At 37.7% G+C, this 144179-nt stretch overlaps 1 protein-coding gene across 3 annotated transcripts; it reads left to right on the forward strand.

Moving 5' to 3' along the window:
* The first annotated feature begins 7107 nt into the window (after positions 1–7107).
* Positions 7108–98156, forward strand: MME (membrane metalloendopeptidase). Of its 3 annotated transcripts, none has more exons than XM_019731986.2 (23): positions 7108–7287; positions 11739–11908; positions 12632–12667; positions 41306–41467; positions 42428–42508; positions 42592–42687; positions 42824–42942; positions 44610–44675; positions 55281–55415; positions 57391–57492; positions 59321–59457; positions 59567–59660; positions 60811–60939; positions 61706–61804; positions 64347–64427; positions 65767–65870; positions 79700–79758; positions 85247–85366; positions 86799–86932; positions 87062–87127; positions 90486–90581; positions 90920–90996; positions 96526–96888. In XM_019731986.2, the coding sequence occupies exons 2-23, from the start codon at positions 11749–11751 to the stop codon at positions 96623–96625; spliced, it is 2253 nt and encodes a 750-aa protein (XP_019587545.2). In that variant the 5' UTR covers positions 7108–7287; positions 11739–11748; the 3' UTR covers positions 96626–96888. The 3 variants fall into 3 exon arrangements, with proteins under 3 accessions (XP_019587545.2, XP_019587546.2, XP_019587544.2); XM_019731987.2 differs by lacking the exon at positions 7108–7287 and adding an exon at positions 7408–7545; XM_019731985.2 differs by lacking the exon at positions 7108–7287 and adding an exon at positions 7670–8014 and having other exon boundaries at positions 96526–98156.
* Positions 98157–144179: the final 46023 nt, after the last annotated feature.

Consider the following 144179-nt stretch of genomic DNA (forward strand, 5'->3'; position numbering starts at 1 on the left):
GTCAAATCTGCATGTATCAAGTTTTCTTTTATGCATAAATCTCCTTTTTCTATCCTTACTATATTCCATTGATCTATTTTCTTTGAATCACTAAAATACTGTGTTAGTAAATTACCATGAAAATTATAAGTCTTGTTATCTAGTAGGTTAAATCCCTTCTACCATGTTCTTTTTCAGGGTTAATCTATCTATATTTTTCCCTCTGCTCTTCCGTAAGCATTTTATAATCAGCTTATCATATTTCTAAAAAAAAAAAATCTGTTGGGCATTTGATTGAAATGTAATTTAATATAAAGTTGGTGCAAAAGTAATTGCGTTTTAAATGGTTAAAAATAATTGCAAAAACCGCATCACTTTTCACCAACCTAATATGTAGCCTAAGGTACCTGATTTGTCCTTCAAGTTACCTAGTCTTCTCCAGTATCTTTCAGTGAAGATTTATAACTTACACATCTCTTACTGATGATCACTGTATTTTCAAACAAGTGACTGTTTTGCCATTATTTGCTTAGTTCTTCCCTTCTTTTTTCTTTTCTCTTCCCTCTTTCCTTTTCTTCCTCTCTTTCCTTCCTCTCCTTTCTCTCTTTTCTAACTGCATAGTCTAGGCTATCTAAATATAACACTTACGTTGAATCAAATTTGTGTTCCTAGCTTTTTGAGCCATTTTTATACATTGCCTACATTCAGTTTGCTAGTATTTTGTTTCAGTGTTTTTTGCTTCAAAACTTACGAGTTTGATCTTAATTTTCCCTTCAAATACACTTCTGTTACTAGTGTCAAGTTTATATTAATCTCATAAAATGAATTAGGAAATATTCCTCCTTATTCTATTCTTTAGGAAATTTCGTGTAATAATAGAATTGCCCATTCCTTTGAGTTAAGGTAGAATTTACCTAAAAAAATATTTAGGCGTGTATTTATTTTCTCCCTTTATGGGAAGATTCATAATTGTTAAACTTATTTAATGATTATAGGATTATTTAGGCTCTCTATTTCTTCTTGAATCGGTGTGTGTGATTTTTATTTTCCTAAAAATCTGTCCATTTCATCTCATTTTAAAAAAATATATTGGATCTAGTAGCCCATAACACTCTCATTATCTTTTAATTTCTGTTTTATCTGTAGTTTCTTCTTTTGTTCATGCCTCATAATGTTTGATTTCAACCTCCTACCTATCGATCTTAAATAGTCTTGCCAATTTTATTTGTCTTTTCAAAGATCCAACTTCGGATTTGTTGATCTTCCCTATTATGTATTTTTTATAAAGTGATTATTTTAAGGAAAGTTATTCCTTTCCTTTTACTTTCTTAGGATTTATTCTGTTTTTCTTTTTCTAACTTTTTAAGTTAAATGTCCACCTCATTAAATTTCAGCTTTTTTTCTTCTAAAGTAAGAACATTAAGACTATAACTTGCCATCTAGATACTTAAGTTGATATTGATATGCAATATTTCATTGTTATTCAGTCATAAGTTTTTAACTTTCATTATGATTTCATCTTTGATTCACATCTTATTTGTTAAAAAACAAAATTCAATGGAGTAAATTTTAAAGATCTTATCATCTGAGGTTTTGCTTTCTGTGGTTTCAGTTACCTGCAATCAACTATGGTCTAAAAATACTAAATAGAAAATTCCAGAAATAAACAATTCATAAATTTTAAATTTAAATCATCTTGCTGAACTGATTACTCTCCTTTCTGGTAAAATTTAAAATCTATTTTATCTGACTACAATATTGCTACATCAGCTCTCTTTTGGTTAACATTTGTCTGATATATCTTTTTGCATCATTTTGCTTTTAACTCTTTTAAGTCTTATGTTTTAGGTATGTCTCTCAAACAGAAGATAGCTGGGTTTTATTTATTGTATTACAAATTTTTGTCTTCTAATTGGAGAATTAGGTCCAATTATATTTATTGTGAGTAATATATTTCTACCATCTTATTCTGTACTCTCTGTTTGTCTTTTTCTAATATTTAATTTTTTCTCTTGTCTTCCTTTAGATTGCCTTTTATTTAATTCTAGTTGTTTTCTCTCTGCAACATTTGACCTTATGCATTCCATTTCTTCTTCTTCTTTTGTTTTTTAGTAATTACACTAGTACTTATACATCTCTTACTGATGATCACTGTATTTTCAAACAAGTGAAGTTTTGCCATTGTTTGCTTAGTTCTTCCCTTCTTTTTCCTTTTCTCTTCCCTCTTTCCTTTTCTTCCTCTCTTTCCTCCCTCCCCTCTCTCTATATATTTCTTTCTTTCTTTCTTTTCTAACTGCATAGTCTAGGCTCTCTAAATACAATACTTATGTTGAATCAAACTTGTATATATAAAGTCTAAAATTAATATCATTATCCTCCTTTTCAATGTTAGGGATAAAGAAACTTTTCTCTACCTTTCTACCTTCTTCCAACTGGTCTAATAATCATATCAACATGAGACAGATTAATAAGAGAAAAACAACCAAATTTAATGACATACATACATACAGGAACCCCACATACATGACAGAGTCAGAAACCCCGTCTACATGGGAGGTTCAGAGACAGGAAGGGAAAATTATATATTATTTGTTAAATGTCATAGGGCTGAGAGAAAAAGAAAGAGGCTGACAACTCCAGCACTACATCAAAAATGTATTGAGGGGGGAATACATATGAAGTATATCACTGAGATGCAGGTACTAAAGCATTATATAGAACAGGGCAGAACAAATATGGGTACTGGAGCGTGACTTGTCTCAGATAAGGGAAAATGCTTACCTTGGGCAGGGCAACTGCCTGTTCCAGGAGTCAGCATGCCATGGGACATAGAGGAGAGGTCAGTCAAACAGTCTCAAAGAGGATTTACGGGAAACAATCTCTGTCTAGCCTCTATCTAGCTCAAAGGTCTGCCAGTGGTCACGTCATAGAACGGTCTCTCCTCCACAGGTATATATGACATTCTGAACTAAGGATGCAGCAAGTCACCTTGGGACTACAGAGGGGGAGGAAGTTTATTGGCAGGATAGGAGGAGCAGATATTCAGTAATTAGATGTTTGCCCTCCCTTATATAAAGGTCATAAAAAGTTATCTCTGGTAGTAACTCTTCTTATGGGCAAGGCCCCAAATTTAAATTATCTAAGAAAGAGGTAAAAATTTTCCATGACCCTGCAGGGTCTCAATTGCCTTCACCTCAAAATAACACCAAAGTGGCACATCTTGGGGAAGCCTGTTTTGAACCCCTTCACAAATAACAGAAGTAAGCACTTTAGAGTGTTTTAACTTTAATTCATACTATCTTGAATTACATACCACGATTGTCCAATATTTTTTATCCCCATACATTGTTTTAGTCAATGGTTGCTTAGATTTACCTATGTTGTTATTGTATTGTTTGCTTATCATTCCTTCTTTCATAGTAGATCTTCTATCTAGTTTCATTTTGTTTCATAAATTCATTCTCAAGAATTTCCTTTAGTGAAAGTTAAGTGGTAATAATTCTCTAAGTTTTTGGCATAATCTAGCTGAGACCACTTTATTATAAATTTTTGCCTTGGAAGTTTTCAGGCCACAACAATTAGAATAACTTTTACATCCTGGAAGAAATCATCTAAAGCCTGGCTTGACCATGAATTTTCACCAGAAGCTTTTTGTTGTAAATGTACCGGTCTGAGTCAAGGCATAGGAAAGCAAATGTCTTTATGTTTGTGGGCCGGCGGTATGAGGGAGTAGGAATGGGGTTTGAGTTTTGTTCTTTCTTTTTCCTAGTTCACCTTTTCACTGCACTTTTTTTTTTTCAGTGGATCAGTTTTATGTAGGAATCTCTTATCTGACTTTTCATCTTGTTCTGTGCTAGGCTCTGTATGAAGCCCCTGGCGTTTACAAATCCTGTGAAAATTGAAGTTCTAGGTCTCCTAGGTTTGGTGAGACCTCCTGAGATAGGCAGATGCCCAAGGGCGGTGCCATCTTTAGCACTCACATACCTTTCTGGATTTCTGGCTCCCCATGTTTAGGGATTCTGAGGTTTTCTTTTACATTCTGGCTGGCTCAGTGGTGCATTTAAAGAACCTTTTAAAAATACTTTATCAAGCATTTGTAAATGTTGCATACAAAGGCAGCTTTTAAGAATCTACCCTGCATCTTGCCAGAACCAGTGCATTCCACTCTTAATAACTCATACGGGACAGCCATGAGGACTATTTTCTCCTCCATCCCCATAACTCAAAAAAACTGCACAACCTTAGACAATATCTGTAAACACCAGTTTTCTGAGTTTCCTTGCTGAGGGCTCTTTATTTGATTCCTTAAAAAAATAAATAAATAAAAAAGTCTTCTTAAGCTTGCAAAACTTTCTTCTGGAAAGAGATTTAGCGTTCTTGATTAAAAATTCTTAAATATCTGTAAACTTTAATGAGATTAAGACCAGCTGAAAGTCAGAGTCTAAAAACAACTTTATGCATTTTCTTTTGCTATATATTCTATATCCATTTTTCCCCCTGTGAAATATCCCTTCCAAGAGTGAATCTTTGAATTGACTTACTACTGGTTTCTTCTCTTGCAACAAGATAAAACTGTAAACCAAAATTAATTTTGGAATGTAATAGGAATAAAAGCATTTATTTGAGCAAAAAGAGCTGCAGCCTGGAAGACACAGATTCAGGTAGTAACCTAAATTGTGCTCCGCCGCCGAGAGAAAAGAGAGGTTCTTTATAATTTTCCTGCCTACAGTTCCCTTTTTAGTCTATTTTATGTAAATGAGTTTTGCAAATTATACACTTCTGGTAGGTCTAAATCGTGCAATTCTAATTGGTCTGTACTGATGCAAATAAGGATATAATTTGTGTAGTTCTGATTGGACAGAGCTAGTCTCAGTCCATTGGTCAAAAGAGGAAACCAGGGCTTCCCTGCAGTGGTTGACTTAGACTGCATAAACAAGCATGGTAAAGTGTTGGAAAACCAAGAGTTCAATCTGAGGCTCTTCCTGGTGTAAAGAGAAATGAGGGAGCCCCTGTCAGCAAATGGCCACTAGACTTTTATTATTCATAAAATTTGGGCTCTTTGTTGACCATGGGGAGTCCATCTCAGCAGATAAATTCCTTCTCAGGGTTCACATCAAATTAGTTTTTCTTCTCTGGGGTTCACAGTACCCATAACTGAATAGTCTGATAAGTTTTCATTAACAAATCTTTAATATAAAAATATTTAAGTCAATTTTTGAACTTTCAGCTCTAAGTCTAGAGGCACTGTAAACAAATCAAACCAACTTATTTTCCACTGATGTTCATGAACTGCGTAGATATATTATTACCTTTCAAAGGAACTTTTCCTGTTTAAAATTTTTCTGCATATTAGAAAACAAAACCTTGTTTGAAAAGTTCAAATTGAAATGTTAAGACCAAGCATATGAGTTTATTGCATTTCCTGATCATATGCAAATTTGGGGATTATTCTGGCCTTGGCATTCCCCCACCACCAACATTCATTGTTATGTTAATCAGAGGAAATGTATTAAATTTTTAATGCATCTGGCTCCTTATGAAGAAACTGAGGACTGGCTACATTAAAAAAAAGGGGAAAAAAAGAAAAAAGAAAGAAAGAAAAGACGTTTCTAATTCATTATAATTCATTGCTGATTATGTAAGGTTGAAATAACATTTTGGTAATTCAGCTGAAGGGTAATAAAAATGAAGCATTGAAGTATTAGAAGATCTAGCTTTCTCACTGAAAGAAAGTATTTTAGTAAATCACTGTTCTATGCTTCAATCCTTTCTGTAAAAATGAGGGTAACAATAACTCAGCATTTGAGTCCAAATGAACTGGGTTCAAATTCTAGGTGAGGCATTTCCCAGTGGTTTTAACTTAGCCAAGCTCCTTATGTTCATTTGTGGGGTAATTACACTCATATTATTGGTTGCTGTGAAGATTAAGTGGCATCTGCAACACACACCACGAAATAGTAAAGCATAGAACTATGGAGAGAGTGCTTTTGAAGTCCATTTATTGGATTTCTTTATATTAATCTAATGATTGTTTTAACTTCTTTTAATGTCTCTCCATTGCATTCCATTAACTATTTCATTAGCAAGAACCACTTTTTCTCCTTGCTTTCAGCTTTCTCTACTATAAAAAGGATGTAAAACTTATGAGTGCAAAGGGTCTCTTCTCTCAAGCAGTGAGTCGTTTTGATGTTGAAAGCAGATAATTGCAAGTTCAAGAAAACCCACAGGTATTTCAGTACGTTGGCAATTATATGTGATTCAAAGAAGGAAAAGGATCAATGATAAAGCTACTTATATACTTGGCACTAAATATTGAAGCTAAAGATTAGAGAAGCAAAAAAAAAAAAAAAAAAAATCAGGGGAGGTTCCGTTCTTCTGAGCCCCTTGACACTCATACTTGTTTAAGGCAGCTTTTATGAAGGAATAGCTCTTGTGCAAAAAGTTTGTGTGTGTTTTTACCCCCCTTGAAAAGGAATCACAGATATTACATGAAAATAATGTGCTGCTTGGCTGCATTAAAATAACGAGGGTCCAGACACACTTCAGCTTCTTTTTCTCTGACTCTCTCACTCCCCATCCCAAAGCCCTCAGGTACACTCATTACAAGATTCCCTAGAGTCAGGAGGTGGGAGTAGTGAGTTGCAGTACAGAATGTAGCTCTTGACGTACTGGTCTGACCAACAAAAAGAAAGGAAGGGAAGAAAGAAGAGAGGGAAAGCAAAGAGGGAGAGGGGGGAAGAAAAGAAGGACAGAAGGAAAGGGGGGGGGCAAAGAAAAGAAAGGAAAAAAAGGAGGGAGGGAGAGAAAAAATTAAAAAATGAGAAAGGAAGGTTGTTTGGATGAAGAGAGGAAAAGGAGCAAGAAAGAGAACGAAAGAAGAATGTGAGAAAAAGAAAGAAGGTCCAACAGGGAAAGAAATAGAACCTTTACCAGCACTACAGAATCTCCTAGAGACAATGTATTGTATTCTTGAAAAACCCCGAAGCTAAGCAATTCCAAGAATGTTTGGCAAAACCCTTTTGGGAAGGGTGAGGTGGGGTACGGGGGGAGGGTATGTTTCTCACACACATACACACCCGGCCCCCATACAAGATGTGACAAGATCAGGGAGACCTAGCGGAAACCTTCAGGTCACCCAGAGAACTGCTCCTCTCGCTGGTCCTGCGGCGGCGAGGCGGGTGGGGGGTGGGGGGGGGGTGAGAGCAACGAGACGCGCGGGGCGCGGAGATGAGCAAGTGGCGAAGCTTGACCGAGTGCAGGCGAGAGCAGCCGCCCAACTCCAGGCGCGGGATCTGCTGAGAGGCCACGGTGAGTCGCTCCGGGTGCGGGTCCGAGGGATGCCCGGGGTCCCCGTCGCCTCCGGGCCCGGGCCGAGGCGGGCCCGTAACCTTTCCGGAATCTGGCCTCGGCTCAGCGCTGCTACCCGCAGCCTGGAGCCGGCGCCGCTCGGGGCGCGCCTGGGCGGACACACGGACCGACCCGCGCTCGGCGGGGCTCTTGGCCCCGCGCGCTCATTGGTGGGGATGTGTCTGCTCAGCAGCCTCCAACTTCTCCCGAATCCCACTGGTGAGTCCCAAGAGAGCGAACTGGCACCTGGGAGCTGGGGGAGAAGGGTCTGAAGGGCGCGAGAGCCGGGGGGAGTTGGGTGTGTGTGTGTAGGGGGGTGGGGGTGGGACCGGAGCCGGAGGGCAGAGCCGCTGGGGGGAGCGTTTGCCCTGGAGGCGCGCCAAGCAGGGTCAGCGGATCAGGTCCGCTGCGATCCGAGCGCCCGGGACCCCGCGGCCGTGGGCGAGGGAGGCGTGCCTGGAGACAGAGCCGTAACTGGGACCTGAGTGGGGGAAAGGGGCCAAGAGGGTGACCTGGAGGAGGGCTCTGAAGTGCGGTCAGGTCGACTCTTCAGGTTCATTTCCATAGCTCTTGCCTGGGTTATGTTTGGTTGCCGAGATCAGCGCTACCGAATTGCAGAGGGGCTGATTTGGAGGCTGGAAATTTGCCATTCCGTTGAACAGACACTGATTTTTTTTTTTTAAGCAAGGTTTGTTTTCATTTTGATTTCTGTCGGATTTTCTCCTCATTTGTAACTCACTTTTCTATTTTTACTTTTCCTAACCTGAAGATCTTTTCATTATCCCACCTCTTCATCTTGCTTAGAATTTTAGTTTCCTGTTACATAATTTATGCGGTTAGCGTACTTAAATCACACAAGGGTTGGTTGGCAGGAGTAGGGGGGGGAGTGCTTTTGTAGATAAAGTTTCCTTACTCGGTCTCAATCTATTTGTAGTATGTGAAAGTAAGCGTAATTGCAACCTTACGTTCTTTAGCCACTTGGTAAAGTCAAAGTCTGTGCTTCCCCCATATATGATGCAAATGTTAAGTTTATTAAACTGAAAAGTAGTACCTGGCTTACAGTCTCAGTATTTGGGAACTCCTCATCGGAAAAATCGGCCATGAAAGCGTGTAGCTTCTTCACTCTGTTGCATTATTGCTGGCTTCCATCACTTTTAAAACAATTGTCCAATAGTTTCTCAGATTCAATGCTGTGACTTTCATTGTTGCACAGCTATACTGCATGTGGGAGTAATGTGATTGGGACTTTGTATCCAGAACTCCATATTCCGGGCCGAGAAAACACCTACAAATTAATGTCCAGGGGAAAACAATGAGATGATTTCTCTTGAATACCTGCCTCCTTACTTACTTGGTTTAAATATGAAACCTGTTTCTCCTGCTTTCTGTGCCTCAGTTTCCATAATACAAACTATAATTGCATGGCATACCTTCAGGCACTTGCCGAAATGTTAAGGTGGTAATGTGTTGTGAAGATGAAAATTGCTTAGGTTTATAGACTTCCCTTTAACAAACCAGTTATTCTCTAAGTTCCTTGATTTGACTATATGATAAAGTGATGTGTATACTCAACTGGTATAAGCACTGTTGCTTTGTACTGCTTGGAAATTCAGCTTCTACGTAAGCAAAATAGTCATGTTTCCTTTCAGTGTTGTCAAGCTGAAGTTTGCAGGGTTCTTTTTTGGGTTAGATCTCCTAGTTCTCTATTTTCTCCTTCTTGGAAGTGTCTACTTTTTGGTTTAAGCTTTCTAACGTATCTCCAATTAAGCTGAAATATATTGAAAATGTAGGTATGTTTTGGCATATCCTGTTTATTATGGGACTACAAATATCTGTCTATGTCTATCTGTCTATCTATCTATCTTTTTTTGTGTGTAATTGCTCTCATTTCCAGCGCCTCTCTCAAATGGGGTTGGGTGTGGTTGAGTTGCACATTCAAGTATCTGAGGGGTTGATGATATGTTTCATCCTGAGGTTCAAGATTCTGACCTCTATTTTCTTAAAAGAAAATACTAGATCCACTGGAATTAACTGGAAATGAATAACAAAGTTAATTTGGGAGATTCAGTTTGCGTCATTTCTGCTTTTACTCAGTGATGTTGAAAAGAGTTGCTGCTTAGGAGCAAATGACTTAGAAAATTTGCAGAGGGTTTAGGAGAAGGGCCCATGGAGAGTTTGCAGGCGATTCAAAGATGATATTCTTTTGACGTAGGTAAAAGGACTAAAGAGCTTCAGTTACTGCCTTCATTTCCCTGTAACAATTTCCGCAGCCTTAGGTGCAGAACCATTAATAGCCCAGATGTTTTCCTGCAGAAGCCTGATGGTGCTAAAGAGCACCTTTAATTTAACCCCGTGGCTGCCCTGGTTCCTGGCCCTCAGTTTTCCTGGAGAAACTGAATGTTGTTTCTAAGAAAGAACTAAAAGGAGAAGTGGGTCAGATTTATACCAGGACCACTTTAGATTGTCTTCTGAAATATTATTAGAGTAGGGGGATAAATACTCAAGAAAGGGAAATATTTGTGCAAATGTGATTAACATTTAGATGTTCTTTAGGTCAGTCTTGACTTCTTCTGCGGGAACTAGAAAAATTACTCTTTTTATTGTTTGTCTCTCTGTATGGTGTCCAAGTGTTAACTTTGTTCCCATCTTTTCTTTACCCAACCACCACCCCTATTAAAACTACAAGAACTACAATCAATGCAATTCCATATCATAACCCCAGGGGCTGTGAGACTAAGCCAACATGAGATACATAACCATTAAGGAAAACATTTTAACATTCAGGTACATTGCATTCCACATTTATTGAGCAGACACAGTTTTCATGGTCTAATAAAATATTTTTGTTTGATAGTCTGTCCTTGGTTATAGCCTCATGTAATCAAGAGGACAGCATGCTTAAGACTTTGTATCCAGAACTTTAAAGCCCAGCTGTGGTTCACTTATTAATAACTCACTGGGGAGATTAAATTCTTAGTTGTCTGCTGGATCTCCCATGCCACACTTCACATGTAGATCCTGTTTCTACTTCATCCTTTGCCTCAGTTTCCACAAAACACACCCTCTGGGAATTGTGTATATTCATCAGAGATTTTCAACTGTAAGAGCATTTCTGAGCAGTCATTTCACCTAGTAACTAAATTATACGCCTAATTTGGAACTAAATTATATATTTAATTTGTATCAAGCTGTAAAAAGATAATCTGTTAGTTTACAATGTTCTTTACAGTCCTGCAGAAAAATTGCAGTTGTCTGGGCTTAGGTGGATGGCCCATAGAGAATCAACAGGCCTCTAAAAGAAACATAATTAAATCTGATATTTAGGCTTATAGCCCCTAAATTTTTCCCTAAACTTATGCAGTGTGATCTAAAGTGGCTCTTATTATATGATGATACAATTGTATTTCAAACAGTGACCAAATGTATTCTTCAGAAAGAACATTTACTAGTTGTGTAGTCTTGGGCAAGTTACCTGACTTTTCTGTGCCCCAGTTTCCTAAGACATGGAATTGGAATGTTAATATCCACCTTACAAAGATTAAATGAATTAGTACATGTAAAACACAAAGAACTATGATTGACACATGGGAAGTACTCAATAAATGTCAGCTATTATTAGTAGAAGTATTAATAGTAATTTAAATACAAGTTAAATATCTTAACCATCATTACCCTGACCTACAAGGTAGAATTTTTTTAAATTACATATTTTTTAACTTATTCAGTTGTGAAAAGAGACTATGGTTAATATTGTTCATCCCTGGAGGTAAACTGCTGACATTTGGTACAGTGAGTGACCTTTTTCAGAATGTTGTCTAAACAGTTAATAGATACCCATTTCGGCACTAGTCATAATTTTGAACTGTAAAATCAAAAGTTGTTTTTAAGACTAAACTATCACAAGTGTCATTTTTTGTTTTTATCTGTATTCCTATTTCACATTATTGCTTAGTCAAAGCCTCAAAGAGTGAGTCATTGATTTCCAAGCTTCTAAAGGAAGCTATTGGAAAATGATATAAAATTCACCTTTGACATTGTCCAAAGTTCAGAACAGTGAGTTTAAAACTTTCCTTAATGATAGTACACTAATTACTTGCTTACAAACTGCTGAAGGAATCCTACGTGAGTATTTAACTGAGTCTCCTTGTCTAATTTTGCTTGGATCTTCTGTCATATATCAAAACAAAAACAAAAGGTTGTGACGGGGACCTGTCAGATTCATCTGGCTCTATATTCTTCACTATCAGAATCAAGATTTTGACTTTCAACAAAAAACTTTTATTATTTAAAACAAATTAACCTTTTACTTTTATTCAGCCACATTAAGTATTTGGAAAATTGTATATGTATTTCCTCTTCTCTTTATTAATTTGTTATTAGTGTTTTTTTTTAAAAATTGTAATTTTTTGCAGATTTTAGGTGATGGGCAGATCAGAAAGTCAGATGGATATAACTGATATGAACACTCCAAAGCCAAAGAAGAAACCGCGATGGACCCCGCTGGAGATCAGTCTCTCTGTCCTCGTTCTTCTCCTCACCATCATCGCTGTCACGATGATAGCACTCTATGCAACCTATGACGGTGAGTTCCCCCGACACCAGTGCACACGGAAATACACAGGAGAGTGAAATCTTCATCTTACGCTTTTCCCGTCTACCAAACAAATGTGTTAAGGAGAAAGACAATGAAAGACAGAGCTACAAAGATTCATTTATAAAATGTGACATCAGTATGTCAAAACAATTAACTTGGACTAAAGTACAATGTCTTTTATGTTTGAGCTAACTTATTGATTGCCAAGTATATTTAGTGCACTTATGCTTACTTTATGGGAATTATAATGTACAATTTATTTGATTAAAGTATACACAATTTTATAACCAACTTCAATTAGTTAACTTTTATTGTGTCATTGAAATTCTAAAGCTTCGTAGGAATTTAAGCAGTCTGATTTGAGTCTTAGAAGTTTTTCACAATGAGGATTAGAAAAGATTGGTTCCTTAATGGCAAAAAACATGGTTACCAGACTAAAACAATAGAATAATTTAAAAGACCTGTGGCTGAGTGGGTAGAGAATGTAATAAATACATTTTTCTTCATAATAAAAATTTTAAACTTAGGATTTGCCTGTTTTATTTCTCTATGTTTTTTGTCTAACTACTGACAATGGTATATAATATTCAGGTTTAGTTTTTGCTTCAAGGAATTGATTATTTAATTGGCAGTTTTTAGAAGAATAAAAGATAGGGAGAAATTAGAAAACTTGTATTGCAAATATTTATGCATATACTCTTCTTTTTGTAGATGGTATTTGCAAGTCATCAGACTGCATAAAATCAGGTAAGAAGAGGACTTTTAAATAGTTTTATAATTAATGTATAACATTTAAAAATCGAATGCTAATAGATATATCTCCAAGTTTGCTTTCTTGATGCTTTTATTCATTATAGATCACTTATTTATAGTGAAGGAAAATAAAAATGTATTTAAAAACTTGTTAATTAACTAGTCTAAAAAGGAATTCACTGTATTCAGCCCTGGAGTTTATGGTAGGGTGACAGAGAACTCTATCGCTAGCTCTATGGAGTTGGAAAAAGAAAATCAGCTTGTATGAAATAGTGAGCATTATCATTCAGTATGAAATTTCCCCATGCAAATCAGTAGAGGGATGAAAGGGGAGTAACAGTTAGTCATTTAAGCTACATAGAGAAATTGAGATTTGGGAGGCCTTGTAGTAGGGCTAGGATTTGGAAGTGGAGGTAAAGAAGAGGGAATTCCAAACAAGGAAAAAGAACAACAGGAATAAATCATATCATGGAGATACAGTGAAAATGTAAAATTGATAGAGAGGGGCACATTACTGAGAGCTTTGAAAACCTATGTTTAGCCTTGATGTTGTAATAACAGAGAAATGGTTATTTTCCTGACGAGATCACTCAACAAGGCAAGAGTTGAAAGATGATTCTAGGAATGCTAGGCTGGGGAGATCGAATGAGAGGTAATAAGCCAGGAAGAGTAGGCAGGTCGGGACTGCCTACCTAATGCAGGTGTGAGCTGAGGAGGTCAGCCTCTGGCGGGATGAGAGAGCTATGGGACAACATGAAGGCAGAATTGGATGGCTCAATAGAACTGACTTGCTAAATGAAGGGTGTGGATAATTTGAAAATCACGACTACTTTTAAAACCTAAGGGATTCAGGAGAATGGTGGCAGTGCACGCAGAAATAGAGAAGGCAGGAGGTAAGTTTATTTTAGGGAAGGATTTGGTTAATATGGATTTGGACATGTTGAGTCTAAGCTAGAGTAACATCCAAGTGGGGACAGACAGCAGGAAGGTAGAGATGGGGTGTTGGAGAATCTCTTATGTGGTAGATTTAGCATCTGTCAGCTCAGAGGTGACAGCTGAAGACTTGGGAGAATTTAAGTTCCCAAAAGGAGAAAAAAAGAGCTGAACTGAAGAGGACATCAAAAATTAGAGTAGAAGACAAAGAAAAGTCAGAGAAGGGAACAGAGAAGTGTATGGAGCTACAGAGGTCACATCCATTAGTGTGTGGTGAGAAAAAAAAAGAAGAGCATTTTGAGAAGAAGAAAGGTGTAGCTGGACACAGCACCCTGGATGTGAATGCAATATTAATGCCCTTTGACAAGAGATTCTAAACTTCTTTCCTTCCAAGAAATAACATGCTCCAAGTGATGTTTAACCATTTTCTGTTGGATATTTTAAATTGCGTTTGTGTTATTCAGACCTTTGTAAAATAACGATGATAAAACATCTTGGGATTTTAGGTTATAGTCTGATATCCCAAATATGTTGCCCTTTCCTTTTCTATATTGCGTAATGATGATGATTTTTCCCCCTCGATCTCAAGTACACTAGCCATACTCCTGAGACCTGATGTAGGTAGATTGGGATATCAGCAACATAATAACAGGCACTTTCCCATCTTTGGGCTTTCCCAGAAAGTTTCTCTGTTACCCAGGGAAATGGTTGTAGAGGTACCTTGGCTGGGAGACGTCCATGGTCCCTATACCAGAGTTTTACGTGCCCAAATTGGCAGTTGCCATTTGCTCTATCCCCAAATCCTCTCCCTCCTTTCTCTCTACCAGCTGCCATACTATATGCTTATACCTAGCCTGTTTTGAGACTTCCAGTTGTATAATGAGCTCTATGTCCAAGTTTCTCAGTTCTTAATACACTTGACATGTTTAAGTCTCTAAATCTATATGTTCTCTTTCACACAGTTTCTTCTCCCTCTTACTCTTTTTTTCTCTTTTTGTTTTCTTGCATTTTGTTTTTGAAGAAATGAGATCCTCTGACTAGGTAGGTAGGCCTGACAATCTGAGCAGATTCCTCTAGTGGCACCCACCCCAACGAGCAATGTGATATTTGGAATCTGGAATCTTAGATGTGACTTAATGTTTGGAAGTATGGCTTTGGTTTTTTTTATACCGTTTAGCAAGTCTCAGCTCATTAAAGTGTATTTAACCTGTATCCATTAATTGTAGCTTAGAAATCATACCAAATGTAAAACACCTCCCTGAACTGTATCTTGGCAGATAAATGTATACAACAGAAATAGCCTCAGTGGTAAACAAGGTTGCTGAATAGCTTTGTGTTTTTCTTCATTCTGCTGTATTGGTTCACAATCTGTTAGAATACTTTCTACTCATAGATCTTATTCTTCCTGGGTGGAAAAATGAAATTGAAACTCTCCCTTATGGATGCCATCTTCACACCCATAGTTCTCTGCTGGTTAGGGAGATCTTTTCTGCCACAGAAAATACAACTATTGCTTTTGGAAATTACTGCAAATTAAGAAAACTCTAGGGGAAATCTTAGACAGAAAAATGCAGTAAAGAAAGGGGGACAGTGGGAAGAGTGGAGTGGATGGAAAGGAAAAGGAAGGTGGAAAAAAAGATGTTGAAAAACATATAAAGTCTCCTACTAGCAATTCTGAAGCTTACTTTAAAAGAATGGGAGAATTCAAACCTGAGCGCAGAAGTTCTTGAGGATTGGAAAATTAATTATTGAAACCCAAGGTCCTTACTTTACGTGGAAGTTGGTTCTAACTTAATTCTTTCTAACGGGGGAAGGCAATATCACAATAAGTTCATGTAAGTCTTTTATCCTGAAAAGTCAAGGAATAGAAATCAGGCCATACCAAGGCCAAAATAAAATATTGCCGAAGCCTATGGGTCACCTTCTGTTAAGCACTTAAATCTGAACATCTATGAACTTAAATACTCATAATATGCATAAAATGATGTTTATAATAGACACTTTAACTTCTCTGTATATGACATACAGCAATAGGAAAAACTACACCAGACCTAAAATAAAACACTACTTAACAAATAACAAGTTAAGGCAGTGTTCAAAACCCTGCTACTAAAGTATAAATAATATTATCCATCTCTTATTTACTAAGATTGTCAAAACCATGGAGTTGTAGAGCTTGTATGTGATTTCTCAAACTTCTCTATGTAAATCTAAATCCTGGAACTAGCTTCTATTGCAATGTAACCTTACTAACTCAGAATATTTCAAGGAATTTTACATGTTTTCAATCAGGGGTTCTCAGCTTCATCACTGTTGACATTTTGGGCTGGATAATTCTTTATCAGAGGCAGGCAACTGTCCTGTGCATTATAGGATGTTTAGCAGTGTCACTGGCTACTACCCACTATATTCCTAGTAGCAACCCACCTCCCAGCTGTGACATCTAAAAATGTCTCCAGATATTGTCAAATGTCCCCTGGGGCAGCATAATCACTTCAGGTCAGGTACCACTGGCTTAAATGATCTCAAGAGATCATCTACTGTTTTTCCCCATGTAGTGACCAGAATAATGCCTCCCCAGAGGTGTCCATGTCCTATCCCAGGGGATCCAGTGAATGTGTTACCTTATGTGACCAAAGGCACTTTGCAGATGTGATTACATTAAGGATCTTCACGTGGGGAGATTATCCTGAATTATTTGGGTGGCATTACATGGTCACATATATATTATAAGGGGAAGGGAATATGAGGGTCAGAATCACCGAAAGAGATGTGGAAACAGAAGCAAAGGAAGCAAAGGTTGCAGTGATGTGGCCACAGCCAAGGAATGTGTAGAGCCCCTGGAAGCTAGAGAGGGAAAGGTATGGTTCTCCCCTAGAGTATCCAGAATAAACACAGCCCTGTTGACCCTTTTTAGACTTCTGACCCCCAGAATTATAAGGTAATAAATCTGTGTGGGTTTAAGCCACTAAGTTTATGATTATTTGTTATAGTGGCAATAGAGAACTAATAATACACCTCCCATAGTTCCTTTATTTTAAGACTATCTTTGAAGAGTTAAACACACAGACACACACACACACACACACACACACACACACACACACACAGTGTTTCCTGCCAAACTGCTTTTTATTACTAATTGAGTTGTGTAATTTACAGGTATAGGGAAGGAATGTTAAATGGATTAAAAGGGGGGTATAATAACAGAATGGTGGATGCTAATAATAGAATAGAATAAAATAAAAACAGAAGATAGTGAAATTGAATAAATATAGCAAACACTTTTTTGACTGTTTCTGAGTCTGGCACTGTTTGAAGCAGTTATCATGTATTAACATATTTGATCCTAATAATGACTCTGTGAGGTAGGGACCATTATACTTTCTTTGTACAGATGAAAAAACTTGGGTTAGGATTCCAGCACAGGAGGCAGCCTGGCTCCAGAGCCGGTATTCAGCACCACTTCATGTCTCAAAGGAGCTGAGAGTTTGTCTAACTTTTAATACCCTACGCCTGTACAAACAGTATAAGAGCAGATTGCTTCCCCTCCTGATAGAATTTGGAGCTAAAAGATATAAGATGACTCTCCAAGAGTTGAAATATTTTTTTATTAGTTTCAGGTGTACAGAACAACATAGTGATCAGATGTTTACATAATTCACAAAGTGATAACGCCAACAAATCTATTGCCCACTCGACACTGTACATAGTTATTAGAACGTTATTGACTATATTCCCCATGCTGCATCACACATCCCCATGACTATTTTTTAAATTATAGTTGACATTCAATATTAATTTATGTTAGTTTCATGTGTACAGTGTAGTGGCTAGACGTTTATATAATTTATGACGTGATCCCCCACTAAGTCTACTACCCATCTGACACTATACACAGTTTTTACAGTACATACTACTGATTGTATTCTTCATACTGTACTTTACATCCCAGTGACACCCAGTAACTAGCACTTTTTGCTTCTTAATCCCTTCACCTTTCTCACCCAGCCCCCCAGCCCCTCCCATCTAGTAACCATCAGCATCTAGTAACCATCAGTTTGTTCTCTGTGTCTATGGGACTGTTTCTGTTTTGTTTGTTCTTTTATTTTTTTCTTTGGATTCCACATATAAGTGAATTCATATAGTATTTGTCTTTCTAAGGCTGACTTATTTCACTTAGCATAACATTCCCTAGGTCCACCCATGTTGTTGTAAATGGTAAGATTTCATTTTTTTTTATATATATATATATATATACCACAATTTCTTTATCCAATCGTTTGTTGATGGGAATTCTTGTTGTTTCCATATGTTAACTATTGTAAATAGTGTGGCAGTGAATATAAGGGTGCATGTATCTTTTCAAATTAGTGTTTTGGATTTCTTTGGATAAATACCCAGGAGTGGAATTGCTGGGTCATAAGGTAGCTCTATTTTTAATTTTTTGAGGAATCTCCATGCTGTTTTCCATAGCGGCTGCACCAGTTTGCGATGCCACTAACAGTGCACAGTGTTCCTTTTTTCTACATCCTCACCAACACTTGTTGTTTATTGATTTATTGATGATAGCCATTCTGACAGGTGTGAAGTGGTATCTCATTGTGGATTTTATTTGCACTTTTTGATGTTTAGTGATATTGAGCATCTTTTAATATGTCTATTGGCCACCTGTATGTACTCTTTGGAGAAATGTCTGTTCAGGTCCTCTGCCCATTTCTTGATTGGATTTTTTTTTTTTTTTTGGTGTTAAGCTACATAACTTTTATGGGGGCCTTTTATGATTCCATATATATATTTTAGGATTATTTGTTCTAGTTTTGTGAAAAATGCGATTGGTGTTTTTCTATTGATTGTTTTGGGTAGTAAGGACATTATAATGCTATAAATTCTTCCTATCCATGAGCATGATATATACTTCCATTTATTTGTATCTTTAATTTTTCTCATGAATGTCTTATAAATTTCTGAGCATAGATCCTTTACTTCCTTGGTTAAATTTAATCCTTCGTTTTGTTTTTTTTTTTTAATGCAGTTGTAAATGGGATTGTTTTCTTAATTTGTCTCTCTGATAGTTCGTTATGGAGTATAAAAATGTAACCAGTTTCTGACTGTTCATTTTGTGTCCTGCTCCTTTTCATTTATTAGAACTCTAATAATTTTTGGATGAAATCTTTGGGGTTCTCTGTATATAGTATGTTTCTTGCACCTCTCTAGTAATCGTCCCTCCTCTGGGGCCCAGGGTGAGTGCCTGTGAGTGAGTGACTCTATGTGTAGGCCCTTTATGAGGACGTCTGGGTTACCAGCTGCCCTGTCTCACTGGGACAGACGAAGGGAATCCCCACTGATTTTCACTGCCAGATGTTATGGGGCCTCCTCTTCCCCTCACAGGACTCCTAGGCTGGGGAGCCTGGTGTGGGGCTGAGGCCCCTCTCTCTTCGGGGTGGGGGGGCCTCCGCTGCCGAGATGTCCCTCCCAGTGAGCAACCACTACCTGTGGGTTTGGTGTCAGACTGTTTCATGTCTCCACCCCTCCTACCCGTCCGGATGTGGCCTCTTCTTTATTTCCTTAGTTGTAGGGGTTTATGTTCAGCTAATCTTCAGATGATTCTCAAGGTTGATTGTTCTATAATTTGGTTGTAATTTTATTTCATCCTGGGAGGCAGTAGGCATAGCATTTACCTATCCTGCCATCCTGGACCTTCCAAGAGTTGAAATATTTTAAGCCAGACTGAGAAAGAGGAGAATACATATTGGTTAGACCCAGAAACCAGTTACTTCACTGAAAGCAGTGAGCAGCTTCATCGGTCATTTTGGTACATCAAATGCAACATGGAACTGAGGGGTTTAAAAAGCCAATATTAGCAGTTTAGTCCTATACTCTCCAGGGGATAGAGAAGCCAAGGTACAGGAGTAATACAGTTCACAAGAGAGAACCAGATCACATGTAGTGTTGTGCACGTTGTACACTGCACAATGGGGACAGCCCTGAGAGACAAGCTCATGTAGCATCAAGGCCTGGATTAAACATCTCAGAACTATCCATTTCCTTTAATTCTGTACTAATCAGGCAAACTTTTGATGAATAGTTAATTATTAATACAAGGAAAGGAGGCATTCTCTTCATCTGAAAGAAATGTATGTTCAGCATGATGAATATATTTACATTTTTATTTATCACCTTTGTGTGGCTTGAGCTATGACCCTTGAATTAATTGAAAGTTCCAAATATCTGGTTATTTCTACAAGGACTAGATCCTGGCAATGCCCCAGGTGAAGTATCTTGGCACTCATTGGTCTTTTCTTGAGCAACAGTGAACCTCTGTCTCCCTGTGCGCCATGGTCTCTCATTTCTTACCTATAAACACCACAGAAGCCTCCATGAAGAAAAATGGCACAACTGGAAAAGTACAGGAAGTACTGCAGACTGACTCTTGAGGGCTGCCAGCTGAGTTACAAACTTTCAGAGTAGGAGATGAGGTTATTTTATTACGTAATTAAGTTTGAAAAAAACCATCCTTCAGGCAATAAAAATGCAGCAGGTATCTCAGTGGGAAGACTGCTGAAGCACACCTTTGTTAATTTAAATGTGGCAATTTGCTTCAGGCAACTTCCCTGACACCATTCTTCTGACAACTGTATATCAATATTTGCTTTAAAAATTCTCCAGTGAAAATTAGCATCTGTCAATCAAATTATTTCCAAGAAAGGGAGTCTATTATATGATAAATACACACATACATAACATACTTTTCTTACCTGCTGGGTAGTTTTTAAGCAGTAGTACACCATCGTGTGTTTTTTAATGCATGGTATGCATAAGGTATGGAAAACATAGATAAGTTGAATTAAGCGGTTAAAGGGAAAGCAAATTAGTAATGCATTGTAAACTTATTAGAAATCCAAAGGTTTGTTTTACAGCTGCAATAATTATCTATATGTAAAGGGGAGTAGATGTAAACTGGAATTTAGGCTGGGATGAGGACCCCATCTTTACTTTTAACATTTTAGAGTGTGAGATATGGGAAATCTCCTCTGTAATTGAAGGGTCTTGCCCTGTCATGCTTATCACCAAATCTAAGCTACTTTCCAATAAGCCTTTGACATAATGTGAAGCTCAAGTTGATAAAAATGTATAGACTATTTAAGGAAAATTTAAAAAAACAGAATTAAAAAGATCATAAGTTGCATAGCCTTTGAATGGAAAAATTTCCTTCTCTGAGACTATTCAGAAAAGGAGATATGGGGTGCCTGGGGGAAGGGCTAGTTTTGATCCTATTTCTGACTGAAAACTTGAATAAATTCTCTCTGTTCAAAACCCCCTAACCCTATACCCACTAGGAGGGCTATCATAAAAAAGACAGACAATCTCAAGTGTTAGAGACTGGAACCATCATACATTGCTGGTGGAATGTAAAATATTTTAATACATCCCAGCTCAAAATGTAGAAAACCATTTTGGAAAACAGTGTGAACATTTTTATGCGAATTAAACATATGCTTTCCATACAACCCAGTACTTCCACTCCCAGGTATTTACTTAAGAGAAATGAAAACACATGTTGTCACAAGGACTTTTATGTTATTGTTCATTATTGCATTATTTTTTTTTTCATTATTGCATTATTAATAGTAGCCAAAACATGTCACAACTCTGATGTTTATCAACAGTAACTAAACAAAATGTAGTATGGCTGTAAACAAAAATACTACACAACAATAAAAAAAGGAGCAGAATATGACACGTGCAATAATATGGATGAAACTCAAAAACATGCTAAGTGAAATAATGCAGACGCAAAAAACTCCATGCTATATAATTCTATTTATATAAAATTTCCAGAAAAGGCAAAATTGTAGAGGCAGAAAGCAGAATAGCTGTTGCTTAGGGCTGGGAATGGAGAAGGGATTGCTGCAAATGGGTACAAGGGAATTTTCTGGGTTGATGAAAACATTCTAACACTGGGTATTGGTGATGGTTGCACAACTGTATAGATTTATTAAAAATCACTGGGTTAATTTATGGTATTCAAATTATAGCTCCATATGATGGTTAGGAAACCAAACCAAACCACTCTCATCCCTGTTATTCCATCTCTAATGTCCACTTATCAGTAATTATCTTGTAATTTGATCTCATGCTTGCTATTAAATGTTGAGTCCATTCACTCCCATTTTCACAATTCAAAATATGTGCAGTTTTCAGTGCCTACCAAATCTTTGCTAAATAATTCAAGCCTCTCACTTTGAGTGAAAACCTATTATTTGATTATATTAGGGCTCTACTGATGAAAAATCTACGGAAAATAGTAAATCAACTAGGAAGTTAAAAGCGTTTCAGCATTGGACATTGGAAGCATTATTTGCATGCCCTGGGGTTTCACTTTCAGAAGAAGACAGAGATGTATGTGGGATAGCAGGACGAAGAGGACCTGCCATCTCTGAGTCAAAGTCAGAATTCAGGATCTACCAGAGAATAGTTACCAGGGATAATTCTGCTTCTGGACAAATGTGTTGTATTTTCATGCAGATTCTGTGAAATGTTTCCATTTTTACCTTGACTGCTAGTAAGTTGAAACTCAAATTTGTTTTGAACCTGTATCTTTTGGACCTCTTTGTATACATTTGATTCACTAGCATTATTCCTGTTCATTTTTTTTTCTTTCTCATTGAATGTATATGAGTTAATGTATGTATTCCTGTAAGGCCACTTTGAATTCTTTTACCAGCAATGTAAGTTAATAATTGGATGACTAGCCTATAGATAAATTCCACCAATAATATATGTGCAAGAGAAAGGCTATTAAATAGTAAACTTTATTTCAAATACATGCACGTGTTATGAATAATTAAGGTACAATCTTTTGAGAGATTACTGCTTTTTTTTGCTTTTTTTTTTCTACTAAGCCTACTTAGCATGGGAGCACGAAGATGTCAGTTTTGGCCACATTCTGTGTTGGTAGTATGCGATCTTAATTAAGTCCGTTTAGCGTTCTGCATTTCATTTTCCTTATCTACGGAATTGGAATTAAAAATGTCTCACTTTATAGAGGAACATTAAAGACTAATGATAGCCCATTTCGTGTTACACATCCTTCAGGGAGATGTGCCATAGGTATAATGCACAGATGTCTTCCATTTAATGTGTTCTTCTGTGAACGTTGCCAATGCCCCATTTAAAGCTATTTATTGAGAATCAAAAAGCAGTCAGTATATTTTTGAGGAGGAAGTTATGGCCAACAAAGAGAGAGGGGGAGAGAAGAAGAGAGAGAGTAGTACATTTTAGATATTCTCAGGTAAAAACGTGTCATTCCTTAGTAACATTTTCCTTGACTACTGCACTCTATCTTAGCATGGGGGGGTGACCGTTTTGCCTGTGAGTCTGTTCAAATGAGCACATTCAGAAATGGGCACTTCGGATCCATGTTTCCTATAGAGCAAAACCTACCAACAGGCACCCCTGGATTTGAACTTGTGGCTAGTCTGCGCTTGTCCTTGCAGTCTCCCACCATTAACCCTTTCCTCATGACTGACTAGCCCCTAAGAGTAAATAAGCCAGAGGCCTGGAGCAAGAGGAGAATGACTAGATCCTTACTATTCAGAGTGTGGTCTATGGACCAGCAGCCTCGGTATCAGCTTCAGCTAGGAACTTGCAAAAATGCAAATTCTCAGGCTCCACCTGAGACGTATTGAACCTACACCTGCATTTTTAGTAAAGTCACCCAGAGAATGGTGTGCACAATAAAGTTCGAGAAGTTGCTGAAGAATAGTGATTCTCAACTATGGCTGCTGATCAGGTTAACGTGGGAAGCTTTTAAAATATGCCCACGCCAGATCTTCTCTCCTCCCTGACACACCAAGTTCCTATTCCTTCAGGGGACTGGTTTCTGTTAGGTGTTAGGAGGAAAAGCAATTTCGGTAAATAAGCGGACATTAAGGTATATAGGAATTCCCTGGACATTTGCATTTTTAAAAGAAGGTATATGTCAACTAACATTGTTTCAAGAGATACAGACTATGCTCCTCACTGAAAACTAAGGCCGAGTGGGTGAGACACTGGGCCTGTTTAACTGCTAGTAATGGAGAAGCTGAACCTGAAATGTCTTCCTGAATGTTCCCAGTATAATGCGGGCATGAATGCTTTCATGGAGACTTCAGAACAATGTCTTTCCTCATCCATTTATTAATTAACTCATTTGGTTTTTTCCAAAAACATTCATTGAGCACCTTCTAAATACTGAGTACTTTTTGAGACACTGGGAATATGAACTAAGATACCCCTGCCCTCAGGAAAGTGATAGTCTGGTAAGCATAACAAACCAAAAAACAAAATTACCATATGGTTTCGATAGTGCTATGGTAGCAGTAAGCAGCCTGTGCTACAGGCATGCTGAGAAAAGAGCACCTAAACCACCTCAGTCATGGCAGTGGGCAGCTCAAGTAATTGTATAACTGGGCCAGAAAAGCCTTCTCTAGAGGACATGTCACTCCACTAAATTTGGAAAGATAATCCGAGATTGCCAGACCAATGGAGCAGAGGGCCGCATGTGCACAGGCTGGATGCAAGATGCAAGTGAGGGCTTGGTGAGTTCAGGACTTCAAGCGGTTCATGGTGGCTGGAGTGTAATGCGGGATGCATCAGGCTCGCAAGACATGAGGCCGGAAAAGTAAACAGGGACTAGGTCATATGCTTTGTGGGTTGCAATTCCTCCTAGAGTTTATAGAAAATGGATATATTACAGGGAGCGTCTGAAGGTTGTTAAGCAGAGGTGTAGCATTTTCAAGTTCTCCTGTCATCTAGCTCAGGCTTGGTGAAGTGAAGGCAAAGATTTACGCATAAAAAGGAACAATATTTCCATGTCCTAGGAGTGAGGGAGAGCTTGGCAAGATTGAAGAACTGAGAGAATAGCTATAGGGCTAACTCACAAAGGGTATTTATGAGGTTGTGAGAGTGGGGGTGAGATAAGCAAGAGTTGGATCTTATAGTCCATGTTAAAGTGTTTGGACCTTCTACTCATAGCAATGAGAAGTTATAGGAGGCAAGGTATTAAGTGAGGCATGAGTTGATCAGAATTGTTGAGAAAGATCACTAAAGAATGGCTGCAGGCAGGACATTAGGCTACTGCCCACATCTGGATGAGAGCTAATGGGTGCTTCGATTTGAATGGTAACAGAGTAGAGAGAATGGATGGGTTTGAGAAATATTTAAGAGGTAGAATTCATAAGATGATAGTGTTTGTGTAAATACGGCAGGTAGTGCAAAAGAAGTGAATTAAAGTATAACTCAAATTTCTGGCTTGGGAAACTGGAGATAAAGTGTGCTACTCACTGAGCCAGGGAACACAGAGCAAGAGCTGGTTTGGTAATGGGCTGGGGCCAATGCAGTGATAGATTCCCTGGGAGACAGTGTAGATCTGAGATACTGCTGAGCTCCATCTGTCAAAGTCCAGTGAAGTCAGGTGGGAAATAAGGATTTAGGCATCACCAGCATATGGGTGATGGGGTTGAGATTTCCCAGGAAAGAAATGGAGATTTTCAAAGGGGACTGAGGAGGAGTCAGGAAAGTAGAAGGAAAATCAGTAAAGTGCATCTGAGAGGTTGAGTAAGATAAGAAATGAAAGAAGAGAGGAAAAGTTTGAAGATTCAGGTGGAAGATGGAAAAATGGGTGGCTCTTGCTCTTGGGATGTAGGAGAGCATATACCCAGAGAAAAGATGGCAGGACTGCTCTTAGACGGAGGAGGGCATCCTCTTCCTCTGTTACCAGGGGGAAGAGACAGTGATGGTTTGGATGCAAATACTGCGTTTGAAGGTTAGGAAGAAGAGGAAGCCATGTGGTTCATCATCCAGTCACTTCTGTTTTCTGTGTGAAGTCTGAGGCAAAACCTGCCCCTGGGAGTGAGCTGGCAGAGAAAGGAAGAAGAGTATTGAAAGCTGAAAAGGGGCAGTGTGAGGAGGAGTGGAAACGAAGGCTCACCGGGGCCATGTAGAAGGGCTGTGCACAGAATTGATGACCCTGTTGATGTTGAAGGCTATACGTTGAAATGGCATTAAGCCAGGCCGGTAAGGGACTTTCCCAGCATCATGATTAATATCTTCAACAGATATTTATTGAGCACTGTTCTAGGTCCTTCTGATGCAGAAATGAACAACACGTGGAGCTTACAATCAACAATGAGACAATCATCAATCAATCAATATATAAATATCTTAGTCTAAAGTTGGAAGGGAAAAGGAAGGCAGCTGGATAGAGTCGGGGTAGGTTCATTTGCAGGGGGCAAAAGAATGAAATACTTAGGTGAGATGGTGATTTAAACGATGGCACCACAGGATGTAGCACAGGAGGTAAAAGAAAGGCAAAGAAAAAGTAGAGTGAACATAGGGTGAGTGTTCTCAGTAAAGTTGAAGAGGAGGCATAGAGGGACTAAAGAAATTAAAAAAAAAAAAAAAAGAAAGAAAGAAAAAACCTCTAAAGATTGGAAGGTCAGAGCACAGGTTACTCAAGTCAAAGAGTGCAGAAGTTGAACTGTTCTGGGTGATAATATCAGGAATTACCATGAAAATTCATGTTACAATGTGGAGTAGAGGCAAAGGTCATGAGAGTCTAGAAGCTTAAGAAATTCGTAAACTAGAGAGTAGCAGAGGATTTTTTGTCCACACGGTCCCTGATGTTAGCTGGGAAGATGGTAGAACTTTCACAGAAGGGAAGACTGTGAGCGAGGTGTCAGTCTTTAATAAAGAGAAATGAATGTCAAAGAAGTTAGGAGATGACAGAGATAAAATAGTTGAATCTGGGGTGGTCAACTGGCAGATAGTGGAGAGTAATGATTTGGATGCTGCAGAGAGTGATAATAAAAGGCCCACGTTGCCTTTCAGTGTTGCGAAGTGTTAGAGGGAAAAAGAGCTTCAGGGAAAGGTAGTTTAGGTTAAATCAGAGAGCTGGAGGGAGCATTCTGTGAGTAGGCTTAGGGCTTAATAAAGTCATGTCTTCTTGCCCCAGAGAATTCCAGAAATGCTCTTCTAATCCTGTTTTCTCTCACAATTTAAGCAACTAATCCCTTTTCTTTCCTTCTCTAAAGAGATAAGTTTGCAGGGTATACCCTTCTGAATGGAGGTAAATGTTTGCTACAAAAGTAAGATTCTAGAATCATAGGATGTGCAAACCAATCTAGAAATTAGTTCAGACAGGTTAGGGTTTTTGGCTCTTGTGTTGTCATACGTAATTATATCACCCAAGTGGGTAAAAGAAACCAGCAAGAGGAGATGTTGGCTTCATAAGTTATAAAAACAAAAAACAAAACGAAAACACTATGCTGAACACCTGAAACTAGTATAATATATTGAATGTCAGCTGTAACTGAAAAAAAAAACTTTTTTGTGTGTGTTTTTTGTTTTTAAAAAGAGGAGATGTAGGAGTGCCACCTGTCTGGCATATTGTTGTTTAACTCCATTTGCTAGAATTAGAATTATTAATGAATTCATTTTTATTTATCTTTTCACTAGCCTAGATAAAAACTCGAAGTGAATCAATGGGTTCATATCTCAAGATCTTCCTTCAAAATTAAAAAAAAAAAAAAAAAAAGAATTGTCACATTTCAGATATCAAAATGTCGTTTTAATAAACTCTTCAATCCAGAGTAGTACCTTAATTGTGAAGCAAATGAATAAAGGGTTTGTTCACAAACAGACTAGATGACTGGAAAGTCAAATTGAAGTCAGTTAGGAACAACCACTAGCCAGGAGAGGATCTATTTCTCTGTGCTTGATGCTTAAGGCAAAAGCAAGCAAGCCAACTATGAAATGGTAGAGATGGCCCAGGCCATATCTTTTATGTAGTTTCTTTGTTAATCGAGACTTTCCTGAACTTAAATTCTTTTTTAAAGAATTCCTAAATCATTAAAGACTTGTGCTTTAACATGTGCTTGAGGATATTTCCAAAAAAGAAAGCTTTTGTTAAATCCATTGGCTTAATTTTCTAGTATAATTGAAATCTGGATGCTTCTGATACCTCTGCAGGCTGAAACCAAAATGAATTTGTTGTCCCCAAACATGTGTATATAGCAATTAATGACTTCACTAACTTAGAAACCAAGAAGCAAAATAATAATTTATTTTTTTCAGAGAAATAATTTAATTATATTTGAGTGAATCAAATAAAGGACACAATATACAAAAGGTCATTAACTGAACCAAAAATTTCTCGAAGCACTGTATATGATATTCTGTAGCAAGGATATGACAATATATTGAAAAGAAATGGCTCAAGTGATACCCCAAAAGTCCCCTTAAACTCACATCTATGCAAATATGAATCTTTTAAAAGAGAATATAAGATAGTAGCAATAGATGCTATGAAACTTCTCATGATATATTTCAACTGTGGTAATAAAAGTAAAACAAACAAAATACATGTGAAGATTTGAATAGTTAACAAACTGGGTTAGTTCCATGCAGGGCGTGTGGCAGGATCGGGCGTATGGCAGGCCCAGGCACTCACTAAGGCTAAGGTCAGTGTCTCTGGCTCCATACCCAGTCAATTTCACACCTGGTGAACTGCCTCTGACCCTTGCTCTGGTAAGTGGGTTCCTACCTTGACCCTTGGGATCTCACTTCTGGTTCAGTTCTGGAAACGGAGCTTCTGCATTTCTTCCATCTTCTGGGACTGAAATGCAACTTAGCTCTTAACCTCAACACCTTTTGCCAGACCCTGAAGAATGTTCTGGGATCACCACATACTGTCTACTGTTTATAGCTCCTTCATCACAGCTGCCTGCTGGTTTCATCCTGTGTAGCTTCTTTCCATTGCTGTTAGCTGGGAGCTTCCTGTTTCTGATCCCTTGTAGTCTAAAATAAGATTCAGTCTCATTAGACTGGCACAGACTACTTCTACCTGAGCCCAGTTTATGTAAAAGACAAGCATTTTATATGGAAGAAAAATGTTTCTTCATTTGCGGAGGAAGGGACGGCTCATTAATTTTGTTTGCCAACACACAAAGACAAGGATCCTGCTTTTCCCTCAACCACCAGCCACTACACCTATTAATGTGAAAAACTTAGGAGGGAGGAATCAGTTATCTTGTTTTATTTAATACAAGAAAATCTAATTATGTGTGAACGTTCAAAATTTTTCATATATTGCCTATCTGACTTTAAATGAACAATAAAGTCATTTTTAATTCAAGTGTAGCAACAGAAAAAGAAACCAGTATCAAAATATTAAAAAATTCTGATATAGGACTTGTGTGATTTTTAAAGCTTTTAAATAACACATGGTGATAAGTTACTTTAAGAAGACTTAATTAACTGAGAATGAAGGAATCTTTTGGAAAGTCATTATAGACCCATCATTGTGCAAGGTGTTGGAATTAGAATCCTTGCTTTGGGTGGAGGGTTACAATTACCGTTGTTTTTATATTCTGTGGGTTACCTGGAAATATACTTTGAGCTATTTCTCAGAAATTGCACGTCTCATACTGATACCTCATTGCATTGTTGATGGTCTAAGACGCCATCTCTCACCCACCCATGTGGTCATACAAATGATGCCATGATGTATGAACCTTACAGAGGAGGTCAGAGGCAGCTTAACAAGTGCAATCCGCAAGAATTCTGTCTGGATTTGTGGAGGGAACTAGTCCAAGCTAGGGCTCATGAAAGCCTAAGTTGACTTGACAAATCATGTATTAAAGAGATGGTTTAGAACTTTGTGACCAGCCATAAAGATAGATTGAAAATAAAATGACAGCTGTTCCCAGGAGATGGCCATGATGAGAATTTCTAGGGCAAGACTGGCTGTTTCCTTCACTCTCAGCAAACGTAAGTTGTCTTCCCTGTGATCAGATCCCTCTACTTCACTGGACAAGGTGACAAAGGCCAAGCCCCTGCTTGTTAGTTGCCACACGTCTGCTTCCACCAATCAGACAGTCAGGGCTTCTCCTGAGGTGCTGAAGCCTTGAGAATGTAGCTCTTCATCTTTTATTCATCCCACATCCTTCCTTCAGAGGATGGCTTACCTCTCCCCACTCAGAGAGAGCCACTCTTCTCTCCAGTCCTCTTTCGGTTGCCTCTTTTGTCAAGGCCATGACCCACCTTCTCTGCTTGGAATACAGCTCACTACCTGACTCATATATTTGTTGGATGGATGGATGGATGGATGGATGGATGGATGGATGGATGGATGGATGAAATGCTCTCTGTCTCCTCCATTTTTGCCTAACTCCTTCTGCACTCCCAGCACACCCTATCCACTGCACACAGAACTTACATCTCACTTGTAGTCAGTTGTCCAATGTCTAGTTTTGCCCACTATCATGTGTTGACTATTTGTATCTTATTCATCATTGTTTCCAGCAATTAGCAAGGTGCATGGCACAGAGTAGATTGTCAATAAATATTGATTGAATAAATGAATATTTTACTCATTTTTTAAATATTTATTCTCAGGTTCCTTATTTTGAGGTCCCAAAACCATTGTTATCAAAGCAAAGTGATTCGTCAGGGCACCTGGTAAACACAGACAACAGTAAAGAAGTGTTTTCGGTCTGGCTTTCTCCCACTTATACAGTCAGATTTTTTCCGTTCAGTATTTCTCTGTCAAGTCTCCTCAGTTTAGCCCTTTTCTGTCTGATCCTTGCTGCCTTTGCTGGCAGTAAAGTCCATTATTCTCTTCTCAGGTGTTGAATTTACCTTGCAAATTCTATCCTCTTAAGCTAGAACTAGGTCAGCAAGGAAACAGTTTCTATATGTATTTCTTTTTCCCACTATTTTCCTGTTTCAGGGATTATTTTCAACTAATTTCCTACCCAGGTAAGTATTTCCAGCTCTCTGGGACTAAAATCTCCATTAGTCTGGCCTTTCTTTTCCGTCTCCCATTCTCTTGCAGCTTCTCCATTCTCAGTAACTCATTTCTGCACTCTCTTAATGATGCCCCAGTGCTCGCCTTCTCTTGGACGCCACTATTTAGCGAGGGTTGCTTTTCAACCATGGTCCTCTAAGGCTCCTCCATCTCTGGTTGCTTCCTTCGTAGCACGCTCACTCACATCCCAGTCAGCTCACCTGTACAAGCATAAGCTCATTTGCAGAAGCCCACTACAAGTGACTCTTTACCCGTAGTTTACATATAAAATAGGAACTTTACTTGTCATCTGAACACTGGGAAAGTTTGAGAGTTGAAAATGAGAACTGAGTATAACAACTCTTCAGATATAAATACAGTTACATTGTAGGAGTTCAGGTACGTTATGAAAGAAACAGCCTATTTCAGAGGAAAACCTGTAGGCTCTGTGAGGGCAGGGGTTATGTCTGTTTTTTCACCATGATATATCCAATTCTACATAGTGTCAGACATAGAGTAGTACTCAAAAATATTTGTGGAAATGAAATGGAAAGTTTCAGTCTTTTCATGCTCCACAAAGAGAAAATCTTTTTGGAGGAGGCAAATGATTTAACACAATCCTCTCGGACTTCTATCATAGAAAGGAGCTGTTTGTTCATTAAAAAATCTAAACATGTGGCGCCAACACTACCTTGTGTCAACTAAATGCTTAGTTTATTAATCTGTACGAAATTTAATAGCGCTCACTAAAAAGAGACTTTTTACAGTTTTGACTTCCTTTTAGGAAGCATTCTAAAATCACCGTTGACCCAGCTTATCCTTCTGCTGTGACCTTTTTGCACCAATCCCTAACCATAATGAATGCAAAGGCAGAGGTTTTGAGTTACTCTCAGTAATTACATATTATGGAAGCCAGTCTGATTATGCTCGTTCAGCAACATGTTCCAAGAAAACAAAATATTTAAGTGGGAAAAACATGGATATGTAATCTCATTGTTTCCCTTTCAGAGACATCCGCCAGTGTCCAGGGACCTTGGCATCTACCTGAGAGAGTTACCAATGGAACAGTGTAGCCTTTTCATAACCTTCTATATATTCCCTTTAAAAAAGAACATGATTATTCATTAGCATTGTAATCAACACAAAGCCCTGATAACTAATTTTAAGTGATATATTATATTTAAATTGCAATGTAACCTCTAATAGCTTCTTGCTAGCAAAGAATCTTTTAGGATTCAAAATGCAAATTGGACCTGAAAAAGAAAAATTATTTTTAGACTTACGGCACTTCAACCTAACTGTAACACGGTTTCAGGGTTTTCATTTATTAGCACAATATGTTTTTGGTTATGAGAATTGGAGGAATTCCCTACTGGAAAATTATTGACTGTCCTCTCTTGGCTATGAGCCATTCATTTAAATAGGATATGAGATAAGACTGAAGAATTTCACTAATTTGGGGAGAGCCAACTAAGGATTATTATTGTGGGTCCATTAGACTTGGGATTTCTGTGATTATCTCAGCAATTTCTAAAATCCAGGGCCAAGTGAAGTGAAAAAAATTCATGTAGCTATACTCATGTTATGGAGCAATTAAAATTTTAATTGAGCATCAAAAAAGAAATCCAAAAAACAAAACAAAACAGTGGTTGCTATATAATTTAATTTGGATTATCTCCCTCTTATTGGTGTTATTTAGAGTTAGGCAGAATGATATTGTGGGGGAAAAAAGAAGAAATCAGCTTAAAATTAGACCTGAGCACAATCTATACTCATATTGGTGACCCTGAGCATGTAACAACTCTGTACCTAGATTTCCTGAAAATAGGGGTAATATGTCCTACTTTATAGAGTAATTATAAGGAAGAAAAATAATTAAAACCAGCATCATAGTTAAGAGCTCAGACTCTGGCCACCAGGTTGGCTGTTTGAACTCAAACCTCAGCTTTGCTACTTAACCATGTGACTGTAGGTGCAAATTTCTACATCTCTAAAATGGGTACAAAAATATAGTTACCATATAGAGTTAAATGTTAAAGAGTTTAGAAAAGTGCCTCTCGTGAGTGACACATGTCAAACATTGACTTCATTATTGTTATGATTACATAAGTACCTTTGGCTGAACCCCAATGAAAAATCGTCTAGTTAACATTCTGTATGTAAATCTGATAGAGAGTTCATCTCTAAATATGATAGTGAATGGATTCTAAGTTAACTATTTATAGGCTTGTGCCTGTGCATGCATGCGTGTGTGCTTGCATGTGTGTGCGTGCCTATGCATTTAAGGTAAATTGGTAACATGTATATAAGAGATATAATTATAAACTAGGTATTCATCCAGCTAGAGTCACACAAAAAGGTCTCCTTTCTTGAGAGTTGTAGTTCTACAGAGTAAATTCACTGTGCCTGAAAACTTCCCTTAGATTTACTTCTCTAAATCTACAGACAGTTTCTAGACAGTTGTACAGGATGGCTTTTCTTGGTGCTGGTCAGTTAGACAGGTCTAAGACTGGACCTTGGCTTAGCTGGAACTTCAACAGAGGATGACAGAAGGTTTGAATTAACTGATAAACTAGAAGTCCAGATTGCATTCAGCATCAGGTATTCCTCTGCCCTACCCTAACCTTTCTTCAACCGGAATATCACCAAAACAATTTGGGGAGAGGGATTTCATTTAAAAGTGAGGAGTGGGTTGTGGAAGAATCCACAATGTTTATAATGAAAACCATTTGGTTTTTATTAGCATTAGTCTGTGTGCTTGCTAATTTTCAGTCATTTTCTCTTCAGAAATGGTCCCCCAGATTCTAGTTTCCACATTACTACCTTTTGAATGGAGTCCTTTGTGACCCGTTATGATTACATTGCATTTTCCTTGTGTTCTTTCAAAATGTTCTGACTTTGCCTTAGTTTTAGTTGGAGATGGTGGGAGGGAGCAGGATGGCAGCAGGGGAATGAGGTCAGCAATACTTTCAGGGTGTTGTTAAAGGAGATTTTTAAATTGTCAAAAATTGTCTCGTAAGAAACCTCAGGCTTAGTGTCTGTTAATAAAGCAAACATTTAGGATAGAGGATTGGGTCAGAAATGGCTGTCCTAGGGTCTTGCCAAGAGCATTTACTTCTGGATTCCCAACATTTCTCTGACCTCTCCTGGACACTTCCCGAGTAGTCATAAGCCAGACTGATTATAGTGATTTTAAGATACTGAAATGAAAATGGTGTTTCGTTGGGGTCAAATAGCCAAGGGCTTAGTCAAGTTAGAGAGACCAAGTTGAAAACACGTTTACTCACACACCATTCCCTAAACCTTACTTCCATGCAGAGCAAGAATAGTCAGTGAAGAAATTTCGCATGAAACCGGGTATGTGCTGTATGCATTATAAATAGATACCTAACCTATTTAAAAATGTCTGACATTAAAATATATTGTGACCAGGAGTTTTAAAAATACAGTAGTAATTGAGAAAAACATTACTTGTATGCCATTTCCACTTAATTTTGTTGCTTGTTTTACACATTTTTCTGGATATTTCAAAAAGCCTCAAACTGAAAATGGACAAAAATATAGAAGATCCTAATTATTTACTAATTGCCTATTAGTTAATTTGCCGACTGGCTAAAATTTATTTGTGATCCCCAATTCAGTACTTGTGGTACATACAGACATGCACAGGTCGGTGAAAGATTTGAGTTGCTATACACGCACATACCCAGCTGAGGTCCAACAAGGAGACTTAAGCATGCATCCTGCTCTTGGTCTATTTAGTGCCGCATTTTTCACATTTTCAGTGCTTTATGCTGGTGATTTCACTGTTTAAAATGGCTCTCCAGCACAGTGCTGAAATGCTGCCGGGTATTCCTAAGCACAGGAAGGCTGAGATGTGCCTTACAGAGAAAAGTCGAGTGTCACATTAACTTCGTTCAAGCATGAGTTATAGTGCTTTGGTTGTGAGTTCAAGATATAAGTAATATGTCTTTAAATGAAACAGAAACACACGTCACATATGATGATGTATTGACCAGTTGATGAAAATGTCTTATGATCTGAAGCTCATAGAAACCTTGTGTTTCCCTAAGAGTCAATGATTCAGTTTTTGTTAATTCAGTGTTAGTGGTGACTTTAAAACAAAATTCCACTGAATAATGAGATGTGACTGTATTTGTTTTGTAATTCCCATAAATTACATTGCATTCTTACCAAAAGCATCAGTGACCTACTAAGTAGGACAGACCAAGGATTGTCTCTTCTTGAGGTACCATATAGCAGGGTTCCATGGTAGCTGGAATTCCACCGTGCCTAACCAGGTTCCGGTGACTGGTGGAGTGGGTGTGCTTCAACTCCTTTGTCTATGGGGATCTGGAGCCTCCTGAGATAAAGAGAGCTCATCCTAAAGGAACAGAAAGTCAAGCTCAACAAAAACATGCCTTGAACAAAGCCTTGGCCATCAAAGAGAAGTGATGCTGAATATAATGGAGTATTTGCTATTATAATCTCCCCCAAATCCTGGCCTCTTGGTCCTTGTGGTTTTTGGGAGAGGGAGGCATGCATAGAGGTAAAATCTGAAAGAACTCCTCACCTCAAGGCATAAGGAGCCCTCCTCGGGACTCCTGTAAGACAGTGAAAGATGGAAGAGAGGCATTTTCCATGTATCAAACAGCTCCAGCACCAGAGGGAACTAGGTCATGGATGGAGCCCAGGGCAGGAGGTGGTAGACGCCAAAGTCAGTATACAGCAGAGTGGAGGCCTGGGGAAAGTGGGCTTGTACAGGAGACACATGTGTGGCTCCCTGTAATACTGTGCCAGGGACTCATACAGACTAAGGTGCACTTAGAAATATGGGTTGTCATGATGTGAGCCCATTCACACTCACACGCTGGAAAGGCAAGAAGAAATATGCCTGATTTATCTAAATATGGGACCATCTTTACTTTCTGATATTGAATTCTCTTGTCCCCATTTTCCATGTTTCTCTATTGTTTGTTCTGATAGTTCTCTCCTGACTGCACATTAGACCCACCCAGGAAGCCTTAAAAAAATGCCTGGAACACCTCAAAGATTCTGATTTAATTGATCAGAAGTGGGTCCTGGGCATCTGTATATTTAAAAGGCTTCTAAAATGATTTACATGGTTAGCCAGGGTTGAAAAGTACTGCTCTAACAACTTCCCTGAGATTTTTTCCCTCCCCCTAATGCAGTGTATTCTATCCAAAGGTAAGTTAGTCAGAAACCCTGCTTCCATGTCCACCATCTGGGTGTATCTTTGAGTACGAATGGCTTCCATGCCACTTTTCTGTCTGCTTGTCCCTCTGTGAGGAATTCATCAGTTTTTTACCTTTCCTTCTTCCTGGTCACTACAGACCCTCCAAGTTTTGATGTTTTCTCCTGCCTATGACCCAGCACTAGTTGCTTGTGATAAGTCTGACACTGGGGAAGGAGGGAAGCTGTAGCTATGAGAGTGCCAGGGAGAAGAGGAAGTCAAAAAGAGGCAGGGCTGGGGGGAAATAAGGGGTAATTGGGAAGCAATGGGAAAGAGGAAAGGGAAAGAGTATAAGTTACTGCTTTTCACATGTTCCCATCTGCAGTATCCGAAGTATGGGGGGCAGAGGATGAGCTCAGAGTCACACACACCTAAGTACAAGTCCTGGTGCCCCATCGTGTTTCCCCAAAAATAAGACCTAGCCAGACAATCAGCTCTAATGCGTCTTTTGGAGCAAAAATTAATATAAGACCCCATCATATTTTACTATAATATAAGATGGGGTATATTATAATATAATATAATATAATATAATATAATATAATATAATATAATATAATACCTTATATTAATTTTTGCTCCAAAAGACACATTAGAGCTGACTGTCTGGCTAGGTCTTATTTTGGGGGAAATAGGGTAGCTACTTGATCTTAGAGAAATTACTTAATCTTGTATAGTAGCCCCTTCTTATCCAGGGGAATGTGTTCCAAGACCCCAGTGGATACCTGAAATCATAGATAAGTGTCGAACCCTATAGATACTGTTTTTCCTATATTTACATACCTTTTTACTTAAAGAAGAACTTTACAGCTTATCTTTGGCATATCTGAATTGCCAGCATCACTAGTCTTGTGTTTTGGGGCCATTATTCAACAAAATAAGGGTTACTTGAGCACAAACACTGAGATACGGATACAGCCAATCTGATAATGGAGATGGCTACTAAGTGACTTGTAGGCAGTATCTACTGGACACTGATTCACATCTGATCAAGATGGAGCAGGACGGTGCGAGATTTCATCATGCTACTCAGAACAATGTGCAATTTAAAATATATGAATTGTTTATTTCTGGAATTTTCCATTTAATATTTTTGGTCCTCAGTTGATTTCAAGTAACCGAAACCAGGGAAAGCAACACCACGGGTAAGGGGGGACTACTGTACAACTGAAAAGTGGTGATGGTGAGGGATTCAAAACAGATCTGCCTGATTTAAACACCCCAAACATTTTGCCAGCTTATATTGCATCTCCTAATCCATACCCACACAATAGACCCTTGGTAATGAATACAGTAATTAATAACTTCCCAGATGGGAGTTGAGCTTGTTTTTAAATTCCTATAGTCAAATAAGTTGGGAGAATGTTACAAGAAGATTAGTTTGGAAAATAATGGTATGTCATTTACTATCAGCCTGGAACATTCAGAATTGTCATTCATAAGAAATAAGCTCATTATTAGTAGAAGATTACTTTTCTTGCCTTTATGTGACTTTCCTTAAATTAAAAATAGACTTTTTTTATTATTGCAAAAGCAATATGTGTTTATCTAATACAAATTGGAGAGTAAAGATAAGCAAATAATACAAAATTAAACACACTCATAATTTCTCCACCCAGGTATAACTGCTGCAAATGCCCTTTAGACTTTCTGGGCTTTTATGCAGATTTTTTTTAAAAATCACACTAAACTGTCTCTTTTACTTTACAAACATCTGGTCCACAGCATTCCATGTCAATATATTTGCCTTTACTACATCAATTTTTATATCTTCTTATTAAGGTGAGTAATTTTATTTTTAAACACCACACTTGTTTATTCAGAAGTCACAGACCCACAGATAAGGAAACAACTGAAGAGCCCAGATGTGGCTGTGTAGAGAGGTTGAGTAATTCAAAACAAAGGACAAAACATAAAAACAATTACAACCAGTTTGACAGTTTTGCGTCTGTTTCCTATGGCCTTTCTACCCACAATTCTACCGCTGACTTCAAAGAAAAGTCAGCACAGAGGAGGTCCGGAGGATAAGGTGCAAAGCCTGAATCAAACCCACGATAAGAGATTAAAGGGAGGGTGATCAAAGACCCAGCATAAAAGTGCTAGCCCGTGACTTGCCTTGGCCCATGGCCCCAAAATAGTCGTCAGAACAGAGAGCTCTCTTTGAAGTGATTGGAAGCCCTCATGCCCGGATGAGTTCTCTGGTCAGAGGGAGATTTAAAAAGTGGCGCAGGAAGGAGTTTGCAAAGTTGCCCCTTCCTATCTCTTGTCTGCATATTCCTCACAAATTGTTTGAATGCTGCTTCTTTGATTTGTTGTCCAGAGATAAGTGCTTTAACTGTACGGGGTATCAAGTGAAGAATTCAGCCTAAGAGGAGAAGGATCATGGTCTTGTTTCCTGTGGGAGATCTGGGAAGTACAGATGCATTCACCTGGCAGGGGATTTGCACTCATGAGCATATATCTGAAACCACCACTTCTCCTTTTTTGTTCAGGGTGTTTAAAAGGGCATGTGTTATTTCCAAATAGACAGTAAGATTTGTTCATTATTCTTGTTCATTCTACTTGGTCACTACTTGTCCACTACTTGTCCATTGCTCTCTCAACTAAGTTTATTGCTCTTCGTGGTGTTAGGACATAAATCATCCAATTTCCCCAGAGAGGGGAAGACACTAAAAGTATTCCCCAAATGGCAGTAGCCTTTACAATATTCAGCTTAAATTTTTAAAAGTATTTTGAAAGACAAGAGTTACATAAAATTGCTAAAAATGGATGCTTAGAACGTCTTTAGTTAGTACATCTTTCAGGCTCCAATTTTCTGGTCTTTCACTTTACATGATAATCTTTTATGTATTTAAGGTCTTTATTTTCACTTCCCCTGTCATCATATTTTCATTCCCTTCAAAGTTCAAGGGAATTACTTTTTCTCTCCACCTTTTCATAGGTCAATTTTCTAATCTTTACCCGAGATTTCAAGTTAAAGTTTTTACTGACAAGTCGGGATTGAGCATGATGTTAGGGTCTGTGAGAGACTGGGAATATGCCTCCCCTCCTTTACCAGAACCACAGACCAGTTGAGGAGATAATGAGTTTTCCAACAACAACAACAAAAAATGAAAATGATGCTAGTTGATACGAGCTTTTTCATGAAGAATGAAGATTTGAACTGGGACTTGAAAATGCCTGAAATTTCTAAGTATGGAAAAATAAAAAAGGATGTTTTAGTAGGAGTTGAGGCACCATGGTCAAAGGTGCAGAAGCAGAAAATTATAAGGCGTTTCACAGCAGAAACAATACATTCATTTAATTGGAGCAGGTGGCTCATATGAGGACGGAATGAGAGAGAAGCTTCGCTAGATATGTTAGAGAGCCTGGATTTTATAATGAATGCAAAAGGATTATATTAAGAACCTTGAAATGGAAAATGACATGCTGAAATGTTATGAAGACATCAATCTGACTGGAACACAGGGTAGGTCGGGTGGGGAGAGACCTGGGTCCATAGCTTGGGTGAAAAGGCAAGAGTAAAGCCTGAGAGAAGGAGGGAGGGCCTGAAAGAGAATGGAAATGGTGAGGAATGGAAGGATGAGATGGATTCTGGAGTTCATGAAATGAGAGTTGGTCTCATCTGCAGGAGCAAGGGAGGAGAGTATGTAGGAGGAAAGATTAGAGATGATTCAGGAACATTGTCACACATAAACATAGTTGCACACCTTTTACTGAGGTGCAAAGTGATGGGACTACAAAGAGGTTAATTAAGTTCATCAACAGAATGGTTAGGAAGGCAGAGTAACCCAAAGTAGCCTCCTCTAAGCATTAAAGACCAAGTGAGGCAATGAGCTCTCAGTTCACAGAAGTATTTCCTGAAGTTTGGAGTAATGGGAGCTTCAGGGAAGAGATTGGACATAAGCTGAACCTTGAATAGTGGGTAGAAATTGGAGAGAGTGGGAGGAGTTAAAAGGGTGAGGTGGGGGCGGAGCAGAAGCAAAGGCACAAAGTAGGGAAATACAGGAGTGTTTGTGGCACTCGCCCTTCAGGTTGGAGTGGAGAGTTTGTATAAAAACACAGACGAAAAGAAAAGGGAAGGTGGTAGCCTTTGATTGGTTTAGTAAAGATTTAGAGGCCGAGTTAAAGTGTTGTAATTTAACCTGAGGAATGTCAAGCCCCTGATATTTGAGGAAGGGAATGGCCAGTGCAAAAAAGGGTGTGTTGGGAAGTTTAATCTGTGAAAGACATATGGAACATGTGGAACCTATAAAAGTAGGAAGATAGTACTAGCAAGATGAGTAGTTGGGGGACTTCTAATCCAAAGAGAATGAAGATGTAAACTAGGTTGACACTGATTGTGGGAAGAGAACAGAAAAGAGACAATGTTGTTACTGATAAGCCCAAGGGCAAGGGAGACGTAGAGTTTTACCCAAGGTTTCAACCCTGGGAAGCCATGATAACAATTGTGCTGTATATCGAAGTATCACAGTCCAGAGAAAACTAGTTTGGAGGCACCCCAGAGAGTTCAGTACTAAAGAGATGGTGCCTGAGATGGCAGCCAAGCAAGCAGGTCCAGAGGGTTAGAGGTGGGGGCTGGAGACTCAATAGATGTACCATTCCAAGTTGAAAAATTCCACATAGCTCAGCAGTTGTGTGAAGTATTTTTAATTAAATAATTTATTTATTCAGAAAGTGAAGTAGTTTCAAAAGCTCGTTTGAGAACTTATACTCTCTTGATACAGATGAATTCTCAAGTGCCCTTTTGTTTTCCTTGCAAAACACTTGAAGTTACATGAGAAAGTGGAGAGAGCAGTGGGAGGGTTTTCTCACTGTTCCAGGTGTAGAAATTGTGGGCATTAGACCTCTTGTACATAATATTCTTCCCTTCAGTGGTAATAATTCATATTTTATACATCTTTCTCTCAGTTGCAGCACCTAGCACAGTCTCAGTGTTTTGTACATTGGAAGTTCTCAATATTGGTTGATTTGCATTTTCATTGCAGTTCTCAAAGATAAGAGTGGACATAAGAAAAACTAACAAGCTTTCAGCCAATTTTGTAATGACAGACTCTACATAAACAAATGCAAATTTGATGTCAAATTTGAATTGCAAAAATTTTGTAAGCCAGGTCCAAGAAGTAATAACCTTAGCATCAGATCTTTACTAAAATGAAAAATAAATCCATTAACAATCCCTCACTCCTTGGAGTCTCAGAGACATTCAAAATTCACAGCCTCTTGAAGAGCAGAGTCAGCAGCTAAAGGTATCAGAGTGAAGAGTGAGTGACTGTGTTAACCCCAGGACCAGGATGGCCAAAGCAGACCTATGTTCTTTTTTTCATCTGAGACAGAAACTAGCAAGGACCTCAGTGATTTGGGAGAGGGGGTAAGATACAGGATAGTAGGACCCAGACCACTCAAGGGTAAAACCAACCAACTATATAGTAAAGGAGGACTATACACAGATAATATTAATTATTCCACCTTGAACTGACAGTTACATAAGAAAAAGGAGATTCAGGCCAGTTGACTGCTCATGAAGGGGGAAAAACATACTTCTTTTTTCCCCTTCCAAACTATTTAAGAAATATACCCTTTGTTTTATCTCATCCTTTCCCCGGTCTCTCAGCTGCCCGACTCATCCAGAACATGGATACTACTGCTGAACCTTGTTCAGACTTTTTCAAATATGCCTGTGGAGGTTGGTTGAAACGCAACGTCATTCCTGAGACTAGCTCCCGTTACGGCAACTTTGACATTTTAAGAGATGAACTGGAAGTCATTTTGAAAGGTTAGTGGAGTTTGTGTCTCTGCATCAAAGATTTCCCTCTTAATATATCCATTTTTTAAGAAATGCTCTTAGCTATTACAAGGAACATTGCACAAAATGGAAGTTGATAATCCCTTCAAGTTTTATGTACCGCCACCTGGTCACCGTGAGGGTAGTAGACACTGAAATGGATATGTGGGCATCTCTAGGCTTTCCTGCTTTCATGTGTAGGTAGACAAACAATAAAGCCCTATCCTCCCTAGAGATGGCATCTTTATGCCATTCTACAGAAGAAGAAATTTAAGTGATTACCACTAAACACCATCTCCATGATCTTTCTACCCTGGCGCTGGGCTGAAGTCGCTGTAAGACGTTATTAGTAAGACTTGCCTTCCCAGAGGTGGTATATTTTTTCTAACCCAGCTAAGACATTCTCCCTGGGAAGTTGAGAAAGTGATGTCTAGTCCTCTACAGTTCTCCACCCTCTGTCCTCCTCTTCTAGAAGTTACTTTGTCGAAAAAACAAGTTTTGCTATTTTCTATCATCCAAAACAAGAACAATCTGTTCAATTCATTTGGAGCATGACTAGTACAAGCACACAAAGGTAATTATTTTTCAGCCATGTAGAGGACTATCATACTAAATTCCAAATTCCTCTGCATTATTATTTCTCTTTTTAATCTCAGTTCCAAAGAAAGTAACTTCTCTATGGCAGAGCAGTACACATCACTGTTCACAAAAAAAGATAATCTAGTGAAAAACACTTTCTTGTAACTTGGCTAATGAAACTAACTCCCAGTTCTGCGCTAGGAATAATGATCAGGTAAGGGGTTTGTTGTTTCCTGTAGGGTTTCAGCACAGGGAGGGAGAGAACATACAAACAAAGAAACAAGTTAGTTACTGAACCTGTGTTGAAAATGTTAATTGCAGCTGCAAATGAGCCATTGATATTGATGTATTTTATTAAATGCCCGATTTCAGATGTTCTTCAGGAACCCAAAACTGAAGACATAATAGCAGTGCAGAAAGCAAAAACATTGTACAGATCGTGCATGAATGAATGTAAGTGCTCTGAATTTTGTTTAATTAAGAGTGTCTATACAATATGCATACACTTCTTAATGAATTTTAATTGTTTTCAAAAGCTGCTATTGACAGCAGAGGCGGAATGCCTCTACTCCAACTTCTACAAGATATATATGAATGGCCAGTAGCAACAGAAAACTGGGAGCAAACCTATGGTAAGGCAGTTTTCCTTCTTTTTAAAAAAAAAAATAATTTCCAATCAAATCTATGTTATTATTATGTTATAGTATCATATGAATGCACTAAAGCATCTAAAGATATATATATATATTTCACCTTTCATTGCTATAGGTACTTCTTGGACAGCCGAGAAATCCATTGCACAACTGAATTCTAAATATGGGAAAAAAGTCATTATTAATTTTTTCATTGGCACTGATGATAAGAACTCTGTGAACCATATAATCCATGTAAGTTCATGTGGCTGTCAGCCAAAGTTACCTTTAAATTGTAATAAAACTTCCACACACGTTATTGATATTTAGAAATAATGCATATTCTCATTTGAATTGCATGAGCAAGGTGGTAATAAATTAATGCTCTGTCCCCGATATCTGGATTCCCCATTTCTAAAGTATTTTCTTAATACTATGTTTTAGACATTCATCTCTTCTTCCTGCTTCCTTTGTTTTAGATAACTCTCCCTTCATAAAAATAAATGGTAAGAAATGAAAGACTTCAGGCCAGTCCTATGTAGAAAAAGCACCAAATTTCTTTGTATGTTCATATAAGGAGCATGGTCTGGTAATAAGTAATGCAGGTCTGGAAACCAGAAATTCCTAATTGCTTCCGAAAAAGAACATAGAGAAGGGATTTTGGACACAGTTTTGCTTCTCACTAAAGAATGTTTGTACTTTTTCCTCAATTAAGGTAAATAAAATGCTATTCTCTTAAAATGGCTTTGGTTAGATTTTTTTTTAAAGTGTAAACCATTCATTTAGGTTTATCTGAAGTGTCACCTAAAATGAGATTAATACTTAATGAGTATACTTGGATTGGATTAAAATACCTATAAAGCTTTTACATGGTCTCCTGTAAAAGAAACAAAACTAAAAGTTGCAGGTCATAGAATCATATTTATGTCACTATTGCATAAATCTTCATGGCCACTTTAATTAAAATCATGAAAGGCATTGACTCCAGCTTTCCTCTACAGTGGACCCCTTTTCTGCCTTCCCACATTCTCTCCTTGGGCCATCAAATGCGAGCATCATGCATGATCATCATGAGGGGAATTTTTAAGAGGGTCAAGAGGTTGGGAAAGGAACAGGGCCCTCCTTGTAGAGATGTCTTCTGGCTCTTTCCATGCCAGTCCTCTGGGTGATGTTTCTTTTGGCCCTGCTAGGATTCTCATTTCAACCCATAAATTCTGATTTGCCCCTGTACCATCTTCTTACCTTGCAATGCATAGGAAGCGACCTCACAAAGCTGCGAGTGTGTCCAGGTAGCTCTCACTCGGTATAAAGGTGGGCTAGACACGCAGCTGGCACTGGCTCTACTGAAGTCCTGAGCAAAGCAGCTTTGGAGAGAACCGAGGAGGTGTCTCCTCTATCCCTGTAGGGTAGAGGATCTCAAAAAAATTTCTGGCAAGATTCCACTAGCCAAAAAGTTCTAGAGTTACTATAGAGGTTTCCCATCTTTTATTTTTTTCCATCCCGGTTAAGGGTGAGGGTGGAAGAGAATGTCCCCCACAGTAGCATATAAGAATCTCAAGAAGCGGGAACATCCTGGAAATGTGTAAAGTAGAAACTCCCCAGTCCTAAACTTTCACCTGTTTTTGTTAACCTGCACCATCAGTTCTGCATTAAAAATCCTTCCCGGTATAGTTTCTGTTCGTTTTCTTTGGTTTTCCTCAAATACCTGCAGCACAACCTTCCAGATTATCTAACTACCCATCAGTTTAACACTTAGAAGTAGTGAGAAAACCATTTCCTGATTACATATAGTCACTCAGTATCTAATTTATGAACAGCAAGGACACTTGGGATCTTGCTCAGACATAGGCATGCTTCTATTTTGTCCAACTGTTCTGTATCAACTGAATGGTTTGTTTTCACCTTTTGTACTTTTTTTGTAGATTGACCAACCTCGACTTGGCCTCCCTTCCAGAGACTACTATGAATGCACTGGAATATATAAAGAGGTAAAAAAAAAAAAAAAAGTGAAATAAAAATAAAACAACAAAATCATTTGGTATAAACTGATATATAATGAAGAAGAATAAGGCTGAGGATAAACTTTAACCCTCCATGTTCTTTACTCTGGACAAATACTTAAAATCACACAGAAAAGTGAACTCCCTTTTCAGTGGTAGAATGAACATTTTCAGTGGAATGAATAGAGGGATTTTAAGAAACAAGGAAACTTGAAATTCCTTACTTGAGTCTTTAGTCTTTGTATTTGTCCTATGACCTATTTTGGAAAGTCAATTTTAAATGCTTTAATTCTGCCTATAAATTGGATGTTTTGAAAAATGAACTTTAATCGTGGTCTAGAGCGGTACCGATGAGGACCAAGAAATGGTCCAGTATGAACCACATTGTACTGTGTGGCATGTTTCCAGAGCCCTCTGCTTTGACGTTCACAGGACGCCCTAGGTAGGGACATCGGGTTCAAACAGACCTTTGCAGATACCTTCTGACTCAGACGTTGGTCAACTAGCCCAGCCAAGGTGCTTCTGACTGTCTTGCAGCCTTACCTCTCTCAGGCTGGTGTTGATGTGCTCCTGCTTAGTGATGTAAAGGGACAAAAGAAGACAACTCAGTAACATAGTATATTATTATATATTGGGGAAGGTGTTGGCTCTATAAATGTTTTCTTCCTAATTATTTAGTAGCTCAGGAGTAAGTGAAGTTTCCCTTTGACGATCCTAATGGGTCACAGTGTAGTGGTGTGGCTGAAATTACTCCCTAGTTGAAATGATTAGCTAAATATGTTTATGCTAAGTGTTTATTTTGCATAATTAAGTTCAAGTAACATGGAATAAATTCACTATAAAGTGTCTTTTTGAGGGGCTACACAATATTGAAATGTAGAAAAAGATGTGTTATAGAAGACCACAATTAATAGTGCAACAAACAATTAATAGCACAGACAATCAAATGGGTGGGGGATACTTGAGTTCATTATAATCTAGTTACTGTGTGGGTTGCAACTATTGGCTTTACCAGCCTTCCTATTGCAGAGTTGAGGGTGATTGAGGAATTTTGGCTCATCCTACTACATTTTCATCATCATCATCAGTTGGATGCCTTTCATATTTAAGATCATGTCCTAAAAACATATCAAATGTTTTCAATCCTAAAAATATACCAATATTTTTGTATTTTAACATTTCTGATGTAAAGATACCCAGCAGTCGGTATATACATTTGATGTGGTAAAGTTTCTTTTCTGTTGTTGTTTTTTGCAAAAGCTGTGAAGATGATGGTGTATTTGTGCATTTCGTATTCAATGCTATCTCATAACCTAGAACAGGTCACAGACTGGCAGTCATAGGCTTGAGTCTGATATACAGGCACTTTTGTGTAACTTGCAGTTTCTTGTTTGTTTTCATTTGGATTAATTTCCAATATTTTAAAAAGTTGAAAGATTTCACTTAAGAATCTAAATTTCTTGATAAATTAGTAGCACTGGAAACCCTAGGCCTGCATTGCCATGTGGCAGCTGTTGGGCAGAGCTATGTTGTATTTGCCCCCTTCGGGTAAGGCATTTGTTCTCATCTTCATCCATATGGTTCATTAATTTATGTTGACTTCCTGGTTCCTGAAGCATTTAAGTTTGTGATTTAGTTGGGTCCTAGCTAAGCTGCAGTAACAGAGACATGAAAATACTGTAGCTTAAACAAGAGAGAAGTTTGTTTCTGGTTCCTGTTACAGTCCAAAAGTCAGCAGGCAGTCCAGTTGAGGTAGGAAACTCTGTTTCATGGGAATGGCCAGAACCACAGCTTTCTTTGACCTTGTTGCTCGAACATCAACCTCTTCTAGTGTTTTATATTAGTCTAACGGGTCGAAATTGGTTCACTAGTGCCTTGTTCACATTTCAGGCCACAGGAAAAAGAAGAGGGAAATTGTAAACAAACGATTTCTTTCATGTCAGTGAGGAAGAAGTTGTATACATTCCATTGGTTAAAACACTGTCATGTGGCCACAACTAAATGTTAAGGAGGCTGGGAAATGTAGTCGTAAGCTGGGTGTCATGTATGTGCCTTATTAAAATTGGGTTGATGGGGAGAGAGGTTCCATTACTAAAAAGAAGTAAGGGTGCTTAGATATCAGTGACATTTAGCAATCTCTGCCACAGTTTGCATCTACTGGCCTGGGAAATACTATATCTGTAGCCAAATAACAGTGGTGATCAAATCTAGGGTCAGAACTATGTTTATGGAGACTATGGGTAAGAAATCTGAGGTCCAGAGGTTTGCCCTAGAACACTCAGCAAAACAGTTGTAGAACCACAGGTAGAACTTTTGTCCCGGTCTATTGCTCCTTCCAGTTCATCTTTCCAGCTTCGTAAGAGTAGTATTTCATACTAGTAGAGTTCTTTAAATAAGAAAATGATTTAGAAAACTCAGCAGCATTGGCACTTACAGTCTGGAAGTTATTATCAGCTCAAATTAGGTGCCCTCACGTGCTCTGAATTAGACTTGCAAACAGAATATATGCTTGCAGCCTTGCCGTCCTTCCACAACTATGGCTATTTGGTCACTGCACTCTTTCCTGCTAAGCTCAAACCTCAGAATCCTTCTCTACTTAGTGCTCCAAGCAACCTCCTTCCAGTTGAAGGCAGTTGGCATATAAGAGAAAATATAATTGTCATCCTGGAAATGCGTAATTACTAGACTATTTCTGTACCTTTCCCCTCTTTTAAAATTCATTCTTTTGGGGTTGGGGGAAAGGGGAGAGATCCATGGAAAAAATTCCAATTTTCTCCTTATATCCCCCATGATATTTGCTACTCTTTCCCAAATACTACTACCTGTAATCCCTCATTTGATTTCTTCTGCATTCCCAGCCAACTATCAAATAAAAATTAATTCCAGTTTTCAACTATTCTGCTATCTCTGAAAGAAGTCAGCTCTTTTAAGTATTTTTTCTTAGTGTTTTATTGCTTCATGGAGAAAAAAATGGTGAAAAAGATAGAACAACAAAACAACACTGAGTGTAGAAGTTAGAAAGCTGGAAGAAATCTTACCATCATCGATTCAGTATATCACTGGTCTTCATTGATTTTCTCACCTATAAGCTTTTTTGTATGCTGTTCCTTTTGCCTGGAACATTTCACACACACACATGCCCAGCTCTCTTCCTCTTCTTTTACCCTTTAAATCTAAGTTTGAATTTTGCTTCTTCATGAAGGCCTTTCCTGTAACATTTGACTAGATGAAGATACCTATATGTTCCTATAGCACATGGGTTTCTGTGTACTTTTTTTACTTAATGTCATTTTTTTCTTCTTCTAGAAAACTGTAAGTTTAGTGGGAGCACTGTCAGGTCTCACTTATCCTTTGCTTTATTCCCAGTACCTACTTTGGTTAGAAATTATCAAATAAATATTGCTGAATCAGTGGGTGAATAGTTGAGGGGGAAATGGCGGGGAAGAGAGGGGAAAAAAAGAAGATAGAAGAACCCAGACTCTTAGGGACCCCTCCTAGTTCCTCACCTTGATTCTTGGGGAAGAATGAGCTCTAGGGCATCCATAGCTAATGGAATACCTTTCCTGAGCATCTTACAAACATTTTATAAACCATGTATCCCTTTTCTTCTTTTCAATCTCCAGCTGTTTCTCTGCTACAGTCAATTTGCCTGAGATAGTCACACATTCAGTGAGTCTTATATACTTTTGCATTCCACATTACTTCACTGAAAATAACCAAGAGAAGTTTTGAGGTCTGACATGAGTTCACCACCTTTTTCAACAAAAGACGTGCTCTGTCTTTGACTCGAGAAGCCTGGTTCCTTTGCCTGTCATTCTAGCCAATGATTTTCAAACTATAGTGTGGAGTCTGGTTCTGCAGATGTGCCTCAGGGGTTGGGGAGAGTCATTGATCAAAAGCACCCTAATCATAAATCTCCTTAATCAAAAAATATTACCTAAGCCCATTTCCCAGCATCCTTTTTGATCCCGCTTTTCAGAATATCCAGCTCATCCAGGGAATCTTCTTCCATAATTCTAAAACTTCTTATGAACAATGAAAATAGCACCTACAGTTACCAAAAAAAAACGCCCATTCCACTTTATAGAAGCATATTTTTCACTTTCGATAGCCTAGGAATGGAATTGTTGTGTTGTGATATTTGTATGGCATTCAAAACACAAAATATCTTGTTTCATTATACCACGAGGTTATGAAAATAGATAATGCATTTTTTTCAAGCACCGCCTTCTTTGAAGACAAAACCTACTTTTCTCTTGTTAAAAGGCCTTTCAAACCTGTTATGTGCTTTTATTTCTGGCAGTTTTAAATGCTATATTTTGAGAAATGCATGGTGTATTCCTCTGGTTATTGTTCGAAACTTGAATACCTGAGTTCCTTTTAGTTTTCTGTACTTTCCGTTTCCCTTAAAGAGGGAGCATATCCTAAGGCAATAGAAACCCAACGATTTATGTTCTTATATTATTTACATGACAGAATCGTATGTTTTCTTCAATAATTAAGGTTCCTCATGCACAGACTTTAAGAGCTAAATGGGACATTAGAGGACTTAGTGCAACCCTTCATTTTTCAAATGAGGGAACAGAGACCCAAAGAAGTAAAATGACTTGTTTAAATGCCATAGATCACAAGATCCACGTGTCAGCTAGGAACATTAATTGTAAACAATAGAAACCTATTCTGATTAACTTAAAATTTTGTTTAAAAAAAAAAAATTTGTCTGTCTCACCTAACTGTAAAGTTCTAGGGATGAACCAGGCATGGTTGGTTCCAGAGGTTCAATTGAGTCATCTTATCTTTTCTTTTCCCATTCTTAAGATTCTAGTTTCTATTGTGTTTGGCTTCCTTCTCTTGCATTTTGTCTACATGTGAATCAAAAATAACCATTGGAAGCTTCAAAATATAGAAAAAAAGAAATTTCTTCTCTCCTAATGGCTATCGATTTCTCAGAAAAGGACCCTGATTGGCTCTGCTTGAGCTATCTGTTTTTCTCTAAACCAATCACTGTGTGATTTATCAGAGAACCAGGTTCTTTAATAAATTAGTTGGTAGTGCCAACTCATGTCTATGACTCAGAAAGGGAGGCCCCTTGGTCAACAGTTCTACCAACAGGAAACAGAATAGAGGGTTCTGTTGTGAGAAGATAAGGAGAAAACACTATTTATTGTAGCCCACCTTACCATTTTCTGTCTCCTGGTTCCCAATGTAGCTTTCCTACCAGATGGTGCTATTTCTACAAAAAAAAAACACACAAAAAACCTGAGAGCAAGTCTCATTTAAAAGTAATAATTAAGCCAGCTCATGTTAATGATACAAGTTGCCAAACAAGACTGAATCAACATTATCTTTTATCATCTATAAAAGTTTATAATTTAAAACTGTTAACTCAGTGTTCTGCAGGCCAAATATTAGGTAGAAGACCATAGAGACATCTGTGTGAATATTGAACAAATACATACACTGAAAATTGACATCTTACCAGTTTGGATGTACCTGTGTGTCTCCTGTTGTGTAAAGTTTCCTTTTCTAGGAGATAAATAGAACTTCCTAAATGTCATGACAGAAGGAACTGTTCTCAAAATGGGTTTATCAAGAAGCTGTCATCCTGGATCTCCCTTGTTAAAGATATAGAACCTGATTTCTATAGAAGTAGTAGTGAGATTTAAAACAATTCTATCCCTTATAAGGGTATAAATTTCTACGCTAGGAAAATAATATGAAAGAAACACATGGCCCATAAAAAATAATCATCCTATTCATGGAAGTTTAAAATGGAACAATTAAATGCTTCATGTGAGAAAGTACTTGTATACTGATTCCCTGAAAGGAATGATGACTGTAATTTTCTTGAAAAATCACCCACCTTCAGAAGAGTCTCTGAACTCGGCACTGAGAATGAATTGGAATTGGTCTCAAAGCTTCCCCTTCTCTACCTCTTTAGCCCATCAGGGGTGTTATCTTGTCCTCCTTTACAAAGAAATCTGCAGGTGAGGAATCCAAAATGTTTGAGTGCAATTGGGTTATAGATATATTGATGGTCTGTGTCTGAGTAGGTAGAGGAGGCGAGGGGTTCCCAACTTTGTGTGTGCAAATGACAGGGTTCTGTGTAGCCACACCATCTTGTATACAGACTTCAGGAAAGTCCACCATGATTGATTTTACTTGTTTATACATCAACAAAATATTTATTTGAACAGACTATTTCAGGGCTAAAAGAAACATGAGAAAACCACTGGTCTAGCAGATGAGAGCCTGAGGAGGTGAGATAAGCGTTGGAAAATAGAAGCTCTGGTATGTAATGCTGTGGAGCCTGGCAGGGGTGAAGGGTGCCAGAGTCGTGAAGACATTTAGAGCTCTTAGAAAAACTGCGGGTTCATAAAAAATGAACACATTCTAGGCATGAGGATAGAGGACTTGGAACATGGTCAGAATGGTCAAAACCAGAAAGAGACGGCCCAGGGGCCAGTATGTCTGACTAAGAGAAAACACAGACCAGAGAAATTCTCTAAGCTGTGCCTACTCAGGAGGCAGCACAAGTGGAGATTTGCAGTCCTGTAGATGAGCAGGTACAAGCTGGAACTGACTGAAACCTGGAGAGGATTTTGTTTGCCCACTTACCCAAATACAAACTGAGAGCAACTGCTCTAGACTTGGGCTGAAAATAGAAGTCTGATGACATAGGAAATGAGTAAAACTTACTTACGTAGTATACTTAAATTTTAATTTCTTTTTCTTTTTCATTCAAAATGTGTTCATTGAGCTTCTGCTGTGTGACAGATACTTTTCTATGCAGTGGGGATACCAACAAAAAAAGGCAGGAAAGGTCCTTTTCCACATGGAACTCATGTTCTAATGGGAGGAGCTAGACAACAAAGAAACAAGTAAATAATTTAAGGAAATAAGATAAATGGAGATAGTGTTAATAAGCAACTAAAACAAGGTGATATGATAGCAAGTGAATTACTAGGATAAGGGGATAATTTAGATGTAATTTGATTTGGTTTTTAAAAAGATCACTCTGGCTGCTGCTTGCTTGACTTGATAAAAACAGATCCTGCCCGGGAAACTGCTGACCTCATTTTGTCCTTTCCGGACACCAGGTAACTAAAAGTCAGGAGATTTCACCCAGGTCAGGTTATCTGTATTTAACAAAACAAAAATGAGCTTTTTAACTTGGGAATTAGTGGCTATGACAAGAAAATTGTTTGAGATCGACTGAACCAAGTTTGTAAAAAGAACTACATGCAACTTCCCAAACATATGCAGCAAACCTTAGAAGTTACACAATAACTTCTCATGAATCTGCAGTTTCTCTTTATTAATAACCTGATGAAAGCTCCAAACAGTCCCCATGCTGTTTGTGTTCTGTGTTTCTCCTGCTCAAGTCTCTCTGTGCTGGCAGCTGCATGCTCCCTGATATGCTGTTGAAAGTGGGAAAAATTCCAAGCCTTTTTGATAGGAAACATATCTTCCTTGCTATGTCTTCTGTGTGTTTCTCCAGAAAACTTTGTGTAACGTTATTAAGTATCCCCCAGTATCAGTGGTAGGAATAGTATAGTTCTGTGACTTTTCAGTCACTTCATGCTTCATATTATATCGGTTTTCTTCCTAAAAAGGAGAAAGCAGAAAATTGGTAAGAACTGGGTGTCCCGGAATAGAATCTTTGGAAGTGAAACTCCTGATGCGTAGGTTACAAAGGTACCAAATATCAGCCAATCTGACTATGGAACTATCTGTTTTTCACTGGGTCTTGCTGTTACTCATTAATAAAGATACTGAAGTTTGAAGGACAATAGTTAAATGGCGTCGCTCTCTTTCTCTATGGCAACTCCAACAAATATCAGCTTTTTTCACAAGCAGAAGGAACCCAACTTCTGAACAGAGCTAACGTATAAATACCATTGGTTGGTCCTGCAAAATGAATAGAGTTCTAATTAGAGTAACAATTCATGGTGTTGGGTATTGATAAATATCTATCATCTCATTGAGATTGTGTAATTTAAAAACTCACAAAACTGCTATTATGGATTTTATCCAACCATTTAAAACCAATTATCATCTTTGGACCTGGTATTTATAAGCACTGGGGTTTACAATGTTTTATTTTTAATGGAAGAGCTACATAGATATTTAGACATTTTTTGTGTTTTTTTTGTTTGTTTGTTTTGTTTTGACATAAAGGATTCACTACATCAAGGCTGCAACCAGGTTGCCTTGTGACTCAAAGAAGATAGGTGACTCTGGCCGTTCTCCTAATATCTAATTGCTGTCTTAGTGACAAAAAAGAGAAATTGAATTTCAATTTTAAAAATATTCTGCCCAATGTACTGTTTAAATGTTAAAATATGTGTTGATTACCTTTTCCTCAATCATGACAATTACTACCATTTGGCATTTTACATAACTAGATGTATCTCCAGGAAGAAAATTAATACCTTAAGGTAGAATTATATCTCGTAGAAAAGATTCAACAGCAGCAGTAAGCCTGGGTTCTGACAGCTACTATATAAATTTGGAAGCTGGAAAAGTCAAGATACAAGGCACATGTTTTAATCAGTCACATTGGAATAGTTGCCAGGTAATGGCGCTCATTAAAGGAAGTAGTGTGTTCCATGTAGCTGTATAAATATTTAAGCCTCCCAGAATCTGGTGCTTCCAATTTTCTGGGTAACTTGACCAGCTCAGCCGACCAGAAGCATCACACATACTTGTCTCATGGCACATTCCATAGTCTTTAGATACATCCATAAGAAGAAGATACTGGAGTAAAACCAGTTTGCAGAGTCAACAAAGTGCAAGAGAGCATTCTTTTTCATTGTTTTCTCACCTGATTAACAAAAAAAAGCATCCCGTAGAGTAAAAAAACTCAGTAGGTTGATATTGGAAAATTCAAATCACCATTTCCTTCATAGTCAGTACTAATTCCCTGCTGAATGCAGATAAATTTATATGATTTGAAATACAGTTAATTCAAAACACTGCATGCTTATATTTCACAATAGTTGCTCCCATGAGGTATGAACTTAGACACATTTGTTTACTTCAATGTGAAACAAGAATTCTGATTACCTTTGAGAAGAATGGAGTTGACAAAAATACACATAAAAATATTCTATTATCCTGTTACCTTCGTGATTAGGTTTTTTAATACAAACTCACAGCTGAAAAATAGTGTGTTCTACTGAGTAGCAGATCCACAGATAGAGATGCTCGCCAGACAGCCCCAGCATCGCAGGGTATCCATGAAAGAGAGAACCCTCTCCCCAGGGAACTGTTTTCTTAGCATTTAGTAAAGGTCATGGAATGCCAGTATCTAAACCTTACTTAAAGGTGTCCTCTTGACTTTCAAATTGATAAAAACCCTGTACATTTTGCTTAGATTATTGCTTGATAAAATATTTTCATCTCCTTGTAAGGTTTATGTTTGATCCTCTTAATGAGTCACTCTGTAAATTCAGATGTGCCTTTGCACTCACAATGAATGTAAACAGACCCCATCACTGACAGTCGATTAGCAGAGATATAAAACCCTCTTGAAATTGTGAAAGTGTTGAGCGCTGTATAGCCTTCCTTTGTATTTACCTTATAAATAAGTGTTAGGAGCATACAAGTGCCATCTATCCCAAACTTGTGTGACATGGCTTTCCTAATCATGGTTGATTGTCGTCAAGCTGGTGCTGGGAGCTTGAGTTTTGAGTACATTTTAATGAGGTGGGATCATCATTTATTTTCATAGTTGATAGGTAATAATGGCTAAATGGCAGTGGGTTGAGATTTATGAAGGTGGCATTCAATCTCCTGGAGTTGATGCCACTCTGAACTTGAATAAGGCATTTATGTATTCTGTAAAAGGTTGATAATGTAAGTAGTTTATAGCTTACCTTCACAAAGTTAAAATGTTTGGGAAGATAAAATGGAAAGAATTTGGATTCGTAGAAGAAAGCTGATATCCAAATCTATGCTATCTCAGAGAGAAATTTCATAGTAATGGGAGCCAAGTAGTGAATTAACTAAAACCCACACATTTATGTTGGAGAAGCTCATGCGAACACAGCCTCATTGAAAAAAGAAGAAAGTTGCTTTGCCAGAGTGGACAGCTAAAGATATCCTGATAATATTATATGGGTTTGTGGCCATCTATTCAATGAATAGTTGAAAAAATATACATATGTGAACAGACAAAACTTGAGAAAAGGAAATTTGGTAAAGGAATATATTACTATTTAACAAAAAAATACTAGGTTATTGCTTACCAAGTGTTTTGCAACTGCATTTTTATTAAGGCAATATAGTAACTTTAAAATAACTTGATTAAAAATTGAAAATTACAAGATCTCCATAACCAAGCAGTTATAAATCACTTAGTGCTTTCAAAGGGATACTTTATTGTATTACTCTACTTCAAAGACACGTTGACTTTTTAAGAACCTGTGCATGTCATTTCTTTTAAGACTTAAGAAAGGATTTCTATTTTACTGTGCTTTATCTGTTACCAAAAATTAATATTGAGTTGAAAATAAATTTTTAAGTTAAAGCACTGTGATGAATATTTAGAATGTTTGACAGCAATTTATTGTTATTTATTTCTTGCAGGCTTGTACAGCATATGTGGATTTTATGATTTCTGTGGCCAAATTGATTCGTCAGGAAAGAGGACTGCCCATTGATGACAGCCAGGTTTCTTTGGAAATGCATAGAGTTATGGAATTGGAAAAAGAAATTGCCAATGTAAAACACATAATCTATGATACAATGAATAATGTTAACCACTTTTTTTTTTCTTTCTTCACTCTATCCTATTTTAAGAGTAAAAGGTGCATTTCCTTAACCAACAGATAAAAATGCATAGCTCAGTAATGGATCATTGACTTTAAGAGGACCTTTGAAACTGAAATTTTATAGTAAACTGGGTTTCTGACATCTAGGTTTGACAAATATTAAACTAGATACACTGAATCACCTGCTATAAGTGGATTACATCAGAATTCTACTTACAGCCCAACTGTTGTTGAGATGTCCTGGAGGCTCGGGACACATTTGATTGCTAATTGTTCAGCAAAGCTTTTTCAGTCTTGATACTTACAACTTTACTTTTTTTTTTTTTTAAGTTTATAGTAATCACAGAGATTGTCTCTATCCCTTCGCTAAGAAGTATTAGCCCCTGAATGTGGCCCCATGTGATGTCACTGAGTTCAGACTGTAGGCTGCTCAGCTCAGGGGAGACCCTATAGGAAGAGTTTATCAGCAAAACCCTGGGGTGTATTCATAAATTTCCTCCAGTCCCACAGGAGCCGTTGGAGTCTGAGTTGGCACTTTCTTGTCTGACTGACTGGGTCTGCAGTCTCAAGTGAGTGAACTCTCTTGAAGCAGGATCCAGGTTATTGATTGAACCCCTGGTTAATTTCAGTCTAGAATCCACCGAGCTCTCTTTGACATTGCAAACAACAACCTGCACTCCTAAATCCCTGTCTGCTTGCCACCGTCATCAGAATCTTGAAGACTGAAGCTCTTTGAGGGCAATTTTAGCTTTTCTGGCGCTACATGAAGCCAAAAATCCCCAATCAGAGCGAGACTTTGCTTGGAGCTGCAGCTGGATGAATGGCAGTTTGATAGGTTACATGTGGTTCTGTGTTGAAAACAGAATTGTTAGAGGAGAACAGTTTATTGCACTGGATTTTTACCACTTGCACCTTCCCAGAGTATGTTCTCCTTCTATACGCTTCATCTCTGTGGTACTTGTATCTTACCTCAGAATTATTTGTGTCTATATTTTCTCTCTTCTCTGAGACTTTAAGATTGGGGTGATGCCTTAGTCACCATTGAATCATCTATGTATCTCTAACAGTGTCCAGCTTATTTTTGCATGCAGGAGACGTTCAGTAAATAATTTTTTAAATAAATAAATAAGTGATCTAAAGAGGAAATTGGAACCATTGTCACTGAAAAATAATCCTAATTTTAAACTTTTACCTTTTGTTGCTTCTCACTTAAAATTGCTTTTACTTATTTCAACCATGAATTGGAGGGGGTTGTTATTGCAATTTTCTTTTTTGATTCAGTTAAAAAATAAAACTGGATGCTGTTAAGTATAGAGCACTAAACTGATTAGGCAGGATGGGAGGAGAATCACGAAAGTAGAAGATGCTAGCACTCTCCTCAGATAATATGCAATCTAACTGCTCTATGTACTAGGAATTGTTTTTCTCTCACTTGCTTTAAATTCTCTTGCAGAGACCATTGCAGTTTTTTGTTTTGTTTTGTTTTGTTTTACTGTCTGAATTTTAACTGGGATACTGAATGGTAGCGGTGGGGGATGGGAGACAGTATTTGATAAATTGGACATGACTATATTCCAAAAAATTTATTGTTATATGAAACAAACACAGCTGAGCTGGCCATTAGCCATAGAAGGAAGAAGGCCTGCAAATATTGCTTATGTGGTTTGGCAGTTCTCAAATATAAAAGATTTTTTTTTTTTTAATACTCAACACGAGCCAAATCTTGATAATTGTTACTGAATATACTTAAAACCTCTTAAATTTCACTTTCCTTTTTGATATCACAAAATAAATTACAAAACAAGCACAGAATAGAACTTAAATCAAATTATATTGTACCTATCCCATGTTTATTTTTCCCTCAAATATATAATTTTCTAAAGAATTCTTAGTTCTAAAATAATGATCAAAAATTAAATCCATAGGCTACAGCTAAACCTGAAGATCGAAATGATCCAATGCTTCTTTATAACAAAATGACATTAGACCAGATCCAAAATAACTTTTCACTAGAGATCAATGGGAAGGTAAGTAGCAAGTTTTATGTATTCTCTTTGTGCCATTTCTAAAAATTATAATATTGAAATAGTTTGTTAAAATTCAATTTATTTATTGAAGTAAATTGAACATCAAATGAACTTAGATGACACCAACCATTTGACTTCATGACAAGACGTGGAAAAAAAACTATTTGAAATTTTTATGTTTATATTTAGTTAGAGGGAATTTCAAAGGGAAAAGTCCTTTCAAAGAAAACATTAAAACTGAAAATTCTTCTCAAAGACCATTTAATAGCCATCAAACTTGGACAGTCAAATAATAAAAGCACTAAATTTCTTTTCAACGCCTAAAAAGAATAATTTATTCATAGAACTTGCTATGTTCTTACCAAGGCCATCTATGGAGGTGTTCAGAGTAATAATGGAGAAATAGAACACAAGAAATAAGAAAATCTGTCTCACAGATTCCATTTATAAACAGCAATTGATGGCTTTTTGCTTAGTTGTAATTTGTTAGCTAGTATCTAATTATCTCTTTTGGGGGCTGTTCATGTACACTTGTGTATTAGTTGATGCACACAATCGGGAAATAAAGCAATATCCATGGGAAAATCTACAAACTGTCACATTTAGTGATAGATTCTTTTTGGCACTAACTATAATAAACAAGAACTTTTAAAAAGCATAACCTATTGAGTTAATAATTTCTCACATAACTTTTTAATGTAGTATGTGCTTAATAAATATGTTTTGCAAGAATAGTCCAAATCATCAAAATATGTGATCAGCATATTGATATGTGTGCACACACACACACACACACACACACACACACACACGGTGCCAAAAAAAATGTATGCACATTTTAAGAAAGGAGAATACTGTCTTAAAATTGTAATACAATGAATGAGACTAGCATTCATTTGATTAACACCATCTTTTGAGTGCACATCATACTACACATTGCTACCGTAATTCAATTCCACTTAGATAACATCTCTTAAAATGTGTACATTTTTTTGGCACCCCCGGTGTATATATAGTCATAGAGCCTAAAATATTGGTAATCTTAAACATTCTCAAGCACTGAAATGTGGCATGTCAGCCAGATTTGCATGATCTCCACTTCTGCTGTTTTTCTTATATCCAATGGTGGTTGAATAACCACAATTCCCATTTAAAATATAATAGACAAGATTCCATCTTTTGGTACCTCCAAACCTAGTTTCCGAAGTATAAAAACTTCATACCTATAGGCCCACTACTGGTAGTTTAAAATGTGTTTTGTTTGGCTTTGTTGGACCATCTGTGATGTATCTATACCATCACTATACCTCTGCTTTGACTGCACTTTGTTTTAATTTATAACAGGATCTCCACTGAGATGTATTACTATAGTTGAATGAATTCTTTATTGATATCCACTTTTAAAAGATAAACATTAAAAAAAAGATAAACATTTTATACCCGTTTAAATTTTTTTTGCATAAACCAAGGAAGTGTTATTTTCAAAGCTAAATGGTTTTCTTCTTTTTTTATTGGTTAGACCAAGAAGATGACACTGAGCCTAATTTCTATTTGTATATTCTCTACACTTTGAGGCTTTTCCTCTGTTCTTAAGTGGTTGGTTTAATTCTGCTATCAAAACAATCATGATGCAGAACTAATTTTTATTGAAAACCAGTTGAAACAATTGAGGAAAAATCCCAAACAAGTATCAAACTGATGACTGTGATAATTATATTGTGATGCAACTGACATCCTCACCATGTCTCACCCCGTAACCATAACTGAGTGTTGGAATCAACAAGAGCAATCCATAATTACTAAATGTTTTGTGCCTGCTTTCTTCCAGTCATTCAGCTGGTCAAATTTCACAAACGAAATTATGTCAACTGTGAATATTAATATTACAAATGAGGAAGATGTGATTGTTTATGCTCCAGAATATTTAACCAAACTTAAAATCATTCTTAACAAATATTCTGCCAGGTAGGTATGTCAGAGTGCCCATGTCCTCAGAGTTTACATTTAATATCACTCTTTAGAAGCTTTACAGCCTCATCTTTTCTGTTGCTGGGTGGTGGGTTTTTTTATACAGAGATCTTCAAAATTTAATGTCCTGGCGGTTCATAATGGATCTTGTAAGCAGCCTCAGCAGAAACTACAAGGAGTCCAGAAATGCTTTCCGCAAGGTGAAGAAACAATCTCTCTTATCTTAAGACTTAACAACATAAAGAGATACATGGTTATGAAGGTGCCATGTACACTGCTAGAATTTGGTGAACTTTGCCAAGTGACAAAATGCCAAATGTTGATTATTTTGCCCACGTTTAGCCTATGATGCCTTGAAAAGCCAGTTTTCATGGGCTTTGCCATCCTATGATTATCTATTGTGGCATCATGATTGAAATGCCCTGAAAGGATATGCATTTGGTTATGTGAGCAGTTCATGAAAGATACTGGCTTGGTTTTTTTGTTGTGATAAAAGTAATCGCAGGGCTCTGTCAATTAACTTGATTTTACAGGTGCTCATAGCACACTAGATATACAGACAGATGGACTACATTGACGTGAACACTCCACTGAGAACAAACCTACCTGGAGACAGCCTTAAGGCCTTTTATTAGAATGTACCTACATCTAAACAATCATCATTTAGACCTGTTGTGAGGGGAGAGGGCAGGAGGCATTGAGAAAGGAGAAATTGTAGCAAACATATTGATTGATGTCATGGAAAGGAATTACCTCTAATTTATTGAAATTTTTTAATTTTATCCTTTAAAAGAAAATATAGACACATTTTTGAAATTAAAGAATGTAAAAATGGTGTTTCGCTAAATTTTCGTTGCCTAAGTTTGTCTCCTTATTGATTCTTAACTGTGTACATATGTAGTTCTTTTAAGTATTGGAAGTTCAGCTAAAACATTAAAAAAAAATAAGAATATGTTTTCTTGTATACCAGATTTCTCCCCTGTTACGTTTATTGAACATTACTTCACATTTATGTTTATGCCATGGTAACAGTGTTATTTTTGTTTGTTTGTTTTGGGGTTTTTTTGTTGTTGTTTTCTCCAAAGCTGTCTGGAAGGATATTAACTTGTAATAGCCAGAAGTTCTATTGGGATAGGTACTGAAAATATACTTTATTTTCAGATCATATATAAACAAACAATCCAATTGGATTACATTTTATCATATGCAAGGACAACGTGCCTTGTGAGGAGAAGCAATGAATATTGAAGAACTTAGGAGACATAAAGAATAGAGTCCTGTGAGGTTTATGCTCTTACCATGCTATAGCCGTCTACTGATCAAATGCCATTTCCTTTTGTTCTCCCATAGGCCCTTTATGGCACAACATCAGAAACAGCAACTTGGAGACGTTGTGCAAACTATGTCAATGGGAACATGGAAAATGCTGTGGGAAGGCTTTATGTAGAAGCAGCATTTGCGGGAGAGAGTAAACACGTGGTAATGTTTTCAGCACAGTACACTCGCAGATATTTGTTTTTATTGATAGGCAATTACAATCGTCCATAATTTGGCTAAAATTTTATTAATTGTCAGAGAGTCTTTGAATTATAATTTACCATTATTTCCCAGTAATTCTCATCCTCCCTGTCCCAAGGGTCTGGTTATATTTCTGATTCTAATATCGTTTAGTCTAAAGCCAACTGTCCATTTTCCGGAAGCAGTAGATTCAGAGTACCCAGTCACATGTTCTATTGATATAATCATTTATAAACTCTTCTATTAACAAAATTGACCAAGAATCCATGTTTTCTTAAAAATCTAGAGGGTGAATCTGGGTTTATTTGAAGTGTAGGAAATGTACTCCATTTTTTATTGTTACTGAAGTGAAATCAATGGAGCTTAAATATATGGTGAAAGAATCTATGAAAATGCTGCTTCATGCTTAACTTCAAATTGTAATGACAGCTAATATTTTATGTTAGTCCTTCTTTTATGATAATGGAAACCATTACATTCTAAACATGATTTTTTAAATGTGCATATTAAGGCCTATTTAATCATCAGTGTTGATAGGAGCAATATTGCTTTAAAAATATATTTATCCACATATATCCATTTGTTTAGGTCACAGTTGTCTATAAATTTACATTTATTAACATATTATTGAGTCGCATAAAGATAGCTTATAGCTCTATTTTTTTAAATTTGTGTTAAAAAAAATTATTTAATGGCCCAAATTTCTCTACTGTTCTTTTAATTTGAGGTTGAGGATTTGATTGCACAGATCCGGGACGTTTTTATTCAGACTTTAGATGAACTCACTTGGATGGATGCTGAAACGAAAAAGAGAGCTGAAGAAAAGGTAAAAAGCAAGACAGGGCTATCAAAGAAAATTTTCTTTATAAGGAAATAATAAGAAACTTTGGGAAAAAAACATAATCAAGAATTGCATAAAATAAAAGCAAGCTCCTTCAGGATGTAATATTTCCAGGAACAGTTTTCAATGATAAAGGGTTTTTTTTTCTATAATTTTCACCTTTTATCTCTTGGCAACCAGCTTCTACTCTCCATATTCAGTTTAAAACGGAAAGATCCCGTTTTCCTCTTTTTTTTTTTTTTAAGGAAGATTTCAGAAAACGAGGAAAATCTTATGTGAACAAGAACAGAATGAAAAGATACTATCAGTGGTTCCTATTTTTCCTCCTCTTATGGAAGACATCTCATTCATTCTCAATATCTAAAAATATGCCCTCAATTTTTAATGTAAATTCCTAGCTAAAGTTTTTTGAAACATGCCCCATTTAGTTTTTTATATATCACCTGGGGAGAAAAAAAATACTGTATTTCTGTTCAAGCAACTGTATTTGAGTATTATAAGGTGCTGTAGTTAGAAGAATGTTGAAGGAGTCTTTTTATAACTATTCCTATCTACCCCCATTTTACACCTTCTATTGGGACTTCTAATATTGTGCATAAGAATAAAGGTGATATTTCAAAGGAAATCTTAGGTTTAAATTTACTATATTTACTATGATCATTTGTCTTGATAATTATATAAAACTAGAAGGAACAACATGTCCAGTGAAAACTACGTGCTCTATGAGCATTCTCATGAAGACTGATTATTCCTCTGCAGCTAGGGTTGCAGAAAGAACAGACTATTCTTTGAACTGATACAGGAGTTCAAAAATTGTTATAATAAGAGAATCAAGCTGTAGTCTAGTTCTCTTTCAGGATTAAATCATGTGGAAGGACTATCTTTTTCAGCACTCACCGAGCCCTGGGTGGGTTAGGTCTGGAATTTAGGTCCCTCCCCACCCCACCCCTATCTCCCAGTATAGCTACCTTTCCATCACTCTGACTAAGTCCTCAGAAATTCAGGCTGGATTTGCTCCTTTCATGTTCTAGCTCTCCGTGGTATGGCTCTGTTTGATATAGCCAATTGGATTGTTCTAGATCATCATTTCCCAAGGTGATGTTACAAAACACTGGACCTGCCAAGATATTCCACAAAAGAGAGTCCCATGGTCAAAAGAATTTAGGAAACACTTCCTGAAGGAAGGCTTTCCTGATCCCGTCCTAGTCTAGGTTACACGGTCCTAGGGTGTGATTTTTATGGCACCACACATCACACTTGAGAGTTCATTCTCATTTCATTGCCCATCATTGACCTTTATGATAAGCTCTCTGGTGGCAGAAATTTTGACCTGGCATTGTAGTCTCACCTGGAAAATTGTAGACCCTTGAGCATATATTGAATAAATAAATGTACAAATTAATTCCTCCTCTTGGACACCTATAATAACCTAATTTTGACCCTAAGAAATTCAGCAATAAAGAAACCTGCTTAATGTTTTTGTCACAGTATTTGCCCAATGTATTTGACAATAAATTCTTTTTATGTAGTAGCTTTTATTTCAGTAGAGTTTGTGTCTCTTAGAATACTCTTTCAGGAAATGTCTTCTAGAAAATAAAGTACCCTTGAGAGGAGGCTGATTTATAATGAGCCAATGGTGTGGAAACCTGTAAAAAGGTGACTTGGCCTAACTGACTTAGTGATACATATTCTGTCCAATCCACTGGGGAAACCTTGGCCTTATAAAACAGACCTGTAACAAAACCGTATCCATTTTATGGCAAACCCAATAACTCAGAGATACAAGCTTAATTCTCCATGAAAATTTTAAATTCAAAGAGCAATGTGATACAATAGAATCAAAAATCAAATGTCTTTGAGAAAAATGCGAAATAAAAAACAAAGAATAAGTAGTAAACAAGCAGTGATCATAAAATAATAAAAATAAGCAATTTTAAAATAAATATAAAAGTTAGAAATGGCAGTAAGCAAGTAGGAAATATGAGCTGGTAACAAGGAAAACCCTTGTTAATGTCATTCATTTAACTTTGAGAAGATAGATGCACAGCTTAGGAGACCGAAAGAGAACATAAAAATCCGAGAACCAATATTCAGGAAGAATATTAGCACTAAACCTATAAGTCCATATCTGTTTTTTCAGCCAAATCAGTTAAGTGGAAAGATCATTGTAAGCTGCTAGAATGGAAGATTTAAATATTACCCTCCTGTAAACTGAAGAAAAAGGCCTTTCAGAGAAAAATTTCATGAAAGTACAATACATGTAGAACAATGACTTCTCAGCTTTTGTTTTGATTTTCCTGGGAAAGCCGCAGCCTATGAGAATAGGGCAGTAGAAGCTGAATTTCAGACTGGTTTATTTTGAACCCACAAAGAAGTCACTCCTAAGATCTCTGTTTAAGTGTTGTCAAATACTCTTTTTGTAAACAATACGGGTTAAGTTATTCAGTTGATATTCATGAGCAAATTATAATGTTTGCATTTGAAAGTTACATAATCATCCTAACATTCAATATTGTAATATTCATAGGCCTTGGCAGTTAAAGAAAGAATCGGCTATCCTGATGAAATTATTTCAGATGATAACAAACTGAATAATGAATACCTTGAGGTAAGTCTCTATAAAAGCTGTGGGCTAATGACACCCAGGGCTCATGCAATGCCTTTTCTGTCAACAATGTAATAGGAATTATGTGACGTAGCCTAAAACCAGAAGTTTTATTATAAAAAGCCTTTAGAACTAAAGACAGATCAGCGTTTGTTTTAGTGTTAGACTTTTATTTCATTTCCTTGGTCTGTATTTGGTTTTTGTTATTTTGGTTTCCATATATCCCATTTTAAGAGCAGTAAGAAAAACATGGTGTCCTTTAAAGAGTATCCAGGGTAGACATCCAATTGTTGAACAATAGGCAGGACTCAGCCTCCTTATCTGTTTTCCACAGTGCTGAAAAGTAAAATCTTCAGGTTTCCATCTACTTTCTAATCATTCCTCCACTGGATAATCCCGGTCATGCATTCTCTATTTAAAAAACAAACAAACAAACAAATCTAATATTTGGGAACCAGAGACTATTTTATTCTCCTCTGGTAATGTAACGAAGAAAAGAGAAGAGAGTTAATTAAAGTCATTACTGTACTGATTTCAGATGAGGTGAGGGTCCTTTTGCTAACCTTGTGGTCACCACAACTACTTGAAACCCTGGTGACGACAAACTGATCCTTGTGCAGAGTCAGGAGGACAATGATTCCTAATCCATTGATTACTAGTCTAACATGGGATTTTGGAAGCCACAGTGTCCTCTCCTGCTGCATTTGAAAGTTACATAATCATCCTAACATTCTGTTCCATTTGCAGAAAAGCTTGACTATTCCTTTTAAATGAGCTGACTACAGCATGTTATCCTGGAGACCCTTATCGTAGGACACTAGTGGCTGGGACTGCAGACTCAAAGCTAAACTGTGCAAATCCCAACTCCACCGCTCAGAAACTTGGGCAAGTGCACTTGTCCGTGCCTCAGGTTCCTCAACTTTTAAATGGTGATAACAGCCCATCTTTATGAGATTCTTAAAAGGATTAAAAGAGTGTAATCTATATTTAAAGTTCCTAGAACAGTGCCTGGCACATAGTAGGTCTCTTAATCGCTGCTTATTAGTGGCATAATAAGAATATTTTATTATCACATCAGGTATGTAAGAATGAATATCAATATAGTAAGGCATGCCTAACACTTGGTTCCATTTAATTAATTATGCAAAAAAATAGACACAGCTAGAACAGCAGTGACCTGTAATATACAACTAGTGAACTAAATCCTTCTTTGGTAAGTTTTAATGATCTCTGTTAACTTTATTAACTGATAGAATTTAAGAAAATGTCCCCTATGTTTTTAGCAAAAGTTTTGAAGATACTTATTTTAATATTTTTCCCCCAATTTTTTTATATAACATAGTTGAACTACAAGGAAGATGAATACTTTGAGAACATAATTCAAAATTTGAAGTTCAGCCAAAATAAACAACTAAAGAAGCTTCGAGAAAAGGTGGACAAGGATGAGTATGTATATTCCAGTTTCTAACATGTTCATTCAGAAGAGGGCCTTTTCCTTGCTGGATTCAGAGAAAGAGCCTGACTTGGAATACTGTTAAAAAGTACAACTGTCCTTGTATGGTGTACTTTTAAGAGCATCTAAGAATATGCTAAAGATGAGTCAGGGATTTAACCAAATTTTAAAATTATTTTAAGGTGTGTGTCCTCATTTGCTTGGTTTCTTTTTATTTTATTGCCTGTCCCCTCTGCTTTTTTTGTGGACAAGTGTTCTTGAGAAAGAACACCTTAATCTAAGTAACCCATAGCTCCTTCAAGCCTCCCCTGAGGCCTTACTTACTGTACTCAGAGTTTTCTTCTGCCCGTAGCCCCACCTGTTATCAGACAGTCATTCCACAGCCCCCACCCCTTCCTAGATTGTCTCATGTAACACTTCTCTTACCCTAGTGGTAGCCAAATATGAGATACCAGGAATCATTCTTGTTTATAGCTTTCAAATACTCTTAATCTCTGCTTATTAGCGGCATTAGTACTTCACATTAACTATTAGTTTCGTGTTTATTTTTCAGTCAAATGGATGTGTCTAACATATTTATCAACATTTACGTTTGTGCACTTAAATGCCTAGAATTGCTTATGTTGACTTCTCACTAGGCCCTGAGCTCCTAGAGAACAGGGTCTTTTCCTTTTCATTATTCAGCACAGCGCTGACTACATCGAAGGTTTTCAGTTGAAACTGAAGTAATAAATGAGTAAGCAAGTGAAAAATAAATATACTAACTTGATTTGTGTGGTAACTGAAACAATAACATGCCAGTGAGGTGCTTGGTTCATTTATGCATTAATTTCTTCTTCCATTTATTCATTTATTAAACTAATATATTAGAACACTGACTACGTCCAGGTATCGTTGATCACTGGGAAAATCAAAGGTGAACTTTGATTATATTACCTTACATTATAAGGTAATATAATCAAGGTAGTATTGAAGAGGGGAAAAAGATCCCTTCTTGAATAATTCTTGAGTTCTTATGCCTGGACTAATAATAAAATTGACGTAAGATTAGGTTAACAGAAGAAAAAGCAATTTGATATATGCACATGGGAGATCTTAAATGATACTCTGAGAATTGATGAACCAACCAGCTTTTTATGCTGTTTTAGGCAAAGAAACAATAAATTTGTGAAGAATTGGCAGGACAAAGAAACTTAAGTTTTTGTGCTCATTAATAAAGAATCTATATGAAGTTAGGGCTTGGGTAGTAAATTAATTTTTTTAAAAAAGGCTTTGTTTATACAAGCTTTTTGGCCCTGAATTCCTTAACTCTAGGGGTAAGGGTATCTCTCTCAGCCTCTTGGAGCAAAGAGGGCACTTTTCACAGGAGAGATTTATTTCATGCATTTAAGGAGACAAGAGAGGGTCAGTGTGCCCTTCTTGCATCAGCTGCTTGTCAAATAACTCTAATTCAAAGCAATTGATATTTTGGGGTGTCTTGCCCTGAGCCCCAACAATAGGAAAGACATAATGTAATAAACTGTATGATAGGAAGGGAAATGTGCCAAGAAATGTACAAAGTACCGTACACCAAATACAGGTTGGACAAAATTCCTAAATGAAAATCCAATACATTTCAGTCCTTACATAGGTACCCTGAAAGACTGATTTTTTTTTTTTTTTCTGACCTCTGGGTTTGTACTGGAGCAAAGGTTGTCTTGTCTGATGCTATAAAAAGGGGCTGCAAATGTCAGAGAATGTTTATTGTCTGAGCTGGGAACGAAGGAAGGAGAATGGGTGCATATGTTTCATGTTATAATCCGTTATCAAATTCTTTCTCTAGAAACCCACAGTCATCGGAAAGAATACTCTGTGGTTTAAATTTATAATCTGAAAAGTTTCTTACAAGTCTGAATATTTTCATTTCTTTAAACTACATATACAGTGCTCGCTCCGGCAGCACATATACTAAACTACATATACTTACATTTAATCATTGTTAGCACTATGTAAATTATCCACAGACAATATCGTCAAGTATTCTTTCTGAAAATTGCTAATATAACCTGCATCCATATGACACCAGAAGATTTCTTTATAATTTTAAAAGTAGTTGTTGAAATATCGCTTGATGTTTTCTTTTGAAGTTGATGTAGTCCCAGTTCCATAATTATTTTGTATTAATAATATAGTTTGCACTTTTCTTTCCCTTTGATCATATGTGTTGATTCTCTGTGAGTCCTTTTCTCTTTACCATAGCTAATCAAAAACCAAACTATATTTTAATGAATGTTTGGTTACTAGCATGCATAGCTCAGTAGTGCTTTTTCGATCATTTCTATGAGCTTCTGATAGTCAATCACAAGTATAATATGACTTCTAAGGTCTTCTCTGCTCTTCCAGGCTAGTTTTTCTTCCTTCCCCATCTAATGACCGTATACTGACAAGGGTTCAAAATTCTGAGTGTACATTAGAGTCACCTGAGGATCATTAGGAACTATACTCCTTACCCAATCTCACCACCCTAGATCGTGACGTGCTTGCCTGTGGTACAGCAAGTCCTTGAATAACGTCGTTTTGTTCACTGTGGTTTTGTTATATAACATTGATTAAGTAGGAACTTTTAATTCTTGTTTGTATCAATGAGCGTATGGTAAAATCGGTTTCTTTAAATGTTTCACCACAGTTCCAAGAACCTATCGAGGATGTTAAGTGAGGACTTACTCTACTGGAATTCTTTTTAAGCACCACTCCCCTCCTCAAGTGAGAACCCTTGAGTTAATGTTAGTGCATTTTTGTATTGAATCATGCCTGTTCATATTTAGTTTTGTGAAATTTTTTTATAAGATAATGTCTTTAATTTGGTAGTTTAGGCTTAAAATTTATTTCTTGTCTTCTAAAATATTAGAAGCAGTTTTGACAGTGATTGCATCAAATCATTGCATGTGCCCTATAGGACACAGCATAATACATTTTCTCATTTTGTTGAGGTTTCTTATAGTGAAAGTTTCTGACTTATTTTGTACCAGCTTAATGGTAATAAGGTCGCAGTGTTTCCTTTCCCTTTGTTTTTTTATGTAGTGTCAAGTTCAAGTCTTCACTGTTTATGTTCAGGCAGATAATACCTATTGCCTCCACTTTGTTCACATAGCCGGTAGTTACCTCTCAGAGAATTACATTTTCGGATGCTCAAGTCCTAAATCCCAAGGTTTTACAGGAGAAATAAGTGTCTGTACTCACAACTGATGGGACAGAAATGAGAGAAACTACTGATCGTTGTAGGCTTATATTATTCGCTATTGTATAGAAATGATAATGCATTAAAATTTTAAGGCAGCAATTAATTTAAATAAGTTCAGTCCATTAACCAAATAGTAACTTCTAGACCTTTTCTTTTTTCACTACCCATGCTCTCACTGGGAAAATTTGTACACTTCTTGGCATCTTCTACCATTGTTATGATCACTGAAAATTTGTATTTGGCCCAGGTTCATTTGCTGGGCTCCAAACCCAAATGTCTAGTTGCCTGTAAAACACCTCCATGTAAGTGTTCCATTAACCCTAAAAACATAGCGTTTGCCATTTTAAGCAAAAAATTGATCATCTTTATCCCCGTATCTCCATATTTCCCCATGTTTTTCAATAAATTCTGTCTTACTGTTACCAAGATAGAAACCAGAGGCTCATCTTATCATGCTAGACTGATGCTTTCCTCTCGTCTCTGACATCTATGTAATATCTACTTTAACTTCTCATCCACAAAAAAAGAAAAAAGAAAATGGTTCACATCTACTCTCTGCTAGTTAAATATTTCATAGGCATCGGGAGTGGGGATCTCCATCTTACCATCTCTGTTTTCACTGCCTTAATTCAGACATTTCTCATTGTTCACCAGAGTTCTTACAGTATTTTTCCTAGTTTTATCACCAACCATCTCACATTCCTTCAGCTTATTTTTCTTATTACTGCCCTAGAGAACTTTTAAAGGCACAAAATGAGTCATATTATTTCCTGATGAAAACCTTTCACTATGTCCTTGTTGCCAATCTCATGAAGTGGTGATAAGGCTCTATGTAACTCCCACTAGCTCTCCAGGATTCTTTTAGATTCACCCTCCCCTCAGCATTGCCTCAAAGATACAGCCATAGGAAGTACTTCCAAGTCGTTGCTCCGTCTTTTCCTCCTCTTTGTCCCTTACCTTGGACGACGCTTTCTTTCCTTGTTCATTACACACATGGTTTGACTCGACTCAAGCATTACCTCTGGACTCATACCACACCCCCCCATCACATTTTTCTCTTTACCTTGTGCCTGCATTATACCATGTTTCAGTCACGGCACCAGTACATTTTATTACATTTAGCTTCTTGGAAGCAGAAACCATGTATTTGTGTCACCAGAGCTCGAACGTTGATGAACAGAATATATAGACTCTTCCTCAATGTTTATGGAGTGAATAAATGGCAAAATGGTCATTTTGTAACAATGCTCAGTTCACAAAGTGAACTGTTACGTGAGGACTTACTCTACTGGAATTCTTTTTAAGTACCACTCCCTTCCTCAAGTGAGAACCCTTGAGTTAAAGTGAACTTTGTGAACTCGGCCACTAAAGTAAAGGTTGCCACATTTAAGCATTTCGCCATGATGATTAGTGAAAATATGCAACATAGTCTCTGCTGCTCTCTGTTGAGCAAATTCAAAAATTTGAGGAAGTCTGCGTGTGATATATTTGAGTTCATCATTTGGATAACAAGGCCTCCTTCTGCCCATTTAACTAGTTGGCAACTACAAAGGACAGGGATTTCAATTTCAAAAGCTCGTGGTTCATGTGGTTTCTGAGTGCCTGGCAGGAGTTTCCTAAATTTTCTCAAACATTATGTTCTCTGGGGATTTGGTGCCAGACTGTAAAGAATGTCAAACATGTCATATTATCAGATAGGAACAGTGCTAAATTGAGAGCATAATATTCGTTAGCAACATTACTTAGCTCTACAGTGACACACCACTTAATGACAGGGTCTGATCTGAGAAAGGTGTTGTTAGACAATTTCATCGTTGTGTGAAGCTCATAGCGTGCACTCACGCTGACCTGGATGGTACAGCCTATGATACACGCAGGCTCTACGGTATGGTCTGTTGCTCCCAGGCTCCAAGCCTGCACAGCAAGTTACTGAACAAAACAGCACAAGATTGCATGAAGCACAAGAGGAAATGATGCAATCAAGAGATACAGTAAACAAGAGATGGGTAAGGCTGTTGCCAGTGTGACATGGCATACTATTACAGTGAAGATTTTGGTTTTAAGTAGAAACAATATGCTCTACAATGACAATTCAAAGTATAGTATAATAAATACAGTGTAGTAAATCCTAAATAAACCAGTAACATAGTCATTTCTTATCATTATCAAGTATTCTATATTGTACATAATTGTATGTGCTATGCTTTTATATGACTGGCAGCTCAGTAAGTTTTACACCAGCATCGCCACAAACACATGAGTAATGCCTCGTACTGTGATATTACCAGGGCTACAATGTCACCAGGTGATAGGAATTTTCCAGCTCTATGATAATCTTATGGGGCACCATCACATATGCGTCCATCACTAACCGAAACGTTATGTGGAACATGACTGTACGAGGTCACATCTGTAATGTTATCTATAATGATTTACTTCCAGTAACATGATTATTCACTTCCGTAAACCTCTAAAGAGAAAAAATATACAAGAACAACACAAAATGAATTCCTTTTCTTGTTTTTAGATTTGATGTTATTTTGTTAGTTTCTCAGGACAAAACTTTTCTATAACATAATTGGAACAGGTGCCAGTGTTTGTAAGTCATGGCCGTTGAGCCATGGAGTTACTTTTTATAAACCACAAAGACTTATTTCATTGCTGAAACTTTCCTGCTGTTATACAGCAAAATAAAAACACACTGACATTGACAGTGGCCAATTCAAGAAACATTTTACTGAGCAGCTGCCATGCATGCAAAGCACTGTGCTATAAACACTGGGGAGGATGAAGGCATGAATAAGATACTGCCCTCAACTCAAGAGCTCACCACCTAGTAAAAGAGGCAGATGAGTAACAATTAAGTCTGATGAAAGGCAGAGTTGGTTGGTGCTATTACAAGGAAACAAAGCGCTAGGACAGCACTTTTTTCAAAACCACAATTAAACCTTTACTTATTAGTAAAACATTCCCTGGAAACAACATGTCAGCATTTAAATTAATAGTGAGGTGAGCAGAGGATACTGAAAACAAAACAAAACCCTTGGTTCCTTTCTATCTTCCCTTTCATTGCTTTAAGCCTGCTGTTTTTTCTAATTGGATGGTAAGGAGACCCTGGAATAAGTGGTACCCTGAAGCTGGTAGCCCCAGCTGTGGCTCTCTATGGTGCTTCCTGAAAGGCCAGTGCCACCAAAAATGACAGGGAGGTTGGTACCCTGTGAAGTGACACTGTAATTTTGCCACTGCAACGAGTCAATAATACTCTTTCAGTGTCACAGTTCTGCCAGTTGCTACCTGTGGCCTTTCAAAAGCCCTGTGGTTTCCTTTATTTATAAAATAACAGGTTGATTTAGATGGTATAGCATCTCTAAGACTCTTTCCAGTGTTAGAATTCTATGACCTTTACTGTGAAGTTTTGATAGGAGTCGGTACGTTTTCTTTCTTGGCTTCTCCACATCAAGTGAGCTGAGAGGAAAAGAACATCTTCGTGAGAGGTATGGAAGTACCTCACCACTTTCTAAAATATTCCTTCTGATTTTGCCCTTCACTGATGCTTCTAGAATCAGTCTTCTTTCTAATTAAGTCCTGTATTGGTGAACTTAATTATCCAAAGGAAAACAGTTACAGAAAACTCATATGGGTAAATGAGATGGCACTAAGCTGGAGCGTTAATAAGACCTATCCAGCATAGATATGAAGAGTGCTAGAGATTTTGGACAACTGAATCTCCATGAGTGTAGATTTATAGGGAAGATTTGTACAAAAAGGTTATTTGGCTCAGCAAATACTACTCAGCCAGAAAGACAAAACAACAGATAGATTAAACTTGGACAAATGACTCTTAAAGTCCCCATGCAGTATCCACGTGGTGTGCTCATGGTCTGCACATGTTGTCATAGATGAAAACTTTAGATTTTCATCTTTTATACTCTCATGAAACCAACAGACTTTGCAGTTTTCCAATGTGTTTTGGAGTTAAAAGCAAAACACATTTTATCAGTAAAAATATTTCTGCTTTTGAATTAGTGCCCAAAGAGGATTTTGTTTTGTTTTATTTTCAGAGGAGAAAGGGGAAGTAGAGAGGGATGGTAAATAATTTCAAGGTTTACGTTTTAAACTGGGAGAACTTTGCAAAAGAATTCTGGAACGTTGTTTTATGCCAGTGTACCCTGTTGGGAGGAGAATGTCCAGATGGCACGTGGCTTCTAGTTGCCATGGCTCGCTATGGTTTGCGTGAGGCCCTACGCCGTGCCCTCCACCCTCCCTGGGTTCCTGGAGGAGAAGAGTCAGCACTCTCGAGGCCCGGAGGACCCATTGACATGCCTAGGCCCAACCATGTATGGAGTGCCTGTCATGTTCCCAAACACTGTTCTAAGCCCTAGAGATACAATTAAAAACAAAACATGAAGTAAGCAACTAGGACTACATCAAACTAAAAAGCTTCTGCACAGCAAAGGAAATCCTATATCTGATAAGCAGTTAATGTCCAAAATATGTAAGGAATTCCTGCAACTCAATTACGAAAAATAACTAGCAACCCAATTTAAAAATGAGCCTAAGGACTCGAATAGACATTTCTCCAAAGAAGACATACAGATGGCCACCAGGTATATGGAAAGATGCTCAAATATCACTAATCGTTGGGCAATGCATATCAGAACCGCAGTGAGAGGTCAGGATGACTATTTACAAAAACAAACAAACAAACAAAAGAATGTGAGATTGTGGATGAACACGGATGAACCTGAGGACATTACGCTCAGTGAAGTAAACCAGACAGAAAAAGACAAATACAACATGATTCCATGTATACAAGGAATCTAAAATAGTCAAATTCATAAAATCAAAGAATGGAATTGTGATTTTCAGGGGTTAGGGGTGGGAAGTTATTAATCAACAGGCATAAAGTTTCATTTAAACAAGATGAGTAAGTTCAAGAGATCTGTATAGCATGGTACCTGTACTCAACAATAATGCACTGGACACTTAAAATGTGTTAAGAAGATAGATTTCATGGTCGGTCTTCTTATGACAATTAAAAAAAGAAAAAGCCTAGAACATCTCTGCCTTCACGGAGTTACCATCTGATGAGCCTCATAGATGGTAGACTTAAAATGTCGTGATGTCATTGCTAAGGGTTAGATGAGATGGAAGAGGTTTCAGTTCTTTCCTGAAAGGTCCCGAGATTATTCTAAATCAGGAGGAAAAAGTCACCAAAAGAAAATTCTGGCAGAAATGATCCACCCACCCATATATCTCCCAAATTGGGAATTTCTCTGAATTTGGCACATCACACACATGAGGGTGCACACATGTGCATATACACACACACATCAAGTTATTAAAGACTGAAAACAGTGTGCTTCTTGCCAAACAAAACCTCACACAACCAACTGATGACTTCTAGAAGAAAATCAGAGTAATGATTTCTATCGCCTTTTTTTTGAAAGAGAAGTAGATTCTTGGAGCCCTGGCTCTCACCTTTTAGACAGTAAGATGATTCACTCAGAATACTTCAGTTATGTTAACAACTCGTATGCAATGACAATGAACAGTTTAATGAGGCCCTTTGGTCCTACTGTACTTTTGCCTGTGGGTGAAAATTTGCACCTTTTAGAACAGTGAAAAGAACTGTGCTTGGACTCAGGGAGCCATGGCAGGTGGGATGGTGGGAGGTGGGGGGTAGAGGAAGTGGGCAGCCTTGAGTTAAGATTTCTGTTCTGAAGCTTAATAGCTGCGTGAGTTTAGACAACCTACAGAAAAGCTCAATGATTCCTTCATAAACTGGGGTGAACAACACCTACTTTTTCCCTGTGGGGTTGTTGTGTTGTGTGTTGTGTAATGTGCCTGCCACATAACTTAGGTGCTCATTATGGTAGCTGTTGTTGTGATTGTTTGGTCATGATGGGACTTCAGGGTGGTGTAGAAGCCAGCGTCCTAAAGCTTGTTAGAGTCAGTGTGAAGAGGTTCAGAATAGCCACTCCAGAATGTGCCACTTCGACGCAGGTTATCTTAAACTGAAGACAATCAAGGCCCAAAAGATTCAGAAAAAGCTTTCTTCCTCCCCCTTAGCTACCTAAAAGAACTTATGGAAGGCCTGGTCTAGGGAGAGACCTAACACTAGAGGTAACTACAAAGAGTATGGGCTGGGGGCACTTACATGTGGTAAGCTGGGGGCCACTCCCAGGGGACTGTTGGTTTAAACTCCTCTTGCTGTCCCATTGTCTCTGTGTGGTATGGCAAACATTTGTTTATCAAATATTTGCCCTTCCCATCTTTCTGTGAATTGGGTTCTTTCCCTTGGAGTCTCCAGGCTTCTAACCCCTTCTCCTTAGCTCAGGATGGCATATAAGTCTCAATGTCCTGATTGTCTTTGGGCCTTAGTGGGCCTTATGTCTATGTGAGACTCCTGTACATGCATAATTAAATTTGTTTTTCTGTTGTTAATCTGGTTTATGTTAAGTTAATTACTAGACCAGACAAAAGAATCTAGAAAAGTAGAGAAAAAATTGTTCCTCCCTTACAGAAGCAACTTAAAAATGAGCACTTTCATTTTTAAAGCGGTTAGCAAGAAAATGGCATTTATCATTGTAATGAAATTTTATATATGATTCAGATCAACAGCTTAGAAGTAGGGGATTTGATTGCAAAATAAGAGGGTCCTCTTTCTCCTTAGTTTACATATTTTCCTGTTTCATCACTTAGTTTATAAGTATATTAAGAAAAAGAGTTTGATTACCATACTTTCTACCACTGAAAATTGGAGGTGTCACCTATCTTATGTGGATGATTTGAAAGATGAAGTTATATAGAAAACTTTGAAGTCTTGATGAGAATATATTAATAAATGTAAAGGATTACAGTGGTTATTGTGATTACAAAGTGAGAATTCTCCTTTCTAGGAATGCTTGAGGAAGACAGAGAAAACCACTATATTTCGTTGATGATTTCAAAGGAGTTGCTTCAAGCCCACTAGATGCTGAGAAATTGAACACTTTCAGGGAAAAGGGCATTAACCATTTTGTTGTTTTAAGGTTTAAAGTTACACATGAGTGGGTGAAAGAGAAGTTTTGTTCCAGGTGCTTTTGCCATCCAGTGGATTTATTACATCCAAAAGGCTATCAGATCAGGCTGTTGACTTCTGCATTTCTTTCCTGCTATAAAAATGATGATTGTGTGCTTTCATTGTATCACCGCTTAGGTTCTTCAGGGTAATAAGCGATGGAAGAGAAACACCTGGTCCCCCTCTCAAGAGTGTTTCAGTTATATTTCCCATCTACATTGTTAGTTCAGCTTTGAGAGCCATGCTACCTATAGTGGCCCTTCTTTGTTCCAGTGTTGAAAGCCCCAAAGAATAAGTTCACCTGACAAAATTATGTTTCAGAAGTTAAAAATAAAGTTTTCTTACTTCTTGCTTTCCCACTTTTTGCTTTCTACCATACGACACACATCCTTACTCCTACACATACAGACCATGGGAGGCAGGAAATGAAATCAAAGAACAGGGTGATGTTTGCCTCATATCTTAGGTTTGATACCAGCTCAAGGGGCTTCATAGTATCTGGCCTCCACATTTTAAAGGTACCTTCAGGTAGCCGGCCATACCCATTACTTTAGGATAAGAATCACCAACCACCATTTGGTTTTCTCTTCTGTGCATTTTCTCTTTTCTATATTGCTATTCAGGATCGAATTTGTCTGTGTTCTATAAATGGAAGTTTCTCTTGAAACTTTGAGGCTGTATCCAAATGAAACTACCTTATGATTTTTGTTACATCATCATTTAATTTGAAAAAATATTTTCTTTGCAACGTTAATTTAGCTTTTTGACCACATATATTAAGCATGGAGCCTGTAGCTGTTCTCTTCAATTTTTTAAAGATGTAATGATCAAATCACAATGCTTTCAGTTCTGATCATTCCCAAGGACAATAGTCCTGTGCAACTGAATCTGGGTAAGTTCCCCGGGGGTGATCTGAGGACACACCGTGCCAGATCTCAAGGAAGAAAAGGCAAACATTAAACACTAGCCCTCTGTGAACCTCACCATCATAATTCTAATTTTATTTGAGGGCTCTGTGGTCATAAATAGCTACCTATTTTCTTGAAGGTATAATTCACAGTGGACATTTTAATATGGAAAAACCTCCCTGCTGGAAAGTTACAAAACATTAATCAAAATGCAATCTTAAACCCTTTAAAATAATGTAACAGAAGTGCAGGAAAGCACCAAAACAAAAGTTATGACATTTACTTCTACAAAAGCAATAAACATGAAATGGTAATATAAACTTCATTCATCTATGTCCTGCTTTTGAGATCTGTTGCTGTCTGCAACATTATTTTCATATGCCTAGTTCCTTTCCTCTGCAATATACTTATTTAACACTTTTTTTGGTGTGGCACCTTTTGTATTTCATTATGAGCATTGTGCCTGAATCCAGCACCAAATAATTTGCATATTATTTGTGGTTATCCGTAAAAGCCCATGCGGCGTATACTATCACTACATCACAAGTTCGTAATTGAGAAACTGAACCTTAAAACAACTGAGACCTGCAAACATGTTAAATTAACTTTTATAATAATTAAAGTACTTATAAGCTGTTTATGCATAAAATCTACTGTCACATTTCCTATCAAAATGCTGAGGACACATCAGAAATACCTTTCTAAAGTCACTGCAAGAAAGAGTGTTTCTCTTCAGTAGTATGAGCACATTTTCCATTTTGCGCCCACGAAAGATAACTTAGAACCATACTTGAACGTGAGTTGTAATAACTGTGTGAATATATATATACACATACACGTGAGTATATAAAAACATAGGCCTAATACATCATTTTTGCTGATCATGATTTTTATTTATATAAATATTGTCTTTCATAATACTTTTTGGTCACACAAACAAAATCTACTTGTGTTACATAGTTTCTGATCTCTGGACTTTAGTCTAGCACCCCTGGGTTTACAAATGCATGTTTTTGTTGTGAGTCACCACAAATCATGTGGAAAGCAAGTGGAGTTTAATTAAAATAAATAAAATGTTATGCTTTTAATTATCAACCTTCAAGAAATTAAAATATTGATGATTCAGCTGTAATGAACTTAGGGAGGATGCTATGTCAGTCACACCATCCTATTTGAAAATGCTTTTTCTCTATTTAAAACAACAACATCAAACTGAAAAAGAAACACATTGATCAACAATTGTCCCCACCCACACCTTCTATCTTCAAACTTATTTTATTCCTAAAGAAAAATTCACAGAACGTTATCTGGATTTTTTTTTTAAGTCCAAAATCTTTTATATAAATGTCTGAGTCGTGTTATTGGAGACAAAACCCACACTTAATTAGAATGTATCAGACATTTGTTATATATGGCCCTGCCTCGGTTATTTTTAAGTGATCAAAACAGGACTCATATCTGACATTCCACAATAGTTATTGAAACTGTAGCAAAATGATGATTTGGACAGCTGACTTTGTACTGCTTACCTTGCAAAGCACCCTCTGGAAACAGTTCTGATTTAACCTCATTGTACTAATTCCTGTAAACTCTTCCTATGAGTAAGATAATAATTGCCACACTAATTGTTCTCCTAAAAGTTGAGTAACTACAATAAAGCCATTAGATAATAATATATGATTGTCTTAAGATTGTCTTAAGAGGTTATCTGAAGTCAGTTTCCATTTTTCAATTAGTATATAAGGATATATAAATACATATATCTGAACAGAAATATAGGGAACATTGACCTATTTTTTAGCTTAACACTACTCTCAAATTATTGTCTGGGAGCTGTTTTTTCCCCCCATTTTCTAGTTCAGTCTTGTATTACAGTTATTTATGCATCTTTCTCATCTCCTCAACTAAACTAGTCTTCTGAAGTCAGAAGTTGTATTTTATAAAATCTGTACTTTCTATACAAAGCCTAAGTCATGGTGTACTCAGACAAAGCCATTTAAGAACCACCTGGATTTTATTTTACAGTCATCATACAAAAATGTACCTCTGTACAATTAGTTGGAATGTCTCTTTTTAAAAACATAATTTTAAATGGCAGTGATCGGAGGCACATTACCCAAAGCTAACTACCTGTGAAGGGTATATCCTAGTCTCCAAAAAGGCTCTTTGTAAACTAGAAATTTAAATATTTTTAAATATACTTGAATGTGAAATTTTAACTACCTCTACTTCAATATTCTGTCAACTGCTCCAGAACTGTTGACCATAGTTATCTAGTATCAGGAACATAAAGCTAAACACATTTCAATATAATCTTAATACATTGCAATTTCTGAAGACATACATTTGAATTGGTTTTGTACTGTCAGATGCCTGATTCATTTGCATGAATGTTATGCAAATAAAATAACAGATTGCAGACCTGGATATATTTTGATTTTTCAAGAAATAGAAATGAAATGCTTTCAAATGAGCTTCCTCATCTAGTGAGCTAATTTTAATTTGTTGATCATATTTCAAACAGAAAGTTAGAGTCATCTAGGAATAGTAATAACAATGCTTTTATTGTGGTGAGCAGATTGAATCAGAGAATGTATTATCATTTGTAACGGTTTCTTATGTTTTCTACAGGTGGATCAGCGGAGCAGCTGTAGTCAATGCATTTTATTCTTCAAGCAGAAATCAGATGGGTAAGGTCTATTCCTAAATAATCTTTCACATCCATTTATTATTTCCAACCTGTAGTGAATTGCATGACCAGCTTATAATATTCCCCATAAAAGCACAGCTGAGGCTGAGTTGCTGATTTATTGAATATATTCCTTGTAAATAAATACATTTAGGTACCTCTTTCACTATAATTGCACATTTTAAATTAGTACATATCACATTAAATAGTTTGTTTTTTACAGTATTCTCATTTGTAGCTAAATGGTTTATCTTATTTCTAAGTACTTTTATTTCTAAATACTTTTCAAAAGTCCCTTATATCTCTATGAAGTTATATTGACTGTAGGACTTCCTAAGCTTCAGCATCTTAAAATGGTTTAGGGTTCCAATAGCCAGCTTTTCGGAGGTTTAATTTTCTTGGCAATTCTGTATGCTAGCTCTGGTGGATATAGTCCTGTTCTGTATCATCGCGTTTGTTTGTTTGTTTCTAGAAGATACCAAGGGGCTCAGAAAGTTGTAAAGTCAATTATATTAGATTGAACCATGTGAAATTATATTTACTTAACCACTGTTGACTAAAAAAGAAAAACAGTTTCATATGTTCCCTAATAACAATATGGCAGAAATATGCATAGAAATTAATACATGAATGAATGATATAATGAACAACTAAATGGCCTAATATAACTAAGATCTATTTTATTCCTTTCTTGGGAAGTCTTTGACATCTTTAAACTCTCTCTTAAGTATCATGTAAATGGGCCAATTTTCCCTAAGTGTTTTTAGTATCTAGAACAGCACCCAACTGATTCAGTATTAGCAGAGATATTCTAAACAATATATCCAGCTTCTCCAGGTGTACTTGGTCCAGCCCTTTATTTCTAAGTGTGGTCAAGAATTAAAAGGAAAGATAATTTCAGCATTATTTAAACTACTCTTTTTGTATTTCAGAGTCTACCCTAAGCATCATTTTTCTTAAATTCTGTTACTAATTACATTAGAAATAATGAAAAATCCTGCCACATTTTTTACCACTGGTTAAAAAATAAATTTTAAAAGAAATGATAACCCTTATTTTATTTTAAAGTTAGATTATACCTTTCCCCATTGTTTTTAAAACTAGGAAGAGTTAGATTAAGAATTAAGTTAAATTAAGAAGATATCTACATTTTCTTCTAGTATTTTTATGGTTTTTATTTTTGGAGCAATTCTTTAATCCATTTGGAATTTATTCTGGTATGTGACATGAAAATGAATTATAACCAGAAAACGTTGTCTTCATATAACGTGTAGATAATAAGTAAGGCATGTGCACGGGGTTAAAATCAATTAGCTCAAAGTCTAGACTGATAACGTTTCACAGCTAGTGAAATAATAACCTAAACTCGGACTAGATCCTGTTTAATGATCAACTCAGAACCCATGCAGCCTTTCCTTTGTATTGTAGTCCTGGAAACCATTCAGATCTTTTCTTAGAAGTGCCTTTATCACTGGAGAGTCTTCTTTTTGAAAACCTCTTTTTGATATTCCACTATTCTGTCAGTGGAAGATATAGTTCATTCTGGGCTTGGACTTAAACAGGATAATTAACTTGGAATGGAATCCCAAGGCAATGCAAGGCAGCCTGGACTTTGGTTCTGCTTTAGGGCGGACTAGGGATAGAACTTCACTTTAATCCAACTCAGGAAGGGCCCTGGATCCTATCAGACCTAGCGATGCATCATCCCAACAAGAAGAGCCAGGTTGACCCTCTGTACGGTCATTCCGGCATGTGTTTTCCTTCATCCCTTCTCTAGAACAGGTCTACACAGTTCAAGGCAAAACAGGACTTTGTTTTGGTTCTGATTTACCCCATATCTTTGGAGATGGCTCAAAATTAGCCCATATCAGAGATTCTCTGATCAGAAAAGACCTGGGAATGTTTTCATTTTGGATTTAATACCTTCAAACCAAACAAGCACACAGCAAAAAGAAAAAGGGAAAAGTGGCCTCACATTTCACCAAGTAGACAACTATTCTCTGAATAATCAAGACTTGGCTATAATAAGCATTCTTAATATATAAGAGAGACCTTTTAAAGATTCTTAAGATAAATTCATCTGATGGAAATTTGAAATTCGAGAAATTCTTAACCTCTTTTCATATGCTTGTCTGCTAATAATAGCAGTTCAGAGAAAGGGAAAGTGTCATGCAAGAGGAGAAATCTTTGACATGTAATGTTTTCTCCTTGAAAATTCATTTAAATCTTCAAATGGGCATTGTCTTAACTAAAAATAATTGAAGATCTTATCATCTTTCTTCTTGATAAAAGTGTGTGTGTGTGTGTGTGTGTGTGTATGTACTATGTAACTTTTGCAACACTGGCTTAATGGATTTGATATCATTAGAATTGGGATGGAATAGCGTGTGTCTCATAAATGACCCTCCCACACTCACACAAGTACCTTAAATTAGATTGCGTAAAATTGGATTGGTCTTTTTGTGTTATGGTAAAAAAGAACTTGTTTTATTATCATACAGGGAGTTATTCATGTTAATAATTTCTACTTTTTAATTCAGTTCCCATCACTTTTTGTCATAACTCATACATGTAGGCTACATTCCAAATTTTATGCACTTCCACCACTTCACATCAATAAAAAAAGTCAATTTACAGGACAGGATGGCACACTGAAAGTGTTTAATTTATTGGTTCCTATTCCTTGTGCATTTGCTCCATGGAGCTCTAGAAACTTTTCATGCAGGTAGGAAAGTTGCACTCGAATGTTTTGTAAAATGTTTCTCTGTAAGTTCCAGGCACTACTCAGGCATCTTATTAAACCTGAAAGGCTTATCGAAGGATATGGTCAAGTCAGAAGTGAAGTCTTATGACTGCTGCATTCTCTTTTTTCATTATTAATCAGAAGGTTTTTTTATTTTTAGGAAATCTATGGATTATTTATATTTAGTGTCTCAGCCTGGATATAAGGTCTATTATGGCCTTGAGATAAATTTTCTAAAGTTGTCTTGTTCATTCTTAGGAGTCTTATTTTCAGACTTGAAAATTAAGAGTAAATATTTCCAAACATATTCCTGTTCCATTTAATATAAAAAAAAATGTTTAACTTTTTTCTACCAAAAAAATTGATTTTACCCAATTGCAATCTTAAGCTTTGTATCAAAGATTCTAAAATTAAATTGTTTGCTCCCTTAAAAAGATAAACTAGGAAAGTGAGGGGGTGGGGCGGGGAGAAACACAGTCTTTTGTTTCATGGACCAATGACTTATTTAATTAACTAACTTGTTGACATCCATGAGCATAAAAAATGCAGGACTAAGCAGTTGGTTATTATCAACAGTTGTGAAGTCTACTAGTAACAGTGATAAGGCTAATGGGGAAAATCACAGATATTTAGCTGACAGAGTAAAAAGAAATCATAATTTGCAAAGCAGAACTTGAAAACTAGTATTTAATCTGAGCCATAAAAATCTTATCATTTGCCTGAAGAATGGCGAATCGGGTATAATTAAAGCAGCAGGATCTTTACAGTTAATGTTTAGTCTTGTTACCATGTTTCATAAGAGCATTTTGTATAATGGGTGGATCTTAATCAAAGCACATAGTTTGGGAGATAGTGTTCACTTTAAGTGAATAAAATACTGCACGTGTTTTTTATGTATAAGCTAAAAATAATTTCTCGGCACTTTTGATAGCTCAGGCAGCTACATGTAAGGTATAACTTTCATCAAAATTCACCAAAGTGTTTTTTTTATTATTATTATTATTTTGTCATTTTGAATGTTACAGCAACTTGACAGATTCTTTTTTAAAGGTCTAGAGAGCAATTAAAATGCCCAGCTTATTTTTAAAGTCCTCTGTAAATATCTAATAGTTATCCCTGAAACATGTGTAAGGCTATGTCATATTCACCCCACCAGAAAGACAAAGAAACAATATTTTCTACGCTGTGTTAAGTAGATCTTAAATTTCTTAAAGTCAGGGCCCTTCTCGTTTATTCCTGGTATCCCACATAGTAATGGCCCAAGGTTGAGTGCAATAGATGTTTTACTAATGATTTCATTACAGAGCATAATGTTTCAGTTATTCAGTGAATGCTAGAGTTTTAAAACATGAAAAAGAAAATCATGAAGTTATGAATATTATATATGAGGGAAGGGGAGGTCAAGAGGGAGACAAAGAATTAGGGAAGGACCCTGGAGTCAGGCCAGGAAAAAGATTCTGTGTTTTGTTACAGAGCCATGATAAGCCATCCACGGTTTTTTGGCAAGGGAGTGGTAATGACCAGAGTTGCACTTCAGTCTGGCTGCAGGATAGATTAGATTTAGCATAGATTATAATTGGGTGAGACAGGAAGTGAGAAGACCAAGTGGGAAATTAATTCTTATGACAAGGAATGAGCATGTGAGGTAGGATGGTGTCAGTAAGACTGAGAGGATGACAGAAACAGAGGAACTGCTACTAGAAGGAAGGGATATGATCTGGTCTTTTCCTAAGCAGACTACACAAGACTATGTAAAACAAAGGGGGCATCTAAGATAAGTAGAAAATGTTCACTTTGGATGAACTGAGACCCTTCAAATGCCATTAACAGAAATAATAAAGTCAAAAGAGTTATGGCTTAGAGGGGGAAGTGAAGAGTTTGATGTTTGAAACATGAAATTTAAAGAGGTAGTAAGACAGCTAAGTGTAGAAATTTAGCAAGTTAATGTAGATGTCAAGGTAGACATATAAAAATTATTTATTTACTAAAGTTTTTGGGACACCATAATAAATTCATTTATTCATTTGCTTATTATTGGTTATTTATTTATTCAACACATTTTCTAAGCACCTAGAATGTTCCAGGCAGCATTCTATTTTTAGGTACTAGAGATAGTGAACTGGAAAGACAAATGAACTCAAAAACAAACCAACGTGTATGGACACACAAATCTCTGCTCTCAAAGAGCTAATAGTTGAGGTGCTGGAAGGTGGAGCAATCAAGAAAAAGGGGGACAACAACCATAAATAAGGAAATAAATAGTCATAGATGCCTTGATGAAAATAAAATATGTGTATATGATTGGGGGATACCTTCGATTGAGTGGCTCTGTTTATCTAGTAAGTTATGGTAGATGGATAAAATGTTAGCAATAACATTGAAAGTAACACTTGTGTTGTTAAGTGGCTATTTCTCCCAAATATTTACAATGAGAAAACAGACCTTCTGAATGACGATGATCATTTCCCCTTGCTCTAAATTCCTTAGAGCAGAAAACAGTCTAACAGAGACTGTCAAGTGAATTGTGATTATAAATCACAGATTATGGTGCCGATCCAGGATGAACTCTTGTTGTCATCAATAATAAAAGACCTGCATTTATTTCTATCACAAAATATTTTTGTATATAATTAAGTTAAATGGAAATACTGGAAAAGAGCTTGGCAGGCAAAAAGCCAACCCCAGGCCTGCCTGCCATCACAAAATAATGCCGTACATGATCCTTAACCATCTTCTTTCCTTGTAGTCTTCCCAGCTGGCATCCTGCAGCCCCCTTTCTTCAGTGTCCAGCAGTCTAACTCCTTGAACTATGGGGGCATCGGCATGGTCATAGGACATGAAATCACCCATGGCTTTGATGACAGTGGTAAAGTGCAGTTGACCTTCCTTTGACTAAGATAGAGCCTAATAAACCTAATGAAAAGTTATTATAATTTATCAATACAAAACACATTGATTCACCTGCATATCATTGACCTAATAATCATCACCATACTTTTAGTGTTCCTTTTAAAGTGTCGAGAAGATCAGAAATCCCTAACAGTGAGGTAAGAAATATGTGCTTCACACTGATACAATAAAACAAATACATTGAGCAAACATCAAGGATAACATTTGGTTTTATTTCATGATTGTTTATGTCTTATCTCGCCAGACTTTTAGAGCGCAGTGTCCGTGTCTTAAAATCAGTAAGATGTCCATAGTCATAAAACTCTTAAACTGCTTGTGGTCAGGGACTTCTTCCTTTATTTTTTTTCCATCTTATACTTGCAAACAGTAGGCACTTAAATGTTTATATGCTGCAAAATAGATTTTTGATTGGCAAAATAGATTTTGAGTTTCACTGATATTTGAGAGTAATATAAGTAAAGTCAGGACATATGAAAAGAGGTGATAGTAGAAAGTATGATAAAGATTGGTTTGTAAGTGGAAAGAAAATAGGAAGAAAACAATGGAGAGAGAGTAATTAAGCCTTAACTAGACCTAACTTTAGAGAGCCAGAGAAAGAAAAGGAGACAGGAAGGGTACAATTTTGAAAAGGATTTACTAAGTGTCTGACAACTAAATTAACTAAACAGTACTCTTCATAGGTAGGTACTAATACTTTTTTTCATTTCTTTTTAATGGAAAAAAATAAAGGTACATAAAAGATTTGCTCAAAGTTACAAAGCTAGGAATTGGTGGAACCAAGATGTGAGTTCAGGTAGTTTGTCTTCATAGCCCTTTTCTTACTCACTACATCATAGACAACTATTAAAAAGATGATGTAATTCAGTGTCAAAATAGATCAATGCTATTGTAGCTCAAAAAAAAGGGAAAGAGCAATGTGCTTAGAGTTGGCAGGAAAGTTCCAGGAGGAAAGGTGACTTTTTCTTTGTGCTTGAAGTAGAAGCTGAGTCTACAAAGTGTCATGAGGGTTTGAGATATGAAGCGAATGCCAGAATAAAAATATTGACCTTTTAAAATTTCAAAACATCAAATTAAACAGACTTGGTTCAGGTGAAAACCATGGAACAGAAACAAGGCACGATTTTAAGAGTGTTTATCTGGTGGCCTCAGCTAAGATATCAAGAGCCAAGTGGGTGAAATATTTGGATTAATACTAAAGCATTTCAGCAGAAAGCCCTGGCAGTCCAGGTTTCATCAACGCTGGATGAGAAAGCATAACAGTTCCTCTCATTATTTGTCTAATTTATTGTTCTCTCACACATGGTAGTTCAGTTCTTACCATTTAAATTAAAGATATCTTATTGTAATTTTTGACATAATGAGTTCTCGTTTTACTTAAACAAATACAGGCAGACATTTTAACAAGGATGGAGACCTCGTTGACTGGTGGACTCAACAGTCTGCAAATAATTTTAAAGACCAATCTCAGTGCATGGTGTACCAGTACGGAAACTTCTCCTGGAGCCTAGCCGGTGGACAGCATGTATGTCATCAGCCTTCTCATGACAAATGTTAGATACGGTCAATCTTAAGTGAATTATTGATGCTTTCGTAACAATCAGAATACAGTTAAGGGTCTTTTAAGTGTATGTTTTGTTTTATTTTTTAACAGCTCAATGGGATGAATACACTGGGAGAAAACATTGCTGATAATGGAGGTATTGGCCAAGCATACAGAGTGAGTAATAATATTTTCTTCCATATGTATCATATCTAATCATTCATGTAAAGCCTTTTGCAAAGGACATATATCATGTGAGCAATAAATGATGAAAGTGGGAAATGTGAGGAGGAAGAGGATTGTTACTGTGCTACCCTGGCAGGGGCAATACAGTGTGACTGAGCCAAACACGAGAAGCTGAGGAGAGGAGGAAACATAGAATGTTACAGCAACAGAAACCAGGAGATATGCAGGTCCACAGAGAAGGCGACCTTTTTCTGCGAAATAATCTCTGAAATAAATGTATTACAAAAGATGCTCCATTATAAAGGATTATTTCAGAGTCATTGATCAACGTACTGAACAGGACCCTCAGTTTTCACAAGTGAAGCGGTATTTGGGAACCATCATTAGCATAATTCACAGGCGTAATATTAAACCACAGTCCAGTTACAATGATACAGTGAGGGACTAAGTGACATTCAGCATGTGGCCTTTTAGTCATCCAAACTATTATAGCCAGAGGAGTTTATCATGAACCATCCCTTAGAATCTCGTTTAGCTTTCCATTCATTTTTGCATTTGAGGGCTTTCCTCTGCATTTTGCACTACTCTGGGTGCTGAAGACACAGCTACAAACCCTCCATAAAAGATGACATTATTTGATGGTTTAAATAAGAATTAAAAGATGGCTTAATAGATACCAAATGCGAAAGACAAAAGTAGGGATTTTCACAAAAAGTGGAGTAATACTGGCCTTGGAAGCAGCAATGAGGAGTGAGGGTAATTTCCAATGCTTCTTCCAACCCTGAGAGAACCCAGATGTGGAAGAACCAGCAGAGTCTACTCGAGAGAATACAGGGGACAAGGTGTCTCCAGGATAGAATCAGGCTTCTCTGAGGAGAAGATGGATCAAATGTTCCACAGATAAATGAGGATGTAGGATTATTTGTTCACCATAGAAATATTTGGGTTAGAGGGGAGAAGGGGAGCCTCAGTGGTTGGGTCAGGAAAGAAGAAGCAGCAGAGCAGTGTGGGAAAGACGACTGATAGGGCCTGTCACTTGGCAGAACATGGATGATCAGAGTATGAGGCTTGGGAGATTAGCTGGCTGCAAAGTTTGCAAAAAGAATGAATCCTAGCCATGTCCCAGGAGGTGGTAGATTACTACTTTATTGAATGCTTGGTAATTTTTTTACTGGATGCCTGACATTGTGCATTTTACCTCTTTGGGTGATGGATATTTTTGTTTTCCTATCAATATTCTTGAGCTTTATTCTAGGACACAGTTAAATTCCTCAGAAATGGTTTGATCCTTTTGGATCTTGCTCTTACAACTTATTAGGTGAGACTAGGAATGTAATCGAAAAAGTTACTCTCCAGTGCTGAGGCAAGACCCTACTGTGTGAATCTTGAGGTCCTTCATTTTTGTCAGGTGTGAGTACCAGGCTTTTTTTTTAATTAATTTTTTTTACTTGAGGAATGTTGGGGAACAGTGTGTTTCTCCAGGGCCCATCAGCTCCAAGTCAAGTCGTTGTCCTTCAATCTAGTTGTGGAGGCACAGCTCAGCTCCAAGTTCAGTCGCCATTTTCAATCTTTAGTTGCAGGGGAAGCAGCCCACCATCCCATGTGGGAATTGAACTGGCAACCTTGTTGTTAAGAGCTCGCACTCTAACCAGCTGAGTCATCTAGCTGCCCCTCCAGCAGCTCAGCAGCAGCTCATTGTCTTCAATCTAGTTGTGGAGGGTGCAGCTCACTGGCCCATGTGGGAATCAAACCCGCAACCCTATTGTTAAGAGCTCGTGTTCTAACCAACAGAGCCATCCAGCTGCCCCTAGTACCAGACATTTTTATCTCTGATCCTTGTGCTTAATTCCTTCCCTAGTCCTGGATAGTTTGCTTATATGCATACTCACATACTCAGCTGAATGCTTGAGGGGACCATCTGATCTCTTAAGATCCTCTAATCTGTGCAGCTTTCTCCTCTTCAGTACCCTGTCCTTGAGTTCCTGAACTCTCAGTTCCTTCTCCTCAACTCAGGGAGTCCCTTGGACTCTGATTGGGCTTCCTTTCTCTGCATTGTAGCCTGTATATGCTCAAGCAATAAGCTGGGCCAATCAGGGCTTGTCTTATTTGTTTACCAACTCACAGAGGTCACACTCTCCTTTTTCCTGATGTCCAGTGTCATGCAAGCCATTGTTTCATATGTATTTGTCCATCAGTTGGTTGTTTGAGCAGGAGAGTAAATCCAGTCCTTATCCCTCCAACTTGCCTGGAAGCAGAAGGCGTTGGGACTCTTAATACTCCCATGGTTATTCTAACATGCAGCCAGATTAAGAATCACAGCTGTAAAAATCCGGCCAAAATCTGGGTTCAGTAGACTTCCATGGGGATCCTCCCTTAGAACAAGTACAGAATTATTAAGCAAATCACAATTGTGCAAATATTTTTTTATACATGAAATCAAAACATTTAATGGCCTGACCCCTGCTAGATGGTGAGCTCCCTAAGAGTGAGCAGGTTCAAGTATCCCCCATTTACCCAGCATCTTTATATAGTAGAGACTCAATAAATTTATGTTAATGGCAAGTAGAAAGGGAAATAGATTTTCTGCATATCTAATTGATCACTTTCTCTTATATTAAATTGGAAGTGATATATCTCAAAAAGTGTGTTGTCAACCTATTTCTTAAGTATATTTAGTAGAGGAAAACTACATTTATCAATAGTTTCCATAAATCCTTTAGAATTGAGAGCATTTTCTGATATTCAAGTAATCTAAATTCCTTCTTCCTAATGTAACTGAGGTTCAGTTTTGCCTAGTGTTCAGGGTGCCAAAATAATTACTCATCCTTATTTTTAGAATCATAGGATACTAGGCCTCTAAGTGATCTTAAGAGAATCCCTTGACTTTGGCAAGAATCATTCAAAGTCTAGAGTAAGTATATTTTGCTAAGAGTAGTAACTAAGCTAAATATAGCAATTATGGACTCCCTTGGCAATCCATTCTTCCAACTATCAATAGCTGGACTTATCTATTAATAGAACAACATTTAGATAAGTTTTTCACTACTTATTTAAGTCATCCATTCATTCAACTAACATTTATTGATCACCTGACATGTGTTAGCCTCTTGTGACCTGTTAATTGGTATCCTCTTCTTTACAGAGCATTTATAAATAAATTCTAGTTTTCTTTCTAATCCATGAAATAGTTGTAGGTTGCCATATCTAAATATATTATTATGATGATTCTGACACAAAAGGTTAACTACTTGGTTACATGGCGTGTGTGTGTGTGTGTGTGTGTGTGTGTGTGTGTGTGTGTAAATTTGGAAATTATAAACATCATGTTTCTGTTTCATCAAATGCCTAGGCCTATCAAAATTATGTTAAAAAGAATGGCGAAGAAAAATTACTTCCTGGACTTGACTTAAATCACAAACAACTATTCTTCTTGAACTTTGCCCAGGTATTGTACCTTTCTTGATTGATAAATATGAAAATCATTTTCAATTATAATTTTATAGTAAGTTAGATATCGCATGCTGAGTTTTCTTGTTTTAATCAATTGTGGCAGATTGTTTGACTTGACTAAATCTTGATAACAGATTGTCAGATCAGATTAATGACAATTATGCTCCTGGTTGCCTATCTTTAAACATTATTTAAAGGGTAAATTGCTGAGGAATACAGAATTCCAATTTAAGTTTTACAACAGGAAGTTGACTTTTCCCCCTGCCTGCCCAAACAAGTAACCCTTGATTAAACCTAAGCACACTGCATTCCTTTTTCTATTCCTATCCCTAGGTGTGGTGTGGGACCTACAGGCCAGAATACGCAGTCAACTCCATTAAAACAGATGTCCACAGTCCAGGCAATTTCAGGTGCGTGGGTTTGAACAGCAGTCAAGGTGCTCCAGTTGACTCCATTACTTCCAGTTTTGGAAATCGGCCTTTTCTAACTCTGATTCTATAAATTTGGAAATCTAGCAGTTTGGTTTGTTTTTGTTTTGTTTTTTTTAATTTTGAGGGTTTCAGATAGGATCAACAGAACACATCAGGGTAAATGTCACATTTGTACAAGTATAGGCCTTACTGCTTGTATCTTCAGAGTACACGTGATTTAGGCTCTGTGCAGATTTCACCTCGGAACAGTGGCTCTATTTGAAGTTACCACAAAGATATTCCTAAGAGGCTGTGAAAGGTTTAGGCCTAGGACCAATGAGTAGCTAGCTGTATCAAAGAAAGATTTCCATTTGACATAAAGGGAAACTTTCTGGTAATTAGCGGTTGTCTCACATGGAATAAAGTTATCGCCAAAGCTCCAGGAGAGAGTACCTTGAAGTAGAGATCAGAGAACAACCCATCAAGGACACTGGAGAAAAATGCTCTGCAGAATGGAAGGTTGAGTTAGAAGATATCTAAAGTCCTTCCCTAATCAGAAAACCTAAGAGAACATTGGATTGAAAGAGAATCACTCTAACCAATATTTGAATGTTATAGCCTAAATCCTTATGTATCCATTTTAGGATGAAATTCCTAATACTACCCTTTCCCCAGGTATTATAATATGTCATCACTGATTTGCTGATTAAAAACAGCCCTTCTCAGGCAAGAATATCTGCAAAGCAAATTTAAAATTCTGTAGGATAGTTGGAAAACAGAGTTTGAGAACAAAAGAGATACCACTGGGCTGAATTTTAAAAGCCCTTCCTAAATAAACATAGACATAATGCCCACATCATTCACTCCTAAGGAAAAACCATATTTAATTGTGAAACAATAAAAGATCACATTTAAAAATTAAAGAATTTATTCATTTTGTTCTAGTATCATCATTGTCATCATCATCATTTAGTATTTGCCTTAACAGTTCTTTCAAAATTTATTCACTGTTTAGTGTATGTCCATTATGTGTGTAATCCAAGCAAAATTTAGTCTTGCTAGAATATCCAAATTAACTGCTTTTTCAGTGATGAGCAACAAAAGTCACTGGATCCATTGACAATACGGTTTATCCAAGTATTTTTTAATTTCAATTTTGAAAAGTTGTCTTTTTTCTTACTGAAGTCTTTGGAAGTTAAGGTGTAAGAATCTACTTCTGAGGAAAACAGCAATTATAAATTCACATAAATTACCATAACAATCTAAACTGTCGAAACTCTGCCCTGCATACCTCATGAACTAAAGCATATGTCCATTAAAGCCTAAGTGAATTTAAGTAATATTGTAATATCTGGTATATCTGGTGTCCTCGGAGAATGGAGGTTGCAAGTTCATTTTTTGACAGCTACAATTTGTCTCTTGAGTATTAACATTTTTGTCTTAACCACTAGATTAAAATTTCTATGTTTAAAATACATATTCTACTTTCTTGCCTTACTAACACAGTATCTTAAATAAAAACTAACATTTTTTTTTTTTTTTGAAGATACAAACTGTTGTTATGATTAATAGTTATGGTTTTGCTGTTTATTAGTTTAGTGAAATCCTCACAACCTACAGTGTGGGCAGCTATTTATTCCTACACTAAAGAGTCACCCATGGTGATGCTTTTAGATTTTTCATTTGGGCATTTTATTAAGGTTTTGTTTGTTTGTTTCATCCCTAGTTCTCTTTCCTCTTACAACATTGCCTGCTTTTGGCCATCTCATTCTGCCATTCTAATTAACTCAGAAAACATATCCCTACATTTGTATGGAAAAAACGAAAGCATGCTTCGAAGTAAGATACATTTGAGTTTCAACCAGGGCTCTGCCACTTTTGAGCTGTTAGTTAACCTCTGTGTCTCAATTTCTTGATGTATAAAATAAGTATTAAATTATTACGAGAGTTGCTAGGAGGATTAATATTAACGTATCTGAAGTGCCTATTACATGTGCGTGTTTGAAAATTAGTACTAGGGTTGGTTTTAGATAAATGAATGAACAGAATAAGAATTTCTGTGAATAAAGTAACAAGGCCTTCGCAATATTCTGTGTTAGCTGACAGTCAAGGGCTTTTTGTTGTTCATTTCTTATGTCTGGATAGTTGAGAATGTCAATAACTGTTTACTCACTGGTTAAGTGATATGTAGGTAAATGTAACTGTTTCCTACCACCAATCTTAAACTGACAATTTTATTATAAATATGTAGATTTTTTTATTTGTAAAAGATTTATTAACTTATTATAAATATGTAAAATTATTTGCAACTTTCATTTTCTTTGTTCTGGCCCAAAAGATGTCTCTTTGACTATTTTTCATTCAAATTAAGAGGAGTGTGTGTGTTTATTTGTTTTTTTAAAGGGTAAATGGAATGCCAACCTTTTGTAAAGGAAATATTTTCTCTTGAGGTAAAGGGATTTCCTTGGCAAAACGTTGAGGTTACATTTAGTTTTGGAAACAGGCTGCTTCCTGGCTGGCTAAAGTAAAACATATTTTTTAAGGAACCTTGAAAACTAAGAGGCATTGAGTGGCTACTAAAAAAAAAGTCTAATGATTTATGTAGAAATTTCTGAAATAGTGAATGAAGCATATGCTGATCAATGTGAACTTACTTTAAAAAGAATTATGAACATTAATTAATGGTAAAGATTTGATAGTTTATTCAGAAATGAATCTAATTAACTAAAAGAATTATGAACATTAATGGTAAAGATTGGACAGTTTATTCATAAATGAATCTAGTCATTCATTTAAAAGTAGTAACAAAAGGTTGTCAGAGGATCCATTAATTGCAAAAAGCTCATAGACGTACATAATTCAAAATTCCAGTTAATTGCAGACACGAGTAGTCAGATAAGTTATAGGATACAAAGTCCATTCTTAGCCACACGATGTTCAACTCCGTATCTCTTAGATTTTTTGTTTTTTGTTTTTTGTGTTTTCCAGTTTTAATGGGAAATAAATGACACACATATATCACTATATAAGTTTAAAGCATACAGCATGATTGTTTGATTTACATGTATATTATAAAATGATTACCACAATAGGTTCAGCTAACATCCATAACTGGAAGTTTGTACCTTTTCAGCCGTTTTCTTCCAATTCTTCCTCCCCTGACTCTCCACCTAGAGATGTTTTTAATACAAGTGATTATTTGCCAAGGGAATAAACAGCAGCAATAAAATAAAATAGTTTATATAATAAAGTGAAAAGTTCAAAGTAAATCACTCTAAGAAATAATCAGTAAAAGCCTTTATTATCTTCTGTTATTATAAACATAAACTCAAAAACTATATAGTTTTCATATAGCATGAAATATGTTAATGAAATATGATCCTACTCTCAGAGAAGGGATTCATTTTTTATTAATAATGTATTCACTCTTTAAAATAGATTATTTATGTCATACACCCAAAGATTTGATGTTATAAACAACCAAGCAATAACCAGAATCCTAGGAAAGTAAATGAAGCCCAGGTACGTTGTTGACCTAATTATTCAGAATCACATTATCTAAGTAAAGCCTTTGGCTAGAAAGAGAGGTGATAGCATAGAGAGGGAGAGCTGAGTGTACATTAGATCGACTATTGTACTGCTAACTCCTAGTGGTGGAAGATTCCTTTTAATCTTTAGGACTCCTCTGGGAGTCCTAAAAACCAAAAAACATTTACATCTTCCTTGAAGGATAGGGGAGTTGTGGTGGGAGGTACTGAGAGGTAGTCGATGTGGTAATGAGTGACACATTAGGAAGTCAGACTTTGAGAAATTCGATATGGATCTTTCTTTCCTAGAATGGGGATAGGGAAAGGAAATGCTTTCTTTCTGTCCTAATTGGCCCATAGTAGTAATTAAACAACAAAAATGCTAAGCAATGTTTTTCTTCATAATACCCTGTTTACTCCTGTACGAGTCATCACCATGATCCAGCGACAGGTTCTTTCATCCAGTGTGTAATGAGTCCTGCCATACGCAAAGCACTGTGCTAGGCTTGGGGGGTGCAGCAGGGAGCAAGGTATGCCTAGTATTTTGCCCTCATAGAGAGTCCAGTGTAGGGGGTATGTCAGGAAGTAAAGGAGGAGAACAAATCATTGTAAACTGTGATACGTGCGGGGACAGGGCTAGTACAGCGGGGAGGAACTAATCTGAACAGCATTTGAAGAAAGGCTCTGAGGAGCTGTGTTTAAGCAGAGGCATGAAGGCTGAGGAGGAGTTAGCCATGGAGTCGCCGGGGAGTAACTTGCCAGGGAGTGGGCCCGGCAGGAGCAGCAGGCTCTGAAGAGGGAAAGAACTTGGCGAGTTTGAGAATGGAAAGTAGGTCAGTGTAGTTTGAGCCTCATGAAAAATGGGAAAAGAAAGGTACCATGAGGAGGCCAGGAAGGTCGGCTGGAGCCATCAGGACGTTGGAGACTTTGGTGAGGAGGTTGAATCTCCTTAAAGCAAGGCTCCTGGAAGGCTCGAAATAAGGGAACTATGGAATTTGATCTAAATTTGAACGATCACTCTGACTGCTGTGTGGAGAATGGGTTAGAGGGGAGAGAAGTGCTAAGAGTTATACATGTTAGCACATCTACCAGGTATGGAGAGCTCTGTAAATTAGAAGGTACTCGTGTCACTTGCTCCCAGTTGTCTCCCTACTCCAGTCCGCTTGCTTCCCGGCCACCTACTCCCAACCCAAGGTGGATGTGGTGGATGTTCCCAATGGGAGAAGAATGGAAGGAGCTGGTTCAGGATGGATGGGAAAACATCACTTCTGTATCATTGTACTAACCTGTGTCTCCCCTCAAACGCTGCTTGGTGTCAACAGTGGGTTAGACAGTGTTGTTTTTGTCCATTGGGGCCAGAAACAAGAATAAATTGGCATTATGCCAGTCCTTTCCAGTTATTCAGGCTGAATCCAGTTTCCGATATTTATGGAGTTCTTTGGGAAGAAAAGAAAATAGTTGTTATCATCTCTATTAAATCAGCAAATACCCATTTAAAGTCTCTTATATTTAAATTATTGTGTGGGCCCTTTCAGGAGATAGTGAAAAATCATGACTTTGTTCTTTGACCAAACTCTTCTTATGTTAACTGCAATTCCAAATATGAATTATACATTTATTTTACCAACACATAGAGGATGTTTTTAAATTAACTCTCCGTGAAAATCCTAAGATGCAGGTACTATTATTGTATGCATTTTACAGAAAAGGAGACTGAGGCACAGAGGGGCTAAATAAATACAACTGATAAGAAGGATGCAAGCCATACAATCTGTCTTTAAAATCTGGTCTCTTAACTCCTATACTTCATTGCCTTTCCATTTAACAGTTCTGTTCATGAGAAGAACAGATTAATTCTACCAATTTCTTTTCTTGTTTTCCTTTTAAACTATACGTTCCAAATTAACTCCCTTGGCCTACATAGAGATATTCTATAGCACTCCCACATGGTATGGACATCAGTACCAAATACTGCTGCTGACTTTTGTTTGTTTTTTCACAGGATTATTGGGACTTTGCAGAACTCCCCTGAGTTTTCAGAAGCCTTTCATTGCCTCAAGAATTCATACATGAATCCAGAAAAAAAATGCCGGGTTTGGTGATCAGAAGAAGTGGGGCAACCCTTGGCTAGACTTGTCAACACCACAGAAATGAGGAACTCTGTCCAAGGGAGTGGGCCATAGAGGCCACTGTAATTACATGGGGATAGTTAAGAGAGAAGAGCGCATCATAATAAAAATGAAGTTAGGTTATTCTGGAAAAGGGGTGGAGCTCCGGGTCTAATGTCCATCAAATCAATCATTTCGCACTGTGTAAATAATGCTTAATCTCTAAAGATAATATTACCATTCATTTCTGTTTCTCATATGATCTGCCAGTTTGATGTTGTCTCTTGAAAACAGAGTTAACTACTATGTAGACTGGGATTTCTAATCAAAGGGAGAAAGAAGAGGTTGAAGAAGACTATTGGCACCAAAAGCACAGCAGTCATGCGCGAGTTAAAAACTCATTGCTGAAGTATTTGTTTCTACTTTTATTTGCAACATTTACGCTTCTTCAAATCTCTTCCAAAGAATTCTTCTACATACTGGGGGCTTGAGACTGATAGAGTTTTAAACTAACTGTGCCAACCATCGGTTATTCATTCTGAGATCACTTTATTTGAGGCACTTAGGGCTGATGAGTGTCTCAAACTGCTTTTGTTGTACCTGCTTTGACTGATATCAAGATTCTTGAGGCTCCCTGAAATTTTCTAAGCAATTTCTTGATCTCTCTCTCTCTCTCTCTCTCTCTCTCTCTCTCTCTCTCTCTCTCAAAACTTGGTCTTTTTAAGAGATTTGTAGTAATGTATAAATAATAATTTTTATATTTAATTATTAACTACATTTATGACTAAGTGATTGTTATAGGTAATCATTGAATATTGAAGTTTCAGACTGAGATAAATAGTTATAAACCAAGATCTGTAAAGTGATATACAGATGAAAATTTTGAGACTTTTTAAATTTATAAATCATATTGATGAAAAGATTTAAGGACAAACTTTGGGTTAAAAATTGCCATTGGACAGTTGTCTAAAGATACATAAGACCTGTGGTTTACAAGCAGGATTTTCAAAATTAAATCTGTCCCTGAGGTGGCGATAATAAAAGGGCAAAACTGTATCTATGTAGCTCTGCATCTCATCTTTTCAGATGCAAATATTTTGATAATAAATGGAAATTGTGAGCCCATTACTCACTAAGCCTGTTGTGCCAGCCATGTAGCTTTGGAACACGCATTTCTGAATAGAAATGAGGTGTTTCCATGCCTCTGATAGACCAGCTTCTAAAATTCTAACTCTGTAGATTTCTGGGAGGGACTGGTTAGTCCCTGATAGATCATCTCTTGGGGCTTTTATGATCTTTTTTCCTGTCCTGTTGACTGGTTTAGTTCATTCCATTACTTGATTAATATTTTACAAAAGAGATACATGTCCAAGATCTTTATTTATCCCAACAAAATATGAAAGTGAGGATTTTGTGTCTTTCCTGTTTGTTGATTTTACCGCTTCTTGAAAAATGCCCATTTACCTTTTTTTAAAAAAAATGTTATTGAAAGATAACATATAATACAAAAATTTCGTAAAGCATACGTGTACGGTCCAATGAACTTTCTTCAACTGAACACAGTCCAGTAACCAGCACCTATAAGAAATAAAACATTACCTACCAGCTTTCTAGAAGTGCCTTCTCCCAACCATCAACCTGCAAGGACAACTACGGCCCCGACATCTAATATCATACATTAGTTTTGCCTGCTTTTGTCTTTTATGTAAATAGAATCAACCAGCATGCATTCTTTTGTGTCTAGCTTCTTTCAGCGTTACATGTGTGAGATTCATCTATATTTTTGCATTTGATTGTGGATCTTTCATTCTCATTGCTAAATAATATTCTATTGTGAGACTATAGTACAATCCATCCATTCCATTCTTGATAGCCACTTGAGAACTTTCCAATTTGAGGATTTTAGAAATAGTGCAATAATGAACATGCTTGCATATTACCATCTTTTTTTACTTGAATATTTAATGAACTCATTTCCACAAGTGCTTCCTAAAGTTATGAATATTGAAAATATAGTTTCAAACTAATTGTGGATATTCTTATCCTTTTCCCCTTTATCACTACCACCATTATGAAAATGTAACATGTGTATATTTTCTTTAAGTAAACTGAAAATATTCATAAGTAATATTAGTAGCTGGAGCAATAGGAGCAGTCAGCTATGAAGAGAACTATCTTTGAATGGTTTAGTTTCTATCCTGTCAGAGCAGCTGAAGTCATGAAGAGCTACTAGTACAAATTATGAAAAGGCAAACTCTCCACTGCTAACTCTCTAAAATGTCAGGCTCCCGTCCATATGGAGGGGCTTGAGTGAAATGTTCTTGGGGGAATGGGGAACTTCTCTAGTGTTTGGATCTCCTGTCTCTAGAAATATTTGATTTTCTGAGACTAAGGGACAGAACAGAGTCAGAAGACCAATACCTCCCCAGCTCTCACATATGAGAATATTGTCCTCAGCACTGGGGTTGAGTTCTGTGGGGCCTTATGGTCTCCCAGTCATCTGGAGTTGTTCCATCGAGTAAGGCCTAGCTATAATCTCACACATAAATCCAGTTTCACCATGACTGACTCTTGGTCAAAGAAAGAGTTTAGAAGCTGAGACACTACCTGTTGGGAGCCAATGTAATTCTGGGGTAAGGCTAGGAAGGCATTCTCAGCGACACCATTGGTCAGGAGTCTGCCTCTGCTGCAATGTCCATGTGGATTCCAGGTGTAAGGTGGAAAGAATGTTATCCTGGGAGAAGATTCCTTTCTTCTAATCCTATTCCACCACTAATGTCAAGCTGACCTTTGGCATTTGATCTGCTTTCTTGGGCCTTTGCTTTTCTACCAGAAATAAAAGAATCAGATTCTATCAGTAGTTCTCAGCAAGAGACGGAGAATGTGTGCTGCCTCACACATAATCTGTCCCCAGTTAAGAATGACTGGATAAGATAATTTCAAAATTCCCATGTGTGTGCCTGAGTCTAATTTGACCACATTATCATGCAAAGAAAAGGACCAAAGTTTTTACTTACGGTCTGTGCTGTTCTGTTAGTTTTCTCAAAAGCCTTAATTATTTCTGTTGTTACAGATGATTGTTCTCAAAGTAGGTAACTTGAAAATAAGACTCCACCCTGTCGAACATGGAAAATCAGGAAGTTTTCTCAGGTTCCAGTCTCAAAAATACAAAATAAAACCAGTTTCTTAAATATTACTGCTTTTCTGAAATACTGGCCTCCCCCACCCCCATTAAACTTACACAGCATTTATGTCTTGAAAAATGTTCAAGCCAAATGGAGCTTTTATCTCTGTTTCTTATACTTCCTGCTAGCCAAATTGAATCTTTTTAAAAATGAATGATAATAAACTATTTTGCCAATATTTTCTTGGTTTCACCACCCCATTCTTCCAAAGATACCATGGTTTTCCGATCTAATGTCTTTTCAAAAGTTCAATGAAAAGGCTGGCAAATGCTGCAGGGAGTCTCGGACAGAAACAGACGGCTTAGGCAGAACCAAGTGTCATTGTGCACCGTCCCTGAACTGAGCAGCTTGACTTTTAGTCCATCAGGTGAAGGGAGAAGCCACACGTGATGGCAAAGTGGCCCATGTTTATTGCATTCTAATCTTTTCTTTAACAACGTTGTTTTCATTTCAACACCTTTGTATTTTGCATTTCCTCACCAACTGAGAAACACTACTTTTACTTGCAACTCATAGCCAAACTACTGTGCTTCTATTGTTTGACAAAGCTCATCCTCCAAGCTGTGTCAGGGAAGCCTGAGAGAAAAACGGGCACTGGCTCTGAAGGAAATGATGGCCTCTCGGCTTCGGCCGGGTAGAAAGACGAAGTCTAGCCACTGTGACTAATTTTTGTATTTCTGGATTTCTTTTCTACCCAGAAACTAACAATTTTTCAGGTATCAGTCATGTTAACGTCTGATTCTACTCCTATAAATGCACTTGGTAACATCTCTGTTCCAATCATCTCAAATTATAATGCATCTTAAAAGTTTACTCTATATCCAGGAAGACAAACATGGAGTTAAGCACCTGGATTATCAGTTACCTTAGTGTAATTCCTTCACACGTGCTATCAATACTCTATGTCCTCTGAAATACAACATCAAAGATATAACGCTCCAATGTTTATGGGAGCTTTATAATATCAAAGAAAGGGAGAAAAAATTAAATAGCAGGAAACGTTTGATTTGTTTAAAGAAAATGTGAAAAGGGTGCAATGTTAGATGTACATTAAAATATCAATGTTAAAATATTGTTGCATAGAATAAGAGTTGGAAGAATATATGCCAAAAATTAATAGGGGACATCTCTGACTGATGGTATTATAGGTGATTCTTATTTCCTCCCCTCCCCCCACATTTTAACTATTTCTATAAGATGAAAATATTATATTTTAAAAATCATCTAAAAATTTTGTTTGCAGGAAAGGAGGAAGTAAGGGAGCAAAGATGGAATGAAGGTAATAAAGATAATTTGACTGCAAAAGAGAAATAATTCCTTTGAATTTAAGATGTGCTCATTTATTTAACAAGCTATTCAGTTTCGTGTCTTGTACAACTTAGACCCAAGGAATCTGGTGCACTGGATTTTGGTCAGCAGCTCCCTCCCTCCACCCCGACAGGCCAGATCTCAGTTTCATGAGGTGGCATTGACACACACTGCTTAACACAGAGCAGGGGAATTTGGCAGGCCTTCTGCTGACTGTGCTTATAGTGGCTCTGTGAGAACAAAGCGTGTACTCTTGAGGTTTTTGTTTTGTTTTGTTTTTCTGAAAATGCTAAAGGGTTGATTGATATGTCCATACTTTCCTACCTGGTCTCTCCGCATACAAAACCCTAGTATTTGCCAAACCAATACCAAGGTTAAAGACACAGCCTATAAATGCCATACAGAAGCCAGTAGATTATACAGTGATCAGACTAAATTCCTCACCTGGTAGGCACCATGATTTACCTGGGGGTAAGATGCTCGAATTTAGAGGCTGAACAGGGAGGACACAGAAGGATACAGCTAATCCCAGGTGACTCACTGTTTACATGTGCTTATATTTGACTTTGGTTGCAAATGTGAAAATCAAACTTATGCTCATTTAGAGATTTTGTTGAGCCACACTACCAAACGTGGGTATGTATGAGTCATTGGGCCTTCTTTCCATGTGTCGACTTTATTATTGCAGACTGGCTTTCCCCGAAAGAAAGCCATGATGGTCAGCCACACTCAGACTCCAAGACTGTCTGCTTTCTTCCCAGGGGAAGGACAGGCTCTAACTGCAGTCCACATTAGACAAATCCTAGAGAAAACCTAATTGGCTTATTTTGGACACATGCCCACCCCTTTGGCTAGTGCCTGGGGGAGTGGGCACGTTGTAGAAATTATGATCATTGATCCCCCACAGAATTGGAGAAGTAGAGTTTCCCAAAAGAAGAAAAGTACCATTTCTAGAAAAGAAACAGATGTTCAAAACACTGGTAAGACTAGATACTTCTTAAATGCTTGGCAAAATATCTCAGTTTGGATTACACTGTGCATGTTACATTTTTAATAAGTGTCAACTTTAATGTTGTGTGACAAAAATGAAGACTATGTATTTTAGCTATATTTAGTATTTAAGAAAATTAAAAATTATTAATAAAGGAGGGTGGCAAGGAGGAGAAACGATGCTTTGTTTTTATGGTGAGTGAGGTACGGAATCTAGGTTGTTTGCATCAAGTTTCCATTTAATGTCACTGACCCGTGAATAAATGTTAGTACCCCTGATATTACAGATGGTGGATTTGAATTTCACACAGGTTAACGGATTTGTCCAAATTTATACAGTAGATGACAAGCCCAGAGGCCAAACCAAAGTATGCTGAAGTCCAAAATCTACCTAAATTTACCATCAAAGCTCTCTATGTCCTTATAAAATGCATTTTAGACTGTCAAGATCAACTCATTTGTAGCTAATTAGTCCCAAACCATGTCTTTTAAGAAAAATGAATGAAAAAAATAAAATTTTACGACTATTTTTCTTCACATAAACCTTTGTTATTTTTAAAAGAACATTAAGTATTTTAAACAATTACATCAGTAACCACTTAATGAGCATCTATGTTCAAGGTACTACATTAGAAGCAAGAATAAAAATAGCTGAAAAAGAAAAAAAGAAAGAAAAACAGGATAAAGTACTATTCTTCGCCTGGCACTACAATTATCCACTACATTCGTTCACTTATTCCTTGAAACATCAGGCACCTTTGATGTGTGATGCACTATATCACACATTGGAAGATTATCTCTACCGGACCCACTAAAAGACAAAAATAAATGAAAACATCTGGCCTTTTCACATAATAGAGACATTTAAAACATACACAAATAAATACAATTGCATGTGTAATATGCCAAGAGAGAAAGAAAAAGAAAAATTGAGAATTCAGAGAAATTTTCTTTCCTAGCATGCCAAAGACATTCTGCAGGAAGTACACTTAAGTTGCATTTGACCCTATGGATGGGATTTTGACAATTGGAAATAGAGGCAAGGAGATATTTTGGCTAAGTGTACCTCGTATACAAAATTAAGCAACAAAAGAGTAAGAATTCCATGATTATGTAGCAACGCTAGCTCTGGATAAACAGCAAACGGGAGCATACACTCTGAGACTGCTGACGGTTCTCCACAGTTGGCTCTTTGACATGTCCTGTCCCAAGAAAAGTGTTCCTTATTTATGCAAATATTTAATGCTCTTCTCAAATTGTATACCTTATCATTCTACTTTTAAAGAAGTCCTGTACATTTCTTACATTTGCTAGAAGTTGTGTTTATTATAAGGATAGCATTCATCTTATTCCTGGGAACTTAGAATTCTACTCTTATTCCGGTCCTAGTGCTAAATCACTGCATGGAGCAAGTAACTAATTTTCTGCATTTCCATTGTCTCAGAATTGAAATCAGTGTTAGGATCAAGGTCTCCTCAAAACCAGAAGGTACGCAGATGCAATGTTTTGCAAACCAAACTCCTTGGAGATGGCGAACGATATCTTCATGAAGAGGAACTAGGCCACAGTGTCATGGAAAAATTGGAATCCAGCAAAAGCCAGCTAGACCCAGGGACACCCAGGGTCAAAGCTTGGCTACGCAGCTAGCATTTGGCTCCTCTAAGCCTCAATTTCCTCTTCAAAATGGTCATAATCACAGGCACCTCTCGGGGAAGGATACTGTACCAGTTGCCAAAAAAAATTGTATTTTCGACTGCATTGAAATTTAATACCTTGATCATTACCTCTGACTTTTCCTTGACACTAATTAAGTCTGTGAGTCTTTAAAAACATAAGGACTTTTGGCTAAAAGACTAGAATTTTGGTGTGTTTTTTTTTTCTTTTTACCATCTTATCTTTTATGTTGCTCTAGGCGAGTCACTTGATCCCTTTTATATCATTTTTTTCACTAGCTACTCTTGAAACAGAGAAGACACAAAACATGCAATCCTTACATAGCAAAGAATTTCTTTAAAAGTAAAAAGAGTAAAGCAAGAACACAGGCAGAACAAAGGTGAAGTTTTAAGAGAGATGATAACTTGGGGAAATATAGTTTATGCAAGTATCTTCACTTTTCTCAGAAACTTTATCCCAGAGACTTTGGGAAAATGATTTAACACTTTTGAAGCTTAATTTGCTTAGAAGTACAGTGTAAAAATGTAGACACGCTTTTGTCACTTAGGTATGTGCCATGTTTCCCCAAAAATAAGACCTAGCCGGACCATCAGCTTGAATGCATCTTTTGGAGCAAAAATTAGTATAAGACTTAGTCTTATACTGTATAATATCTGTCTTATAATATACTGTATAATATTATATTAAAATAAGATCGGGTTTTATATTAGTTTTTGTTCCAAAAGATGCATTAGAGCTAATGGTCCAGCTAGGTTATTTTCGGGGAAACACGGTGTAGGTAGAATAATGCTCCCCTCCACAGGTGTCCACATCCTAATTCACAGAACCTGTGAATACATCTAGGTTAGGGCGCAGAGCAAAGGGGAATTTAATGTTCCAAGTGGACTTAAAGTCGCTGATCATCTGACCTTAAGAAGCTGATTATCCTGGGTCATCCAGGCAGGCCCAGTACAATCAATAGGGTCCTTAAAAGTGAAGAGAGGCAAAAGAGGGTAGAGTGATGCGATGTGAGAACGCTACCAGCTGTGGCCAGCTGTGAAGATGGAGAAAGAGTGTCACAGGATGAGTGCAGGCAGCCTCTGCAAGCTGGCAAGGGAATGGATTCCTCCCTAGAAGCTCCAGAAGGAAAACAGCCCTGAAGGCACCTTTGACACTAGGAGACCCCTATCCCCGATTTCTGACCTTCAGAAATGTCAAATAATAAATTTCTGTTGTTTTAAACCACTAAATTTGTGGTAATTTGTTATGGCAGCTCCAGAAAATATGTAAGTAAATATGCATTCTACAATACCTCAGAATTATTTAAACTTTTTTAAAATTATGCTTAGCTTAGATATTAACTTCTAATGACAAAATATATGCAACAATAAAATCAGTCAAAAATATTTACTATTCTTCTATTATATGTTATTAAATAGTGAGGTATATGGATACAAAATCAATTTGAGATAACTAGATATGAGTTGCCATTATTCTAAACAAATATGAGTAGTCATAATTGGTTCACTCACACAAAGACTGAAACATTGGCCTTTATGAAATAAACATAATTCATCTTACAGAGGTTAGCTATTTGACACTTAACAAGCCTTGCCTATCACCCACCTTTCATCTCAGCATGCAAACTAATTAACTACTGAGACGACCGTCCTTGTATAAGCACTAATATGTCAGGAAAATATTTATGACTTTATCCAATAAAGTAGCTCAAATATAAATTGTTTAAGCAAAGCTTTGAGAAAATAGAAACCCAGGACCATGGAAATCCTAAAGCAGCCTTGATATTATATTGCACTTGGCACATTACATTTTCCTGAAAGTTTATTCATAGATATTATTTTTACTTTAGACAAGCTAATGAATTGCTATGTTTCAGGAACTTCTGCATTCAGCCTCAGGAGTCTGTCATGAAAAAGACCTATCCCCCTAATGCTCACACATTGACGATAAAGAGATAGTGACACTGGCAAGTACGTACTGTCCTTGGTAGCAACAAGAATGTTCCTGATTTTTTTAAACACCTATAAGTTCCATATTTACATTACTCAGGACTTCCTCAATACTTCAGTTCTGTACGGTGCAAAATGAATGAACAAAGCCCAGATCATAATGTGCTAGAGCCAGCTCTTAACCTGCTCATGAAAGCCGATTTTTAAATTTTCAAGAATTGTATGAGCTAGTTGATGTCATGTCAGATTCATAGCTTGAAATCATCCAGCACTATAAACCAGGGTTGGCCAGTTGGTTGGTTGGTTGGTTGGTTGGTTGGTTGGTTGGTTGGTTGATTTTTCCCAGAGAGCCAACTATTCAACATTTACAAGCACATCACTGGCTTTGACCAAAGGCAACTCACAATCTAGTAAGCAAAACCAGGGTAGCCATCTAAAATAACACACAATCTAAAGGAGTTCCTATATACCTTAGATACAGGTTTGTGTGTGTGTAGCTTTTCCCATACATGGCTGTAGTTTTCTTATTCTAACATGTTAGAATTTTCTAATAGATGAAAGCAAAGCACCTTGAGGAAGGGACATCTCTTTCTAATTCACACAGTGAGCTTATTGCTGCCGTGAGGGGTTAAGATATCAGAATAACTGTAATAGAGGATTTAATCATGATGGCAATGATGCAGGAATTTGAATGAGACTCCATCCATTTGCACATATCTGCAAATGCTTTAGGAGGATGCATCATGAAGCTAGGTCTTAAAGATAGATTTTTCTATGGGAAAAGAGTGGAATTAGAATTGCAAGAGACAAGAACAAATGAGTCAAGGGTAGTTGCTGGGACAGTTCTTCAAAGAGTCAATTGGCTTGTCTAAAACTAACCAGAAGAAAATGCATTTTTCAAGGTAGTTGGGGGCCCGACTATAGGGATCTGGAATTCAAAACTAAGAAGTTTTCTTTATCATTGAACCTTCAGGGCTTGGTACCTAGTACATTGTAGTACATTGTAGGTACCTCAAATTTTATTCTGTTTGGGAAACATGAGCTGAGTTTATGCCATTATCCTTAATTCTTCTACCACAACACATCTGATAAAATGTTTTCAATACATCCCAGCTAAGCTAATCCCAAACCAATTCTTGCATCATTTTATAAAGTGACTTTCATAACCTTTCCCCTGGTAAGATATTTTGCCAGACTAAAATTAAGAGGTTAAAGTTAAGAAACTAAAGATAAGTAAACATAATAGAAATTGGGACAAAAGGTTATAAGAAGGGAGATTGCCTTACTAGGGTGGTTCTCATCCTGTCCTGGAGAATTGAATCAGAACCAGTAAAAGGTACTCAAAGTGAGGCAACACTAAAGAAACAGTGGAGTTGAATGAAATGGGATACACTAGTGAAGAGGTCCATTTAATTTCGACCTCAAGATTGCCTGTTCCCTAACTAGAAAGTGTGCTACGCTAGAGCTCTTCCCTCTTCTGGGAATCCCAGCAAATGACAAAGGCCAAGGGTCGGGGTCATCAAGGCTTGGAGTTCTACCAGATAAACTAGATCAAGATAAATAGATAAAAGAGATCAAGAACTCTTGTGGGGTCTCCAGTCATAAAGCAGGGAGAAATGGCAGAGAAAGCATCATGGTAAATGTCACCAAACAGTCTTGCTCTGTCTTACCTCCCATCCATCCTGCAGGAACAAATTTCTGATCCTCTCAACTTTCTCCTAAATATTTCTGAGAGTCCTATGTTCCATGTAAAACCAAATCTAGTTCTCTGGATCACTCAAGAACTCCCTCCTCTCTGGCTTCAGTTTTCTGCAAAGACTTCTCCTATTAATGTCAATTCCTAATGCAACAGCTATGCTCCAAGGCCCACAAAGGGGGCTACTGCTGCTAACCCCCATCAAAGGGGAAGCCAGCCACAGCTACCTGTCTTCATGATACAGCTCTCAGAGTGCTGAGGCTAGGCACTGAGGGCTCTGTCACCTCATTTGAGGGCTCTGTCTCTTGTTACTGCCAAAGATTCCAGAATAGGATTTTTCCATTGTTTCAACGACCATGTTATTGACATCTTGCTTTGTCACATCCCACAAAGATTTTTACTGGGGACCTACAACTCAAATTTGAACTCATGGCAACATTCTGAGTGACACACAACGCACCGAGCTCAGAATCTCCCTTCTGCCAAGCGAAACTTTTGAATCACAAGTCTCACTTCCTTTAAGACACATCATTTTCTGGGATACTCTAAACAAACTTCTGTTGAGCATGCCTCATGCCCAGACAAGGCTGATATTCAGAAGGTTGGCACCTAAATGGGTGTGCTATGTGCTTACAGATGGCACCCATTCTGATTGGTCAGTAGGAAACATTTTGGCTAGTCTCCTGCCTCCAGGACTTCCTAAATCTTAGGGCAAATACATGGAGGCTCAGAGAACGCCACTTTAAAAAATATTGCAGGAAAGTATATTTTCCATGCCTTAGTTCCTTAACAATGGGAAAAATATAAGACAGCTATATGATAATAAAGATATTGATTATTACTTTAGGGTGTGTCAATGCTTCTCATTTCCAAGGATGTTTACCATAAAACAGGGTGAACTATGACAAACTGATCTTTTTTGATACTGAAATGTGGGCAAAAGTCCCAATGTGGTTCGTCAGGTAAAAACTGCTGTGTCCCAGTTTCCATTCTCCTCTTCCTTTTTATAACAGAATTCCTAAGCTTTGTCTGAGCACATGGCCACGCAGCTACAGACTATATTTTCCAGCCATGTGTCCCTAACTGGCTGTGTGCATTGGGAAGAATCACCCTCTCTGGGTTCTGTTTCCTCATCTGTAAGAAAATAAGCAAACAAAACACTAAAGGCTGGAGAGGAGGGACTTGAACTAGATTTCTGGGGCATCTGCCACCTCTAGTATTCCATGGGTCTCTAAGTGTAAATTTTATCTCTTTGATGATGTTGACAGTCTCAGAAACCAGGTATTTTAAGAGCTACCTACACTTTGGGTATTCTTATTTTAGAAGATCTACCTAACTTCCTATCAAACGTATGGAAATGTACTCAGATTCTACTGAAATATAATTCATGTGTAACTCTATGTGAATTTCATATTTGCAGCCAATAACTTTTTTCAAGTCTAAGATATTTTACTGACCTTAACACTATGCCTATAGGGCCCAATGAAGCATTGATCCTCCAAAGAACCATTCTCCAGATTCTGCAGAACAGATTTTAGTACGGCTCAGTGGGTTCCACCATGCAGTGCTCCTACGAAGTGGAACATATATTTAAATACTCTGGTCTTAAATCCCAGTGGTTGCACAAATCACTACACTCACTTGGGAAGTCAGAGGAGCCAGAATAAGGATTGGCAGAAAGGGTACCCTAACCTGATGCGGGAACCCAGAGCTATTTAAGCGAGTGCGGTTCGGCAGCCTTGATGACTCTTATGTGCTCTCAGAACATGACTTTGGGAGCAAGGTTGGTATCTTTAAAGGGTCTGGATATTTGAAAGGGAACTTAATTTTATGTGGAAACATTTACAGTACTTGAGGTATAAGAAAATGGGATGTAGACACCTGAAAAATTACATGGGTTATTAGACTAATTGGTCTCTGATCCAAAGAAATTCAGTGGGTTGCATCCTTCCTATGAAAGGTGAGGCAGCTTGCTCAATCAATATATACATTAACTTCCATGAGCTCCCCAGAGAGAACTGTCCCTAAAACATTAAGTTGGTGCAACAGTAATTGCAGTTTAAAAGGTTGAAAATAATTGCAAACCGCAATTACTTTGGCACCAACCTAATACATATTTGCCCTATTATTACTCAGAAGGCCAATCCAGCTGGAGACACTCTTGGGAGGTTCATGAAAAGGAGAGCACTTCTTCAAAAGGACCATCTGCCTGGGAATCTTCTCTGACCCTGAGCAGAAAGCAAAACACCTCATGGCCTCTAAACCCAGACTCAGCCCAGCCAGGAGTCCAGCCAGGTTTGCCCACTCACACCGTTCACTTCTTAGGATTCCAGCTCTTCCAATATAAGTCATCTAGGGGTCACTGCAGACATCTGAGCTGGTGAAGACTTTGTCAACCCACGAAATTCTTAATAGGCTTACCAACATGCTATGCAACAGTCAAAATAAATCATTTGTGGCAACATATACTTCCAAAACATCTATTACCACAGGTTGACCTGGTGACTAATAAGCTTATTTACCACTTGGATCTACAGAGGGAAGATGGAGATGACTATTTTCTTGACACTAATAAAACCTGGGTATTTACACAATGACTGCAAGATACCAGCTTTATTAAGAAATATATAACTAACATAATCATCTTTTTGTTTGAATGCCTGTGGCTTATGTACCATGAAGAACAAACTTTGAATTACTTGGCCTTCCCAGCCTTGAGCATTAAAAGATAACTTTTTTTTTTAATCTAAGATTGCAAATAAAGTTGTCATGTAAGGCCAGTAGTGAAAATTAGGGAAAACTATTTTAAAACCATGGTTCATATTGAAATCAACTGGCTTTGGCAAGCATCTAACTAATTACAAACCTATTTTGTAATTGGAATTAGGCCAAGCTATTAAGATAGCCTATATAAAACATACTGGACTAATAAAGGAAGAACTCAAAAATTAGGATGAACCCAAAATGAGCAGAGCAGCTGCAGAACACCTGTTAGATAATGAAAATTGAAGTCAAATGGTAAGAATAGCTAGAGGAATGGTTGAAACATATAGCAATAAACCATGTCTCAAAGATGACTATTTACAGAAAGAGAAGGAACACTGCAAGGAGAAGAAAAGAATTCAAGTTTCCCAAGGTAGTGAATTCTATTTCAAATAATCCACGCTTAAATCACAGAGGAGCTCAGCAGGAACCAATAACTTGATTTGATAGAAGTGGGGAAAAGAGCAGAAAATTCATGTCCTATTTATAAGTACATGTAGAGAAATTGACAATTAGAAAATTAAAATAATCCTATTGCTGTTTCTTATTAAGACACCAAAGGAAAGAGACTAGGACAGGAAGAAACTTATCATGAAGGAGGCTGTGACCTTGGGCAAGTTACTTAACCTCTATGTATTTCAATTTCTCTTTTAAATTGAAGGACTTGGACAGATGCCGTCTAAAGTTTGTTCCGGCTCCAACACTGTATTTCACCAAAAACTTGTGAATTCTCAGCAAATAAGACTAAATAAAAGGAATGGTATATTATGGTGAATGATAAGCCCAAGAAAGAGCCTAAGGGAAGCCCATGCTTTTTTAAATTTTTCATTGTATTAGGTCCTTCATGCCTCTATTCAAAATTCTCTCCTAATTTCCTGAATAGGACATTGTTTCCTGTGTCTAATAGACAATATGGCTGCCTTCACAGTATGGTGCAAAGTTGCCTAGAAATTTTTCAGTGTACTTTGTTTTGAAGTGGATTCTCTATTTTTCCCCCCTTTTTAAAAATAAGGATATTCTTTTACATAACCTCAGTTCAGTTACCATCTGTATTTTTTTTTTTTTTTCAGTTTTATTGGGGACTATTGGGGAATAGTGTGTTTCTCCAGGGCCCATCAGCTCCAAGTCATTGTCCTTCAATCTAGTTGTAGAGGGCACAGCTCAGCTCCAAGTCCAGACACCCAGTTTTCAATCTTTAGTTGCAGGGGGCGCAGCCCACCATCCCATGCAGGAATTGAATGGGCAACCTTGTTGAGATACCATGCTCTAACCAACTGAACCATCCGGCTGCCCTGAAGTGGATTCTTAACAGCACAACCACAACCAAAAACATTTATCCTTACCTTATCACAATAATTACTGTTTAAGAAGCAGAGTTTACCTGTTATCTCTTCCATCAGGATCAGTTCTAAGACATAAGTGAAGAGAGTCCTTGGAGCTTTGCGCTTCTCACTCGTAACTTTAATAGCATTCTTTCCTCAGTACCCCCCCTCTAGCCTCATCTGACCTTCACATACAGAACCATGCCTGTGCAGACACCTCCTGTACCCAGAAGCACAGGCTTCCCGTGGGAAAAAAAGGCAAGTTTGTCAAAGGCTGACACCCAGCACTGATCACAATACCTGACTCAGAGTAGGAGGTTAATAAATACCAGGTAAATGGCTCACAAGCATTTTAAGAGTAACAAACTTGATCTTGTCGAATTCCCTCAAGATCCTGCTGCCTCATCCAATAAGTAGCCCCTCCCTGCAAGAGCCACTGGATGCTAATGTGTTTACATGATAATCTCCCAGGTCAGAAGAAAGCATTTTAAAAGATAATAAGTGCCTTAACTATAATGCCTAATCCAGGAGTCAGAATGGGAAACAGAAGCACCGTTCAGAATCCTTCCATTTTTACAATATATATGCAGCCTCATTTTTCAAGCACTTATCTTAAAATATTACAATATGATGTTTTAAAATCTTCACTTATTTAAAGTTACCAGTATGGGCAATGTTAAAACTTGGATAGAGGAAAGGAGAATGGAAAACGGAGTGGGAGAGAAGGATAGTTCTATTTTTGAGCTCTGCTGAATTACAGGTAGAGTTCTGGGTACTTTACATACAGTGTCTCATTGAAGCCTGAAGCTGTTAGACATTCCATTTACAGACAAGCAAACCGAGGCTTGTAGAAGCTGATTTGCTTCTACAAGCTTACTTTGCTGGAAAAATGGCAGAGCTGGGACTGAAATCCAGCTTTTTGTTTTGTTTTTCTTTTTTCTTTTTTTACTATTTATCTCTTTCAGAAAAACCTTTTCATTTGTGTCTGGGTCAGGTGTCACATACAATCAAAGGAATCACAGTAAATCCCTATTTCCTTGGTTATGGAATATCTGTCTCTCTCTGCCAGGCCTTGTACTTTGCCCCTACAGGGCCCATCACAACATTTCAAAGAAATTTCTATTTCTGATTCACCGTGTCTTATACCAATCCCTGACAATGATATGCCACTGCTATGGGTTGAATTGTGTCTCCCCACCCCCAAAAGATGTTGAAGTCCTAACCCACTGTACCTTATTTGGAAATAGGGTCTTTGCAGATAATTAAGTTACGATGAGTTCATCAGGGTGAGCCCTAATCCAATATGACTGGTGTCCATATAAACAGGGGAAATTTGGACCCTAACAGACATGTACACAGGGAGAATGCCACATGAAGAGGAAGGCAGAGATCAGGGTGATGCTTCTACATGCCAAGGGACACCAACATTTGCCAGCAAACCACCAGAAACTAGGAGAAAGGCGTGGAAGCCATTCTCCTGCCCAGCCCTCAGAAGGAACTAACCTTGCTGACACCCTGCTTTTGGATTTCTAGCCTCCAGAGCCATAGACGATAAATTTCTGTTTTTTTAAGCCACTCTTCTTGTACTTTGCCATGGCAGTCCCAGGAAACTAAGACAGCTGCCACGCAGTAAACACTACGAATACATAGGGCAACAAGAGAACAGCTGCAAATTATGTAACAAAAAATTATTCAGAAAGATCAAATAAAGATTCAGAAGGCAAAAGTAATCCAATATTTGTTCAATATGTGTTCTTCTACTCTGATGACTACAGTATTCAGAAAATGAGGCCATCAGATGTAACCAAGTATTTTAATTACATTAATTGCTCACAAAAATAAAAGCTTTTAGTCTGGTAAGTAATTTTAATGCCTCCTAGAACTATCTTCTCCAAGACGCATGCATGTGAAATTGACAAATGTGTTTTTAATTCACAGAGGAAATTGATATTTCCCAGAAACTGGAAGATATTTAACTATTGAAACTCAGCCATAAATTTCAGCTCAGTGCAGGCAGGTTATAATTTGAAGGCCTAGGGAATAAACAGTGACAGGCAAGGACATGCTTCATAGATAACCTTTTCCCAGTATCCTCTAACAGCCCAACTCAGGCCACACTTTTACATGCATTTCCAGTTTGCTTAAAATCATAAAGGGAATAGAGTTCAAATAATTGTAGAAAATAAGATTGTGCTTAGTGAACATAATTCAATGTGTTGGCAAACACTGAAATTCATTTGTGAATTAGCTGGAAAATCACCAAACGCAGAGTTAAGGTAACTTCCATCACGTATCATGTGAGGTTGCTTAGGATTCCAAAAAAGGAAGAGATCATGATAATCAGTTATATAGATCAGCATATTCTGTATTTTCCTCTGTCTTATTTCTCATCATCCTCCAACCACCACATTTCTTCCAGTTCCAGCTCATCAGAATGCGTTATTCAAGACAATATTTAAAATTTACTGAGAAACTATTAATTTTTTTCAATAATTTAGTAAATATGTATTTTACTTATTTCGTAGGATAGGCACTGTCCTAGGATATGGTGGTAAACTGAACAGGTGCAATTTCTACCCTCATAAAACCTACCCTTGAGCTAATTTGTAAGCTTGTGTTAGAGGCAAAGGGAGTGCTTAGAAATGTAACATACCCACAAAAAGTTTATGGTGTATTGTGATGGCCAGACCCACACAAGATTTCTCAAATAACAATACAAAAGACAACACAGGAGTAAGAGCCCAATAGGTGATATTAACAATTACTGCTGAGTTACATGAAAAAAATCATTGTTTATCACAGACGCCTACTGTTTTTTTGCATAAACTCACTCATCTTCTGTGAATTTTCGCAGTCCTCATTCTGTATCCATGATTACAGCAGAGGCAGCCATGCTTTAATGCAATCCTGACCCTGGGGCTACACACATCAGTTATAATCATCTATAATATAAAATGGATTATGTAAGTGCTATAATGGAGGTTAAACCCAGATAGCAGCTAAGGTTTTGCTGTCCCCTGAGATCAAGAGAAGATCAACAAAATCCCCATTTTTGTCCTATAACTTATAAACAATTTTAGCCCCCATGCTCTGCTCTGCCAACTTATTTTTTAGTCTGCCTTGTGAGTGTACCTTCATTTCCACCAAATTTTCAAACCACACGTGCCTCCCAAAAGTAAATAATAAAATAAAATAAAAGCCTCACTCTCATGAGGGTTTTAGTAAATAATAAAATAAAATAAAATAAAAGCCTCACTCTCATGAGGGTTTTAGATGTGTGGCATACCTCACTGAGTGCTTGAAAAATACAGACAGGATGTATGTCATAATGATTGTCATTCAGGGTCTCTGCTCCCGCTCCCCACACAAGGACGCAGGATATGATGAGGCCAAAAAGGAACACCCACGGAGCCATAGATAGGGAAGTCATACCACTATATTCTCTCTGGCGGCTGGGTTGGAGACACAGGAAGCAGGAGCCACACGATCCACAATCTGCCGTCCACTTCTTTGCCAACAAACCCCTTGCTAACTGCAATCCGTGCTTACTAGCTTAGCCATGGCAATTATATTAGTGACTAATGACTAACTGGTTACAGCTGATGGCCAACTAGTCACAGCTGATGGCCATCTACTACCCGAGCCAGCACCTTTCCACGTGAGGCCGAGCACCTGGAAACTGCTCTCTGGGACTCTGTCCCCACAATGATACAAACCTTAAAATGGAATACCAATGTCCCAACACCTTCTCATCTCAGGGCACTCACAAACTCCCATTCATAGCTCATGCACAGAAATTGGGCCACATCTGTTGTCATGTGGGTCTCAGCTCCCACTCCCCGCACAAGACCACAGGATATGGTGAGGCCAAAAGGGAACAACAACCGAGCCATAGAGAGGGGAGTCATACTGCTGCATTCTCGCTGGCGACTGGGTTGGAGACACAGGAAGCAGGAGCCACATGATCCACAACCTGCCATCTGCTTCTCTGCCCTCCAACCTCACTTGCTAACTGCAATCCACGCTTGTTAGCTTAGCCACGACAGGTATATCGTGGCTAATGGCTAACTGGTAACAGCTGATGGCCAACCAGTTACAGCTGATGGCCTTCTAACTACCTGAGCCAGCACCTTTCCACGTGAGGCTGAGAGCCTGGAAACTGCTCTCTGGGATTCTGTCCCCACATCCGTTATTGCCAGATCTTTTGCTCCTCTATTACCTGTGTAGGGGACTATCAAGAACTTATCCTAAACAAAGGTAATTTCTTCCTTAACTATAGACTATTAACCAAGTACTTTGGAAAAACATAAAAAGGAGACAGTCATTCTGAGAAGACTTGAGTGAGAAGGTGACATTTAGTTGGGTTTCAAATGATTAGCAAGTTTCCTCGGGCCAAAATGATTTGAAGGGCATCCTGAGTGGAGGAGATCACATGAGAAAGGAAAGAGAAATGGAAGAACACAGAGCAGATTTCGGGAGCCTTAAGTGATATCCCAGGCAACTTGCAAGTAAAATTCCAGGTCAGATTGAAAAGGTGCCTTGTAGTGAGGGAGAGAGAGGATTTTTGTAAGACTGTCTAGATCCCCAAAAGCTTTTGCTTTTCACTATATGACTAATCTGTTTCAAGTTATGAGCTCTACAAATTGGTTCATATGAATTCAACAACACACATTAGGTACTTAGTATGTGACAGGCCCACTGTTAAGAATTGGTGCTATAAGATGAATAAATGCTCAAAATGTTAATACACTGGGAAGAATTAAGTGCAGAGCTTTCTATGGAGTCTGCCAGGACAGACACCTGTCTGTACCTGTAGGTGCATCAAGATATTGATCCCTTCAGCCTTTGGGGAAACTAGGAAGAACCTGGGGTAGCCAGAATCTCCATCTAGTTGCCTCCCTTGATATTAACTATTGTAAATAGTGCTGCAGTGAACATAGGAGTGCGTATATCTTTTCAAATTAGTGTTTCAGATTTTTTTCAGGTAAATACGCAGAAGTGGAATTGTTGGGTTGTAATTCTGTTTTTATTTTTTGAGAAAACTCCAAACTATTTTCCATAGTGGCTGCACCAATTTGCAATCCCACCAACAGTGCATGAGGGTTCCCTTTTCGCCACATCCTCGCCAACACTTGCTATTTGTGTATTTATCGATGATGGCCATTCTGACAGCTATGAGGTGATATCTCATTGTGGTTTTAATTTGCATTTCTCTGATAATTAGTGACGTTGAATATCTTTCCATCTGACTATTAGCCATAGCCAAGATATGGCAGCAACCTTATTGCCTATCAATAGACAATTGGAAACAAGAGGTGGTACATATATACAATGGAATACTACTCGGCCGTAACGAAGAATGAAATCTTAAACCATTTGCAATAACATGGATGGAGCTAGAGCAGGGGTGTCCAAACTTTTTTCAACGTTTTTCACCAAGGACCATATGCGGTAAAATACACAAACAGCCGTGCCACTCACTGGAGGTGAAGTACGTATTGCCTCAACTGGTTTATTTAAGTAAACTAAATATATTTTTGGAATTTGCTGCGGGCCAATTAACAATGGATTGCGGGCCGCAGTTGGCCCGTGGGCCACAGTTTAGACACTCCCGAGCTAGAGGATACTGAGCTAAATGAAGTAAATCAGACTGAGAAAGACAAATACCATATTATCTCACTTATATGTGGAATCTAAAGAACAATATAAATGAACAAATCAAACAGAAACAGACTCATAGATACAGAGAAAAACTGATGGTTATAAGATGGGAGGGGGGTTGGGGCAGGGTGAAAAGGGGAAAGGGATTAAGAAATGCAAATTGGTAGTTACAAAATAGTGAGGGGAATATGAAGTACAGTGTAGAGAATATAGTTAATAATATCGCAACATCTATGTATAGTGCCAGGTGGATACTAGACTATTTGGGGGGATGTTGTGGGGACAAAGCCCCAGAGAGCAGTTTCCAGGCTCTCGGCCTCACTTGGAAAGGTGCTGACTCAGGTAGTAGATGGCCGTCAGCTGTAGCCGGTTAGCCAATTGGCCACTGATATAACTGCGGTGGCTGCGCTGGTTGGTGAGTCGAGTCGAGTGGAGTAGGTCAGTTGGCAGGAAAGCGGACAGCAGTTCACACGTCGTGTGAATCCAGCCTCCAGTGAGACTATAGTGGTATTACTCCCCTATCTATGGCTCCATAGGTGTTCCTTTTTGGCCTAGCCACATCTTGCATTCTTATGTGGGGAGTGGGAGCTGAGACCCTGCAGGCTGCCCTGCACAACAGATGTCATGCGGGGTGTCCTGTCATGCTCCCACATAAGAACGCAGGATAGGGTGAGGCCAAAGGAAGACCCACGGTGCCATAGGTAGGGGAGTCATACCACTATAGTCTTGCTGGCGACTGGGTTGGAGACACAGGAAGCAGGAGCCACACTGTCCGCAACCCGTCGTCCTAACTGCAATCCGCACTTGCCAGCCATCACCATCTTGCTAGCCCCCCATTTGCTGCTAGCGTAGCCACAGCAGTTATATTAGTGGCCAATGGCTCACTGGTTACAGCTGACGGCCACCTAGCCACAGCTGATGGCCATCCAATCACAGTTGATGGGCATTTACTACCTGAGCCAGCACCTTTCCACGTGAGGCCGAGAGCCTAGAAACTGCACTCCTGGCTCTGTCCCCACAGGGGATTATTTCTTAAATTATATAAATGTCTAACCACTATGCTGTACACCTGAAACTAATGTAAAATAATATTGAAGGTAACTGAAAAATAAATTTAAAAACAAAACAATTTTACAGGGTACTGAGCAACTATTATTTTTTTCATGACTTCAACAAATATTTGCTTCTAGAGTGAGCCAGGCACTGTCCTAAGATACAGGAATAAACAGAACAGGTCCAATTTCTGCCCTCATAAAACCTACCCTTGAATTTAGTTATAAACTTATGCTTGGTGCAAAAGGAATTTTTATCGAGTTTTTGTGGAAGGCGATCAAAAGGACAACGGATTCAGCACAATGGGTGTTTATATGGGAGGAGCTTCTACAACGAGCAAGCCATGCATCAGAGAAGAGTAGGTACAAGTTTAGAGAATTGAAAATAGTTGCACCTGGTCTTTGGGGAAGAGATTTTATAGCTAAAAACTACTAGAAGTTTTGAATTTCAATGATTTATTTTCTGCTGTATCTCCAAACTTTTCCCTTGTTGAACACCCCAAAATATGAGCCTTGACAAAGTGTTAGCAGTGGGAAAGTCAGAAGTGGGGTGTTCACGGGTGCTTTACTGGAGATTTTCTCTACTTGCCAGCATTAATTTTATTTTCTTATATCTATGTGCATTTTTAATTTTATTTTTAAGTTTTATCTTTTCTTTAATGTTCCATAAAAGCGTGTTGCTCATCTTCAAGGATGCAAAATCTTTTCTCTCCAAGGGAATTAAAGGTAGCTTTCTTTTTGGAGTTTTTGTGTTTTCTGCATACTTCCGGTTTCTTCAAGTTGTCTATTTTTGTGTGTGTTTTTGTCTTTATCTTTTATGTTGAGTGTCCTCGGGTATCTTATTATCTGTTCATCTTTTAAGCAAAATGCAATAAAAAAGCAGATTTGAAGCTCTGAGTGGGGTTTGTTGACTATGGGCTCGGGCCTTTTGATCTTTAACCTAAGGCTTGAAAACTAGCAATCCCCAGGCTGAGTCTGAAACAAATATGTCTGTGTTTGGTTTTTCAATCAGATTTGCGGGCCTTTAACCGCAGATGTAACCTTGAACTACCCACAAATCCCACCACTCCTTTTTGATTTAAGCTAATTTTAAGCTTGAAATTCCTACCTAATAATCAAAACCTAGCTTATCCTTTAACACAAGCTCAGATGTCCCTTGCTCTGTAACACTTCCTCTAACACCATCAGGCTGACTTAAACTATACCTGCTCTGGGTTCCATCAAGTTTCGTTTCTCCATCAGAGCCCTTACCACGGTCCTCCTTAGTGAGCTAGATACTTGATGTGTACATGACTCCATGTGGCTGTATGTCCGTGGAAGCAGGGTCTCTATTTCAGGCATGTTAGTCTCTCATGTGGTAGCTTTGGTAAAAGCTTAAGAAAAGGTTACTTGAAAACCTTTGTGATCAATGGGGCAAGGTTGAAGGAAGTAAAGGAGAACAGGGGAGCACAGATCAAATTTGATACTCATCCCTGAGTATTTGATTATTTAAATCGTGAACTATAATCGCCACCCCACCCCACGCCACCCCCCGGAACCCCCATAGTAAGCAACATGCCATGCCAGGCTGCAATGTGGCTTCAATATACTTCCAAATCATTTCACAGAGCATAATCTGTTTCACATGATAGAACATTTTCTCAAAGTGTAACAGAAAGAAGGAAAATCAAAAACTCCAACGTATCCAAATGGAAGAGGGACTAGTTTTGCATTTGAAGAGGTAATTTATCCTTGTTTGGGGCCGTGTGCCCTTGGAGAATGCAAATCAGATAAAGGATAAATCTTGGCACATCTGCAAAGGTGCCCAGGCACAATAGATCATAGTTTGCGGCAAATATTTTGAAAGCAGTTTTCAGGTATCTGAGGCCTTAGCATTTCTGCTGCTATTATTTCACCATGGCCTCACTTGTAAAGTATCTGTGCCGTTCCTGAGTGCCATGCGTTTGTTTGGGTTTTTTTACTTATTTTTATTAAAATATATTTGACATACAACATTGGTAAGTTTAAGGTATACACATATTAATTTGATACAGTTACACTACAGTATGATTGTTATTGTAGCATTAGCTAACATCACATAATTGTTGTTTCTTCTAGTGTTGGACACTATTAAGATCTAGTCTTTTAATAAGTTTAATGTTCATAATACAGTTTTGTGGTCTACAGTCATTGTATTCTGTATTAGATCTCCAGCACTTATTTATCTACTAATTGCAAGCATGCACTCTTAAACATCTCTCCTACGCCCCCACCCTCCCAGCCCCTGGTAACCACCATTTTACTCCCCACTTTTACAAGTTTGTTGTTTTTTTCTTAGATTCCACATATCACACAGTATTTGTCTTTGTCTGGTTCATTTCACTTAACATAATACCCTCCAGGTCCATTAATGTTGTTGCAAATGGCAGGATTTCTAAGCTGCATAGATTTTTCCCACGCGTGGTACCCATTTCCACTTAAAGCTCCAGAACACAATCTGCTTTCTCATCCATACAGCATGCCATCCTTAGCTCAACTGATCTTTTCCTTTTTCATTCAGCCACTCATCCTGGCCCAATTAAACAGCGTTAGCTAACTCTTTCTTTTTTTCCTATTAATCTTTCCCTCCCAGGATGGTTTGAACATTGTGGTTTTTAAATTTTTGAGAGAGCCCCAGGCGTTAACCAAATATAGACTCATTCACATGAACAGTAAACAACGTATGTTTGGATTCACACAAATTTATGACTCTGCAAAGACCTTGAAGAACCAGATGGGTTTTAAGCACTGTATCTCCAAGTACTCTCAAACTTGACATGGTAGTGAAAGAACAGAGTGGGGTACCCGAGGCCTGAGTCACCATCAAGCCAGCGATTCGTACAAAGAGGGTGGCCTCAGGAACCAGTTAGCCGCTCTATAAGCCCCAGTCCCCATCTGTGAAATTGGTGAAATAATTGCATATTTTCAGAAGACGTTGAAGATCAAATGAAATAATGTGGTTGGCACAGACCTCGTAAATATTAGTTGCTGTATTTTTTATTAACAAGACCACCAAGGCTGAAACATAGTGTCATACAAATAAACTACAAGAACACTTGTCCATAGTTTTAGAAACCAGTTATACCTCTGTACCTGCCAAGTCCAAAGCCAGGATAAACTGGTTGAATGAAACCAGAAATGTTCACAATTGAATGTTTAAACAAATACGTTTTAATGCAACATTTGGAACCAGAATTATAAAGGAATTGGAAGCATATGGTTTTCAATTTTTTTTATTATTATAAAGAAAACTTTAGAAGGAATACAATAAACTGCTAGGTCAAAAGCAGTTTTTTAAAGAATCTTTTGCTTTTATTAGACTCCTAAATGTGACAGACCCTAAAATTCAAATCTTTCCTCCCTCCAAAAGGTGAATATCGTGGCCCATAGGCAGAAACCACTGTGGTCATATTAAGCAGGGCCTCGACGGTAATGACAAAGGACTCTGGTAACAAACTGAACAAAAGAATAAAACTGTCTAAGAGGGAATTAGCTTAGCCAATTTTATTTGCCTTTCTGAGCCAAAACAACAACAAAAAGCAATAGTTTTAAGACATTATAAAATATATTTCGCTTTCCATGTGTTTATTTTGTTTAGTCTAAGATGGTAGTAAGTTGACATATACAAAATAGCTAATGTTGTGTTTCCTGAGTATTTGGATAACTTGCTTGATTTAAAATTAATCTAAATTAGCTTTCCTCTAACCATCACCCACAGAATATTGTTCCTGGAATGTTAATAAATATGGTAGGAGAACAGTGCACCAGCACAAATGAGTTTGAAATAGAGGCATTCATTATACATACTTATCAGTATGTCAAACGCACATTAGCATACGGAAGACTGTAAGATGTCCTGTGCTGAAGAAAGCTTTTTTTTTTTCTTTCATACACAGTTTCCCCAAATTATTTGAACCTGGACTCCATTTTTCCCAATTCCTTTTATAGCATCCGACAGAACACAGTTTGCAGAATTCCAATTTGAGGATCTATTGCTTACAATTGGGCAGGACTCATCAACAGGCTGTCAAGCTGAATGAAGATTGTCAGGGTTCTACATATTAATAATAATTGACAACAACAATAATAATGTGTACCACTAATTGAGCACTTACTAAATCTTAAGGAAAGTGATTCTTTCCCACTCCTTACTTTTTTTTTTTTTTTTTTTTTTTTAACTTGGAGAGTTTCCCTCAATTCTCCAGGCCTCCAGGACCATCCTTTACTCCTTGGAGGTGGAATGCCATGGTTGGCCATCCACCATTGGTCAACATTTCTGAGTTAAGTGGAGGTGATTAGATCAAAAGTGGGAGCAAAAAAAGACACTAAGCCTCTTCTCTTTCCTTTTCGTCTGGACCAAGGGTAGTTAGGACCCTGGGTTATGTGTCTGTTCTTCTGAAGCAAATTCTCTCAGGTAGATTGTTTTAAGGCCAAGAATGAAAGGTAGGGCATTAGAAAGCTCGTTTCATTATTCAAACTAAGTTATATCTTGCAACCTAGCCCTTATCATTGATAATGGTGATATTTGAGCTCTCCGTGGAACAACTTTATTATATTTCAAATGGTTCAGATCTTGGGCAGTGAAGAAGGATGTTGTTTTGGGTCCCCCTCAAAACCTCAATAGTATATATCATTAATTCTGCATGATATTCTACATGCATCATCTCATTCAGTCCTCCCAACAACTTTTTAACATAGATACAATAAGTCCTCTTTTTACAAATGAGGAAATTGAAACAAAGAGGGTAAGAAACTTACCAGAGGTGATGTAGTGAGTGACTAATCCCATCATTAGTGAATGTAACATCAGGCGCATTATTTAATTGCACTGTTACTATAACTAGTGCATTGAATAGGGTGGTGCCTGTGTTTGGACCCCTTTTTTTATTTATATCTCAATTCTTCTTCTATTGCACATATCAATCTAAAAGACCAACCTGTTATATGGATGAACGTTAAAAACAAAACAAAACAAGAGATAACTTTGGTCAATGAGTGAGATACTCAGGGAAGGTCTAAAATCAGAAAGCTCGAAATCAAAAATGTCAAACTGACAGCCAGCCCACAGGCATGTCTTGTTTGGCTCCCAAACTGTTAAAGATTTGAATTAGTTGTTTCCATAAAAATATAGATTTTTGACTTCTCTTGGGAAATGTGAACATCTGGGCAGCTGAAGAGCTGCTATCCCCTTTTTGGGTGGAGCATGTGGAGCACAGTCCCCCTTGGTCTTTACCGTCACTTCATTTTCGTTCTTTGCTTGCATGTACTCCCGTAAACGTTTCAACTTGCAGCCCTGGTGCCAGATAGAACACCTCCTATGTCCACCCCTTTTTCTCCTGTGGAACATCATGGCCATTGCAAGAATCCTAAGGCTGGATGTCAACGACTAAATGAGCACTAGGTGTCCATGTGAAGCAGCAGAGCTATAAGTGGCAGCTCTACAGAAGGGATGCCGTTCACTGCGGGAGGTCATTTCAATCCCATGAGCAAAACTGTTCAAGTTGAACCCTGTAGAGACTTCAGGGAGTGAGGAGAACAGCAGGACATGTGGGGGTCTGAGTCTACCACAACCACTCAGCTCAGTCTGCATCTGCATTAGGTCTGAGACGTCTCTGTAAATGTTATTAAATCATTGTCAAACCATTGCTCCCAAGCCCTCAATAGTCTCATCTCCAACACTGACACTTCTTTTTATATCAGCGTTTTATATGTAGTAATTGCTCACTAAAAGTTTGTTCAAAGAATAAACGAATAGACAAACTATGTCTATTTGATTGTTCTGCCTTAAGAAATCCTTCTCACCCCTATCCCATCACTAGGACGAGCATAATTATTTCCCATTAAGGTTAGGTATTACCTTCTTCCAGGGGAATCTACATTCAAAGGATTCTCTAATAGTGACGGGGAAAATCTGTTTCCTCTTGTAGGTATGTCAAGCATCAGAAAGCAGGGAGTATAAACATTTGAAGGAGGCACTTTCTCATCCTGAAATGAGGGCTTACAGACCTCATTTCAAGATTTAAAAATATGGCAAGTTCAAAATTTCAATAAACCATGCCTTATATTTAAACATGAACAACTGTAGAATTTCTGAACATGAGATGGAGCTGGAAGGAATTTTAGCAAGAAATCATCAGACAACCTGTCATGGCAATTATGACATTGAAATGCCACCTGTACCAGGTTATTATAAATATAAATTTGCTGAATGGCTGTGCAATGTTAAGTAGAGTGTGTTTCTTCAAACAGCTGGTCATTGAAAACTTATCAACATTGGATTTTAATAAGGGAAATATTTAAATTGTTCTTCAGTGTCATATAAACCTGTCAGAGAGAAGGCATACTTTGGGGGTAATGGCAGATAAACACCATATTAAAATTGTATTTTCTGATTAAGAACATTGGCTTCCATTTTACAAGGCTTGGCTTACACTAATTATTTGAGTAGGCTGAAAGGTCATCTGCAAATCTTTAATAGTCAAATGATCAGAACTGCCTTCCAAGCTGCTGGAGGGGCTGAAATAATCTAAGTAACTCACACTAGACAGACTTATTATCAGGGGGTTTCTTTAAGAATGTGCCACTCTGACCATTAGAATATTCAGTGAACAGACTTTCTCAAAAGGTTACGAAAGTGCTTGCTGATAGCCATTTCCTAAGTTAAAAATATCGTATAATAATGTTAGCAGGGGGGTTAAACTGTGTTATTTTAAAAGGCACTAAGTTTGACAGCTGCAAAAAACAGCTGGGTAGTTCCTAAAGGGAAGGGGCCCAGGAAATTTAAACAAATCTCTTACTCCTTTCTCGTTTAATACAGAGCAAATCAGCATCAAGTGAGCTTCCAGCGGGAGATCTATTAACCCACTGGAATCAAGTGAGCAGTGACATTTGAAGAGGCCGTGGTTAGAGTGTATTCATTACCAGGTAGCCTACTGTTCACAGCTGGCCAGACATTACAGTAATCCCCTCTTATCCTTGGGGATACATTCCGAGACCTTCAGTGGATGCCTGAAATTGCAGATAGTACCGAACCCTATATATACTATGTTTTTTCCTATACATACATATCTATGATAAAGTTTAATTTATAAAATAGGCACAGCAAGAGATTAACAAAAATAACTAATAATAAAATAGGACAATCATCACAATATACTGTAATAAATGTTATGTGAATGTGGTCTCTCTCACTCTCTCAAAATATCTTACTGTATTGTACTCACCTTTTCATTTCAAAGAAGCTCTCTAAGGCCTCTCTTTTGCATATCCGAATTGCCAGCGTCACTACTCTTGTACTTTGGGGCCATCACTAAGTAAACTAAAGGTTTGTTGAACACAAGCACTATGGTATCTTGACAGTCTATCTGAAAACCAAGACGACTACTAAGTGATAAATGGGTGGGGAGTGTATCCAGCGTGAATACAATGGACAAAGGGACGATTTACGTCCTGGGTGAGATTTCATTCCTCTGCTCAAACGACATGCAATTTAAAACTTATGAATTGTTTATTGCTGGAGTTTTCCATTTATTATCTTTGGACCGCAGTTAGCCGCAGGTGACTGAAACCGTGGGAAACCAAAATTGCGGATAAGGGGGGACCACTGTAGGCTAGCTAACGCAGGTCACCTTTCCAGTGCTCTTATCCCTGCTACAGAAGCTGGCAAAGCTAAATACTCATGATCCCAACCCAGACCCCTTCAATTTAGAAACAGCCATGTGACACATTTAGGCCAATGAGGCAAGAGAAAAATGTACTGGGAGATTTGGGCAAAGCACTGTTTTTAATTTTGCTCTTATAAAAACTTTAAAAAATGCCTGATACCTATTTCCTCCTCTTTGTCATTTTTTAATATGCATGTTCATGTCTGGGGCATTGGAAGGAATTTTATGACCTTATTGAGTCTCTAAACCAATGTCAGAGATCCACTTCCTCCTAGTTATGGCACTATGAAAAGGGGATTTTTGTTTGTTTGTTTGTTACTTTCAGCCAAAATACACAGGACTAGTAACACCTTTTCTTTGTGGTTTTTAGTCTCTGTAATAACGTTTCACTAGGTAGATTTCTCTCTCTCAAGGGAAAAAAAAATCTTTAAACATACATGGTTTATAGCTGGTCCACTCTCACTCTGGAAAATATGTCTGAAGGTCCCTCTTTATTACACAATTTTCTTGGGGAGTTTTCCTCTTGTGTTTCATGTGGAATAGTCTATAGTTTCCTTCACTTCAGTCTGTCCAAAAATGTTTCTTTTTTTAAAATTTAAAACACTAATTATCCATATGAGATCTGCTCATTCTTGCTTTTTGACAGAGGATTTTAAATTTTATTTTGTATCTTAGACAGGTAATATAGTCCTCTGGTTCATAAAACAAAACAGTGTAAAAGGAATACAGTGAAAAGTTTCCTGCCCCATTGTCAGAACCAATATTCAAAACTATTGTCAGGTCTTTTTCTTTCAAATAAAATTATTAGGCACATGATAATTGCAAAACAAACACAAAAATGTCGTGCTTACTACTCCCTGAATCCAACTTGCTCCCCTCATCCTCAATCACTTTCTAGTTTCTTATTTATTCCAAAGATTTTTAATTCCGATACTAGGTAATATAAACTGCACCCTATTTTCCTGCCTTTCCTACACAAAAGTTAGCCTAACACACTGCTCCGGGCCTTGTTTGCTTTTTGGAACCACAGATCCTGAAGGCTTTCCTTATCTGTGACTGGCACCCATATATTTACAATGGCAAGGTATTCCACTGTTTAAATGTACATGAGATATTTCACTAATCCTCCTTTGATGAACACTTGGACAGTTTCAACAAACAATGCCGGAACAAAAAGCTTCATACACACGTCATATTGCACAAGGAAAGAAATGTCTGTAGGATAAACACCCAGAAGTGGGCTTGCCTGGTATAAATACGGTAGTAATTCTGATTGTTAGTGTCAAATTGTCCACAGGAGGTATACCAATTTACAGTCCCACTAGCAATAGATGAATATGACTGAAGACAAACTTAGGTTTTACCAATCCACTAGGTGTGGAATGGTATCTCAATATAGATTTAACTCGCATTTATTTTATTATGAGTACTTTTTAATATCTTTTCATAAGTTTTCTTTTTCTCTTTTCTGTATCTGTTCCTATGCCTTGCCAATTTAAAACAATTATATACAGAGGGTGCCAAAAAAATGTATCCACATTTTAAGAAAGGAAAAAACTATTAAAATTGTAAAACTCAATATATACCAATAACAAAAGATGAATACAAGTCATGTTTGACCTCTGCATTTACAAGAGGTGCTCAAAGTGGTTACCATCTGCGTCCAGACACTTCTGTTTACTGCGAACTACTGCTTGAGCAACATTGACCAAAGTGTCCACTTGTATACATTTTTTGGCACCCCCAGTATATACATTTTCATTTAAAGGAGCTCCTATGTATTGAAGATATTAGTTCTCATTTGTAATATAAACTGAAGATATTTTTCTCAGTTATTTTTTTAAACATATTTCTGGTGTTTTTTTGTGTGTGTTTTTTTTTCCTTTTGGCCATGCAGAATTTTGGGTTTTTACTTAGTTATTCTTTTATGATGTCTAAAATTTAAGTTATAGAAAGGCCTGCCTTATTAAAATTCTGTTAAGAAACGTATCCATGTATTCTTTTAGTAATTGTACGTGCTTTTTTTTTTTTTTACATATAAATATTTGATCCATTTGGAATTTACTATGTGAGGTAGAGATCCAACCTTTTTTTTTCCAGTTATTTACAAAATTATACCAATGACAGTTACTGCTTGAAAGGTCATATTTTTAGGGGCTTTAAATGTGAATTTTAAATATCTGGCTAAATGTAGTGGTTTTATGATTTTCTAAGCTAAAATTCATAAAAGAAAAAGGTTTTAGAAAAGTACTTACTGGTTTGTACACAAGCCACTTGAAGATGGAAATGAAAATTTAAATTTGTTCTTGAGATTCTGTCTCTAAATAAATAGTAAATATATTGAAATTGATATAGAACATATGTAAGGAAAATGTTAGGGAAATATTGCTGTAGCTTTTTATTATTTCCTTTTCATGGATTTAAGGCAAACGATTAGCAAAGATTACACATGGAACTCAAAGTAAAATAACCATTTTTATTATAAGTGAATGAACAACCTAAAATGGAATTTGATACACTTTTGGTTCAGTGACATTTCCAAGCCCCACCCCCAATCTACTAAATCAAAATATCTAGAGCTGGGACCAGAGGATCTATTTTTATCACAAGTTCTCAGATGATTGTATTGCAGACATGCCTGCAAAAGTGAGTGAACTCAAATCTAGGAAACTCTGAGTTCTAGCCTGAAAAAGAAAAGACAGAAGCCAAGTTCAGAGCCACAGATCTGGAAAGAAAGAGAAGAAATGATTGGACCCAACCCATTGTCTTCATTCTAATTAAAGCATACACATGTGCCTTGTCTCTCCAAATGACTCAGTCATCCACAAACACCATTTGAAGCTCAATTTCAAAGTCATCACTCCAACAATCAAGAATTCTTGTCTTTCCACAAATGATCTGTCTGGCTTTTATTTGAGTCACTTTCTTTTATGTTAAATCCGACCCCAAGAAATGAATATTCCTTGAGCTTTAAAAGTGTGCCAGGCACTCACATACCTTAATCTTTTAATTTGGCTTTCCCACAAACCTTGTAAAGTGGATATTATGGTTTCATATTTACAGTTAAGAAAAAGGAGCCTCAGAGAGACTAATATAACTATCTCAAGGACACTCAGTAAGTGCTAGAACAAGTATTCAGAACAAGGACCATTTTGTCACATCTTTCTATGGAGAAGAAAATGATTGCCCAGCATCTCTCTGTGACCCATTAGACAAAACCCATGATCATTTGAAAATAAAGTAACCAAGCAAATGTTAGTTTACACTTACAAATATTTAATTTGCATTCTCTTAGATACTATTTGGTACCTAAGCAGACTATTTCTAAAAACATCCCTCCAAACTCATCCCTGTGTGTCTCTTCACCTGCCTGGTGTTCTCTCAGCATCGTCCTCTATGCTCTAATCTACGTTCATATTGCTTGCTCTGTCACTAGAATGGAAGCTTTACCAAGGCAGAGTCTTGTCTTGGTCTGTCTTGTTTCCACTATATTCCCAGTGCCTGGAACACCAGAAGTGCATAGTCTATATTTCCTGAAGGAATAACTAACTGTAAGTTAATTTTTTATTCACACTGGCTTGTTTTCTCTACAACTGCTCAGGTCTGGGGTTTGGTTTTGTTTTCAGGTCCTAAGCATAAAGTTGAGTGTTTGGTTTGATAGCTGGTTTAATCCACTAACTATAGTATCTCCTTGCTATACATAGTAACTCCTTGCTATATATATATAGTATCTCTGCTCCTTGGGAAGATAAAGATCTGCAGAAAGCAGAGCTCAGGAAATCATTATCATAACATCTAAGATTTCTCTACTCTTCTAACTGGTGTCCCTCTGCTTTTACTTTTTTTCTTTCTGTATAATTTCCCCTCTCTCTCCATTACACACAATCTAGAACACTGCCATTTACTAAGGACTCCCTATGCCAGGGAGTGTAATTCATATTTTTATAAGGTATCTCTTTTAAATCATCCCATAAACTCAGGGAGGTGTCTTTCCCCATTTTTTACAGAGGAATATGAAGTTTGGAGAGATAATGTTGCCTGTCCAGGGAGAGGAGCTAGGCGTCAAAAACAGATTTACATCAATTTAAATCTCAAGCTTTCCTCACAATGTGTTCAATGTAATGTGTTTATGGGTTCTTTGGCTACTATTGTCCAAAGACCTGTTTCATGAGACAAAGGTAAGGGAAATGTCACCTTTCTTTCCTTTGCTTAATTGTGTTACATATGGTTCATTCTACAACCCACCACGGTCTGTGGGAAATGTAACCTCAGTCATTTTGTGGGATGTATCAGTTAGAAAATGCCTTCAATGGTATGTATCTGAGACTTAAAGTGGCTTAAATAAATTACGGTTATTCTATCCAGTGAAAGAAATCTGAAAGTAAGGAGTCCAGATATGACAGCTCCACAAAGTCATCTAATTCCCAGGATCCTTCCAATTTTCGGCTCCATCATTTTTAGTTCACAATTTCCATCCAAAAAAAAAAAATTGATTCATGGTCCTAGATGACTGTTTGATCCACTCATGACATCTGAACTCCAGACAGGCAGCAAGGAGGAAAGGTGAAGAGACACGCACTGTTAAAGCACTTACCCAAAGGCCCAACCTATCCTAGTCCTCCACGCTTTGTGTCAAATGTAACCATGGAAACCTCCTCCCTAGCTCCCACTCATTGGCACTTGGTGATCAGTTTCCTAACAGCCATGCAGGGTCCTCCAATATGAGGTTCTGCCACTTGCAGGATGAATTGAAGAAAAGTGCATCATGGAAATAGAACAAAATGTGATTCTCAGCCACCACGTTACTCACCACCCATTCCTTATTCGCAATCTTCAGCAGTCTACTAGTTATTTTTTGCAGATAACAAATAACCCCAAAACTTAATAGCTTAAAATAAAGCCAGATATTTGCTCATGATTCTTCAATTTGAGCAGCTGTTGGTGGGAAATTCTCATTTTTGTTCCATGTGGTATTGACTGGGAACATTCCTGCAACTGCTTTCATCTGGGAGCGCTACTAGAACTAGAAAATCCAAGATGGTCTTTCCTTTCCCCTCAGGGCCTCTCTGTGTGCCTCTTATCACTTAATGGTCTAGTCCTTCCTCTTGCATGGTGGTGGGATCCTAAGAGGGAGTATTCCAAGAAGGAGTGAAGAGAAGCTTACCGTCCTCTAAGGAGCTGGACCTGACACTAGCAAAGCATAATTTCTTCTTATTCTATTGATTGAAACAAGCCATAAGGCCAACGTAAATTCAAATGGAGAAGAAAGAACCTTTACCTCTTAAAGGAAAGTGACCAGTGCAACCCAACATTCTATGCCTTCTCTTTGAGATTGGACCACTCTTCTCCTCTTTAAATATCAGCTTCCATATACTGCCTTCTCTCAGAACCAGCCTATGATAATTTCTTGATGGACCTAACCTTTCAAAACAAAGATTTCCAGGCCTGAAAGACAAAAGATGCTAACACAATCCATGTGTCTCCCACTCCGCAAGGGAGCCTGTAAGAATAGTCTTCTTAAGAAAGAAAAAAATATGTATTTTTTCCTTTTGCAACTGACAAAACAGCTGCCAAAAATGTCAAAAAAAATTCATTATTTCAATAACTTACCCACTTACAGTCCCACTCGTGTTTTTAAATATAGTTAGCGCTTCATTCTCTGTTGTGCTTTGGTAGAGTATAGCGATAAGAAAACAAAACTTCATGATGTTTTAAAGACTTATTTTGACAGTTTCAACCTCATTTGCATTCGAGCATAATTATCATACTCCTTAGAAGAAGCAGAAAAATAATTGAGTTGGCCCTCACTTCCTTCTCCTTCTCACTGTTTAAAATAATACATATGGGGAATCATTAGTGTAGAAATCCAGCTCCAAGTAGCTCAGGCAAAAAGAGAACTTATTGGTTCCTAACCCTGGGATGTCAGGGTTAAGTCTGATTTCAACTGTAGCTGGGTAGATGTGCTCCAACATTATCATCCCTGTTCTGTGTTTCCATGTTCTTGGCTAGGATTCTCAACCACTTGGCTTCGTTCCCTCCTGCTGCACGTGACCTTCTTCCAGGTAACCAGCGAGATAGCTGCCAGCAGCCTCGACATAATTTTCAAGATTATCCCCTCCCAGGAACAGTAACTTCTCTTCCCATCCTAATAATAATCCCAGGGAAGCCTTTAATTTCCTTCTTTAGGAAATTAATGTCCACTTTTGGATGGATTACTTTCCCAGAGGTGTGGTGTAGTATACAGAAACATGACCCCCCACCCCCACCCAAGTTGTTCACATTCTAATCTCTGTCATCTGTGAAGGTTATTTTCTTTTCTTTTTTTTTTTTTATTGGGGTGACAATTGTTAGTAAAGTTACATAGATTTCAGGTGTACAATTGTGTATTACATCATCTATAAATCCCGTTGTGTGTTCACCACCCAGAGTCAGTTCTTCCATCACCATATATTTGATCCCCCTTACCCTCATCTCCCACCCCCCACCCCCCTTACCCTCTGGTAATTTTCTATGGCAAATGGGACTTTGCAAAAATGATTAAATTGAGGAGCTTGAGATAGTAAGATCATCCTGGATCACCCAGGGGGGCCCAGTGTATTCACAAGGATCCTCATAAGAGGGATGCAGGGAGAGTCAGGGTCTGAGAAAAGGTGATGTGATGATAGAAGCAGACATTGGATTGATGTGCTTTGAAGATGGAAGGAGCCACAAGCCAAGGAACACAGGTGGTCTTTAGAAGCTGAGAAAGCCAAGGAAACAGATTCTCCCCTAGAGCCTCCAGATGGAACCAGCTCTGCTGACACCAATTTTAGACTCTGGCTTCTAGAACTGTAAAAAATTAAATTTTTGTAATTTTATGTCCCTAAATTTGTGGTCATTTGTTCCAGCAGCATAGGAAACTAATACAAGTTGTGTTTCCTTATTTGGCTCACTTTAGTTTACATATTTTGATCTGTGGTCAAGGAGGGCGTAGCAGTTTCCAGAGGGTGGCAGGAGTGGGAGTGCATGATTGATGGTATAGTCAGGACAACATTAAACCAGGCAGAATTTCCCCAGAAGGACAATTCCTCTGTGATAAGAGTAAATTGACAGAAAAGAAGCCTTAATACAGAAAAAGAACAAGCAAACTACAACTCCACAAACACTAGCTACCACAATCTAGTACTACCCAAAGTAAAAATGCTAAGAGTCTGGCAGAAGGAAAGACTGAAGGGAGGCAAGGGCATTAGCACTTACAGCTGGGTCTGGATAACCAAAACTCCACAGCAGTAACAGCCAATGTTTTCCTGCTCGCATGTCCTAAACGACAGATAATTAGGAAGAATAAAGCACACGTCTTATATGCATATAAAGGGCATGTCTTAGAATGAGTAGGACCTAGGCTCAACTCCTTCACTAAGAGCTAACACTCTAACCTTGGTTTCCAACAGTAAAGTGAGACCGGGTGCTTCATCCGCTCTTCCATAAAGAATGCCTAGTGTCATAGATGAGGAAACTGAACACCCACACTGGGAACCTGGGAGCCCCACGAGGAACGCTATGCAAGTGAAAATTTCCTGGAGTATGATTTTTTATTAGTTAAAATTGAGGTTACCATTTGTTTGAATATAAACCTAATATTTTAGAAATCCTCTGAATTAAATTATTTCCTCTTCTCAAGTATTTGAGTTAACTGAGGCTCCAGGAATACTTACCATTTTTACTCTAGCTTCAAACACTCTATGATTTCAATGATTTACATGTGTACTCCAGTTATGGGGCTGGGACCAGACCTCCCATTGTAAGAGAATCACCAGCTCTGCTATCCCCGTTGTCTGCCACCTGACATCCACGCTAGGAGGAGAGCATTGTTGGCAATAGAGAAAATTTAATTCTGGTAACGAAGAAGCTGCAGCCATGTTCCTTTCAGAAGACACTTCAGAGCCTCACAAAGGGAGGGCTAAAGTTTTGGTGGTTTTAAAACATGTCTGCCAATTCTTTGATAGTCTTCCCATCAAGCCCTCTTCCCTTGAAATGGGGCAGAACTTTGTGACTGCCTTGACTAAGAGAATTCATCTGAAGTGAAACTATGGGGACTTCTGAGGCTAAGTGAGAAAAGACAATACAGCTTCCACCACCTGCTCTCTCCCACTACCCAGCTGCCATAGAGTGAGGACGCCCAAGCCAAGTGGAGAGGTAACATATAGGTGTTCTGGCCAAAAGTCTCCGCTAAGATTCCTACCATCAATTGCCACATCTATACGTGAGAAAGGCTGTGAGATGACTCCAGTCATGGTCATTGTTGAGATAACTTAGTCATTGTCTGATTGTAGCAGCAGGGAGCCCTTGAGCAAAAACAGCTTAACAGTCTAGTCAGCTCACAGAACCAGAAGTAAGAATAATGTTCTTTTTCAAGAGAAAATAACCAAATTTAATACATACATATGCGTGGGAACCCCGCATACATGAGATAGAGATCCCACATGCACGAGTCGTTCAGAATAGAAAGGGAGATTGAGGTATATGAGGCATCCTGGGCTAGGGAATAAAGATGTTACTGTTGCAGTTGCTTTATACCGCTAAGTTTTCGCAACAATAGATAATAAAAACAAGGGTAATGTCTGTAAGACAGAATCCCTGGAAAGAGAAAAGGATGGAATATGTAGCTCTGAGAGCATAACCTTCACGTATCCAGGGCCCCAGATTCCACCATGCACCTCTGATTTCACTTTTCATGTTGGACTATAACATGTCCATTTTTTCCTTCATTTTCCTGTCTGGAAGATAGCAAGCGCTTCACAAATGGATGGGGAAAAGGGAGTGAAAAGACAGGGCCATTGGTACCTGAACTCAAATGATGACAACAATAGTCCCAGGACCCCACTGAAATTTTTCATGCGTTCAATTTGGTGAATAGCTCTAAGTAGTGCAATGCCGCCTGAAGAGACAATGTCACCAACTCCATAAACTACGAACTACGTGACAATGTTAGTTCATAGCCTACGACTCATTTCTCACACTGGAGTACATGAAACAACAGAACCCACAGGGTATATGTTCTGGAAGTACCAACTGTACTCTAATTATTCATTTTACAAATATTGATGGAAGACCTGTTACGTGCTAGGCACAAAGGTAAGCAATCCAGACAAAATTTGATATTAAAGTAAACACAGATGTATTATGGAGAAGAATGCAAACTTAGCATGGATTTTTATGGAAAAAAGAAAGAACCCTCAAAGGATAGTCACCCTTGCAGTGGCATCATGCTTTATCCCCAGAACCTCCAATGTAGGTACAAGTATTCACTCTTCTCAGCCGGTAGGAGTGCCGAGTGTTAGACACTCTCATTGAAAGGCATTAATAAAAATGCATATACTGTAATGTCTTCTTGTACCATAGGTCAAATGGTAGCTCATAGCCTAATCTGCAGACGTGTCTTATTGGAACCACAGAGTGATTTGTTTCTGTTTTGTTTTTTTATAACTTTAACTAGTGGCTGAGATTTAAACTCAGGAATGTCATTTACTAAGTTGGATTTCTGGCTTCTCCTGAAATAAACTGAAACAGCTAGCAACCTTGGGCCATCTCCTCACATGGCAACAGCTGGTGCTGAGCTGAAGCTTCCCCTTTTTGTTTAGACAAGACCTGGTCCCAGTAGCTTGCCACTTCCCGTCCACACCACCAACCAGACTCACGAGCTGCGTCTCTTGTCCATGGAATCTGCCTGGGCCTGGGAAGTATTTGAACCCACATCCCAAATTTCAGGGTAAATCGTTTGGGTCATTTCCCAAAATTTAACACTGTGTATTTCAAATTTCAAAAAATTATTTACAATTTTCAGGATATAGTCTCAACAGTCAGATCTAGAGATTGGGCCTTATCTGCCCAAGTCCCAAATCAGAGAATAAATCAGAGACCTGGAAGGGACCCACTTTTCTGATCATGGTTATAGGATTCTGAAGGCTGCCACACAAACACAGGGATCAGAAAGAGCCCCAAGATTCCCAACTTCCTCTCAAGGAAAGAAGCACACTCAAAATGTGCATTTTCCCTAAACACAGTCCTAGGAAAATCAGGCAAAGAGAGAATAAAAGAAGGTAAAATTAGGTTATTACAGAGCATGCACTCTCCTTACAGGTCACAGACTCCTTTCCACAGCCTTGACAAAGGGGGAGACAGTTCCCAAATGTCTTTGGATTCTGTCAAGAACAGGTGGGGGCAGCTTCCTCACCAAGACGTGGACAGCCAGGTCATTGAGTTCAAGTTCCCACAACACTCTGTGTGTGTGTGTGTGTGTGTGTGTGTGTGTGTGTGTACCTGTGTGTCACAGTATCCACCTCACGGGCAGTGAATGTTGACCATGAGTCATGATTTTGTTTTCTGGGCTCAGTAGCCTGTGGTCTGGCAGCAATCGAGATCTGGGGTTTTGCAACAGCTGGTCACGTCACCTGGGAAGGCAACTGAGCATGCATTGGGATCATTTTTATCAGCTCGTGAGCACAAGGCTTGCCTGCCAAAAGGCCATGTTTCTCAGCCAGGAAAACAGTATTCCTATCTGGAATTAGTGTGAAGTGTTAAATACCAGGGTCTAAATTCTTATGCCACATAGTCTTAAATTGCTTGCATAGTATCTAATTCCAATTATGGTGACTCATTTCTAAAGAGAACCGCTACTTTCCAGATGCTACTATAACTCTGGAGAGGCTCATCAGCATATAGGGTGGAGATGAAGTCTCATTCTGTCTCTTTAACTTATTTTAACTTTTCTCATGGTTTTAGGGAACAGCTGCCCTTCAGGAATTTAATACATAAACTGCTCTCTACCAAGCAATCGTTACAGGCTCCTTCATATCACCTTGTAGCCCTGGCCTTTCCAGACCTCTTTTTTACCGTCTTCTGTGGAAGTCTCTCTAACCCCTTGATCTTGCATTTGTCTCTCCCTGAACCTTCTCCAGACTCTCCGTGGAAAGAGGCACAGTGTCCTTTGGACGGTGGCCCTGGGAGAAACGCTGATTATGTGATGACCACAGGCACTGCCTGTTCCCTGCAAACAGCACACAGCAAAGACAAAAGGATGCCCCAGGGGACTGCTGGCTCTCCTGTTGCTGTGGGAACCTGTTTTAACATGTTTGGGATAACGAAACCAGCTAGTTTGGTTAACAGCTGTAACATAAAATCGTACCAAACATACTTAGCTAACAAGCCAAATATTTGAGCCATAATTTAGTCTTGGAAGACAGTTAAGGGTCTAAAAAATCATAATAGGTCTATCAGTACCACTGATTGGGAACTCTTTAAAGCTTTCTCATCTAAATGCCCTCAAAATAAGATGCTTCTTTTGAAGGCAGTCTTATGTTAACAAGGGGAGATTTTAAGACAAAAGGCAGTTACATGTATTGGAGAAGAGGAGAGTGAAATTTTTTATTTAGGTCATTATCTAAAGAAAGAAAAAAATATAGCTGCCTGGTGATTCCAAATCCAAAAGTAGTATTGACAAAATTCTAGATAAAATTTATTGCAACAAATGTGTGTGACTGTCACTTTGACATGCAATGATTTGCTTTTAATAGTGATTTTTCGTCTCATCACATGTGGGCCTCTTATCACAAAGTACTGACTCCTATAGTAATAATTCTTCTACTATAACCTTTTTTGTCTGCTTCTGTAGTGTTCTTAAGGCTTGTGGTCTTGAGTCCTGTATAAGATGCAAATAAGACTGAAAGGGGAGATACCTTTTGTTATTATCAGTGGTTATCACAAGGGAAAAAAAAAAAACCTTAGGAAGGATTGATTGTCAGTAGAGGATAAAAATGGGATTTGAAAGAGGCCCTGGAGAGGCAAAGATAGAGAGCAAGGAATGGAGTGTGTGTGTGTATGTGTGTGTGTGTGTGTGTGTGTGTGTGTGTGTGTGTGTATGTTGGGGGCAGTGTTAAAATGGCAGGAGGCAATTCTAGAAAGGAATTGAAAAAAATCCTCCTCCTGCCACTACTCTTCCCGCATTCAATCACTTCCCAGTTTTGCCACAGTTAGCCCTACTTCTAAGGTCTCTTAGAACTTGCCCACCTACCGACCTTGCTCCAACCTATTTAACTTGTACAGTAAGAAGAAGGCCCAAGATAGTTGTTCTGTGCCCAAAACAAGGAAGAAGTATTGAGAAGAGTAAACAAGGAAACTACAAGTGGGTGAATATTGCATAGGGACAAAGAATAATGGATTGGTTCTAAGAAATGCCACACTATTCAGACAAGGTCACAGGTTACCAGTTTCCAGGACATTCTTGGGGTCCTTACTCCCAGCAAGGGAATCATTGCATTCAATCCTATGAGAAGCCAAGTATACCCTCCTGATGAAACAGCATACAGCATGTCTGGAGATTAGGATATTGTTCTAGGACAAAGAGGGACATACGTAGAGGCTGTTCTGAGAAGGCTAGAAAGTCATGATTACCCCACAGACCGGCCCAGACACTTGAATCAGTGTGTGGGAAATGCAGAAGAAAAACATTTTATTAACATAATTTTCTTTTTTATTGAGTTACAACTGGTAATTCTTTTCTCATCATCACAAATTCACCCAACAAACATCAGAAGAAGAGATAATTGTTTTTGATTATATACATTATTTTCCTTAGGATAGGGGATGGGTGGAGATGAATATTGAGAAGAAGGAACCAGAAGCCATAAACTAGACCATATTCTTGATTCCCACCTAGAAGGATGCAGGATGTTTGGAGCAATATCAAAATCATCTGCTAAACCTCCATGCTCTTTGGTCTACCGCAAACTGATACTCTCCAAATCATAAATATACACATTTTTCCAAAAGAAGAGAATAAATACTATTGTTTTATTCACTCCATTTTTCTTAAAGATGTTGAGTTTCACCAAATATACAATAGTATGGAAAATCTTTTTCAGCTCTTTTTCTACTTTTTCTTCTTTAAAAAGATGAGTTTTTTGGTGTGACATTCTTCTGAATTTTATTTTTGAGGCAATTTCTGTAAATAACCTAAAACATCGTTTTGTGGATAATTTCCCTCTCAACTAAAAAGAGCTCATCCATTCCAGTTGATATTGGTAGGGGGGAAAAATAGCCACCTGTTTCATCTTGCTTACTTATTTCCATAAACTATAAAGAATGAGGAGTGCCTGAAGGGTACTTATGTTCCAGGAGATGTTTAAGCAAAAGAGAAAAATGTACAAAATGAATGCCATCTTGGGACTGCACCTCTAGAATGACAATAAAACATACAGTTATCACCCTAGAAAGTAACGCCATGATGTCCAAACAGGGGACCTCACCTTGTGATACCAGCCACACAGAGAGGAACACAGCCTATGCATGCATGAATCCAGACGCTATCTTGTCCTTGGACCCCAAAGAGAATGACGTACGTTGTGCTCCCTAGAACCAGGTATCCCTGGGAAGGCCAATTATTTGGAGAGACCTACCAAGGATTCTAATCCACTTTGGGTAATGCCACTGGGTGTGATATGGACTGGTCTAGGGAGCCAAAGAGAACTGATTTCAAGATGACTAAGGGAAGGCCCAAGGGACCTGAAATGTTTGAATTCAGAAGAGAACTGCTTTAAGATGACTTCTTGACACAGACTCCAAATCCTGGAAATAAGAACTAGAAAACACCAGTTCATGAATAGGAATTGTTTTGAGCAAAGTAGTGAAAGAAATAAGCTCAGTAAGCATTTTGTTATTTTAAAGTGATGATTACAGCCAAAAGGACTTAGATAGAGTCATGGTTTGGAGGTGCAATGTATCATTAAGAAAAGCTGGTGATACTTAGTACACATTTTGTGGTTGTTGTCTACAAGGTTAATGATACCCTTCCACAAAACAAAGACTTAGGTCTTAGAGCTGTAAAAGTCCTGAAAGGTCATTCTAGTTCAGTCTCTTAATTTAACAGAGAAAGAAAATAAAGTCCAGAAAGGCTAAGTGACTCGAATAAAATCACACAGGCAGTTAGTGACAGGCCTGGGTGCACACATCTTTCTCCACATGACATATATATATACATATCCGTACATATGTATGTATACATATATGAGTACATTCCTTTCTTAGAGATTCAATACGCACATTCTGATATTAAAAATTCTGAGTAAACTTTCGGTAAAGAAATCTGTTCAACTTCACTAAACTCAGCTTTTCCCAAACTTATTTGACCATGAAGCTCTTTTTGCCATGCAATAATTAACATCTCATAAAACAAAATCATGAAAATTCTGCATCAAAATTTCATTTGGATTCATAATTATTCCATTTGGCCTACTAGTTCATTTGATCAACCTTAGTTAATTCAAGCTAGAAATGTGGGCAACAAATAAAAACAGTTTGTTAAATAAAACCCCATGCAGTTTTACTCACTCAACCAGCTCATTAAAGGGAGAGTATAAAACAAATCAATCATGGGGATGTAACGTACAGCATGGGGAATATGGTCAGTAATATTGTGACAGCGTGGTATGGTGTCAGGTGGCTGCTGGACTTATCATGGTGATCACTTCTTTAGGTATACAAATGTTGAATAACTATGGTGTGCCCCTGAAACTAATATAATATTGTATGTTAGTTATATTTTTAATAAAAATCTTTAAAGAAAAAGTAACAGTGAAATCCCAAGGTTACATCTATGCAGATCTGCTGCAGAGCACAGAATCGATGGTGGCCTCTGTATTTTCATACATTTGCAAACTAATACAGCATTGGCCCACTTTTGTCAATGGCAAAGAGCCACAGCCTTACACATATATCAACTTATCTGAAGAGACTTGTCTGCAGCATTTACTGATAGGCATCTTTTGGCATAAAACAGAAAGTGGGTATGCCATACAACAAAGCAATGTCTGTAGTCCTTAATGTATTATTAAGAATACATTTAGGGGCCAGCCTGGTGGCTCAGGCGGTTGGAGCTCCGTGCTCCTAACTCCGAAGGCTGCCGGTTCGATTCCCACATGGGCCAGTGGGCTCTCAACCACAAAGTTGCTGGTTCAACTCCTCGAGTCCCACAAGGGATGTTGGGCTCCACCCCCTGCAACTAAAATTGAACATGGCACCTTGAGCTGAGCTGCCTCCTGGATGGCTCAGTTGGTTGGAGTGCATCCTCTCAACCACAAAGTTACCGGTTTGACTCCCGCAAGGGATGGTGGGCTGTGCCCCCTGCAGCTAGAAAATGGCAACTGGACCTGGAGCTGAGCTGTGCCCTCCACAACTAAAATTGAAAGGACAACAACTTGACTTGGAAAAAAGAAAAAAAAGTCCTGGAAGTACACACTGTTCCCCAATAAAGTCCTGTTCCCCTTCCCCAATAAAATATATACATATTTTTAAAGAATATATTTAGCTTAAGCCATGGATCTTTATCTCTAAACTAAACAAAAAGAGATGCAGCTTAATGCCTTATAGATGTGTGTTCAAGCTTTGCTCTATTTTAAAAGCTACTCCTCAGTTCCTGTGGCATTCTCATTTCACTTTTGTGAAATGGGAGTATTAGGCTGGTATATGGTATGGAAATTTCTATATTCTTAAGTGTTTATATAATCTGGCCCAAGACAGACTGGAGAGGCAGCATCCCTTTTGCCCAATGTGGCAGAATCCTCTGTTAGGTGCAGATACTACTCATTTCATCCAACATGGCAGAAAAACTTCTAGCAGTATCATGCATACACCAGCCAGTCTGAAGGAAGCATCTGAGTCCCCTTGAGATGAGCATATTTCACACACACACACACACACACACACACACACACACACACACACACACCAAACTCACAACCGCCTGGAAGGTATTTGACATTCCCTTGGGCTTAAAATGGACCCAGCAACTACTGTTTGATGTAGTAATTTTAGGAGCCTTATTGCCAGTTGAGGCAAGATTCTGTCCAAGCTTCATCTGTTAGCAATTTGTATTCACGTTGATTCCCCATAGTCCAATCCTCTACTGATAGCTGTTAAATTAAATAGAGAAGTGCCTAGATAAACTCATATGATTATCATAGTCTAATACCGCTAAATTGAACCTGGGGTAACTTAAAAGGAAATTACACTTACATCTCCAATCAATGGACCAATGTTATGACTCACTTTGTACTCAGCAATTCTTTTTTATTTTGTTGAGCTCCACTGCTGAATGGATATTTTGAGACTGAGGAGGAAAGGATTATTAGTTATAACCTGGCCCTTAATACTGCTTTTGTGTATGTCTCCATACCAATAATTGGCACTGTGAGAATTGGATGGTAATAAGATTGTTAGTAAGGATAGTATCTCTACAGTTCCATAGGACATGTTCTGAGTTCCAAAGAATTTATAGAACTTGAAGCAATTGTCTTTGAAGAGTTGTTTCTCCCTAACTTTCTGCCTCATAGAATAGCTGAAATCAACCTTGATTGCTTTGTAAAACTGGTAAATTGGGGAACTGGCTGCTCTGTATTTTAGTTCTTCTAAGACTGCTTGCAACTCATAAAGTCTGAAGAGAACAGCAAGATGATGTGTTGTACTGAGACCAGGTCAAAGCCAAGTTCTACAATAACCCATGCTTTGGGTACTAATGGATTAGTATAAATCTCAGTAGAATCACCGAGTTTAACTGTTTGGGTAAATAATGAATACATGTTTGGTGATCTTTTCACTCAGTTTTCTTTTAAAGAGGCAATTATAGAAGTACTGATTTCTATTGAGACTGAGGGAGATAGTTCATTTAATACAGTACTATTAAGATAATATTCCTACTGTTTAAAATATGTAGTATTTTTCCAACTAGCATCCAGTATCCATTTTAAAATTACATATCCATCATAAAACAGTCTAAGTCAAAGCTATTCTGTTTTACCCCGTTACCAAGGCAACAAAAATTCACCATTTTAAAATGTATCCATTTCTTCATTTCCCGCCTCTCTACAATCTCGTAACATTGGAAAGTGCCATGGCTCAGTCATTGGGCCCCTTCTCTATCTACACTCACATCTTTGGTGATCTCATCTATGTATTAAATGTTATCGATATGCTGATGACTTTAAAATATATATCTCCAGCTCAGACCTCCCTCCAAAATTTCAAGCTCTTGTATCCAAATTCCTAGTCAACAGCTCCACTTGTATTTCTAATGAAATCTAAAACTCACCATTCCCAAAACTGAACTCTTGGTCTTTCTTGCAAAAGCTACTCTGCCATAGCCTTCTTCTCAGTAGATAGCAGCTTTGTTCTTCTAATTACTCAAGTCAAACTCTTCAGTCACCCTGGACTCCTCTCTTTCATACCTCACATCTAATCTAACTGGAAATAAAGTTGATTCTATCACCAAAATAGTTCTAGATATCAGTATCGACTCATGTTAATTTTACTATATGTACAGACAGATAGATACATAAATGTAGTACCTGTGTTCATGTACAGTGGTAGGTGGAAGAATGATCCCTTTGCAATGATATCTATATCCTAATCTAATCATTGGAACCTGTGACGTGTTACCTTACATGGCAAAAGGGACTTTGCAGATGTGATTAAGTTGAGAACCTTGAGATGGGGAGATTAACTTGGATTATTTGGCTAGGTCCAATGTAATCACAACAGTCCTTAAGAGAGTCACAGGAGGAGCTGTGACAACAAAAGCTCAGTGTCAGAGTGATGTAATGTGGATTTGAAGTTGCTTTTGAAGATGGAAGAAAGGGCCATGAACCAAGGAATGGAGGAAGCTTCTAGAAGACAGAAAAGGCAAGGAAACAAATTCTCTCCTAGAGCCTCCAGAACCCAGCCAACATCCTGATTTCAGCCCTCTGAAATCCATTTCAGACATTTGACCTTCAGAACTGTATGATGAACAGATGTTGTTCTAAGTCACTAAGTTTGTGATAATGTGTTATAGCAGCATAGGGAACTAATACACTTGGGTTAGTAAGATACATCTGTTTCCTAGCTCTGTCTGCTGAGAGGGTCCAGAAGCAGTGACATCCCAGTAGTAATGAGTCCGCCTAGGACCCAGATCCTGGCTTCCTAAATATCATCCTGTAAAACAAGGTACCAGGGCTCCTTGGGGAAATAGTTGATTCTAGCGCTGGGGCAGAGTAAATGCAGGATGAGACTGGAGTGTTTTATAGCACCAGAAAGTAAGAAAGTGCTCTAAAAAATGGGGACACATCAAAAGGGCACAGGAGCAAGACTGAAAGACTTTCCAAAGGCCAAAGCTGACACAATTGGAGCAGCAAAATAACAATAGTATTACATTATAACCAAGGGGGGAAAGTCCATGAATCCATACTAATATAAATAAA

Source organism: Rhinolophus sinicus, linkage group LG01, assembly GCF_036562045.2.
Source record: "Rhinolophus sinicus isolate RSC01 linkage group LG01, ASM3656204v1, whole genome shotgun sequence".
NCBI classification, from domain to species: Eukaryota; Metazoa; Chordata; class Mammalia; order Chiroptera; family Rhinolophidae; genus Rhinolophus; species Rhinolophus sinicus.

Bases quoted from the DNA above. Each gene is read 5' to 3' on its own strand.
- MME (XM_019731986.2), top strand. From the start codon at position 11,749: ATGGGCAGATCAGAAAGTCAGATGGATATAACTGATATGAACACTCCA. The intron at 44,676-55,280 runs GTAAAAAAAAAA...TATTTCTTGCAG, and splicing joins GCACTGGAATATATAAAGAG to GCTTGTACAGCATATGTGGA. The intron at 61,805-64,346 runs GTAAAAAGCAAG...TAATATTCATAG, and splicing joins AAAAGAGAGCTGAAGAAAAG to GCCTTGGCAGTTAAAGAAAG.